The sequence below is a fragment of the Choloepus didactylus genome, chromosome 2 (assembly GCF_015220235.1).
Source record: "Choloepus didactylus isolate mChoDid1 chromosome 2, mChoDid1.pri, whole genome shotgun sequence".
Taxonomy (NCBI): Eukaryota; Metazoa; Chordata; class Mammalia; order Pilosa; family Megalonychidae; genus Choloepus; species Choloepus didactylus.
In genome coordinates, this window is record NC_051308.1 from 38714353 (window position 1) to 38836354 (window position 122002).

Consider the following 122002-nt stretch of genomic DNA (forward strand, 5'->3'; position numbering starts at 1 on the left):
AGGGTTCCATTAAAATAAAAGCCAGAGTACTTTTTATTAATTTTTCACGATGAACAAAAATCAGTGGAGCAGAAACTAGTGCCCACTAATGATTTCATTCTTTCCTTGCAGTCAAATCAGCATGGAAAACAATTTTAAATCAGACCGTGTCTACCCAGTCTTTCTGCAGCAACCAGGATCCCATGGCAATACTGTGGGCATCTTTTTTTTTTAGACTCTATCAGTAAAGGAAATTGAAGGTCAGAAAACGTATTTCTGATCAGAGGTTAGAGTACCTGATCTTTTGAGTCCACTAATAATTAAGTAATAATAATTTAGTACATGTACCATCATCAGGCAGTGTTCTAAGTACTATTTGTATATTGATGCATTTAAATGTCACAACAATCATGTGACATAGGTTGTATAGACTATGGAAACTGAGGCACAGTGAGATTAATATCATGCCCAAAGTCACCCAGCTAGAATGTGGTAGTGCTAGATTTGAACCCAGGCAAGCTCATGTACTTAAACACTTGGCTAGGTTGCTTCTTGGCATAGCTGCTTCCCTGTTTTCTTAGCAAAGAGTACAGGTTACCTCTAGCCAATGGCTGAATGGTAAATATTTAACAAATGTCACTCTGTAAAAAAAATATATATATGTGTGTGTGTGTGTGTTTGAGTGTGTGTATATGCACATATGTTCGTTATAAATTTACTTATATAACGGAAATTATAGCACATCATTTACAATTAATAATAAAATATTCAATATTTTTATTGTAATTTCCACATAGCTAGTTGAGTCTTACAGCATGCTTTCACTGATTTTTGTTAAATTTTTGTATCTGTAGCCAACCTATGCTTGCAGTTGACCTATGAGTGTACTTCCCACATGAACAGTGGTTAATATTTTTCTTTATTTTATTAGTAAGTTATTAAGGAATAAAAGGAAAGATGAAGACATGTCAGAACCTGACTTGGTAAATAATTCAAGTGACTTCTTTGCTGAGTTGGGTAATAATTTTTGAATTCCGGAAGAGTATTTTATCAATTATTATGCTATTCATAATGTAACAGCTATAGATATAACACAATTTTATGTTTAATCTGGATTAACATTTTCTCCATCAATTTTTAAGTCTAGAAAATCAACAAAATAATGAGCCAAACCCTGAATTCTATCATTTACCGATTTCCTCTTTGTAAATACTCCCACCACAGCCAATTTCAAGTTACCACCATGATGTCACTGAACATGGAATAGGAAAGAAATGTATAGTAATGTATCACATGGTTTTCCACCATACAGTTACAATACATAAATAATCTCCAGAGCATAGATAATAGTAAAATAATTAGGAAGTAGTTTTGAGTATTTATGATTTAAGTTTTAAATATAAACTTAAGTTTATATTCTTTAATTTTTAATAATTGCTATGTTTAAAAACTGGCTCCCAGAACTCCTGAAAATTTAACAGTTGGCTCTCAAGAGCTAATATGTGCTGGCTCCAGCCTCTGCCTCCAGCCACTGGACAGACAGACAGACCTGCCAGACTGGACATTCCATGAAGCCATGGGATTCAAGGCAGCTTTTACTAGGAGCTACTTCTCAAATAACTATTTTGCCCCTTCTTCTGGTACTAAGAGCCTTCCTATGGACATTTTCTCTTTCTTTATTATTAATGCCTCACTCTGAAACTATCCAAGCCATTTCAGCATTTAAAAGCTTATTATTTAAAATAAATGTCTTCTGAGGTCACTAGAGGTTTCCCAATAGCCTTCTTTGCAAGGATGCTTGGACTTCAGTTGGATTTCTTCCTCATATGTTCAGTATTTTAAAATACATGAACAGATGGAATAAGAAACTGTTTAATTCAAATTTATTCATTTCTGGAAGAACTGTTTAAAGGGGTTACTTAGAATACAATCCAGGCAAAGCTGCTTTTTTTGCAGTAACTTAAAAAGGCCTGAAATCCCTACTGGGGCCTCTCTACCACCCACTCTGAGCAGTAAGATGTCACCAGAGTCTGCTTACTTCCTACCTAGGGGCCCTGACATGCTCGCCCTTGACTTCATCACCTCATAAATGTGTCACTTCAGCACCAACTCCCTTTTTAAGAAAATTTTCTGCCCACCCTGAAGATGTGGAAGTATCTCAGAAACACTGAACCTAAGCCAAGACAAAGAACTTCATTGACTTGACCAACATGTATTAAGCAGCTCTAGGATGCCAGGCCCTGTGACAGGCCCAGGGATAGCAAGACAGAATCCTCTCCTTTGAAGAGTTTACAGTCTCAAGCACTGGTCCCAACCCAAGGGGCACATTCAGACTTTAAAACGTACCCAAACTAATTATAACAGAAACCCTTGGGGTACAGCCTAGGCAAAAGAATTGTTTAAAACCTTCCCATATGATTCTAACGTGAAGCCAGAATTGAGATCCACTGGAATAAAAGCTAATAGCTCCCTTCTGTATAAGCACAGTCAACGAAACAACCATGTTGTTCTGGATACCAAGAACACGAACAAAGCACAAAAAGCCTCCTACTCGAATTGTGGTCCAAAATCCAGCGGGATTGGCATCACCTGGGAGCTTGTTAAAAATGCAGAATCTCAGACCCCATCTCAGTGTAGGTTAGATATGAAGAAGGGGAACTGCAGCATGCAAAGTGTATGTGCATTTTTAGTTTTAATAAATAATGCTAAGTAACCCTCCAAAGTGGCTATACCAAGTTATGTTCCCATCAGTAATGTACCGGAATACCTAGTCCTGCAAAATCTTCCTAATGATTGCTATTCTTTATATTTTATTTACATGTTTGTTCATTTATTTCAAATTTGAATGGTGAACATGGTGTCTTGTTTATTGTTTTATTTTATATTTTCCTAATTATTACTTAAATTGAACATATTTTTGTATTTTATTGGTCTCTTCCAGTTCTTTGTTGTATTACCTATTTATATACTTTGCCCATTTTTTTCTACTAGGACATCTGTTCTTTCTGTGTTGGTTTGTCACTATTCCTTATATATTTGAGATGCAAATATTTTTTCTGTTATATATGGTGCAAATATCTTCTCCCATGCTGTTGTTTGTATTTTACCTTTGCTTAGGATGTCTTTTTGTTATATAAAATGTTTCTTTCTCTTTTTTGTATGGTAAAATTTATTAATATTTCCTTTTATTTTTCTTTTTGAATCTTTTCCTCTTGAGGCTTTATAAATATATATGTAAACATTTAGGTCTTTAATTGGAATTTATTTTGCATATAATATGAGGAAGTTGGAATTGTTTTTCTATATGAAAAGCCAGCTGTCCCCATATCATTCTCCCCTGATTTTCAAATGTCAGGTTTTTTTCATTCCTATTTCTTATATGTATGGATTTTTTATTCTACTCCCTTGATCTATTTGTCTCTTTCTGAACCTATACTAATAGTAGAAATACATGATATGTTTTGATATCTGGTAGAACCAGTTCTCTTCCTTTGCTCTCTATCAATATCATCTTTAAAATTCTTTGCACATGAACCTGAGAATCAGTTTGTCAAGTTCTATGAAAATTCGGGTGATCATATTAAGTTTATAAGCTAATTTTGGGATACTTGACATCTTTACAATACTGAATCAAAACTCCACAAAAACAACTCATTTGAACTTACACAATGATACCCATTGCAAACTGAATGCATCCAGCTAGATGCAGAACAATCAAATACTTCAGTTCTCAACAACTGAGTTAAAAGCTTACAAACCTTTGCACGATATCTATATTGGTAAATGTTATTATGTAATTTAATTATTATCCAGTAGCATGCAAAGAAGAAAGAGGAAGTTGTTACTACCAAAGCTTTAGAAAGATTCAGTAAAGGAAAATTACTAAAAAATGCCTGTCAGATTAGATGTAGGTGAGAAAATGACCAAAACTGAAGGCAAACAGATTGTGAAATTCTAGAAGTCTTGCTCTAAGATTGCTTCATCAATACTTTTAACTATTAGTTCCGCTTCAAAAGAAATAAAACTGGACATCTGAGATGATACTTCTACAAATGTGACTGATGCAAGAAAGCCAATGAGGAACTCCAATCAGTGAACTTGCTTAAACATAAGGCTCCAGCTCTATAGCAAAACATTGGTGAATAAGTGTAGATTTATATATTTAAAGTTGTAATAAAATATTTTAGATTTACTTGAATCTTTTTCCTTCGTTATTCCCATTCCTTAGGAAACTTTTTGCAAACCAGCTGACCAATTATCAGTCCCAATCATAGCAGATTACTTTCTATAATACTTCTCTCCATTTATCCAGGTCTTTAATGTCCTTCATTAAAAAATTTCATCATTTCTTTATAAGGATCTTGTGTATTTTTATTAGTTTTACTTCTAATTTCTTTCTAGTTTTCCTGCTGGTGTGAAAGAGATTTTTATCAATCTTACCTTGTGTTCTAGTTTGCTAATGCTGCCGGAATGCAAAACACCAGAAATGGATCAGCTTTTAAAGAAGGGGGTTTATTTGGTTACACAGTTACAGTCTTAAGGCCGTAAAGTGTCCAAGGTAATGCATCAATAATCAAGTACCTTCACTGAAAGATGGCCAATGGCATCTGGAAAAACTCTGTTAGCTGTTAAGCCATGTGGCTGGCATCTGCACCAAGTTCTGGTTTCAAAATGGCTTTCTCCCAGGATGTTCCTCTCTAGGCTGCAGCTTCTCTCCAAAATGTCACTCTCAGTTGCTCTTGGGGCATTTGTCCTCTCTTAGCTTCTCAGGAGCAAAAGTCTGCTTTCAACGGCCATCTTCAAACTGTCTCTCATCTGCAGCTACTCTCTCAGCTCCTGTGCGTTCTTCAAAGTGTCCCTTTTGGCTGTAGCAAGCTCGCTCCTTCTGTCTGAGCTTACAGTGTTCCACTAAACTAATCAAGGCTCATGCTGAATGGGCGGGGTCACACTTCCATGAAAATCATCCAATGAAAGATCTCACCCACAGTTGAGTGATCACATCTCCATGGGAACATCCAATCAAAAGTCTCCAACCCAATCAACACCAATACGTTTCCTGCCCACACAAGACTGCATCAAAGATAATGGCATTTTGGGGGACATAATACATCCAAACCAGTATATCTCATATTTATTGTTTGGCTAATTATAGGAAAGTTACTGAGTTTTGTACCTTGTTCTTGCAGTGGTCTACTGGCCATTTCACTAGGTGGTCTTATTACTCTTAATATTTTGCTGGTTTATATTTGAGGGGAAGGAAGTTTAAATTATATCATGAAATCCTTGGTATGGATTTCAATTCAAGTTCCTGAGGAAGCAGACTCTGAGATGGAGATTTTCATGTAGGAAATTTATTGAGTTCTTTGTGGATCAGTTGCTATTGGGGAAGGGAAGGCAGCAGGACTGGGCAGAGGGAGAAGTAGACTGTGATGTTAACACATTCCTCAGGTTACTACCCCAGAGAGCTCTGGAGCTGGAATGGTCCTGCAGAGTTACCCAAATGGGGCAAAGGGACAAAGTCTATGTACCCCCACCTTAACCAGTCTTTGTAGATGAGCTGCACCCAGGAAAAGAGCATGACCTTGAATAAGGTAGTTCTCTACAACCAAGAGCTACCACCAGAAGCCGGCCTCAGCTGTGAGCTTTCAGCCAGCAATACTCACAGCCACTGGATGACTAAGTGCTTCAGTTCCAGAAGGGGCAGATCTGGGTGCACATGACGATATCCCTCCAGAATGAAACGAAAAGTTTGATCTTTCTTCTCAAATATTAATATCTCATTTCATTTTTACTGCTTTTCCATATGTGGGCTAGGCCCCCCAGCACAATGTTGAATTAGTGGGTGAAAGTAGGCATTCTCGTCTTTTTCCTGGACTTAAATTAGACTTAGTGTACTGGTTCACTGTTACATGATATTTGCTATGAGTTTCCGGTTGACTCCCTTTACTGTATAAAGAAAACTTTTACTCCAAACCAAAATGATGTAAAATATATATCATTAATATGTATTATAATTTTTCACATGCTTTTTCGACATTCACTAGAATGAATATAAGATTTTCTCCCTTAATCACTTAATGTAGTAAATCTATTAATATTTTTTAAAATATCGTACAATCCTTTCATTCCAAGGATATACCTTACTTGATCATAAGATGTTATCCTGATAAAACACTGCTAGATTCTTTCTCCTTAAAAATCTTATTTAGGATTTTTACACCTGTACTTATAACTGAGTTCTGTTTTTATCTATATAGTTGTATATATAACTGTTGATATATAGTTGTATTAATCTCATTAAAATAATTGTTATGTAGCTTTATTAATCTCATTAAAATAGTTGGATAAATTTCCATCTTTTCTATGCTCTAGAATAATTTCATGTTGAGAATTAGCTGGTCTTCAGATTTTTAGTAAAACACAATTATTTTGGCCTAGTCTTGTTTGAAGTTTGGTTGGTGAGATCTTCAAATACGGTTTCAATTCCTTTTAAGATCTTTATGGTCATAGGTCTTCTATTTCTGGAATAATCTTGGTGATACGTATTTTCCTATGTGCTTTTGCATCTAGGTCTTTAAATGTATTGGTATAAACTCATAAATTTTTAACCTCTTCTAGGTGTAGAAATATGTATGCTTCATTTACTTCCTGATGTAGTTTATGAGCATTCTCTTTTTCTTGATCATACTTGCAATAGATTTATCTCCTTTATTTATTTTCAGAGATTTTATGGATTGTTGGTCAGCTCTATTTCATCTTTTATCTTCAATTTCTGCTTTTTATCTTTACTATTTCCTTCTATATCACTTTGTTTGTTTTGTTGTTTTGTTTTGTTTTTTCTAACTTCCCAAGTTAAAAGCTTAGGTCATTTACTTAAAAGCTTTTTTCCCTGGTGTTTTAAAGTATGAAATTTCTCCTAAGAATCATTTTGGAATCATCCCCATAGATATTAAAAAATTTCCTCTTTGCTCATGAATCTATTAAAGTATTTTAAAGTTTACAGTTAAGTGCTATTGGTGGTATGGGGAAAGGAGGGTTTGGTATCTTTTTGAGTAATTTCTGAATTTATTGAATAGTGATCAGTGAACTTAGTATGTTATTTTTTGTGTGGAATTTCTGAGGCATTTTTTGTTGCCTAGGATATGTTGAATTTTATGCAAATGACTTATGTAAGTTGAAAAGAATATGTCTTCTCTTTTGGATACAAAAAAATATGTACACAGATATATACATATGTAAATACATATATAAATACATATTATGGTGTTATATACATTTATTTATGTGTGTATGTATATATATATACATGTATTATGCATACAAAAGACATTATTGTTTTTCAAATTCTCTTTCTACTTTTTGTTTGTTCGTTTTTTAGTAGACCCCATCTGTCCATTTTTGAAAATATTGGGTTAAAATCTCCCACCATGGTTATGGATATAGAAATTTCTCCTTATAGTTCTATTCATTTTTGCATTATATATTTTGCTTGCTACCTTTTTTATGCTAAGAAATTCTCTGAATTCACAGCCTCTATTTAAAGTGCTTATTTAATATCATAATTCTCACAAATATAACTTCTGAGGGTCACTCAAGAAGCCAGCCTAAAACCTGTACTTCTTATCAGGCTTCTTACCCTAATGTTCTCATCAGAAGGACACCTTTAATAGAAAAGCACAATTAGTCATCAAGTGTTCCAAAATGCCAATTTGTAAACCCATTTCCCTTCTCCACTCTCCAAACTCTCATCTCTTTTTTTCCCTTTTCCTCATCTCTTCACCACTTCCATGCAAACACACACACACACACACACACACACACACACACACACTACACTCATCCTCTTCAGCAAATGCTCAAGCTGTATGCTTGGTAGACCCTATAATCTAGTTTAGCAGCAAAGAAAACCCAACTAGAGATTTTAAGATACAGAGATTTCTATGCGATAATTTGTTTAAAAAAATACTGGCAGAAATCCAAGATTGGTTCAACATTTGAGAATTTATCAATGTAACTCATCATATCAACATACTAAGAAAAACATATGGTCATCTCAATAGATGTAGATAAAGCATTTGACAAAATTCAACATCCTTTGATGATTATAAAATACTCAAGCTAGAAATAGAAGGGAAGGGCACTTCCTCAACTTGATAAAATGTATCTACAAAACTCTACAGTTAAAAATCATACTTAATAATAAAAGACAGAATGCTTTCACCCAAAGATCGGCAAAAATACCCCAAGGATATTCACCCTCACCAATCTTATTCAATATTGTATTGAAGGACCTAGCTTGGGAAATAGATAAGAAAAAGATACAAAATGGATACACATTGGAAAGGAAAAAGTACAGTAGTCTGTATTCACAAATAACATGATCATGTATGTAGAAAAGAGTTTGAGATTGGAGTTGAAGTTATTTAATACTCTCTCATCTATATAATTTCATTTCCATCTAATCTCTCCTAGTGATTTCTCCTATAATCCTTCCCTAATAATATCAAAAGGAAGGCTAAACTATAGATTTCAGTACTCAAAGTGATGTGACTCCAAAATCACAAATCACAATGTGGAAAATTGATGTATTTGATTACGTAAAAATTAAGAACTGTTTGTTTTTGTTAACAAAAAACACCATGGACAATTTAACAGATTAATGACAGATATGGTAAAGATATTTTCAACACCTAAGCCAAGACATGATTAAAATCTAAAATACAAAAGAACTTTCTGATTATCAATTAATAAAGGATAGAAAACTCAATAGAAAAATGGGCAAAGGTTATGAACAGGCAATTCATAAAATGTGAAACTCTAATGGTTAACCAGTATATGCAGTGATGTTCGAACATGTTAGCGACCAGAGAAATTTTAGTTAAAATAATAAGAGACTACTTCATGTCTATCAGATTGACAAAAGCAAGGAAGTTATTTAATGCTCAGAGACAGGAACTCTCACCCCTGCTGCTGGGAGCATAGCCTGGTACAGTGTTTCTGATGAACAATGGGTACCATGTAGTCAAACTGAGTTCAAGTACAGTCTGTGACCTAGAAGTTCAGCTCTGAGAAATCCACTGCAGAAAGCTCCTCAGACGCGCCCATCACACATGGCGATGTGGTGGATTTACGCTGTTTAACTAAGCTGGAACTGCATTTCCCAGAATTCCCTTCTCTGTATAATTCTGGATTACTCTGGGCCACAAGGGATATTTTACACAAGATTTGGAAAACAGAAGGGAAGCAACCAACATATCTTGTTACACCCGAAAATCAGCTCAGGGCACCAGGCACTCTAGCAGCTCCTGCATGATATTGCTGATCTGCTGGCTTACCTTTTTGCAGCCGTTCCTGCAACTCTTGCAGATTTCCTCCTTCCACTTCTTCAAATCCTGGTCCAGGAGTGTGTGTAGCTGCATGACAAGGGGCTCCAGCTTCTCAGGACGGTCACCCCAGCACCAAAATTGAGGCTGGGAGGAAGTAAGGGAGTGAGGTGGGCTCCATTGTGTCCTTACTCTTCCCCACTTCATGTCCACCATTCCTTCCCAGCTGCCCGTCCTGCAGACTGCAGGCCCAGTACCAGATGCAGAAGCAGCAGCCACACATAAACTGTTTAACCAGCTCCCATAATAAATCCCCATAATAAATCCTTACTGTATGTTCTTCCTAGTGGTTCTGCTTCTCTGATTAAACCCCAATTGATACAGAGGAAAATGATCCCCCTGGGGTTTCGTGGAATCAGGAGAGGGAGGCAATGTAGGACTCAGCACAAAGGGAATAGGTAAGCAAAATGTGATGGATGTCCACCATGAAATACTATGCAGCAGTTAAAAGTGGTATCTGTAACACACGGCAACATGCATAGATCCTGAAAAAAATAGAGTAAAATAAAATTAAGAAACAGTATGAAATCTATAGTACAATATATTTTACAAAAATTTTAAAAATGCATAGATACATATAGAAAACAACACTTTACCAGAGTGTATACAATTTAAGGGACATATATCAAATCCCTTAGAGCAGTTGCCTATAACAGAGTGGTAACTAGAGGGAATAATGGAAAAAATAACTAGATACATACATTGACACCCATATACATAAAAGCAACAGCAAGGTCACACTCTGAGTAATGAGAATTTGTTGTGATCTGAGGAATAAGATTAATCCATCTCTTTTCCCCTAAGGTCAAAAAAAGGAACCATCAACTGTCGAATTCCTTGCTCCCTGATCCTGTTGACCCTGTGCCACTTTCTTTGTCTCCAGGTGTAACCCATGCTTTTTAAACTTACTCTATTTCTCAGGCCAATTTTCACTTTGCAGTGAGAGTTGTTGTCCCTTAACTCCTTGACTATGTTTAATAGGTTTATAATATATTTTCACGAACACATGTAGACCCTTCTTCAGAGAAGTTCCTGCTATCCAATTTCTTTTTGTGGTTCTTTGATTTGAATGTGTCTTTCCTACTAGATGTAAGCTCCAGGAAGACAGACATTTGTTTTTCTCACGAAGCCTAGTAGAGTGCCTGCCACTTAGTGATCAATAAACATATACTGAATGAATAAATGAATCTAATTTTTGTTAGTCAGTTGCTTGATTGGTTTAAGTCCACCAAACAGGTGAAGAGGAGGAAATAGAGAAGTAGAAAATTGGCTTCAATTAAAGCAGATTTTTACATATTATCTGGTATACCCTAGCGTAGTTCTAGGACCACGTATTTTCACAAACTGATTTCAAGCCTATATATTCTAGCTCTGGACTTTGCTGTTTATAAAATTGCTGGCAATATGGGAAGATGTTCTCTGTTTGCCTCTCTCTCTGGGCTCTCTGTTCCCTTGCTATATGTAGACATGCTACGATTAGTTCTGTTAATTTCCTGTCAGGCTAAAAAGACTAACTTTTAATCAGCTGAATAGCTCTCTAACCAAGAGATGGACCATATTATATTAATAATCCTTTCTAGACACATAATCTGATTATGGCATATCACTTCTTTAATGTTCCTGCTAAGAAAATTATAAATTAGATCTCTGTATATAAAATATATGTATCACTATTTCACTAAGCCTACTGTTAAACTGAGATTAATGTTCTATATCTAAAGTATAAATTACTTAATTTTTACTCCCACCACACAGCTCAGGAATTTAGAAACCCTGTATCAGGATTTCCTCTGTAAATGTATGCCATGAATCTCTGTCTCCTTAGGACACATACCAAAATGACATTTTAGAGTTGCCTAGTACAGCTAATTCCACCCTAAATATCTCAGGTTTGATAAAACTGCAGATGTATCACACACCAGAACCCCTTCCTCCCCACTTTTCCTTTACTCTCTCTCTCCTTTTTGTAATCCTTAAGTACATAAAGAAAATATTATGCTTATGTATTTTAATTCACTTACCTTTCCTTTTTAAAGATGATTATATATGTTTTTTAAAGTGCTGGATTCTCTGATTTCTATATAAATCAGATCCTAAAAACTTTTTTCAAAAGTGAAACTCTTTCCATTCTTCATTTTAAGACATGTGGAGGCACTTCCTAGGCTGGATTCTGAACCCACAGGTCTCAAGGACTTAGGATTAAGATTTTTTATCATCAGCAAAAAAAAATCAGTAAAAATTCAGATAAAATAATAAGGTATTAGCCATATTAAAACACAAATTGCCAGACAGTAACCCATGTACATTTTCTCTAAGATGGTCTTTAATTTACCCCATACATACTATAAGTAGGCTAGCTTTGAAAATTTGCTAAGTATGGAAGCTTTTGACAATGTAAATGACTATCTTCTAATTTATCTTTTAAAAAACAGAAACTATTGGGATACTTTGTAAAACAGAGACACAAAATGAGTCTATAAAATGTTAAGGCTAGAGTTTAGGAAATCAGGGATGCCCTTTCTTAAAAGAACCATAGCTGACTCTTTCTACTGTTGCTGTGTAACAAAACACCCCAAAACTTATGGGCTTGAAGCAACAATTTATTATGATCTCTCAGTGGTTCTGTGGTTGATGGGACTTGGCTGCATGGTTCTCCTTTGGGATCTCTCATGGGGTTGCTTGATTCAGCTTTCATCTGGGGCTGCATCTGAAGGCTCAGCTGGGCTGGCATCCAAAATGTTTCCCTCAGATGGTTGAAAATCAATATTGGTTATCAGCTGGAAGCTCAGCTAAGGGGCCTTGGTTTTGCTTCACATCAGCCTCCCGTTGGAGCCTTGGGCTTCCTCACAGCATAGAGTCTGGTTCCAAGAGAGGACATTTCTAGAGCAAGACAGACCATGAAGAGAGTCAGGTGGAAGCTGCAAGATTTCTTACAACCTAGTCTCAGAAGTTTCAGAACATAATTCGTGCTGCATTCTTTTTTTTTTTTTTTTTTTAATGCTCCAACATTTGTTGACAGTAACCTAACAGGATACAAAGCAAAATCAGGATGATTTGAGGCCACTCTGAGGTTAATATCAAAAGTAATAAGAAGCATGCCTTTTAGCACCTTGTCCCTTAGTGGCTTTTTTTTTTTAATTCAGATATATTCACATACCATACAGTCATCCATGGTATACCATCAACTGTTCATAGTACCATCATATAGCTGTGCATTCATCACCCCAATCTATTTTTGAACATTTTCCTTACACAAGAAAGAATCAGAATAAGAATAAAAAATAAAAATAAAAAAGAACACCCAAATCACTCCCCCCATCCCACCCTATTTTTCATTTAGATTTTGCCCCCATTTTTCTACTCATCCATTCATACACTGGATAAAGAGAGTGCGATCCACAAGGTTTTCACAATCGTTAACATCACCTCTTGTAAGCTACATTGTTTTACAATCATGTTCAAGAGTCAAGGCTACTGGATTGGAGTTTGGTAGTTTCAGATGTTTACTTCTAGCTATTCCAATATATTAAAACCTGAAAAGTGTTATCTATATAGTGCACAAGAATGTCCACCAGAGTGACCTCTTGACTCCATTTGAGATCTCTCAGCCACTGAAGCTTTATTTTATTTCTTTTCGCAGCCCCCTTTTGGTCAAGAAGATGTTGTCAATTCCATGATGCTGGGTCCAGATTCATCCCCGGGAGTCATATCCTGCATTGCCAGGGAGATTTACACCCCTGGGAGTCAGGTCCCACGTAGGGGGGAGGGCAGTGAGGTCACCTGCCATGGTGGCTTAGCTAGAGAGAGAGAGGGCCACATCTGAGCAACAAAGAGGCACTCAGGGGAGACTCTTAGACACAATTACAAGCAGGTTTAGCCTCTCCTTGCAGCAAACAGCTTCATAGGGGCCAGCCCCAAGACAGAGGGCTCAGCATACCAGGCCATCAGTCCCCAGTGTTTGTGAGAACATCAGCAACAATCCAGGTGAGGAAGTTCAACACCTCTGCATCCTTCCCTTGTGCTGCATTCTTTTGTGTCACTAAGAACAGCCCCACTTCAGGAGAAGAATTAGACTCCATCTTTTGATGAGCAGTGACAGGGTAATATTGCTAAAGAACATCTGGGATGGAAGATGCTGTTGCAGCATCTTTGGAAAATACAATCTGCTTCACCAACTCAGCCCATCTTGAACCTAAATGAGACAGAATTCCTTCCCAGTAACAACACAGGCTGATTAGAGGCCTCGCCAATGCTCCACCACTGACCACTACACTTCACCCAGGGTGGTATGGCAAGGTAACAGCAGTAGATCGACAGGTCTGACCTTCCCCCGGGAAGTACACACACCCACATTAATATTGACCTACTTCTCTGTAGCCATTAGCTCAAGTTAACTCAAAATGAAACAGAATGCTTAAAGTGGTTTTGTTCTGAGCCTAATAAAAGATCTGAACACTTTCCAGTTACATTTGCTCATTAATCCTGAATTTTATGGTTCCTTTCTGTCTCCCTTTCCTTTCCTTCCTTCCTTCTTTCTTCCTTTTGCCATTCCTTCTTTTCTGCCTTTCTTTCCCTTCTTTATCTTGATTTCCATCTTTTTTCTATCTGATCATAGGAGCAACTCTTTTCCTTTTAGTCCTTCAGGGTGATGCCCTTGTATAGGATCTTAATTTTCCTAATTGTGTTTTACAAGATGACTGTGAGCCATGGCTGGGCAACTTGCAGAGAGGGAATGAAAGAACTGAGCCTGGATCTGGAGCACTAATGTTTGAGCAATCAATATTAAGCTCTGGCAAAGAAGACCAGAGCCTCCTGAAGAATGTACATTTAGTACCTAGCAGTTTCCTAAGGGTGACTCTTTTGTATCCAGAGTTAAAGCTGAGATTCCTCCCAAACGTTAAAGGGGGCAGCATTCTCCCAGGACCTAAAATCATTTCAGCTGGAGATTATTAAAAGTTGTCGGCCTGTGTGTTGACAAGACTTTGCAGGTGTGTTGATTAGTGTCTTCAGCCACTGTATAGACACCTAAAGGGAAAACGTCAGCAGGAGTCCTTCCAAACCCTTCCCCATAAAGCATGGGAGAAAGTTTGTTGTGACATACCTGCCCTAAAGGAAAACTTTACCTCATCTCAGCCTAACTCTTGTATAGTGTTGAGGTATACTGGCCTGGCTTCTTTTTGTCACACAAAGTAACTCCTGCAAGCATAACCTGCTTTGATACTCTCTATTATGACTGTGCTGTTGGCAAACTATACATGAAGGTGACATTGTGTAACTAGGACCACTTGTGAATCTGTTTCTTACAAATATTTCTTGGACCCAACAGGTCCTGAATTAAATTTCTCACGTGGCTATTTCTTGTGTTCAGATGAGTAAAAAAGGCTTATTCTCACATGGAAAGATCATTTGTCTCCAATTAACCCTAACCCAGTCAATTTGATAATTAGGAAAATATTGTTGCTGTAGAGCAGTGGACAGCATAGACTGTCAAAGAATCTTACAGTTCCTCTTATCCAGTCTCCCCATTTTACAGATAAGAAAACAAAGCCCAGCATTGGATAAAGGAACACTCAGAGTCACAAAGCCAGAATGGATGTTAGGGTTGTAGGGACCAGGAACTTGCATTTGTAGTAAGACCTTCCCCAGGTACACTTGATCAGAGTCCTTTAATGTCTGCCTGCAGCACATCTGCCACTGTCAAAGGACCTGGCAGGAGATTTAGGCAATTTTATTTTGTTCGAAGAAACTTCTACATCCAACTTTACATAAGAGTATAAAAATTGCAAGAGTTTAGAATGTAGCTTTCAGCGAGCATGACAAAGTGTACCCTTTGAGTTACGATGCCCTCTCCCACCTGCCTTCTGCATCTATGCGCAGGGACAGAATTGACAGCCTCATTATAGGGATACCCTGTTATGAGAATTTCATTGTACATTATTGCTCCATTTGAGATACGTCTCAAAAATGAGTCTTTTGGAGTTCCCTAAAGCTGTGGAGAAGATAGATGTGTTGTTGTGCTTGGTTTTTGAAAAAGGAGAAAATAATGCCCTTTGTTTGCCAGGATCAAAGCAATTAGAAGTAATTTTGCATAGTTTGAGCTTTTTAAATTTTATTCCTCTTGAAAATACTTAACACCATAGTCATTTCTGTGCCCAAAGTCCTCTTCTACCCAAGCATGACACTTTTTTTCTCACTAGCTAACATTCTCCTCCAGAGTCAGTTAATCTGATAATTAAGAAAATATTGCTGGTATAGAGAGGCCATCCTCAAACTTGAGTGTGCATCAAAATCACCTAGAAGCCTAGATGAAGCAGATCCCTGGGCCCCACCCCCAGAGTTTGTTTCAGTAAGTCTGGAGTTGGGCCCCAGAATTTTAATTTTTAACATGTCCAGGTGATACTGATTTTGTTGGTCCAGCGACCACACTTTGAGAACCACTGGTGTAAGAGTTAAACTCATAAAGTGCAGGGAAATTACCCTTTTACACACATTCACCTGCTTCCCACATGCACACATACCTGAAAATGTTATACATTTACTACAGCCTCCTTCTCCCATGCCCCTAGCCCCTTTTACGTATTTTCAGCTTTCCCTTTAAATTCAAGGGCAATAGGCTATGGATGGGGGAGATGGAAAGAGGGAGGGCGAGAGAAAGAGACTGGGGGAAAAGTTTACAGAACCCTTAAAAGCCCCAGCTGAACCGGGAAGGTCAGGCTTCAGTTTGCTTTGGATCTTTCTATGAGTGAGAATCGCTCACTCCTCAAACAGCACAGTCCAGACAAAAACAAAATGTCTTCCATGAGCAGATTCATCCAAAGCAACCCCACAACCCTCCATGAATGTCTGATAGGAAAGAGGTTAGAAGGAGAGGCAGAGGAGACAATTTCTTCTGGACTCTCTCTCTTCAAAACCTGCTGAATGTCTCTCAAGCATTGGGCAGGGAGCATGAGACCCAACTTTTGTGTCTGTGAGGGAGTCCGAAGAGGACAAGTTGCCTTTCCCACCTCAGCAGTGGAGGGGCCGGCCCTGCCCACCTACAGAGCACATCAGCTGGATCTAGGTCACCGCTGTCTCCCTGATATTTGCCACTTGGAATCACACTCTGCAGTGGCACATTTGCCCAATCAGGCTTAGAAGCAGAAGGGTCCAAATGGAGCTATAAATAAAATAACAAATATATTTCAAAGGGAACTAATTCTGCTTCTGCTGGTGTCCTGATAGAATAATGTGCGCTCCATATGGGCCTGGGACCCGCATGGTCTCTTTCTGTGCCTCCCTGGCTGAAGGGCCCTGTGCACATTAAAATCCAACAGGTGCACTGCATAGGTTGTTTTTCTTCCTCCAATCCTGAGGAAATCATAAACCAAATATAATACCAGAGGATGGTTTCTGGGGTGCCCTGTGAGCAAATGGAGAGGAAAAATGGATCAACAACCAGCCAGCAGGGACTGTAAATCATCAGACTAAGGGAGGAGTTTGAATAGACTTACACAGGCCTCTAGGGCTCAGCCAAGGACAAGTCCCCTGTCAGTCAGGGCTGGTGCATTAATGTCAAAGCCAGCTGGCCCTGAGGAAATGATTGAGACGTCTCTCAGTTGCTTGTGAGCCACTAGAGGCCAATGTGATGCTGGGTGAAGGGTGTGTTCCTGGTCCTGAGCCGCACTTCCCCCAGAGTTCTCAGTCTGTGTCCACGTTGATCCCAGTCTCTCAGTGCTGGCTTTTCTCGGCTACACAAAAATCAGCTAGGAAAAGAGATGAATAACTGCTCTCACATCAGATAACATGACAGCTGCAAGACTGATTTGCTCAGGTCACACATACTACTTCCAGGCAGATGAAAACCATTTTCTTCCCAGATTGCTGGGGCGCTCAGCACAGAGGGTTGCTGACATTAAGGGCAGTTGGGAAGACGACCAGAAAGGGGGTTTTCCTGCCAAACAGAGGGCTTTCCAGAATACCCTCCCCCAAGATCATGGGATTTGACTCTCTGTAAACTGTTGGAGTCTTGGACACAACTCACACACTTTTTCTATCTGCAGAGATTCTTCCTGAAATAAAATGGAGTAAGTAGAGGCAGATAATGCCCAAATCAACCTGATCATTTCTGGAAGACAGGATTAGATGTGTCATCTGACAATTTAAAATTCTCAATACCTTAATTTCCTATTTCTTTATAATGGAAGCGATTACTATGAACATACAATGATTACATTTGCATTGTATTTTTCCATGTGACAGACACTGTACCAAGCATTTTACTTGTACTAATGCTATTAATCCTAACAACTGCAAGAGGTAAGTATTATTCCTAGTCTTATTTACAGATATGAAATCTGAGGCACAAGGAGTTTAAGTAGCTTGCCCAAGTTTAACGTCATGCTCTCTATCACTTTGCTATACTGGCTTCACTCATTTATTCAAGAACTATTTGAACTGCCACTATGAGCCAGAAGCATGCTAAACACCAGCTATAGAGCAGTTTGGTGGAAATACCAACTATGCCTCAAGAAAGCTTACGTTTGTACCCTTTATGTCCTTAATTGAAGACTACCCAAACTATCCTTCAAAAAATATACTTAAAAATTCTAGCTATTATAAAAATCAGTCAGTCTTTCCCCAATGCATTCTTTTTTATTTACAAGTTTGATTTTTAGGTAATTATTTTACAATGGAAGGATTGCAACCACAGTTTATTTGCCATGTTGACCAAAGTCAATTTAAAAGTGAAGAGAATGACAAGGTATGAGGGATTTGGGCATATCAGGAACCCCCAAAACACTGCTTCCTTATTCATTCTGAAGGATACAGGCATATACATAATACACCATACACACACAGACAGACAAATACGGCACCCCACACTCCACAACCACTCCACACACACGCACACACACCATGCGCATACACATTTCTTACACACATAAGCAAATGTGTGGTATGATTCTTGAAGCCTAGCTCTAGGAGCACCAGTGCAAGCTCTTGAACTGTCTATTTTATGCCCATTACAGTAATTTCCTGGATCAGTAGACCACAATATCAAGAGACCATGTAAACATCACTTTTCACAGCCCCAGTCTTTGGCTCATGTTTTCTTGGAGAAAGTTTTCAATAAATTGGAGCAAACTTCTCCTAAGCCTGGAGGAACTGAGCCCAACTGTCCAGGTCTTCATTCTTTCATTGTGTGTGTGTGTTTGAGGGAACTTGGTTACAAGTGGCCATCAGCAGCAAGTCTAAAACTAAGAAAAGAAGGAAGTCCTGATTTATGGCCCAAAACACTGAGTCTCATTTCAGAAATGTGCAGGGTACAGGAATACAAACAACACACACACAACATGTCCACCCATCACTCATGTACACACTCATACACACACACATAATCAGACACCACTCATGTATATATCCACACACACACAAGCAGACATACACCATGTAGGACACTTATGTACATACACATACACATGCACACACATACTCACAAAACATAACTTGAAACGGATATTCAGAAAAAATCTAGAGTATAGACAGTAGTCAAAATAAGGTGAACAGTTCAATGGCAGGAATGCAGAACTTAGCCTTTTTCTTTGTGATTTCAGGTGTGATTTATAAAAAAGGGTGTCTTATAAATGTAGGAGCAAGAGAGTCCTTTGTCTACCAATGCTAAAGCAGCATTCTTAAGGGTTAAAAATAAAACAGTAATTGTCATTTATATAAACTACTAACTATATGTCAGACATCTATAAACTCAGCTCAGTTCTTGTTTGTTTGGATGTTTGCATATACATGCAAAGGGGTGGTAGACAAGTATTTTCATTGACTTGCTGAGATATATACCTTATAGATGAAATAAAGGAGATATACCCCATTGCCTCACTCCTTGAGGTTTAAAAAGACATTGACAATGTTGAGAGTTACATTGCTGATCAGAATCAGGAAAGAAGCTCCAGGAATAAGAAGTGAAGTGATTTCTATCTTGTTGCAGGTTTCGGTTACACTGTAAGACCCTAAATCTCCTCTCTCTCACTTTTTTGGTTTCCTGTTTCCTATAGTTACTGTCAAGCTGTTTGTTTATTATCTTAAATTTAGTAAGCATAGTTGTTTTTATAATTTAGGTCTCATAATGCCAGCATCTGATGTCTGTGATGACCTATTTCTGCTACTGCCTGTTGTTTCTGCCAGTGCTCACTCATTTGCATTGTTTCCTTGGGTACCTAATTATTTTTTAGTGCATATTGATTAATGCCCTTGAAAAATAATCTGCAGCCTAGGATAAATAGTGCCCTCCACTAAAGAAGCTTTGTATTTGCTTCTGCTAGGCACCTGGGAGCATCTCTAGTCAGGAACCACCTCAAACCAAGAATGTATGGTTATATGCCCAGGCTGAAAATCCATCCCCGTCTGTCGCCACCACATCTCAGGGATGGTTTTTGTTTCTTTCTGTTTCCTTTTCTTCCTCTGGTCTTCTCAACACTGATGCAGTCTTTTCTACATTCCCTAGGATTGAGGAGAAGAGAATGGGTTTAGTTCTGATTCAGCCTGAATTATATAGTCCTTCAGGTACCAGCTTAATGAGGGAGGGTTTCCAATAAAACGCCTCACCTTCAGCAGGCCTTGGGCCTTGACTTCTCATTTCCATATTCCACTGAGCCACTGAATCAAAACTCAAGCATGCCACATGGACAAATATGTTAAGGGCATAAGCTTCCTGGATGTCCCAATATTCTGCCTATCTTTTTGGATACTAACTTTCATCCATAAGTTGACCTTGAATTTCCTCATTATTTTTTTAAACCACAATTACCAGAAACAGTCCATAAGAGGACATTTTAAATTTGAAAGTTACATGGGAAATGTACTACTTAAATAGATCTAAATTGCATATTTCCAGCAATATTCTGAGCCTCATCAAGGAGATCTGAGGTATGCTGTAAGCAAATTCAAGCTAGTATCACACCTGAGACTCTTCCTATACTGATTATAGTTCATAGAAAGATGGATTGGGAAGACACCAAAAACCATACTCCACAAAGGCTCGTGCATTCTCTCCATTTCACACACTGCATATCTCCCATGATGCAATATCTAGGTCTACTAAGAGACCCTCTATATTACTTTTCAATAGGAGATTTTGAAGGCACAGTTTGAGTATTTTGCAGAATAGCCTGTTTGGGGACAATTTCTCTGCTCAAGACTTTCCCCAGGTTTATCTTAGATTATATTTTCTCAGATAACCAGAAGATCCATTCTGACTCAGCTGACTAGTAATTCATTGAAAAGGCAGACACTATAATTCTAGCTTCTAAGGAAAAACCTGTGGAGTTGGATGGTTGAATAAGAAAAAATACCTAAAAGTAAAAGTGTGTCAATGAATTTAAATTGTAGAAACACTTTCTTAAAAAAGGAATCGACAGCAATTTAATATCCGTACCACATTTTAATTTTATCTTGCACAGGGTCATTGCACATATGATTTGGGTTCTCCTTGGAGCTTTCCCATCTTTTCCTAGGAGGCTGAAGAATTTATAGAAGTAAAATAGGCAAAGACATTTCTTAGAGAATATGCAATGCAGTTCATCTAGAGTGACATCTTGGAGGTTATTTTGTCCTCCCCAGTCTCATATAAGTCATGCTGATGCAGTCAAATATATGTAAAATTCATAACCAAAGTGTTCTGCTATACAAAAAATTAAGTACTTCCAGTCAAAGTCCTAACAAGACCTGTTGCAGCTTCATATTCACCATGAATAATAAAAATGCTCCTCTTGAGAAACTATGAAATTTCAATTTTATTAGTCCTGGTACTGGAAGAATCCCCCCATGTAATCACCCTTGCTTTAAGGTACCTTTGTGATTATTATTAGATAACTTAGGGCTGAGCATTTGAAATTACAATGCTTTTCATTTAGTAAACCAGTCAGCTCTTTAATCCAACTCATTTCTAGTTTCCAACTATGGCAGTAACAGAAGGACAGAGCCCATCAATACGTCAGGTTAGAAAATAAGAAACTGGATTTCTTTTGATTTACCTGTTAACATTGAGCATTTCCAGAAAACCATGCTTTTACAAAGCACATTAGGACCATAAATGTGTTAATGCATAAAACATCCCATTATTCTTGCTATCTCCTCCAGAGAAGGAAACGGTGATAGAGAGAGAGATTAATGGATAGACCCAGAGCCATCCAGGAAATTAGTAGCAGGTCTGGGATTAAACTTCTGAGTTCCTGCCACCCACTGTTAAATCGAAGTCAGTAGTCCACACAAGATCCCCAGATTCCATTTAAAGCTGTAGTGGAAATGGGGTGGGGGAAGGGCACTTCTCCTTAGCCTTGGCAACTAGGTATGAAAATCATCAGTTAAGACACAATTGTGAAAACAGTCATGAAGTCTGTTTCCTTCCAAGTCACTTAGGAGCCCGCTGTAGTCTCAAAGATATCGTCCTAACAAAGGAATCTGAAGGCTGACATGGAGAAATGCTGAGGCTTTTTGAGTTGCAAACTCCCAAAGTACATTATTTCCATGTCCATGCAGAATGATGCTATGAATTGTTTCACAAAGGAAGGAAAACCCTGAGAGTCACATTAAAGTCATTAACAGAGTGTAGGAAGGGGAGATGGGACCCTGGGTTGCCTGAATGACTTCTCCATTGACTTTTTTATATGATGGCAAATGATAACTCACAATGGGCTCATATCAACTCTTTAGAAACATGGGCTTTACAGAGAGAATTGTTTGTGAAGTAGTAAAGGGGGTGAAGACCTGAAAAGAATTACTGGGTCTGCCACTTTTCAGCAAGTTGACCTTGGTCAAGGTATTTACCTTCTCATGAGCTAATTTTTATTATCTGCATCTGGAATTGCCCTATCTACTATGTAGGTTATTGTGAGAAAAAAATGAGATGGCAGAAGAGATAGCTGTTTATGAAATGGAAAGCCCTAAGGCCATAAAAGGGATGATAATAGTTGGGTTTTAGGGCATACAGAGTAATTCTTAAACACTTCAACCTTTTAAGCAGCTGTATATTTGCATGTTTGTGATGAGCTGTTTGCTTTTTTTACTCAATTTTATTGAGATATATTCACATACCATGCAGTCATACAAACCGTACATTCAGCTGTTCACAGTACCATTATATAGTTGTGCATTCATCACCAAAATTAATTTTTGAACATTTTCATTATCACACATACAAAAACAATAAGAATAAAAATTAAAGTGAAAAAGAACACTGGGTGCCTTTTCTTTTCTTTTCTTTTCTTGCCCCCATTTTTCTACTCATTCATCCATACACTGGACAGAGGGGAGTGTGATCCATATGGCTTTCCCAATCACATTGTCACCCCTCATAAGCTACATTTTTATACAATTGTCTTCAAGATTCATGGGTTCTGGGCTGCAGTTTCATAGTTTCAGGTATTTACTGCTAGCTATTCCAGTTCATTAGAACCTAAAAAGGGTTGTCTATATTGTGCGTAAGAGTGCCCACCAGAGTGACCTCTCGGCTCCTTTTGGAATCTCTCAGCCATTGAAATTTATTTCATTTCCTTTCACATCCCCCTGCTGTATGTTTTGTTAGTTTCATTTTTGCTTGCTTGCTTTTAGAGCCACAGTGTGTTTGTTGGCAGGAACACAGGCTTCAGAGCCAGACACACCCGAGTTCAAATCCCAGTTCTGCTACTTAATAGCTGTGTGCCCTTTGATTGGTGACTTACTCTTTCTGAGACCCAATTGCTTCACTCAAAAAATGGGAATGCTGTATCTACCCCAAAAAGGTAACTTGATACATATCCTGATTTGGACCTTGGTGCATAGTAGGTACTTAAAATATGTTAACTATGATTATTTTCAAAGAGAGTTATATAAAACTTATTCACTCTGCACACATGTCAATATGTCAGTGTGAGAAGGGCCATAAGCCATGCAGCTCAGGATTCTGTAGAGTACAGATGCTGGTTTTGATGGTCTGATTTAGTCACTGGCCAACCACACTAGCTACAGGAGTGTAAATCACCTGCAATAAAGGGGAGGAGAATTACCCTGGCATGCATGTGAGAAGGTGATACCGTGGGGACCAAACCTGGGGAACACAACAAGTGCACCCCAACCTAGACCTTTTGGCAAGTGAGCAAATGACAATGTAGTCATTACAGAATCTTCTATAGCATCCTGAAGACTCTTTCCGTTCATTCATCAGTATCTCAAGCACTATCTATGTACATTGCACTGTGTTAGATACGCAGAAAGATTTTAAATGGAAGTTTTGTAATTTGTGAAAGTATAAAGCATGGCTCTTGCCTTCCATAAGCTCATCATCTACTTGGAGAAACATGATTAACACTCATGAAAGAGTTAAATAACAGCTTCCTTTTGACCTTGACCAAGGTGAGGCCAGACAAACCAGTGGGTCACTCCTCTGTAGGCCAGATGCAGGGCTCAGAAAGTCTTCGTTACACCACTGTTGAGGCGCATATTCATGCCTGTCCAGTCCATGGACCTAACTCTAGTTCCCTTAGAAAGTCGGCAGAATCCAAGTTTCTCACCAAATTGGAAACATAAGGGTTGCACAGAAGATTTCCACTTTAGGTCAATGATTGTCCAAATGAAGAGATACTGAGAAGAGAAACAACTTTAACATCAAATCAGGATAAAACATGCGAGCACATACACATATACACACATCACACACACACACACACACACACACACACACACACACTTCCAGCTGCTTCTTTCACTGTGACTCCACACACACTGGAACACTGGGCTCCAGTCCCACTAAGCAAGCGCTGTCTCTCCACTCACATAAGTTGAGCACATCCCACCATTAACTTCAGAAGTAGCCGCTCCCCTATATTTTTTATATTTTAGTTATTTTCCTTATCGGCAGCTGGAACTTTCCTGCGACTTCAGAGTCGCAGCTGTTTCTTTCCATTTGTCTGCTAAAACTCTCTCTCGTTTCAGTAACAACTCTTGGCTTTGAATTGCCTTGCTCAAATGCAACAAAAAGGGCAGCAGGGGTCTGAAAGGACCACAACATTTGCAGAAGTAAAATCTTTTGCTAAGCCTTACATTTTAAAGTGATTAGCCAAGGTTTGAGAAATTTCTCGGAGTGACTATAGAGTGGAACCAAATAAAAAACCACAGAGATATTTGTAGTTTAAATGTTCTTTAAGTAACTGCATTATTACCACAGCACCTCTGAGGCTTCCCCTTTTTGCAGATTGCACATTGTCACCACTTCCTAAATAGCTGGCCTTATTAAAACACTACGGGCTTTTATAAAAATATCTACTGCTTTGAATAATTTACTAACTGTGTTGGAAGTTGAAGACCTTGTTTTGTTTCTACAAAATCCTGTCTTTGAGTTTACCACCTGAAAGAAAGAAATCAATTTAAAACATGTGTGTGGAGTATGTACTATGTGCTCAAGACAATGCTTGACATAGAGGCAGATGGAGAAGAACTTATAAATTAGATGGGGAGATCAGTAACACCCTCAAAATGATATAATGAGAGTTTCAGCGACTGAATTATTCAAAGGGCCATAAGAAGGAGAAACCACTGGGTACCAGTCTCCTAACCCGCCTTTGTTAACTTTTGTCCCTTATACCTCCATATCCTTTAACTGAAACCAACTCATCATGGGTTAAGATCTTGATTCAGATCAGTTGTGTTCTTGTACTGTCAACTTTATGTTTATTGGTTTCCCACCAAGAAATCACAGTGTCAGAAAGCCAAGCTAAGTCCCTACCGTCTCTTTATCTAGCAGCAGTGTCTATTGAAGGGTGGAGACCCATTGATACAGGAAGAATGTCCATCTTTTCCGTGGCAGCCTTGTGTCCACATTAATGATTCTACAGTGTGGGTTTGTTTCCTGCGAGGAAGCGACCATTTGGGGCAAGCGTGGGGCTTGGGATACCTTCTCTGCCTTTCATGGCAGAATATTTTCCTGTAGGATTTTCCTTTCTGCTAATTTTTGGCCTCAGCAGACAAATAGAAATGAGTCTCTGGTAAGTGAAAAACAATTTTAAGCACTTCCCCCAGAAGCAAATGCTATAGAACAGGAGACCCAAACAGAAATCCTTCGCTTGAATCTTGGCCTTAGTCTTGGTTCCACAACACACTAGTTAAAATTCTTATCGTCACCTGATGACAATCAGTCCCTGGGAATTCTGGAATGGTTGCAAATCCACTATTTCCTGCAATTCATCAAAACCTGGTCTCCAAATGGTTTGACTTTCTTCAGAAATATCATCCATAAATCACAGTCACAGGAGTCCCCCGTGCTTCTCTTCCCGACTTCGGCTGGGTCGCCTTTCAGAGCTTTTGCTTTCACCCAAGGAAAAAGTAGGATGGATTGACCTCTGATGAGACATGTCTAATCTAAGAGGGATGGATATACATGATCTAAATTGCAGATAAATTGAATGAGCTTATCTCACAGAGATGCTAAGGCACAATAAAATAAAACAAAAGGCAGGGTGTATTCAAACAATCTGTGGTTTCAGAAAGAAAATAACAAGAATGCCTAGAAGGGATGAAAACAGGAAAAAAAAAAAAAAAATCAAGGGCAAGCAAAGCCTTCTCAAGGTAATGTGGTGAAAAGAATATTGGACTGTTCCAACTTGCTGAGCCACTTCTCTTGGGTCTCAGCGTCTTCAGCCCCAGAGCCTTCCAGTACTGATATCAGTGATTCAAATCAATAGATCTCTGTAAAAATTTCCCTAAAGACTTCATCATTTCTTTCATCTAAGGTTGTGGAAGGATACAACAAAATCAGCTGCCACCCTTACTTGATGGGTTCTTCCCACAGACAGTCATTCACTTTCTGCTTGCAATCCTGCCATATTGTGCAGGGACTCCTCAGAATCAATTTGGGCTTTATTGGAAAGACAAGAATAATACAAATCCCTATTCTTCCAAAAAGACCCAGGAACTTCCTCTCTAGTTCCAAGCTGAGAACAATCAGTAGCCCCTTCATCCTTTCATCCTTTCATTTTACATTTCTTAGACACTGGCTATATTTCATTCCTTCCAGTTGTCAGGGGTCAAATTTGGGACCTGTTAGAGAGGCATTCCAGACCTCATAGGTAAGGGATCAGCCCGTCTGGCATTTCTTCTTGTCCCAATCAGAGAACCCACTGCCTTCACTCAATTAATCCACATTCCTGCCCACCGTGTGCAGGGCCTTACAGGAAGCTCTAAGAGGCTTGGATCATGCCCATGAGGAGGTTGCCATCTATTTGGAGGGAGCAAACAGCGGGAATGATGACTTCTGTACAAGAACATGTGTCCAAAATGTTGGCTGGCTCCAACTGCTGGGAAGAGCAAAAAGCAATTTGAAAATGTATGTACTTCTGTTTTTATTTGTCTTCTCAAGACTACTTAGAATCCTTAGACCCATGGAATTGGGGGAGGAGCTTCAAAGACTAGCTAGTCGTCTCTTTTATTTTAAGTAAGAGCTCTTCTTTAATTATAGGATCTTATTTATATGTTCTTGAGCAAATTTTTAACATTTCTGAGCATGTCTGAATTTAATACTTCTAAATTTACCACTGAAAGTCAGTTCTGGTGATTATTCGATGTACTTAACATATCTGTCACAGAAAACCATAATTATATATGCTAATGTTTAACTTTCAAATGGAAGTATAGCTAGAAACACAATGCATATGCTAATTCTTGTTTTCTGCTAACATGAACTATAGAGAATATTACATTACAGAGGGAAATAACACTCCCTCAGTATGAAAATCTGTGAGCTATGTGAAATATTAAATCCCTTTAGCTGCTTCTGCTTTATTTTCTAATTGTCCATGCTTTTCAAAGTTGCCTTATTTCCCTTTTCTTTAGTTATCCCTCATTTCTTAACTGAACAAATTGATATGTCTTCTGATTAATAATTTTATAGCAGAGTCCAACATTCCAGGGACATGAAGGAGAGTTTTTTTAATCTTCACTTATTTTTATGGAAAATAGCTTGTCCCTGCTTGAACTTTTTAGGTTCACATGTAATGCAACCTAAACCATAAGCCGCATATCAATCCACTATGTGTGACCCCCAGGGACCCTCCTTGCTGTGTGTGGAAAATCCCTGGCCGTGCACAAGACCTTTGCTGTAGTAATTTACCAGCTGATAAATTAGAAAGCCAAAGCTCTGACTTGTTTAGTCCTAGGCTAAGAAAGAGGAAGTTGCACTTGATTAAACCGGTTCTAAAAAAAGGAATGCTATCTAATCTATGCTGCAGTGGGGCCCTAAACCCAGCTGGTGGACTTGTCCACCACAAGGCATGCTTGCAGGAAATCACATCACATGCCAAGGCAACCCTCTGGTTGGGATTCAGTGGCTCTCATTTTACTATGGACAGTTGTGAAACAATGGGGGTTTTGTAGCTCAGGATAAAGCTATCTAGGAGTGTATCCATCCATTTAAGAACTTTAACTGAATGTCCACGAAGCCATGCACTCAACTAGTTGTCAGGGATACAGAGATGAATACAAAACACTTGGCCCAAGGGAACTCACAGTCTATGGTGTCCTCTCCTGGAAGACAGGCACACGCCTGAACTTACCAGACCAGTGGCTTCAATGAGGCTGGGTCTCATGGACTCTTGGTAGAATGGGAAGGAAGAGTCTGTAAATTAGTTGAGGCCAGTTAATAAACAACACACGTGCTTGGAAAAGTCCTTATTTGCAAAGATGAAACATGTATGTTGAAGCCTAAATTTTTAAAATTCCCTTCTCAGTTTTTGCTGATCCCTGAAGAGGCATAGCTGGGTACTAGACTTGTAGTTGCTTTTCAGTTTCCTCATTTGGGTCATAAGCATAAAAATGGCTCCTTCCCATATTTACTGAATGTTCTCTACCAGCTGTGTGGGGCTAACGTACTGGGGAAAGCCCTGGATGGGAATCAAGAGAGCAAGTTTCTAGTCCCAGCTCTGCCGTGACTAGCTTTGAGACTTTTTAACCAGCCACTTCCCCTCTCTCCGTGACTCAGTTACTTTACCTATCAAATAATGGATTATATTAGACAGTCTTTTCACTCCCTTTCCATTCTCTGATTCTAATATTTGTACATTTTAAAAACATATTTTTAGGCAAAGTATGAATACTCCATTCTCCATAGTAGTACATCAAGTGTTAGCAAATAGGGACAGGGGGCTTTTAATCTCCATTCAAATCAGAAATAGGCAAGTAATTAGAATTACTACCCTTGTCTAACTTATCAGAACCATGATTCATTTTTTTTTTATAAATACTTCTAATGACCAAAGAATCACAATGCACTCTTCCTTAATTCTCTTCATGCCGTAAGCCCCTCTGCCAATTGATTTCTTTCTGATGATGCTTTACCATATTCTAGGGCTCAGCTCAAAAGCCACTTCCCCCAGCCAGGAAAAAAAAAACAAAAAAACTCCCTCCTTTGCATTCTTCACCCAATGTAACATCATCTCTTATGCCACTTAACTCTTTTTATTTTGTTTTATAATAATAAAGAACCATGTTTTAAAATGCTCCTGAGCTTCCTAGCAGGTAAAGCCTGAGAAACCATGAAACCTCACTCCCTGGGCTCTTGCTGACATGCCGAGGCTCCGCATGACATTCTTAGACACCAAGAAAATGTGTAACATTTACTCTGATCGGAGGTGCTTCTCAAGGCTGTAATATTTCAGTCATGAACAAACTCACCTTTTACACCTTGTTTGATTCTCAGTCACTCAGGACCCTGTGCCGCCCAGAATTGACTGGGCTCCCAAAGCTAAACCTAATGCCAAGCAGACATTCTGGTTTGAGACTTTGAAGTCTGATGTGGTATCCCTGGAAAGGCAGCCTTCTGATGTGTCTGTCTTCCTTCCCTTCCCTTGCCTTCCCTTCCTTTTCCTTTTTCTTTTTAACAACAACAAAAACAAACAAACAAAAAAACTGACTATGGTTTTGCTGCTTCAGTTTGGATTCTTCCTCATATGAAAAGGAAATCAAATACTGTTACATAGCCAAGCGTTGGGCTCCAACTGATTTTACCAAATTATTTAAAGATTTACTGAGTCTGACGGCTCATCTTCCAAGTCTTCATCATGGAGCCTGCTGCACAAGCAAAACGACAAACAAGCACAGGACCAAGCAGCCAGGAACAACTGGACTTTCTGTATTTTCAATTATTTAGGCCAAAATGAATCACTTGCTTTCTTTTCTTTTTTCTTTTGGAAGAAGTTTTACTTCCCATTTCCTCACTGGACACATAATTTTGATTTATAAACCCAACAGTCCTGAATAAAAGGAAGTTTTAAACAGAGCTGATGCCCCTGCTCTGGGTTGTTTTTCTCCTTTCCCTGCAATACTTGCAGAAAACACTTTGTCTGGCCACCTTGAAGATGCAAATCAAGCTTGTGCCTCAGGAACCTCAGTGTCTGATTCCCCCAGGTCTCTGAGTTCTTCTCATTCAAGGGCCTCATCTTATAAATTCCACTGGAACTTGCTTCAACTGCAATGCACTTTCAACTGGGATAAATCTGTCTTCCAATATTAGGTCTTGTAAATCTCACTTTGCAGGGGTATTTACAATCCAGCTACTGCATGCTTACTTTATTGACTAGGAATGAATAAATCAGTTTTCCATTTCTCTCCATTCTCCACTGCTGATATTTTGATTTGGGGACTGTTCAAGTCTCCGATCAAAGTACATGATTACAAAAACATCTCTTGACCTGAAAGTTATTTAAGAAACAGACAATGGCATTTACATCTCTTTTTGCTAGATTCAAATGAATCTCTCTGTGCTGGAATAGATGGATGAGTATTTGGTGGGCAGTTTACCATAACAGACTAAAGACACTGCATTGCTGTGCCCCCCACCATGTTGCAATGGATATTGGGTTAAAAAAAAAAATTATTGAGTGCTTATCATTTTCCATGTATTAGCTCATTTAATGTTCACAATAATCCTGTGAGATAGGTACTATGATTATCTTAATTTTACAGAGGAAAAAAGTAACTGAGGCACAGAGAGGTTAAGTACCTTGCTGAAGGTCACACAGTCAAAAAGTTTGGGACCCAGGTAACCTGCCTTGATGTGAACCCAGTCAACCTGACTCCAGCATCTCTGCTCTTAACCATTAACTAAGCTATCTTTCTAGTTTTAAGAAAGATATTTTTGAACATTGTACTTTACAATTACATAGCCTCACAACCCAGGAGTCACTATTATCTCTGTTTTACAGATAACCAAACCAAGGCTCAGAGTTCAGTGACTTGCTCAGAGACTAAGTGATTCTTGAATCCCTGTCTTCTGACTCTCAATATGGTACACATCCTCAGTTTCCTTACCTATATGCAAAGTAGCCAAGGACTTCTGCAGCCCTCAAAGGCTGTGTGGGTCTTTGCATTTATTGAATACTTATTGAGCACCTCCTGCAGACTATAAGCTACATTAGATCAGGGGCAGCACCCACCTGGCTGCCTCCTGTAATGCTCACACCCAACACAGAGTTGAGCTCAGGAAGCATTCATTGTAGATATCAATGTGCCAGACACAGTGCTAGGTACTGGAGGTGCAAAGATAATTGCAGTATGGCCCTTAACTCTCAGGTGGGGCGTTCAAAAGAACCAAGCAGTCATATGAGGCAGGCAAACCCCACAGTCATTATTTGGACAATGGCTTCCACTATGTTGAAGTCCACCAAAAGATAATTGACTGTGACGTGAGTTATGTGTCCCAAGCTGAATAGTGTCAGGGTCAATTACTTTATTTTAGAGGCCACAGCAAAGAGGACCATTTGCAATGTGGGACTCACATCATTAAAACAACATTTAGGGATTTTATTTAATCTAAGTGATGGATTTCCAGTGCTGTGCAGCTATCAAAGTATAATAATCTGTGCACTAAACAGACCTCCCCAAATTCTCAACACGGCTTGGAGATCGCCAGGGAATATAAATGTGACAGACAGAAATGCCATGTCTGATATGTTTAACTGAGTCCCAAGACAATTTTGCCCAGCATTTCATCTCCCACCTGAAAAACCTAAAGCAAGTTATTTTTCCTATCAAATCAAAGAAGTGAATGAATGATTTTTATGGTGCTGACATTCAGGTTTGAAGCTCAGCTTATTCAGGGTAGCCACATAAAATACAGGATGCCCAGTTAAATTTGAATTTCAGGTAAACAACAAATAATTCTTTGTATAAATGTTCCCTGTGAAATATGTAGGATATACTTATAGAAAAAAATATTTGTTGTTTATCTGAGATTTAAATTTATCTAGGCATCCTGAATTTTTATTTGTTATATATGGAAACCCTAAGCTTATTGCAAAATTCAAGCAAACAAAAATCTTCTTTATATGATTAACCTTGGCTATGTGAAATTGGGTAAGATACAGAAGCCTCGGAAGAATGGGGCTTAGTCCTTGGAGTCTAGTCTAGGGGGAGGTCACAGGCACATTGCCCCAGATATTGAACCCATCAGTCCTGGGAGCACCAGCATGAAGGGTCATTTTGGGTATTTAAAGGTAGTGGTTAGAGGAGGACTCTGAAGTCAGACTGGTGGGATTAAAATCCAGTATCCATCAGTTACCAGCTGTGTGACTTTGGACAAGTTACTTCTACCTTGCCTCAGTTTCCTTTTGTGTAAAATGGATATAAAAATAGTACCCACCCCATAGGATTTTGTGAGGATTACATGAGTAACTATCATGGCATTAGCAAGTGATCAATGGTGTTTATCATCACCCCCCCTACCACCATCATCATTCTCACCTCCGTAGACAAACAGGCCTTCAACTAGCTGTTCAACTAGCTCCAACTTTTCTTTTAGAAGTCTCTGTGTTTCCTTATTTAATCAGTAAGAACAGTTGATTCTACTAGTGGCCAGTGACAAAGGTTTGATCCAGAAAACCTCACAGAAGAAGGAGATTATGGTTGGGCTTACATTGTACTAAAACCACTGTGTGAAAAGTTTAAAGTTCAGTTAAAAAATCCAGTGGAGATAGCTGTTTGAAACACTTTTAATCTTCCAAAAGATGTTCTGGTGAAGATTTAGTATTTAGTGAAATAGGTCTCCAAGGCCAGCCACAGCCCACGAGTAGCTCAAGCATTCGTATCTCACCAAGCACAGCTAATATATTCCTGGCTTGTTTGTTCATGCCTTTAAACTCAGACATTCTGTTCAAATAAGTGGAGTCCAGTAGTAATTCTCACCGGAAGGCTGCAAAAGTGTGGGAAGGAATGTCACCTTAAGAGACTCCATTTATGATATAAGAAGCCATGGTAGCATGTTGTTAATTTTTTGCACACGGTAGACTGCTGAAAAGCAAGGAGCACTTGTGGTGAGCTGGAAAAAGATCTCCGGAGATCACTCCACTTTGTGATTAAGTGTCCTTGCCTGATACTTTTCAATAGTCAGCCCTGGTTGATATGCGAGGTACACACTGCTCACTACTTTAACCTTCTGAATCAACTTCGTAACTATAGCTTTCCCATAATTCTTTAGTGTACCCCATAAGCCAGTTCCAAGATGCCAGAAGTCTTTGAGCCAAAAATACCATACTTACACATAATGCAATATTTTCAAGCTGCCTCATGATATTTTTTAGTCTTTACCTCTTAAAGACTTTTTTTCTAATAAAACTAAGCCCAGCAATATTTTACTATATTCAGATCACACAACTCTGATACCCTGCAGCTGAGATGAAGGATATTTTGATTAGTTTTCAAGAAGGTCTTGAAATTCCTTTCTAATCATTATATTAGATCTGCCTCAAAATAATATGTGGACAAGTATTCCTTTCTCTAAGCTATCATTGCTTGAAGAACTTAGTGAACACAAAATTCTATGTAAATGTTATTAATAGATATCAGATACAATACCAAGAAAGAAGTTTTAAAGTCTTTGAAGATAAGGCTGATAGAATCATGCACATGTTGCATCATTAACTCTGCTAGAAATAAGAAAGCAAGAAGTGGTTTATAATTTCCGCATTTTATTTTGATATATACTAACTGTATTTTGCAGAACTCCAAATACATTTTCTAACATTTTCTTCTAATACAATACTTTAAAAAAAAATGATCCTTGGTATTGCCATAGACCTAACAATGGTCTATGAAAGGGAAAAGAAAATATTTTTAAATATTAGGAGCCACAAAGACAGGTCACAATACTCCCAAGTACCTGAAACTAGCTTTGCCACTTGAGGAAACTGCTTGCTATCTTCAGCTGTGGTCTGGTTTTGTTTTTGTTTTTGAGGAAGACTCTGAAGGCATTATTAGCACACTGTCCCCACTTTCCATCACCCCCACTATTTAGCAAACTGTATAATTGCCCCCACCAACAGTTCATAAATTGAACTTCTACTTATCCTTCTAATGGAAAGTTTGTTTGTTTAAGAAAATCTTGACTATATTCAATAGTAATTGGAGTTATTTCAATTGCCACTGGCGAAGAGGCAAGGAAAGCAGTCATCCCAGTAAAAGGAAGCCAAAGTACATTCTGGAGATGGTGTTAAGGGAAGATGACAGCATTTAGCCCAGAGGTAAAGGAAACATTTGTTGAAGAACTCTAGAAAAACATGGGGTGATGGGAGAAAGGAAAAAAATGTTTCAAAAAGAAACCACACCTGGTGCTGAAGAGTTTTCATTGTGCAAAGCTGGGATATCCAAGATGTAAGCAACAGATAAGATAACTGGCAAAATATCTACCAAAACAAAATATCTGATAAGAACATAAATGATGTAGACATGAAAACAAGATTGAAGTGAAGAGCAAAGAGGAGGTGATAGGAGGATATAAAAAAGTCAAGTAGGAGGCTACTAAAGTGATCCATAAAATTAAAAAAAAAAAAATGCAAGAAAATTTGAAGACAAATGAGAATGCAGAAATTTCTGCAATAGCAGTAATGTTTTCCATTAAGGACCAAAACTGATAGGAAATCCTGGCAGAGATGGCACACCGGAGCACCTGAGAGGCTCTGTCTCCTCAACACATCAGCCACCAAGGATGCAGTGAGAACAGAATATCCAACCCCTACCTCCTTCATCCTCCTCACTCCTGGGAGCAAAGCTAGGTCCCAGGCTAGTAGAAACAATGCAAAGTTCTTAACTACCACCTTTTTGTTACCAAAGAAGGGAGAACTAACATAAATCAAGCATCTTTTACATCTGTTAGCACATGTGAGTCTCACTACAACCCTAAAATAGACACTATTAGGGTCCATTACAGAGACGAATAAATTAAAAGTCAGAGAGGCTATGCAGCTTGCCCCAAATTGTTTCCACTTGTGATTTGAACCCAGACCTACCCATAGACACATTGCTTCCCAATATGGGAACTGATAATTTCCTAAGCAATTTCTCCCTTTGTTGGCTTCTTTGTATTCTGCCAAGATCCTTGTGATGCCTAAAACAGGTCCTACAATACCCTCTCACGTGGTCAAGTTTCAGAAAGTTAAAGAAGCTTATCTGTGGCCAGTATCAAGTTGGAAGCAAAGGAAGGGCTGCACCAGGGTCTTCTCACTTCCAGGCCTTACTCTTTGAAGGACAATATACCTCTCAGTAAAAATTAGAAAATGGCCATATCCAGAAAATCTACTAAAATGCGGCTAAACTGTATAATATCTTTTATTCAAATTGGAAATTGCAAAAATTTATGGATCAGATACTGCATTCCTAGTGATGTGCTAGAGTCCAATGCCTTTCACCAGTGTCATAAAAAGACTCCATTGACATCCAACATTAGAATAATGTTACTTTTAAAATAAACTATTTTATAATCAGAGCTGATCTTTCAAAATTATCTTCATTCTAAATAAATTATATCCATTTACCAGCCTGTAAAAATCAAATTAATTTTATAACTATGTGTTTACCTTAGCATGAGGTCTCTTTCCTTCTTTTTCAGCCCTCTGTGCCCTGGTTCAGAACCTGCTCGTGTCCCCACCAGACCACTCACCTGGCCTCCTGATGGTCTCCATCCTTCTATTCTACCTTCCCCAATCTATTTTCCACACAGTTATAATGGCAATCTTATAAAAGACAAATGTGACCATATCACTTTCCTGTTGAACACTCTCCAATAAGCCCCTCCCCAGCTTTAATGAAAAGTTGAATTCTTTAGTTAGATATGGGGGTTCTTCAAGACTTCTTGGCCTTCATCTTTTCCCTCTCCATTTACACACTTTTTCTTTGGCCACAAAGAACTTCAGTTTACAGTGTAAGTCATTTTGTTTCTTGCTTCATTGAGTTAACATTTTTGGTCCTTTGTATAGGATGCCCTTCCCAACTTCTTTGCCTGGCCATTTTCCACTGATCTTCCAAGACTTTGAGGAACCTCAAGTCTGATTTTAACTTGAGCCTCTGTGCCCCAGGGACTTACTGGGCAGACATCTATCATGGTTCTGACTCCTTCTGATCTTCAATCATAATCTTACACATCTGTACCTTCTAACCAAACCATGAGCTCTTTGAGGACTGGGACTGTGCTCTTTGTATTGCAAAAAGTTAGTTGCATGCATGTATCGGATTTTCTCAAACTTTCCACAAGGGAATACATTTTTCCAAAAATCTAATTCAAATATATCTCTCTTGTAAAAGAGAAAAAGTGAAATGATAAATAAATATCTGATTAAATAATTTTACACTCCTAACAGTTAGCTAGGAGAGTTAGTAATGCAAACACATTTTTATCAGTTATACTAATTATGTATGAGAAGCAACTAAAATATTACATAATTCAAAAGATTTTGTCCCAGATTTCTCTCTCAGTGCCCAGCACAATGACTGCAATACAGTAGGTACTCAATAAATATTCAAATAAATAGAAAATGTATCTGGTACCTAGTTTATGAAAATCCCATCATAGTCAAAAGTTAAAGGACTTACTATTCCATTTATAATGAAAATCCTCTTGTGTTTTTTAAATATCTGATTTTAAACTATGTAAATTATTTGCAAATTTTGAGTCCTATGTCTATTGCATAAAGCAGTTACTTGCTCATTACTCTAATAAGATGGATTCCTGGTTATCTGTTGATGCTAATTTGGAAAAGAAACTGGGACTCAGATCTTCCTTCTGGTATATTTCTACATATTTTTTCATGATCCCTAGTAATTGTGAGAAAACTTATTGCAGACCCCCAACTTCAGGTTTTTAGATTTTCAAACTCCACAGCATTAGGAGGAAATAGAAGAATAGAGGAAATGATTATATGGTTGGGCCTAGGGTGACTACATTTGATAACCTCATAATTAGGGGAGACTATTTTAAAACTACACTATAGCATTTGGCCCATTATTAGGATATGGGGAGGGTGACCATATAATTTATTCTTAAAATCAGGTCTGTGCCCTGACAACCAGTACATACGATCACTCCATGCATGGCACAATATAGGTTTACAAATTTGGGATAGACATTTTTAAAGTTTTAACAATTGTTTAAGGCCTGGGATCATGATTTTTAAAATTACCTTTTGCTAAAAGTGGGTATACTACTATATCCTTTCAAATCTGTGGCTTTGGTTTATTCTGGCCACCTCCATTGATATAGCAAACAGCAAAATAGCTCAGTGATCTTTAAGATGAGGGAGTCTCTACATGGTAACTCCTAGCTAATACCCCATCAGTTACATATCAACTCACATTAAAATGCTTCATTCAACAGGACAAATATTTATTGTGGTAGACAATAATGGCTCCCAAAGATGTCCACATCATAATCCTTGGAAATCTAGGAACATATCACCTTACATGACAAAATGGACCTTGCAGATGTGATTAAGATAAGGAATTTGAGGTGGGGAGTTTATTCCAAATAATCTGGGTGGGCCTAGTATATTGAGAGGGATGCAGGAGGCTCAGAGTCAGGGAAGGAGACGTGACAATGAAAGCAGAGGTCAGAAAAAGAGAGAGAGATTGATGATGCTATGCTGCTAACTTTGGACTTGTAAGAAGGGGTCACAAGTCAAGGAATGCAGGCAGCTTCTAGAAACTGAAAACGGCAGGGAAACGGATTCTTCCCTAGAGCCTCCAGATAGAACCAGTACAACCAATACCTTAACTTCAGCCCAGCGAGACTGATTTTGGATTCCTGACTTCCAGAACTATAAAATAATAAATTTGTGTTGTTTTAAGGCACTAAGTTGGTGGTAGTTTTTCACAGCAGCAATAGAAAACTGATACATTAATTCAACAATTGTTACAAATTAGACAATATGCTTAGCACTGGGGACACTAAATCAGTAAAATATGGCCTTTGCCATCAATATACTTAGTAGGAGGGTTGCATTTGCTGAGTAGTAAGTTTCACTCATCAAACCTCAAGAAATAAGCAACGTAGCTTGAATTCAGCAGAGAAAAGCAAATAAAATGCCCAGGAAGATCAATTTTTACTTCAATGTAGAATTTAAATTCTTAGTACAAGTCTGGATAGATGAGGGCTAAAATAAGATTATTATCAAAGTATATGACTAATATGATGAGGAAAAGGAATGAGGCATGAATTCAAAACATGACCTAGCCAAAATGGTCATACTTTTGAATCAACTCCAATAAAGCTGAACCATGGGGATCTCACCATATACGTAGACCTTACTGTCAGTGAGTCTCACTTTAGTCCAAAAGCTTTAAAACACTTTGATCACCCAAAGTTTACCATCCACTCTTCTTCTAATCCACCCTCCATGGTATAACCAGAGTGAAAACACAGATCATATCATACAACCCTGTGTTCAAAAACTCTCAATAATGGTGCAGCCGCTCTGAATGCAGTTTGGCACTTCTTCAGGAAGTTAAGTATAGAACGCCATATGATCCAGCAATTCTGTTACTAGGCATATGCTCAAAAGATCTGAAAGCAGGGATGAAATAGACATTTGCCCACCTATGTTTATAGTGGCATTATTCATGATTCCCAATAGATGGAAGCAGCCCAAGCATATGTCAACTGCTAAGTGGATAAACAAAATGTAGTGTATACAAACAATGGAATATCATGCAGCTGTAAGAAGGAATGAAGTCCTGATGCAAGCAACAATGTGGATGAACCTTGTGGCCATTATGTTGAGCAAAATAAGCCAGACACAAAAGGACAGATATTATATGGTCTCACTAATATGAACGAGTTATAATTTGACCAAATTCTGGGAGTTAAAATCTAGAATATAGATTACCAAGAGATAGAAAGAGGGTAGAGAATGGGCAGATGATGCTTAAAGTATACAGAATGCTTATTAAGGTTGGTTGTAAATCTTCAGAAATGGATAGAGGTGATGGTAGCACAATACTGTAAGTGTAATTAACAATGCTGAGTGTGACTATAGTTGAAAGGGGAAGTCTAGGGTCATGTATATCACTAGAAGGAAAGCTAGAGGATAAAACATGGGACAGTATAACATAGCAAAACCTATTGTGGATGATGACTGTGGTTAATTGTATAAATATAAGAAAGTTCTTACATGAACTACAATGAATGTCCATCACTATTACAGGTGTTAATAGGGTGGTATATGTAGACTATATATATACATATAACGTATACATATACATATAACATACATATACATATAACATAGACATAGACATATAACACATATACAAACCTTTTAACCACATTCAAATATGTTATTCACTGTGGGTAATTATAATTAATGCAAACTAAGGACTAAAGTTAACAGTAATATTGGAATATTCTTTCATCAGATGTAACACAGGTACTCTACTAAAGCTAAATGTCAATAATAAGGGAGCATATGGGATATGGGATTATTTTTTTCTTTGCAGAGCAATGAGAATGTTCTCAAATTGATTGTGGTGATGAATGAATAACTATATGATTATACCAAGAGCCATTATTGTATTCTACAGGTAAATTGTATGGTGTGTGAATAAAGCTGTTAAAAACAAAACAACTCTCAATAGTCTCCCTCCCCTTCCCATAGCCCTCTGCCTTTACTTCAGTTGTGTTGCTTACAAAGCTATGATTTCTCATTCATGTGTGTCTTCCCATTACCTAACACAGAACCTGGTACATAATAGATATCATGCATTAATAATGACAATTTTGCTTATAAGTAACAGAAACTAAAATCAAACTGTATTAAGCAGAAAGTGGAATTTGGCTTATATACCTGGGAAGATGTCAGGCATGAGTTTAGAGCCATGCTTGGTGAGTGTCAAAGCTATGCGTCTTTCCACCACTTGCCTCTATTTCCTTCAGTATGTTGGCTTCTTTCAGTAAACAGGAACAATGTTGAAGAGCATATAGCTATACACAGACCTAGATTCCTATTCTTCCAATAGAAAATGGATTTCTCTGCAAATCCAGGGAAATAATTTGGCCCTGCTTGAATTGCAAGCCCCTTCTTGATCAGTCGCCATCATTGGTCCATTCTGGGCATTGCCCACTCCTGTGGCTGAGACATGGGAGACAGGCAGCTATAGCAAAGAACTGTTACTGACTACTAGGACCACATACAACTTGAAGGGGAATTTCCCAAAAAGTAATAAAGGCACTAAACAGATTTTAAAAAGAAACAAATGTCCACTACACTTAATAAATTTTTTTGATGGAAAAATTGATCAATGTTTTAAAAGACTGGGCCCACATATGCAAGGAAAACTCATATTATGGCCATCATGGGGACTGAATAACATGGTATGTTAGACTGGAATATTAACTCGGAAATATTTTTAAAATTAATATATTTTTATTGTAAAAGTTATAGTTTTATTTTAAAAATCATGCAAATAACATAGAGTTCCCATATACCCCACTCACCATACAGTTTTCCCTGTTATTAATACTTTGTATTAGTGTAGTACCTTTGTTGCAATTGATGGCACAATATTACTATAGTTACAATATTAACTATAGTCCATAGTTTACATTAGGGTTCATTGCTGGTGTTAAACAGTCCAGATGTTTTTTAAAACTTTTATCTCAGTAACACCTATACAGTAATACATATACATATACATATACCACATACATGTACATATAATACATATTCAATCCTTTTAGCCACACTCAAATATGTTATTCAGTCTGTTAATTACATTGACAATGCTGCTTTACCATCACCACCACTCATTACTAAAACTTTTCCATCACACAAAACAGAAACTCTGTACCAGTTAAGTATTAACTCCCCATTCCCTACTCCCACCCTGACCCCTGGAAACCTGTATTCTGACACTAAGAATTTGCTTATTCTAATTATTTCATCTCAATGACATCATATAATATTTGTCCTTTTGTGTTGGCTTATCTCATTCAACACAATGACTTCAAGGTTCAACCATAATGTCACATGTATCAGAACTTCATTCCTTTTTAAAACTGAATAAAATCCCGTTGTATGTTGTTTTAGTTTCCTAGGCTGCTTAGGCAAGTATCATAAAAGGGTTTGGCTTAAACCATGGGAATTTATTTGCTCACAGTTTTGAAGTCAGGAAAATGTCCAAATCAAAACATCATTAAGGAGATTCTTTCTTCCCAAAGACCAGGTGCTGGTGATCTGTGGCTCCTCTGTCACGAGTCAAGGCACATGGCGCATCTGCTGGTCTCCCTCTTCTCTTCCAGGTTTCGTGATTTCAGCTTCTTGCTTCCATGACCTTCTCTCTCTTTGTCTGATTTTTTCTCTGATGAAGGACTCCAGTAATAGGATTAAAATGCATCCTGAAAAAGATGGGACACACCTTAATTGACATTTTCTTTGGAAAAAAAAATGTCTATTCAAATCTTTTACCCATTTTCATTGTTTTTTTTTTTTCTTTTTTGTTGTTGAGTGACAGGATTTCTATAAATTCTGGATATTAAACATTAGCCGATACGTGGTTTCCAAATATTTTCTCCCATTTTGTAGGTTGTATTTTTACTTTTGTGATGAAGTACTTTGATGCATAAAAGTTTTTCAGGATGAAGTCCCATTTATCTTTTTTTTTCTTTTGCTGCTTGTGCTTTATTGTAAAGTTTAAAAACCCCACTGCCTAACACAAAGTCCTGAATTTGCTTCCCTATGTTTTCTTCTAGGAGTTTATAGTTTTGGTTCTTATATTTAGGTCTTTGATCTGTTTTGAGTTAATTTTTTGTATGTGGTGTAAGGTAGGAATCTACCTACACTATTTTACATAAGGCTATCCAGTTTTCCCAGAACTACTTGTTGAAGAAACTATTCTTTCCCCACTGAGTGGACTTAGCACACTTGTCAAAAATCAATGAGCCAGACCAAAGTGTTTATTCTGGAAGTTTCAATTCCATTCCATTGGTCTGTATGTCTGTCCTTGTGCTAGTACCATTGTGTTTTGATTACTGTATCTTTGTAACACATTTTCAATCAGGAAGTGTCAGTCCTCCAACTTCGTTCTTCTTTTTCAAGATGTCTTTGGCTATTCAGGGTCCCTTACCTTTCCATATGAATTTTATTATTGCCTTTTACATTTCTGCAAAGAAGGCTGGTAGAATTTTGATTGGGATTGCACTGAATCTGTAAATCCCATTGGGTAAAATTGACATCATAATGGTATTTAGTCTTCCAATCCATGAACACAGAATGTCCTTCCACTTATTTAGGACTTCTTTTTATTTCTTTTAGCAATGTTTTGTAGTTTTCCATGTTCAAGTCCTTCACATCCTTCATTAAATTTATTCCTAGATAATTGTGTCTTTTAGTTGCTGTTGTAAATGGAATTTCTTCTTGAATTCCTCTTCAGATTGTTCATTAGTGTAGAGAAACACTATTGATTTTTGTGTCTTGATTTTGTGTTCTGCCTGTTTGCTAAATTCAGTTATTAGCTCTATTAGCTTTGTGGTGGGTTTTTTAGAATTTTCCATATATAGGATAATGTCAACTGCAAATAGGGAAAGTTGTCTCTCTTCCTTCCCAGTTTGAATACATTTCATTTCTTTTTCTTGCCTACTTGCTCTGGCTAGAACTTGCAGTGAATGTCTGTTGAATAATAATGCTGGGAGTGGGCATCCTTGCCTTATTCCCAATCTTAGAGAGAAAACATTCAGTCTTTCACCATTAAGCATGATGTTAGCCACAGATTTTTCTTATATTCCTTTAATCATGTTAAAGGCATTTCCTTCTAATTCTTCTTTTCTAAGTTTAGTTTAGTTTTGTTTTCCAAAAAGGGATGCTGGATTTTTTCAAATGCCTTTTCTACATCAAATAAGATGATCATGTGGTTTTTCCTTCATTGTGTTAATGTTGTTTATTACATTTAGTGATTTTCTTATGTTGAACCACCCTGCATACGTGGATAAATCCCACTTAATCATGGTGTATAATTATTTCAATGCCCTATTAGATTCAGTTTGCTAATATTGTGTTGAGGATTTTTGCATCTATATTCATAAGGGATATTGGTGTGTAAAACTCCCTTTCTTATGGTATTTTATCTGGCTATGTTATGAGGGTGATGCTGACCTCATAAAATGAGTTAGGGAGCATTCCCTACTCTTCAGTGTTTTGGAAGAATTTGAGCCAGAATGGTATTAATGTGCCTTGGAATGTTTGATAAAATTCACCAGTGACCCTGGGCTGTTCTTTGTTTGGAGGTTTTTGATGACTAATTCAATCATTTTATTAGCTATTTACCTGTTGAACTCGTCTATTTTTTTCTTGAGTCATTATAGGTAGTTTGTGTGTTTCTAGAAAGTTGTCGTTTCATCTAGGTTATCTAATTTGTTATACAGTTGTTCACTGTATTCTCTTATCATCCTTTTTATTTCTGATTTAATCATTTGCATCCTCTCTCTTTTTCCTTTGTCAGTCTAGCTAAAGGCTTGTCAATATTATCAAGCTTTCCAAAGAACCAACCTTTGGTTTGGCTGATAATATATATTTGTAATGTTCTATTTCATTTAGCTCCACCTTAATCTTTTTTATTTCCTTCCTTCTGCTTGCTTTGGGTTTAGTTTGCTCTTCGTTTTCTAGATCCCTCAATTGTGAGGTTAGATCTGTGATATTTCTTCTTTTTTAATATGCACATTTAGAGTTACAAATTTCCCTCTCAGCATCACCTTTGCTGCATCCCATATATTTTAGTGTGTTTGTTTAGCTTTCAACATATTTGTTTTTGTCAAGATATTTCCTGAGTTCCTTAGTGATTTAATCTTTGACCCTTTGGTTGTTTAAGAGTGTGTTATTTATTTTCCACTTATTTGTGAATTTTTTAGTTTTCCATCTGTAATTGATTTCTAGCTTCATTCCATTGTGGTCAGAGGAGATACATTGTATGATTTCAATATTTTTAAATGTATTGAGACTTGTTTTGTGAGTAATGTACGGTCTATCCTGGAGAATGATCCATGTGACCTAGAAAAGAATGTGTATTCTGCTGCATTGTTCTATGTATGTGTCGCAGCCCAAGAGGGCCATGCCAGTCCAGAGGCCAAAGAAGACCACCAGCATTTTCTGGAACATGAACTTTTATTCAGGGCTTACTTACAGGGTGAGAAGTCATGGAGAGATCATGACAGCTCTCTCAGGCTGGGCAGGCAACGCGTTTGCAGGGAAGAGGACCAAGCAAGGCAAAAAGGGCAGAAAGCCTTTTATAAGGGTTTAAGACAAAGGCCCTCCTAAGGGTGGGGGGAGCATAGATGCAGGAACAGGTTACTTTGACCTGGGGGGTGGTGTAGGAAGGACTAGAATAACACTTGAACAATTACATTTTGCTCTTTTTGTGAGACTAAGAACCTCTCATTTCCTGCCTGCTTGCATAAAGTTACATTTTAAGGTCAATTTGCCCTTTTCCTCTTTACTGGCTTAGAAAGACAATAGGTTAAACATTTAGCTGCCTAGGTCATGCAGACTGCTGTGCTCAGGCCATGGGTTGCTACAGTATGTCTGTTAGGTCTAGTTAGTTTATAGTATCATTCAAATTTTCTATTTCCTTATTGATCTTCTGTTTTATACATTATTGAAAGTAGTGTTTTGATATCTCCTGTTATAATGTAGAACTATCTATTTCTCTCTTCAATTCTGTTAATATTTCCTTCATATATTTTGGGGCTCTGCCATTAGATGCATATACATTTTTAATTGTTATGTCTTCTTGTTGAATTGAACTCTTTGTCAGTATATAGGGACATTATTTGTTCTGCATAACAGCTTTGATTTAAAGTCTATTTTATTTGATACTAGTATAACTACCTCAGCTCTCCTTTGGTTAGTATTTTCATGTTATATATTTTTTTCTATCCTTTCACTTTTAACCTAATTCCTCTTTGAATATTATTGAGTCTCTTGTAAACAGAGTATCACTGGGTCATAAAATTTTATCCATCCTTACATTCTCTGCCTTTGACTGGAAAGTTTAATACATTTACACTTTAAAATAACTACAGAGAATGCAGAACTTCCTTCTGCCATTTTTCTATTTGGCTTTGTCAGTGTTATACCTTTTTTGTCACTCAATTCTCCCAGTAATGATATTTATCTGATTTTTTTGTAGTATATCATACTAAGTCCCTCTTCATTTCTTCCTATATAAATATTTAATGTATTTTGTTGTGGTTACCATGGGCATTAAATTGAATATCCTAAATCTATAACAACCACATTTGATTTGCTACCAACCTAACTGCAATAACATACATATACACTGTTCCTAAATAACTCTTTTCCCAAGTTTTTGTTGTACTTTTTACAAATTATATATTTTACATTGTATATGCAACTGATACATTTATCATTACTCTTTTTATACATAAGCATTTTAGAAACTGTAAGAAGTATAAATTGGTGTTACATACCATAAAGATAAAAGAATACTGGCATTTATAATTATTCAAAGCTTCCTTTTTTTTTAATTTAATTTTATTGAGATTGTTCACATACCATACAATTATCAAAAGATCCAAAGTATACAATCAATTGCCTATGGTACCATCATACAGCTGTGCATCCATCATCACAATTAATTTTTTTCAATTTTTAGAACATTTTCATTAATCCAGAAAAAAGATAAAGACAAAAAAAGGAAACTCAAATACTCCCATACTCCTAACAACCCCCCTCTCCATTATTGACTCATAGTATTGGTATAGTACATTTGTTACTGTTGATGAAAGAATGTTAAAATACTACTAACTGTAGTATATAGTTTGCAATAGGTATATTTTTTTCCCTATATGCTCTTCTATTATTTACTTCTGGTTATAGTATCATAAATTTTTTTAGTTCATGAAAGAGATTTCTAATATTTGTACAGTTAATCACAGACATTGCTCACCACAAGATTCACTGTTTTATACATTCCCATCTTTTAACCTCCAACTTTCCTTCTGGTGACATACGTGACTCTGAGCTTACCCTTTCCACCACCTTCACACACCTTTCAGCACTGCTAGTTATTCTCACAATGTGCTACCATCACCTCTGTCCATTTCCAAACACTTAAATTCAACCTAGTTGAACATTCTGCTCATAATAACCAACCGTTCTCCATTCTTTAGCTTCATTCTATATCCTGGTAACTTATATTTCATGTCTATGAGTTTACATATTTTAATTAGTTCATATCAGTGAGATCCTGCAATATTTGTCCTTATGTGTCTGACTTATTTCACTCCATATAGTGCCCTCAAGATTTCTTCATCAACCTGTTTTTTTTGTAAGATGATTTTGTTCACACACCATACCTTCTGTCCTAAGTAAACAATCAATGGTTCCCTGTATAGTTAAGTATTTATGTATTCACCACCATCACCACTATCTATATAAGGGCATCTCCATTTCTTCCACAAAGAAGGAGGAAGAGTCAAAGAAAGTAGAGAGACAAAAGTAAAAGAAAAAAGAAAGAAAAACAACCAACCAAAAAAAAAAAAAAAAAAAAAGACAGCTAGGAAGCAACAAAAGAAAAGACAGAATTAAGCTAAAATAGAATACAGAGTCAGACAATATTACCAATGCCAAGAGTCCCATACCCCTCCCTTACGTCCCCCTCTTATATGCATTTAGTTTTGGTGTATTGCCTTTGTTAAATTAAAGGAAGCATAATACAATGTTTCTGTTAACTATAGTCTCTAGTTTTCATTGATTGTATTTTCCCCCCAATCCCACCTTATTTTTAACATCTTGCAGGGTTGACATTCATTTGTTCTCCCTCATGTAAAAATATATTTGTACATTTTATCACAATTGTTGAGCACTCTAGGTTTCACTGAGTTATGCAGTCCCAGTCTTTTTCTTTCTTCTTTCCTTTTGGTGTCCCAAATGCTCCCAACCTTCCTCTTTCAACCATACTCACAGTCATCTTTGTTCAGTGTACTTACATTGCTGTGCTACCATCACCCAAAATTATGTTCCAGTCCTCTCACTCCTGTCTTTTCCTATCTGTCTGTAGTGCTCCCTTTAGTATCTCCTGAAGAGCAGGTATCTTGTTCACAAACTCTGTCATTGTCTATTTGTCAGAGAATATTTTAAACTCCCCCTAATATTTGAAGGACAGTTCTGCCAGATATAGGATTCATGGTTGGCACTTTTTCTCCTTCAGTATCTTAGATATACCACACCACTTCCTTCTTGCCACCATGGTTTCTACTGACAAATCCACACATAGTCTTATCAAGCTTCCTTTGTATGTGATGGATCACTATTGTCTTGTTGCTTTCAGGATCCTCTGTCTTTAATGTTTGAAAATTTGATTATTAAGGGTCTTGGCATAGGTCTATTCATATCTATTCTAGTTGGACTACGCTGTACTTCTTGGATCTGTAATTTTATGTCTTTTATAAGAGAAGGGAAATTTTCATTGATTATTTCCACTATTATTGCTTCTGCCCCTTTTCCCTTCTCTTCTCCTTCTGGGACACCCATGACATATACATTCATATGCTTCATATTGTCATTCAATTACCGGAGACATTGCTCATATTTTTCCATTCTTTTCCCTATGTGTTCTTTTTGTGTGTAGGCTTTCAGGTTTCTTGTTCTCCAGTCCCTGAGTGTTTTTTCTGCCTCTTGAGATCTGCTGTTGTATGTCTCCATTGTGTCTTTAATCTCTTGTAATGTGCCTTTCATTTCCATAGATTCTGCCAGTTGTGTTTTCAAACTTTTGATTTCTACCTTAGGTTTACCCAGTGTTTTCATTATACCCTTCATCTCTTTTGCCATATCTTCCCTAAACTTATTGAATTGATTTAGCATTAGTTGTTTCAATTCCTGAATCTCAGTTGAAGTATAAGTTTGTTCCTTTGATGGGCCATATCTTCACTTTTCTTAGTGTAGGTTGCAGTTTTCCATTGTCTAGGCATCTGGTTTCCTTAGTTACCCCAGTCAGGTTTTCCCAGGTCAGAATGGGCTCAGGTCTCAGAAAGGGGAAATATTCAGTATCAGGTTTCCCTGAGGGTGTGTCTTAGAAGATTGAAACACCCTGTGAGGCCTCTAGCTGCTGTGCTTTTCCTAACCTACCCAGCAGGTGGTGCTTGTCACTACTGACTGGTGTGGCCCCCTTAGTTTCTGTTTTGGCTGTTTTCCCCCGGGGTCTGGAGTCTGGTTCTGAATGGAAGGCCAGTAGTAGAGCTAGGCACCACCTCCTTCCTCTTAGAGAGGACACACCCCTTAGGGAGTTATTGTCTGCATTTAAATAGGTTCTTTGTCTCTCTGACCCTGCTATCTCCACCCTTGTCTGGTTCAGAGCACAGCGAACTGAAAATGGCTGAGGTTTTCTCCACTGAGCCACTCAGATTGAGAGAGAGAAAAAGGGAGAAAAAGCTCCCTTTCAGAGCCAGTCCATGGGCCCCCAATTTCACTCATCGGCCAGAAGTAACACCTGGTCTTCTGGGCTCCCCCTTCCAGGACAGTGGAGTCTTCTGGTTCTTTAAGGTCAATCATCACTAAAAACCTCTGTCTGCTTGTTGGGGATTTGAGCAGTCCACATTTGTTAATTGAAACCCCAGTTGGAGCTGGACTGAGGTAAATTTGCTTGTTCAGAGAGTGCTGCTTGCTACCATAGTGAGGTTTTGCAGTTTGGCCTGCCATGGGGGGAGGGGCTCCCAGTGTGTTTCTGCAACTTTTACTTACAGATTTTATGCTCTGATCTCAGGGATTCCTCCTGAACCAGGTTGTTGTACAATGTGTGGATGGTCATGGTTGCCCCACAGAAGTTATTCCAGATTATTTACTAGTTGTTCCTGGTTGTTTATTAGTTGTTCCAGGGGATTAACTAACTTCCACTCCTCTCTATGCCACCATCTTGCCCCTCAAAGCTTACTTTTACCAGAAGGCTTTATTTCTTTCTGTTGCTTTCATCTACTATATGGTGTAGACAGTCTCACTGGATATAAAATTCTTGTTTGGCATTTGTTTTCTTTCAGCTGTTAAGTATCTCATTCCACTGCCTTCTTGCCTCCATGGTTTTTGTTGATAAATCAGTACTTAAACTTACTGGGACTCCCTTATAAATTACAGGTTTCTTTTCTCTTGCAGCTTTCAGAACTCTCTCTTTGTTCTTCACGTTCAACAGTTTGACTACTTTTTCTGAGTATGGCCCTTTTCATGTCTATCCTGTTTGGGGTTTATTGGACTTCTTGAATGTGTATGTCATGTCTTTCATTAAATTTGACAGTTTCCTGCCATTATTTCTTTGAATATTCCTTCTGCCCTTTCTCTGTTTTTTATCCTCTGGGATTCCCATAACATATATACTGGTAGACTTAAAGCTGTCCCAGAGGTCTCCTATGCTCTGTTCACTTTTTTCATTCTTTCTTCTTTCTGTACCTGAACCTGACTCATATCAGTTTTCTTGTATTAGAGTTCACTGATTCTTCTGCCAGATCCAGTCTACTTTAGGGGATTTTTCATTTCAGTTATTGTGGTCTCCAACTCCTGTATTTCTGTTTGTTCCTTTTAAAAATTTCTATCACTTTATTAAGATTCTCATATGATTCATGCATTGTTTTCTTGATATACTTTAATTGTTTCTCCATGTTTGTTTTTATCTCTTTGCACATATTGGAGATCATTTTTTTGTCTTTGTTCATTATGTGCAAAGTCTGGTCTTTTTCACTGATGGCTTCTGAATCATTTATCTTGTTTTGGGGGATGGCTTATCATTTCCTGTTTCTTTGTCTTTTAATCTTTTATTGCACACTGTACATTTAACTATGTTAATATGCATACTCTGTGATTCAGTCCCTGAGTTCTGTTTCTTAGTTTTGTATCCAGAAAGTGATACAATAGAGATTTCTTTGAGTGTCAGGCGCTAAGAAAAACAAACAAATCAAGGCAAAAACCCCTTTCATGGTCTTTGCAATTTGGCTTTTTGTTGGCTGGCACTTTCCTTCAGAGTTTAGCCCTCCTCTCAAGAAGATCAGCCCAAGACAGAGTGATGGGCAGTTTCCTCTCCATCTTTTTGAGCCTGCATCTGTCCTGAGCTTGCACTTGCTCATGATGTTAGGAATTCCCTGTTCACAGGAATCTGAATATTCTCTCTGATCCCTATGAAATAGACCTTTTCCTACCTCCTGAGATGTCTATTGTATGACTTAAAGCTGTAATCTTTTGCCCCATTCCATTCTGACTTGACTTAATTGTTTCCTACACTGCTTTAACACTCTCCAGGTCCTTCTGCCTTCAAGACAAGTTCTGGAAGGGCAAACCAAGATGAGTGTTCTGTTCCATCTTCAGGCTGCACCTGATAGGTCAGCACCCATATATAGGCACCCCAGTATGTGCATAGGGATTGCTCTGGTCTCTCCAGAACAGTGCCAGGGACCCACAAGGGACCACAGACTGGTTCCACACTGCACTGGAAAGGGTGTGAGGAAGGGCCAGCAAGGTGCCAGGAGTTTCTCCAGTGGTTTTTAACCCACATTTTCTTGATTTGGCACTTACCCACCCAGTTATGGCAACCCCTTAACTGTTTCCAGAATTTTGATGAATATGGCCCTGCCAGTTGTTGCTAGTTGTTCAAAGATTCTATGGGATGCCCTGGAGCAACTTATGCCACCATCTTAATCAACCAGAAGTCAAAATCAGGACTATACTTCAGAAAGAGCTTTCCTTATGAGAAAATGTCTGTTGAAAACACTCTAAACAATAGACTCTATTAACCAAAACAATGATGAGCTCATGCTTCCCTCAAGAAACTAGCTGAACTGAACTCTAACTTAGACTTTCATGATTAAAGTATCTCCTTTTGGTTAATTCTCTGGGCTCAAAGGAACACCTTGTCCTGGATTAGAGATTTTATCTGTATGTGAAGAGGTGACTAAGATTTGACTAAGCAGTTCAAATCTAATCCAAATGCCTCTGAATATTTAACTCCAGCTGTCAGGGGAAAAATCATTTATAACATCGAAATGATAGGGTTCAGGGACTGAATTTGGCAGCCTGCTCAGCCACTTCTGAATAGACCTTCCAGATGAGGCTGTTTGGTCACAGAGTTCACAGAGGTGTTAAGTACAAAAGTATTCCTGGAAAAAATCTTTTGGAATGCAGGTTTGAAAATTACATTATTAAAAAACCGAGGGAAGCCTGAAAACAGACACTGGAACTGCCTTCAGGACAAATTTTCTGTGGCAGATACAGCAGCACTGTCTGCCCTTTGATGGACAAAATCCTGGCAGTAAGGATGGTTCAACATAAGAAAAACAATCAATGTATTACAACACATTAACAAGTCAAAAGGGAAAAATCAATTGATCATCGCAATAGATGCTGAAAAAGCATTTGACAAAATCCAACATCCCTTTTTGATAAAAACACTTCAAAAGGTAGGAATTGAAGGAAACTTCCTCAACATGATAAAGAGCATATATGAAAAACCTACAGCCAGCATAGTACTCAATGGTGAGAGACTGAAAGCCTTCCCTCTAAGATCAGGAACAAGACAAGGATGCCCTCTGTCACCACTGTTATTCAACATTGTGCTGGAAGTGCTAGCCAGGGCAATCCGGCAAGACAAAGAAATAAAAGGCATCCAAATTGGAAAAGAAGAAGTAAAACTGTCATTGTTTGCAGACGATATGATCTTATATCTAGAAAACCCTGAGAAATCAACGATACACCTACTAGAGCTAATAAACAAATTTAGCAAAGTAGCGGGATACAAGATTAATGCACATAAGTCAGTAATGTTTCTATATGCTAGAAATGAACAAACGGAAGTGACACTCAAGAAAAAGATACCATTTTCAATAGCAACTAAAAAAATCAAGTACCTAGGAATAAACTTAACCAAAGATGTAAAAGACCTATACAAAGAAAACTACATAACTCTACTAAAAGAAATAGAAGGGGACCTTAAAAGATGGAAAAATATTCCATGTTCATGGATAGGAAGGCTAAATGTCATTAAGATGTCAATTCTACCCAAACTCATCTACAGATTCAATGCAATCCCAATCAAAATCCCAACAACCTACTTTGCAGACTTGGAAAAGCTAGTTATCAAATTTATTTGGAAAGGGAAGATGCCTCGAATTGCTAAAGACACTCTAAAAAAGAAAAACGAAGTGGGAGGACTTATACTCCCTGACTTTGAAGCTTATTATAAAGCCACAGTTGCCAAAACAGCATGGTACTGGCACAAAGATAGACATATAGATCAATGGAATCGAATTGAGAATTCAGAGATAGACCCTCAGATCTATGGCCGACTGATCTTTGATAAGGCCCCCAAAGCCACCGAACTGAGCCATAATGGTCTTTTCAACAAATGGGGCTGGGAGAATTGGATATCCATATCCAAAAGAATGAAAGAGGACCCCTACCTCACCCCCTACACAAAAATTAACTCAAAATGGACCAAAGATCTCAATATAAAACAAAGTACCATAAAACTCCTAGAAGATAATGTAGGAAAACATCTTCAAGACCTTGTATTAGGAGGCCACTTCCTAGACTTTACACCCAAAGCACAAGCAACAAAAGAGAAAATAGATAAATGGGAACTCCTCAAGCTTAGAAGTTTCTGCACCTCAAAGGAATTTCTCAAAAAGGTAAAGAGGCAGCCAACTCAATGGGAAAAAATTTTTGGAAACCATGAAATCCTACAACTCAATGACAATAGTACAGACGGCCCAATTATAAAATGGGCAAAAGATATGAAAAGACAGTTCTCTGAAGAGGAAATACAAATGGCCAAGAAACACATGAAAAAATGTTCAGCTTCACTAGCTATTAGAGAGATGCAAATTAAGACCACAATGAGATACCATCTAACACCGGTTAGAATGGCTGCCATTAAACAAACAGGAAACTACAAATGCTGGAGGGGATGTGGAGAAATTGGAACACTTATTCATTGTTGGTGGGACTGTATAATGGTTCAGCCACTCTGGAAGTCAGTCTGGCAGTTCCTTAGAAAACTAGATATAGAGCTACCATTCGATCCAGCGATTGCACTTCTCGGTATATACCCGGAAGATCGGAAAGCAGTGACACGAACAGATATCTGCACGCCAATGTTCATAGCAGCATTATTCACAATTGCCAAGAGATGGAAACAACCCAAATGTCCTTCAACAGATGAGTGGATAAATAAAATGTGGTATATACACACGATGGAATACTACGCGGCAGTAAGAAGGAACGATCTGGTGAAACATATGACAACATGGATGAACCTTGAAGACATAATGCTGAGCGAAATAAGCCAGGCACAAAAAGAGAAATATTATATGCTACCACTAATGTGAACTTTGAAAAATGTAAAACAAATGGTTTATAATGTAGAATGTAGGGGAACTAGCAGTAGAGAGCAATTAAGGAAGGGGGAACAATAATCCAAGAAGAACAGATAAGCTATTTAACGTTCTGGGGATGCCCAGAAATGACTATGGTCTGTTAATTTCTGATGGATGTAGTAGGAACAAGTTCACTGAAATGTTGCTATATTATGTAACTTTCTTGGGGTAAAGTAGGAACATGTTGGAAGTTAAGCAGTTATCTTAGGTTAGTTGTCTTTTTCTTATTCCCTTGTTATGGTCTCTTTGAAATGTTCTTTTATTGTATGTTTGTTTTCTTTTTAACTTTTTTTTTCATACAGTTGATTTAAAAAAGAAGGGAAAGTTAAAAAAAAAAAAAAAAAAAAAAAAAAAAAAAAAAAAAAAAGAAAATCCTGGCAGTAATGCCCTTCTCTGAGAGACACTGTCTACAGGGCAGTCTACTCCCCATGTCACCTCCTAAAATCACCAAGAGAAAGAAGGACACTAAAAAGGAGGGACAAGTGACTGCATTTCCTGACCTCTGGCAATGACCTGTCCAAAAGCAAGCAAAGGTTTATTTGTTCAGGGAACAATCAGAGAGGTAGTATATTTCTATAAAAGATTCCAAAAGCCGGACATTTTCTAAAAATGATTTGCTCAAGATGATCCATTTGGTCACCTTGATGAAAATTTTCCAGACTATAGCACAAGCTATCCTTGGTACCTTTATTCCCAGCATGAAGATGGACAGTGGAGGTGAAGAATTAAAAAGACTCTCTCTGAACAATTCACCAGGCCATCTCATTTTGTCAGTTTCCTACTAGGTAAAATGTGGATCACTGCCATCATCCAGGGATATCATAAAGCACTGTGGTAGAAACTGAGTCTTGGTCATTGGCAAACCAGATTTCAAATCCCACCTCTGTCATGCACTAGCTCTGAGACTTTGGAAAAGTTTTGCTTCATTTGCAAAGTAGGAGCAATAAATCTACTTTGCAGGGTTGTTGTGAATATTAAATTAGACAATACATGTAAAGTGCTTAACACAGTGTGTAGCAGAGAGTAAAACAACCAATAAATGTTATCCTTTATTATCTATTTCTCTAAACATTGCTGAGAGTTCCCCATAAAAAGTGTACAGAGAATTTCAATTTAATTAGTCCAACAGTTTTTTCATTTCATGGAAATGTGCACTTATGATTGTGATTTTATCCATATGCTTATATGAGTGTCATATTGTTTTCTAGTAAAACTGTTCCTCAACCAGTGATGGAAATAAGTACATCAGTTATACTACTCCACAAAAAAGCATAGGGTGTCACCAAGGTTTCCATGATTTCTAGATGCTCTAGAATAAGTTTGATAATCACCAAGTTAGGAAACAAATGTGATAATCACTCCCTTTGTAGAGAAGGTAGGGCTTGCCCTCAGTGATAAACATCCAAAGTGAAGACTGTGAAGCATTTTAGAAAGCCAGGCTACAAAACCTTGTCCTAATGAAAGACCACAGCAAGGAAGGGAGGTTAGAGCTCTTCCACACTGACGATGATTCTAAGTACTGAATGTCCCACTGGTGATCACTAGATTATGAATGAAAATACAGCCTTTCCTTCTATAACTTAGAATAAGACAGGCAGGAAGTCAGGAAGGAAGACAGGAAGAAAGGAAACTAGAGAAAAGGAAAGGAGGAAAAGGAGAAAGGAGACTGTAAAATCTTAGCAGTAAGACCAGACTTTTCTAATATTGGGGACTGCATTGCAGGATCCTATTTATACTTTCTCAGATGGTCCTCTTTGTGATCAACAGCATGGTATGGACTGTGTCTATGAAAAAGGTTTTTTTTTCCAGTTTTGTGGACCATATTGGAGAAGAGTCAATAGTTTTGTCTCCCTGGCATTGTGCTATACCTTCCTTGGTTATATGTGGCAGTAAATATTACCTACATCAATCACAAATGGTGTTCTCCACCACTCTCCTGTGGTGTTTCCATGAAGATGTGGCCCTTTAGTCTTTTCTAACATGAGAGAGTTGCCTGTTTCCATACCAGATGTCCCATTCTCAGCAATCTTCTTTATTGTTACCTAAGGTGCCCTTTCCCGTCTCCTAAAGACCCATGCCAACTCAGCAGCAGCCCAGAACAGATCCCAAGACAATATAAGGCCTGGCCTTTTGTGAACAGATTAATGGGCTCAAAGGAGAAAGAGGAGGTGAAAGAGAGGGTAATCCCCAGCCACCCTGTCTTATGACTCAACTCATCCATGAACCTTGTCTCCAGCTATAAAATTCATATTTCAGAATACTATGAAGCTACAATAATCAAGACATTATTGCCATAGGTAGACATACAGAAATAAACCCTTAATTTATTGTCAATTGATTTTTGATAAAGGTGCCAAGGCAATTCAATGGGATAAGGATAGGTTTTTTCCACAAATGGTGGAAAAAGAATTTGCCTCTCACTTTACACCATACAGAAAATTTACTCAAAATGGATCATAGTCCTAAGTATAAAAGCTAAAACTAAAATACTTTCAGAAGAAAACATAAAGAAAAACTCTATGACTTTATGTAAGGAAAAAGTTCTTAGGTATGGCACCAAAAGAATGAGCCATAAAAGAGAAAAATGATAAAGTCATCTTTATTAAAATTTAAAACTTTCATTGTTTTCAAAAATAATCAAGATAATGAGAAAACAAGTCACTGACTAGAAGAAAATATTTGCAAATCATACATCTGATAACTTGTATCCAGAATATATATACATTTTCAATTCAATAATAATACAAATAACCCAGTTTTAAAATGGCAAATGATTTGAACAGATATTTCATCAGAGAAGATATATGAAAAGCTAATAAGAATATGAAAAGCTGCTCAACAATAGTGAACATCAGAGAAATGCAAGTTAAAACAAGATACTATTTACACACACTAGAATGTCTAGATCAAAGAGAACGACAACACCAAGTATGGCAAGGTTGTGAAGAAAGTGGAACAGTTTGGCAGTTTCTTAAAAAGTTAAACATATGTTTAACTATATGGCCCAGCAATTCCACTCCTAGACATCTACCCAAGAGATATGAAAACCTATGTCCACAAAAAAATCTTAGTATGAGACTATTTATAAATGCCAATGAATTATTGATATAAGCAACAATACAAAATCTCAAAAACATTGTAAGCAAGAAAAAAAAAAGCCAGGCATTAAAAAGACTTAATATTGTATGATTCCATCTATATGAAATTTCTACAAAAGGCAAATCTTTAGAGAAAGCAGATCAGAGATTGCCTGGGGCTGGGATTTCAGTGGGGATTAACTTCAAATAGGCATGAAGGAACTTTCTAGAGTAGTAGAAATGCTCTAAAACTGGATTGTAATGATTATCACAAAACTGCAAAATTTATTAAAAGTCATTGAATCATACAATTACAATGGATGGGTTTTATCTTATATAGATTATACCTCAATATGCTGTTAAAAATGAGCTAGAGAAATTTTGCTCACTTTCTATTTTCTGTAACAACTATAATATGGGGATTTACTGTTCCTTAAATTTGAGTTAAATTTACTTGTCATCAGAAACTTTTTCTTTTGCTATTGCTGAAGGACAATTCTTTGAGATTCATATCAATGATTACTTATTTGATCTATTCAAAGTCTCTCCTTGTTACTATTTTGGTATTTTATGTTTTTCTAGGGATTTATCCATTTCACCTCAGATTTCAAATATTTGTTTCAAGTCTCTGTTGCATCTAGAGTTATATCCCTTTTTCTTTGTTTGTCTTGTTTATGTACTTCTTTCTTGATCAGTCTTATCAGAGGTTTACTTTGTTAATCTTTTCAAAGAATCAGCTTTTGGTTTTGTTAATCTCCACTACTGTTTTTTTCTTCTTGTGCTCATTGCTTTCTATCTTTATCCTTATCATTTCCTTCCCTTTTGTTTCTTTGGCTTTGCTGCTATTTCTCCAACTTTATGAGTTGAAAATCTGCTCATTTATTTTTTAGCAGCTTTATTGAGATATGCTCGCACACTATACAAACCATACAAAGTGTACAATCAATGGCTCTCAGTATAATCACAGAGTTGTGCATTCACCACTATACTCAACTTTAGAACATTTTCATTACTCCACAAAGAAAAATCCAATACCCCTTATATCCTTCTATTATTGACACTTAGCATTGGTGTGGTACCTTTGTTACAATTGATGAAAGAATATTAAAATATTACTGTTCACTATAGTCCGTAGTTTGCATTAGGTGTATTTTTTCCCACGCACCACCCTATTGTTAACAGCTTGTAATAGTGATGAACATTTGTTCTAGTTCATGGAAGAACATTCTTATATTTGTACTATTAACCACACTCATCACCCACAACAGGGTTCACTGTGTTATACACTCCCATGTTTTATCTTCTAGCTTTCCCTCTCGTGATATACACGACCTAAACTTCCCCTTACAACCGCATTCACATACATAATTCAGCACTGTTAATTACGCTCACAATAATATGCTACCATCACCATTATCCGTTTCCAAACTTGTACAATCAACCTAATTAAAATTCTGCACAAATTAAGCAAGCACCCCCCATTCTCTACCCTAATTCTACTTCCTATATTCTAGAATCTAACTCTGAGTTTGTTTATTGTAATTAGTTCATAAGAGTGAGATCATACACTATTTGTCCTTTTGTGTCTAGCTTACTTCACTCAACATAATTTTTTCAAGGTTCACATGCATCAATACTTCATTCTTTCTTACAGCTTAAAAATATTCCATCATATGTATATAACACATTTTGTTTATCCATTTATCTGTTGATGGACACTTGGGTTGCTTCCATCTTTGGCAACTGTGAATAATGCTGCTGTGAACATCAGTGTGTAGATGTCTGTTTGTGTCCTCGCTTTCAGTTCTTCTGGGTGTATACCTAGTAGCAGGATTGCCAGATCATGTGATAATTCTCTACTTGGCTTCCCGAGGAACCACCAGACTGTCTTCCATAGCTGCTGTACCATTTCACCTTCCCACCAGCAGTGAATGAGTGTCCCTATTCCTCCACATCCTCTCCAAGACTCGTATTTTTCTTTTGTTTTAACAGTGACCATTCTAGTAGGTATGAAATGATATCTCATTGTGGTTTTGATTTGCATTTCCCTAACAGCCATTGATGTTGAGCATCTTTTCATGTGCTCTTTAGCCATTTGTATTTCCTCTTTGGAAAAAAATGTCTACCCAAGTATTTTGCCCATTTTTTAATTAGATTGTTTGACTTTTTATTGTTGAGTTGTAGTATTTCTTTATATATTCTGTATATTAAGCCCTTATTGGATATGTGGTTTCCAAATATTTTCTCCCATTGGGTAAGCTGCCTTTTCATTTTCATGACAAATTCTTTGAAGAACAAAAGTTTTTAATTTTGAGGAGGTACAATTTATCTATTTTTTTCTTTCACTGCTTGTGCTTTGGGTGTAAAGTCTAGGAAACCATTCCACTGCCTATCACAAGATTTGAAGATGCTTCCCTACAGTTTTCTTCTAGGAGTTGTATGGTACTGGCTCTTACATTTAGGTCTTTGGTCAATTTTTAGTTAGTTTGTGTGTACAGTGTGAAGAGAAAAGGGTTCTCTTTCATTCTTTTGGATGTGGATATCCAGTTCTCCCAGAATCATTTATTGAAGGGATTATTCTGTTCCAGTTGAGTGGACTTGGAAGCCTTATCAAAAATCAATTGACCATAGATGTGAGTCTATTTCTGTACTCTGAATTTTCTTCCATTTGTCAATACATCTATTTTTATACCAGTACCATGCTGTTTTGAGCACTGTAGTTTTGTAATATGCTTTAAAGTCAGAAAGTATGAGTCCTCCAACTTTGTTCTTTTTCAAGATGTTTTTGGCTATTTGGGGCCCCTTATCCTTCCAAATAAATTTGATAATTGGATTTTCCATTTCTGCAAAGTAGGCTGTTGGAATTTTGATTGGTATTGCATCGAATCTGTAAATCAATTTGAATAGAATTGACATCTTAACGATATTCAGTCTTCCAATCCGTGAACATGGAATGTCCTTCCATTTATTTAGGTCTTCTTTGATTTCTTCTAGCACTGTTTTGTAGTTTTTTGTTTACAGGTCATTTACATCCTTGGTTAAATTTATTCCTAGATGTTTGACTCTTTTAGTTGCTATTGTAAATGGAATTTTTTTTTCTTGATTCTTCCTCAGGTTGCTCATTACCAATGTATAGAATCATTACTATTTTGGCATGTTGCTCTTTTATCCCACCACTTTGCTGAACCTGTTTGTTAGCTTTGTTGTATATTTTGGGGGACCTTCTAAATATAGGATCATGTCATCTGAAAATAGTGAAGGTTTACTTCTTCTTTTCCAACTTGGATTCCTTTTATTCTTTTTCTCACCTAACTGCTCTAGCTAGAATTTGTAGCATAATGTTGAATAAGAGATGACGGTGATCATCCTTGTCTTGTTCTAGATCTTAGAGGGAAAACTTTCAGTTTTTCACCACTGAGTACAATGTTAGCTGTGGGTTTTTCATTTATGCCCTTTATAATGTTAAGGAAGTTTCCTTCGATTCCTATCTTTCAAAGTGTTTTCATCAAAAAAGGGTGCTAGGTTTTGTCAAATGCCTTTTCTGCATCAATTGAAATGAACATGTGGTTTTTTTCTCCTTCAATTTATTAGTATGGTGTATTACATTAATTGATTTTCTTGTGTTGAACCACCATTGCATATCTGGGATAAAACCTTCCTGATCATGGTATATAATTCTTTTAATATTTCATTGGATTTGATTTCTAAGTATTGTTGAGGATTTTTGGATCTATATTCATCAAAGAAATTGGTCTATAATTTTCATTTCTTGTAGAATCTTTTTCTGGCTTTGACATTAGAGTGATTTTGGCTTCATCTAATGAGTTAGGTAGTGTTCTCTCCTCTTCAATTTTCTAGAAGAGTTTGAGCAGTATTGAAATAAATTCTTCTTGGAATCGTTGGTAGAATTCACCCATGAAGGCTTCTTATCCTGGGCTTTCCCTTGTTGTGAGGTTTTTGATGACTGATTCAATCTCTTTACTTGTAATTTGTCTGTTGAGGTCTTCTGTTTCTTCTAGAGATAGTGTATTTGTTCACGTGTTTGTAGGAATTTGTTCATTTCATCTAAGTTGTCTAATTTGTTAGCATACAGTTGTTCATAGTATCCTTTTATGTTCCCTTTTATTTCTGTGGGGTCAGTAGTAATGTCCCCCACCATTTCTGACTTTATTTATTTGCATCTCCTCTCTCTTTTTTTATTTGTCAGTCTAGCTAAAGGTTTGTCAATTTTATTGATCTCCTAAAAGAATCAATTTTTTGTTTTGTTAATTTTCTCTATTTTTTTATTGTCAATTTTCATTTATTTCTGCTCTAATCTTTATTTCTTTCCTTCTGTTTGCTGTTCTTTTTCTATTTCCTCCAGGTGTCCAGTTAGGTCTTTGATTTAGGTATTTCTTCTTTTTTTAATGTAGGTGTTTAGTGCTATTAAATTCCCTCTCAGCACTGCTGTGCCAGTTTGAATGTATTGTGTCCCCCAAACACCATTATCTTTGATGTAGTCTTGTGGAGCAGACATTTTGGTGCTGATTAGATTTGCTTGGAATGTGCTCCACCCAGCTGTGGGTGATGACTCTGATGAGATAGTCCCATGGAGGCATGGTCCCACCCATTCAGGATGGGCCTTGATCAGTGAAGCCACATAAATGAGCTGACTCAAAGAGAAGGAACTCAGTGCAGCTGTGAGTGACGTTTTGAAGAGGAGCAAGCTTGCTAGAGAGGAACGTCCTGGGAGAAAACCATTCTGAAACCAGAACTTTGGAGCAGATGCCAGCCACGTGCCTTCCCAGCTAACAGAGGTTTTCCAGACACCATTGGCCATCCTCCAGTGAAGGTACCCTATTACTTATGTGTTATCTTGGACACTTTATGGCCTTAAGACTGTAACTGTGTAGCCAAATAAACCCCCTTTTTATAAAAGCCAATCCATCTCTGGTGCTTTGCATTCCACAGCATTAGCAAACTAGAACAACTGCCTTCATTGCTTCTCATTAGTTTTGATATGTTGTGTTCTGGTTTCCATTTGTCTCAAGATATTTACTGATTTCTCTCTCAATTTCTTCTTTGACCCACTGGTTGTTTAAGAGTGTGTTACTTAACCTCATTTATTTGTGAATTTTTCAGTTGTCCACCTGTTATTGACAACAAGCTTCATTCCAGTATGGTTAGAGAAAGTGCTTTATATAATTTCAATCTTTTTAAATTTGTCGAGACTTGTTTTGTGACCAAACATGTGGTCTATCCTGGAGAATGAGCCATGAGCATTTGAGAAGAATGTGTATCCTGCTGTTTTGGGGTGCAATGATCTGTATATGTCTGTTAGGTCTGGTATTCAAGTTATCTGTTTTTTTACTGATCCTCTGTCTGGATGTTCTATTGATGAGAGTGGTGTATTGGCATCTCCAAATATTATTATAGAGACATCTATTTCTCTCTGCATTTTTGTCTCATGTATTTTGGGGCACCCTGGTTAGGCACATAAATAATTAGGATTGTTATTTCTTCTTGGTGGATTGTCCTCTTTATTAAGATATAGCATACTTCTTTGTCTCTTATAACAGCTTTGCATTTAAAGTTTATTTTGTGTAATATTAATATAGTTACCCCAGCTTTTTTTGTTTGTTTGTTACTGTTTATATTGAATATCTTTTTCCAACCTTTCACTTTCAACCCATTTATGTGTCTGAGTTGAAGTTGATTCTCTTGTAGATAGTATATAGATGGCTCATACTTTTTATCCATTCTGATAATCTGTGTCTTTTGATTGGGGAGTTTAATCTATTAATATCCAATGATATTACTCTAAAGTCAGTACTTACTTCAACCATTTTATCCTTTGGTTTTTATATGTCATATCTTACTTTTGTCTCTCTTTTTACCCTTTTAGTTACTGTTATTGATAATCTTCATCTATACACTCTCCTCCAGGCCTCTGTCTCCTGTCTTTTCCTTTCAGCCTGCAGAACTCCCTTTAATATTTCTTGTAGGGCAGATCTCTTGTAAACAGACTCTCCAAGTTTCTGTTTATCTGTGAACATTTTAAACTCCCCTTCATTTTTGAAGGACAGTTTTATTGGATAAGGAATTCTAGGCTGGCAATTTTTCTCTTTCATTACCTCAAATATATCACACCATTGCCTACTGGCCTCCATGGTTTCTGCTGAGAAATTGACACAATCTTATTGCTGTCCCCTTGTATGTGATAAATAGCTTTTCTCTTACTGCTTTCAGGATTCTCTTTATATATTTGGCATTTAACATTCTGATTAGTATGTGTCATGGAGTAGATCTATTAGGATTTCATCTATTTGGAGGATGTTGCACTTCTTGGGATTTATATTTATGTCTTTCACAAGAGTTGGGAAATTTTTGCCATTATTTCCTCAAATATTCTTTCTGTTCCTTTTACCTCTTCTTCTCCTTCTGGAACACCCATGATATATATATTTATGCACTTCTTGCTGTCATTCATTTCCTTGAGACCTGTTCAATATTTTTCATTCTTTTCTCTAACTGTTCTTCTGTCTATAAGATTTCAAATGTCCTATCTTCTAATTCAATAATTCTTTCTTCTGCTTGTTCAAATCTGCTGTTGTAAACTCATTTTTTTTGTCTTTGTTGTTTTGTGATTTTTTTTAAGCTATGTATTTTTCAGCTTAACTGTGTCCATAAATTTTGGCATATGTTTTCATTTTTAACACATGTATTATTTTGACATATTTAGCTTCCAAATATATGAGATATATTTTAGATGTTTTTATAATTAATGCTTAATTTTATTGCTTTATGGTCAGAGAACTTAGCCTTTGAAATAAATCCATGGTCTCTTTTTGTAAAAGTTTCCATGTCCTGGATATAATGCATAGTATCTGTTGGATAAATGTGTGTGTGTGTGTGTGTGTGTGTACTTGATCTGTTGGTTTTTGAGAGGTATGTAGGTATATTCAACTATACCTGTTGATGTATCTATTTTTTCCTAAAATTCTGCTTATTAGTTCTTGATATTATTTGAGGCTCTGTTATTGGGTGAATAATGAATTGAAATGGCTATATCTTCTTGTTCTATTGCTACTTTTACTGTATATTGCTTCCTTCTTTGTCCCTTTTTTTAAAAAAATGTTTTCCTTAAGTTTTTTGGGGGGAGGGGGGATATTAAAATGTCTATCCCAGCTTTTTTTCAATTTATATTTGACAGATATCATTTTTAATTTCATTTTTATACTTTTTTATCTTTTATTTTGTGACTTTTGACACACTATAAAGTTGTATCTTTTTAGAATCCAATCAAAGAGCATCTTTCAATAAATGTTTTATCCATTTACATTTAATGTAATTTTTTTTCATTTATGTTTGGCTTTGTTTTATTTTTTCCATTTATAACAATTTTTGCCTTCTGTTTCCCCTTCCTGCTTTCTATTGAATATGTCAATTAATTTTTTCTGCTATTTTAAAAGCTAGACATTCTATTTTTGTTCTTATAGTCATTGTTCTGAAGACCCACACACATAATTATTTGCCCTTATTTCTTAAATTTAGTAATATCTAAATATGATATTCAAAGTATGTAACAATTGGTATGACTGTAGTACCAACAAGTACCAAGTTTTTCCTAGCATGTTTATTGGAGTGGGCTATCTATCAGCCTACCAAGAGCTGTATCTTCTCCCCAAACAGAAAAGTGGGCTGGCAGACTCACATGGCCCCTTGATGACTTACTATCCACACTCCGCATCACACTGATATTGCCTAGGGTCCAGAATATTTTATCATTCTTACTTCCCATATTTCTTACAGAATCTCCTGACTTTCTCTGAACTTGAGTACTTTTCCAAAACAATATTTTCAACATGTGCCTTCATAAGACACATTTTAAGGCCTTACAAGCCTGGGAACATTTTTATCACCCCCTCATATTTTGATGGCAATTTTGCTAGATATAAAACTCTATGTTCAAAGTTTTTTCCCTTCAACATTTAAAAATAATCACTCCATTGTCTTCTTTTATCTAGTGATCTGTAAAAAAGTCTAATTTTTGTTCATTTTAGGTATACTGCACTTTCTCTCTAGAAGTTTATAGATTTTTTCTTTTTCCTTGATGTTCTTAGGTCTTACTCTTCCAATTCATTAATTTGTTAATTTTGACCATATTTTTTTTATTTATTTTAACTACTACTTAAAACTTTCACTTTTTATTATTATTTTGTTCTGTATGGCAAATCCATTCCCTTATCTTCTTAAGTATTTTTATCATATTTATTTTAAATTATTAGTCCTCCTCTTCTAATATTCTATTTCAGATACTACATGTACTCCTGGGATGTCTAGTTATTTCTGCCTAGGGCTCATTTCCCCATGAGGATATCAGCTACTCTGTACAGTTTAAATGAGTTAAAGAAGAGAGAATGAGCCTCAGTGTGGCAAGCTGAGACACCACCAAACCACTGTCAATTATTCTGATTTGTAGCCAATGCATCAGGCAATGCCAGTGGTCCGAACTCTACCTTAAACCTGTAGGGAAAAGAAGCCTTTAGAGAAGGCAGTCTCCCTAAATTATAGTTCCTAAGTCCTGCAGATGTGAAGTGATGGGGAGGGCGCAGCGGTTCCTTAACTCCTCCCTCACCAGTGCTTTTCTGCTGCCCTGCTGGGACCGGATCATCTCTTACAGGGGAGGAGCAGGCAATCATGATAGCAAGGGAAAGCCAGAGAAAGACAAGAGCAGAATTTAAAAAGCCTCACCACCACCTCAGGGCACCTTCCTCCCTTGGCTGCAGCTAACATGCACCAGGGTAAACAGTTAGCTGTTCACTCAGGTGTTTCTCAAAATTTGTTTGTTGGATGATTTATTCATTCTTGGAATTCATGTTTTCCTTCTGCTGATTTATATTCTTTTCCAAGGATTAATTTGGGAGGAGAGCACCATCTTGGCAGCAACCAGAAACCTTCCTACACTGCTTACAGACAGACATCCCACAGATTATAAATGAAAGTGAAAATGTGTATTAACCCATATAACATTGATAAGTTATTACAGTAAAGTTACATTAAAGGATTATTATACTCCTCAGCCCCCCCACACACACACACACATAAATCCCAAATGCCATTACTATTAACATCTATTTTCTTCTATTTTAAAATCCATCCCTAGAATGTACCTATCCTTTAACATCCTAATCCTGCTAGCCTGGGCTATTCATTCACTGCCTCCCTATCAGGAACTCTACTCTTCACATTCCTGACAGGATTCTGACTGCTTCTAGGATGTCAAACACATTTATTAGCATTCTCTTTTCCCTTTAGCTTGATAAGGATTTGCTAATTGAAATGAATTAAAAATCTTTTAGCCACAATCAGTCCGGCATAAAGCTATCCATATTGTTTCTGATACGGCAATACTTTTCCTCTCAGGTCCATTTCTAACTGCCATTTCCTCCAGTACTCCATCTCAAGCTTCCTCACTACTGTCCATGCTCACTTAATGTTAAATGGTTCTCTCAGTTCATACCCCATTAACTGAATTCCTTCATGGGCACACTCCCTCTCAATCACCTTTGGAATGTGGTATAAAGGAAACTGCACTAAACTGAGGGCCTGGTTCTGATCTGTGCTCTCCCAGAAACTAGATGCATAAGAAGAGCAAAATCACTTCACCTTCCTCAGGTTTTTCATCTAAAAAATGGGATCACAGGTTCAGGGCACAGCAGAAACTTTTGGTAAATGATCCATCTATTATTTGCACAGTTTTTGAGTCCAAAAAGAGCAAATAATCTCTGTCACTTGCACTGCAAGGCAGAAACTAAGTCTATCCAGGGACAAACTTTACAACCAAGTTTAAGAAGGGCCTACTAGCAGATTGAGGGCTCTCCCACTCCTATAGACTTGATGCTCACAGTACTTCTCTCAATGGAGCTGGTCAGGGAAAATTAAATGAAGACAAAACCTCAGTACAGGCTTGTTCACCTGAGAGTTGAATGGAGTAAAAGGCTGACTTACCTTGGCTTCTAGTCAAGGCACTTCATTCACCAAAAGAGGGTCATAAGATTCCTCTTCTAAAGCAAAGACTCAAGAGTAAAGTAGAAAGCACAGGCCTAGTGTATTAACAAGCAAAATTTTTCATTAACCTTATTTACATTATAGGGTTGTTCTAAAATTATTCCTGTTATTGCAAACAAGGAGTCACTTTGTGGTTTTCCTCCAAATAGCATTGGCCCATTTACTTTTCACCCTCTACATTTATTTCCCTTCATTTATTGGATTTCTTCAAACATGCCCATTACTTACAGGCCTCTGGGCACAAGTTCAAAACCAAATGCTACAAATATATGAAATCCAGTGGCCAAAGAATATGATTTCATATAAGAGAAGAGTGGGTGGCTGTGGAGTTGAAGGAGTTTATCAGGGGAGCCAATGCCAAACCAGAAGGTACATCTTGTACCACACCCTGTAGGCGGTAGGCATTAGGAATCATTTGCTGGACTCAGTAAATTAGCAAAACCTTTAGAAGTCTGAGGCTGGATTACATTTAGGTGCCAGCAGTATAAAGTAGAATATAAAGCTGGCCAAAAAAATCATCTCTCTCCTCCAGCCTGTAGCTATATATCTGTGTTCAGGAAAGCTAGACTGAGTGCTGGAGAGAAACCTCAGGGCTTATCATGTACAGACTGGACCAATGTATGCAAACCAGGGGAGACAGACTGGTTTTAGCAGTTAACGTTTCATTTATTGGGCACACTTACTACATCAAGCACTATTCTAACAATTCAGTATAGAGATACTTAACATATATCTATATATGTATATCTGTCTATATATTTATGTATACATATATATACGTGTGAGCATATATACATTAATCTAATCCATACAAGAACCCTTTGAGGCATTTTACCAATGAGGAAAGTGAGGCACAGAGCATTCAAGTAACTTGCCCAAAGTCACAGAGCAGGTAGGTGGGAAAGCTAGGATTAAATTCAGACAGTCTGACACCAGAGACAGCCATACGGTATTGACTTTGGGGACCAAGGATGATAACCAAGTGAAGGACTTGCCTCCCCCCACTCAAAGAAAAGGGACACTTTTTTTTTGTTTTTTGACGAGAATATCCAAAGACATCATCAAAGTGGATTCAGGACTACCTAGCCCACAGGGGATTGTGTCCCATCCGTAACTGGAAGTGGGGAGGGCTGGTTCTCCAAGCTACTATTTCCCTCTTCCCTCTGTGTAAGAAACAAACACATCTCTTACAGGCCTTTAGTCCACATTTTCTTCCCTCTCCTTTACTCTTCTCCTTTGGTCCTCATTGCCTGATGTTATTATAAAGAATAATGCAGTAGTCAAGCAGGTAGGGAAAGCCTAGAATGAGCATGAGAAAAATAAAAAATGTTATGGCTACTCTTTTCCTACCTGATGCCCTGAGCTTGGTCTTGACTCCTCTGGTCTGGAAATCAGTGCAGGTTATAGACATCTCTGTTTTAAACAAGCTGTGTTTAGTTGAGTTCAATTTAAGGAGACTCATATTGTCTTAAGTGAGAAAGCACTGGACGGGGAATCTCTTTCCCTAAAATAGCAGCTGAGTGTGAGATGCTGGAGCAAATCTCATCATAACCTCTGAACCAGGTTTTATAAGGCATATAATGTAGTTTGATAAGGAGGTATAACTTCATTCAGTACCTTAGTTTGCTAGAGCTGCTATGACAAACACCATACAATGGATTGACTTAAACAACGTGTTTATTGTATCATGATTTTCAAGGCTAGAAATCCAAAATCAAGATGTTGGCAAGGTCATTCTTTCTACCAGAGTTTGTGGCCTCTGGTAATGACAGCCCTCCATCACAGGGAGCTCTCTGTCTCCTCTCTGGCTTCTCCTGACTTCTGGCCTCTACTGGTTTCTTCTGTATTTTTGTTTGTGTGTTTGTTTGTTTGCACAATAACAGTGAATTGTAGCTGAAAGAGCTGCAAGTCTCAGGCTTTATTTAAGAAGTAGTTCTTACAGAAGCTAAAAGGCAACAGGAGAGTTAAAAGAGGACAGTAAATTTAATTATTATTCTTGTTATTTTTGTGTGTGTGCTAATGAAGGTGTCAGGGATTGATTTAGGTGATGAATGTACAACTATGTAATGGTACTGTGAACAATCGAATGTACAATTTGTTTTGTATGACTACGTGGTGTATCTCAATAAAATAAAGATTAAAAAAAAAAAAGAGGACAGTAGAGAAATTCAAAGTCCCTGGCACCTATAGCTAATAGCAAACAGTAAACAGAGCCCAACTCCTAGCTATATTAAGATAAAACCTTATGCTAAAAGCCTATTTATCTGATACATTATGTCCAGCTTTTAAAAAGATTACAAGTCATAATAAAAGGCTAAATTTTTTTACAAATACAGAGACTGAAGAGACATCAGAAACAAACTCAAATATGACAGAGATTTTGGAATTATCAAGTAGGGAATTTAAAATACCTGTGATTAATATGTTAAGGACCCTAAAGGAGAAAGTAGATAACATGCAAGAGCAGATGGGTAATGTAAACAGAGAGATCGAAACACCAAGAAAGAATCAAAAAACAGTGCAAGAAATAAAAAATTCTGTAACAGAAATGAAAAATGCCTTTGATGGTCTCATCAGGAGACAAAACATGATCAAGGAAAGAATCAAGCTTGAAAATATGCCAATAGAAACTTTCCAACTGAAATGCAAAAGGAAAAAAAAGAAATGGAAAACAGAATAGCCAAGAACTGTGGGACAATTTCCAAAGGTTAAACATGCACATAACTGGAATACCAGAAGGAAAAGAAAGACAGAAAGGGACAGAAGAAATATTTGAAGTAATAATTAATGAGAATTTTCCAAAATTAATGACAGATACCACATCACAGAACCTGGAAGGTCAGAGAGTACCAAGCAGGATAAATACTACAAAATCTACACCTACGCTATAACATTCAAACTGCAAAATACTAAAGACAAAAAGGAAATCTTGAAAGAAATCAGAGAAACTGAATACTTTATCTATAGAGGAGAAGGATCGTAAGTTCACAGACTTCTCATCAGAAACCGTGCAAGCACAAGAGAGTGAAGTGAAATATTTAAGGTGTTTAATGAAAAACACACCAGCCTAGAAGTTCTAGATCTAGTGACATTATTCTTCAATGGGAAGGATAAATAGAGAATTTGCAAGACAAACAAAAACCAAGCCAGCAACTGGACTTGCAAGAAATATTAAAATAAGTTCCTTAGCAGAAAGAAAAAATGATATAGATCAGAAACTCAGATCTGCATAAATCAAGGAAGATTGTCAGAGAGGAAAAAATAAAAGTAAAATAAAATCTATTATTTTTCTCATTCTTAAATTACCTAAAAGAGAACTATTTGTTTAGAGTAAGTAATAGCAACATGATAAGTGAAATGAATGAGAGTAATGTTTTAAAAGATAAGAGGAGGAAATGAGAATACATTCTTGTAATTGGGAATACAGTCACAACACATAAAGCAGTGTATGGACTTATATTAGTTGTTTGTTCATTACAAACTCTAGGGCAACCACTAAAATGTTTTTTTTTTAAATAAGCATAATTTATATGTTAAGAGAGGACAGAAAATGAAACCATATAAATGCTCAGTTAAATAAAAAAAGGTGAAAAAAAAAGAGAGAACAAGTTAATAGATTAGAAAACAACTACAAAACAACATGGTAGACATTAAATCAGCTATATCCATAATCACTGTAAGTGTGAATGGTCTATGCACCAATTAAAAGACAGAGATTGTCAAAGTGGATTAAAAAAAAATAATAAGACCTAACTATATGTTGTCTAAAAGAAATTCACTTTACATATAAAGACACAAAAAGGTTAAAAACAAAGGGATGGGTATCATATAAATATCAAATATTTTGAAATAAAACTAATAGAATATTATAGTACTTCTGTGTAAACATATTATGGATTAATACTGAGACAAATTTTTTAAGAAACCATATAGATGGAAGAATATACTATGCCCATGGATCAGAAGGCTCAATTTTGTAAAGATATTAATTCTCCCCCATATTGCTCTATAGAGTAAGAGTAAATGCAATTAAAATCTCACCAAGCTAAAAAAAAAAAAAAAAAAAAAACAACAACAACAACAACAAAGGGATGGAGAAAGATACACCATGCAAACCAAATCAGAAGAAAGATGGAATAGCTACATTACTTTCAAACAAAACAGGTTTCAGAGGAAAGAAAATTATTAAGAATTAAAAGGGACACTACAAATGATAAAAAGGTCAATTCTCCATGAAAACATAACAATCCTTAATATATATGTGCCTAAAAACAGAGTATCAAAATACACGAGAAAAAAAATTGAGAGAATTTCAAGGAGAATTAGACAAATCTATTGTTATAGTTGGAGACGTCAACATTATTTTTTCAGTAATTATTGTATCAAACAGGCAGAGAATCAGTAAGGATAAGTTGACCTGGAAAACAATATCAATCAACTTGATTAAACTGGCATTTATAGAATACTCCATCACCAATAGCAGAATGTGCATTCATCTCATACTCACAGGGAACATTTAAGAAGACCAACCACATTCTGGGCCATAAAAGACATATTAACAAGTATCAAAGAATAGAAATCATACACAGCATGTTCTTAGAACAAAATAATATTAAATCAGAAATAATTAACAGATAGATAACAGGAAAATCCCTAAACATTTGGAGAGTAAAACAAAACACTTAAAAATAACATAAGGGTCAAAGTTCTAAATTAAAATTAAAATTTAAAAATGTATGGAATATAGCAAAAGAAGTGCTCACAGAGAAATTTATAGTATTAAATGTATATAATAAATTTAATATGTACATTTTAAAAGATGAAAGGTCTAAAATCAATAATCTAAGCTTCCACTTTAGGAAGGAAAAGTAGAGCAATTTATGTCTGAAGCAATTAGAAGGAAAGAAATACTAATAAACTAGAGTAGATATCAACAAAATTGAAAACAAGAAAACAATGGAAAAAATCAATGTAACCGAAAGGTTTGAAAAGTTCTATAAAATTGATGATGAACTTTTAGCCAACTTAACCAAGAAAAAAGGGAGTGGAAACAATTTACCAATATCAGAAATTAAGGAGGGGTCATAAATAATGATCCCATGGACATTAAAAGGATAATAAAGGAATATTATAAACAACTCTATGCCCACTAATATCTTAGTTGAAATGGATCAATTTATTGAAAGACACAAATTATCAAAACTCCCATGAGGAGAAATTGATAATCCAACAGAAATATAACTAAATAAATTGAAGTAATAATTAATAAATTTCCAAAAAGGAAATTATCAGGCCATGTGGTTTCACTGGTAAATTCTATCAAACATTTAGGGAAGTAATGATATCAATATTCCACAATCTCTACCAGAAAATAAAAGCAGAGGGAACACTTCCTAACTCATTCCATGAGGTCAGCATTACCCTAATACCAAACCAGGAAAATACATTACAAGAAAGGAAAATTATAGACTAATATCTCTCATGAACATAGATGCAAAAATCCTCAAAAAATATTTACAAATTGAATCCAACAATGCATAAAATGAATGCTATACCATGGCCAAGTGGGATTTATCCCAAGTATGCAATGATGATTCAAGATTAAAAATCAATTAATGGAATCCATCACATCACCAGGCTAAAGAAGAAAAATTCTATTATCATATTAATTGATGTAAAAAAAGCATATGACAAATGTCAATATCCATATGATAACAACTCTTAGCAAACCAGTAATAGTGGGGAACCTACTCAGCTTGATAGAGAACATCCTCCAAAAAACCTACAGGTAATATCATATTTAATGGTTATAAAACGTATGCTTTCCTCCTAAGATTGGTAATAAGGTAAGGAGGGCCCTTCTCACCACCCATATTCAACATCATACTGAATATACTAGCCAGTGCAATAAGACAAGAAAAGGAAATGAAAGATTGGGAAGGAAGAAATAAAACTGCCTTTGTTCATAGATGATCTGATTGTCTATGTAGAAATTACCTAAGAATCATTTTTTTTTTCAATTCCTGAAACTAGTAAGCAATTACAGCAAGGTCACAGGACACAGGATTAATATAAAAATTTTATTAATTTCCTCTATATCAGCAAAGAACAATTGGAATTTGAAATTAACAGTAGCACCAAAAATGAAATACTTTGGTATCAATCTAACAAAATATGGAAAGAATATTTATGTGGAAAACAATGAAACTCTGATGAACTATATTGAACAAGAACTAAGCAGAGAGATATTCTATGTTCATGGATAGGAAAACTTAGTATTTTTAAGATGTCAGTTTTTACAAACTTGATCTATAGATTCAATGCAATCTCAATCAAAATCCCAGCAAACTACTTTGTAGAGTGGCAACATGATTCTAAAGTTTATAGGGAAAGGCAAAAGACAAAGAATACTCGATACAATGCTGAAAAGTAGAACAAAGCTGGAATATCACACTACCTGATTTTGAGACTTATTATAAAGCTACAGTAATCAAGACAGTGTGGTAATGGCAAAAGAGTAGATATAGAGATCAATGGAACAGGATAGAAAGCCCATAAACAGACCCATACAAATATAGTAAATTGATCTTCAACAAAAGAGCAAAGGCAATTCAATGAAGAAAGGATAATCTTTTCAACATATAATGCTGGAGCAATTAGACATCCATATGCATAAAAGGAATCTAGACATAGATTTTACACCTTTAACAAAAATTTACTTGAACTATATTGTAAATCTAAACATAAAATGCAAAACTATAAAACTTTTAGAAGGTTACAGAAAAAATTCTAGGTGACCTTGGGTGTGGTAGTGATGTTTTAGATTCAAAACCAAAAGCACAATCCAACATAGAAAAAATAAGTTGGACTTCATTAAAGGTAAAAACCTCTGCTCTGTGAAAGACACTGTTAAGAGAGTGAAAAGGTATGTCACAAATTGCAAGAACATGTCTGCATATCAGATACACATATCTGATAAAGGACTTAACTAAAATATACCAAACAAACACTAAAAAATGAGAAAACAAACCAATTTTAAAATAGGCAAAATATTTGAACAGACATCTCACAAAAGAAGTTACAGAGATAGAAAAAAGCATAAAAGATGCTCAGCATTGTTTGTCACGAGGAAGTTACAAATAATAAAACAATGAGATACCCACTACACACCTATTAGGATGCCTCAAATCCAAAAACTCAATACTGGTGAATATGCAGAGGAACTCTCATTCATTGCCAGGAGGATAAAGTCACTTTGGAAGGCAGTGTGACAGTTTCTTACAAAACTAAATACAGCCTTTACCATTCGATCCAGCAATCATGTTCCTAGGTATTTACCCAAAAGAGTTGAAAACTTATGCCCACATGAAAATTTACAGCAGCCTTATTCATTATTGCCCACAACTAGAAGCAACCAAGATGTTATTGATTAGATGAATGGATAAACAAACTGTGCAATGGAACATTATTCAGTGATAAAAAGAAATTACTTTTCAGGCTACGAAAAGACATGGATAAACTTTAAATACATACTGCTATTTGGAACAAGTCATTCTTAAAAGGCTACATACTGTATGATTGCAACTATATGATATTGTGGAAAGGCAAAACTACAGAAACAATAAAAATATCACTGGTTACCAATGATTGAGGGGGGTAGAGAGATGAATAAGTGGAGACAGGGAATTTTTAGGACACTAAAACTCTTCTGCATGACACTGTAACATTGGATACATATGACATTATGCATATATCTAAACCTATAGTACTTTATAGCACAAAGAGTGACGCTTAATATAAATAATTACCAAAAAAAAATCATTTTAGGAGGTCAGGGGATATCTACCTGGAGATACGTTTGAAACAACTTTGCTGAAGAGGATGGGGGAAATAGTGCTGACCTTAAAGTAACTCTGAAAATTATTTGAGTTTATAAGACTAAAAACAAAAGGAAATGTATAAAATCACTATACACTGTTATATAAGTTGTTTTCTATGGGGGTACTTGTTGGCAATTCTGATACTCCTATATATGTATACTGGAATTGAACACTTATAAAAATGGATAGCAGATGATGGGGGCCAGGTTTCTCACTATTTGAGTGGGAGTTTACAGATAAGCAAGAGAGGGGGCTACAATGATCTATGTAGAGAGATCATGTTGGAAACATCAGTGTGAATTCATGTATGGCTTAATATAAATACAGCTGGTTGCATATAGAAATATTTCTAGATATATATATGTATATATGTGTGTGTGTGTGTATATATATATATATGGGTTAGTATACACACATATTTCCTTGCTCTGTTAGTTAAGAAGTTGTAGATGCAAAGACACTCCAATAGCAAGAATTGCACCCAGCACAAAGAGTTAATATTTTAAAATATTAAAATGTACAATTTGCAACAAAAGATTACAAGACAAACAAAGAAACAGGAAATGATGGCCTATCCACAGAAAGAGGATAAAAATCCAGAAAATATCAATGAAAAAGATAAGACTATGGATATCCTGGGCAAAGACTTTTAAAAAAATAACTTCAATATGTTCAAGGAGATGAAGGAAAATACAAAGAAAGAAAGAAAGGATATCAGGATAACAATGAATGGACAAAACGTAATCTCAATAAAGAGATAGAAAATTTTAAAAAGGAACCAAACAGAGCTACTGAAGTTAAATACCACTGTAACTGAAAATGAAAAGTTACCAGGAGGTTCATCAGCAGATTGGAGCTGTCAGAAGAAGAATCAGCAAACTAAAGACAGGACAAGTGATATGAGTCAGGATGAGGAGCAGAAATAAAAGAAAATTATAAAAAGCAAAAATAGCGTAAGAGACCTCTGGACACCATCAAGCATACCATTTTCAATAATGCCACCAGGTCATTTTTGATAATGGATAGGATACCTAGACAGAAGATCAATAAGGAAATAAGAGATTTGAACAATACCCTAAACCAACTAGACCTAAACTATATATATAAAATATGTCAACCAACAACAACTGAATGCACATTGTTCTATAGTGTACATGGATCATTCTCCAGGATAGACCACATCATAGGTCACAAAACAAGTCACAACAAATTCAATACCATCGAAATCATACAATGTAACTTGTCCAACCATTATGGAATGAAGCTATAAATCCATAAGTGAGGGAGAACTGGAAAATTCGGAAATATGAAGAATATACACTTAAACAACCAATAGGTTAAAGGGGAAATTAGGAAATATCTTATGGAAAATGAAAATGAAAATACAACACACCAAAACCTATGAGATGCAGCAAACACAGTGCTGAGAGGAAAATCTATAGCTCTAAATGCTTACATCAAAAAAGAAGAAAGATTTCAAATCAGAGAGCTGACATCAAAATTGGAAAAATGAGAAAAGGAAGAACAAACTAAACCCAAAGTGAGCAGAAACAAGGAAATAATAAAGATCAGAGAGGAGATACATTAAATAAAAAATAAAAAACAGTAGAGATAATCAACAAAACCAAAAGTTGGTTCTTTGAAATGATCAATAAAATTGACAAACGTTTAGCTAGACTGATGAAGGAAAAAAGAGAGAGGACACAAATGAATAAATTAAGTAATGCAAGAGTGAACATTACTACCAACCCCACTGAGATAAAAATAACTGTAACAGGACACTGTGAACAAATATGTGCCAACAAATTAGATAACCTAGATGAATTGGACAAATTCCAGCAAATACACAAACTACCTACATTGACTAAAGAAGAAATAGAAAATCTCAACAAATAACTAGTAAAGAGATTGAATCAGTAAACAAAATCCTTCTAACAAAGAAAAGCTGAAGGTCAGATGGCTTCACAGGGGAATTTTACCAACATTCCAAGAAAATTTAACACCAATCCTGCTCAAACTCTTCCAAAGAATTGAAGAAGAGGGAACATTCCTTAATTCATTCTACAAGGTCAGCATCACCCTCATATCAAAGCCAGATAAAGATACCACAAGAAAAAAATTACAGACCAATATCTTTTATGAATATAGATGCAAAAATCCTCAAGAAAATACTAGCAAACTGAATCCCACAGCAAATTAAAAGAATTACACACCATGATCAAGTGTGACTTATTCCAGGAATGCAAGAGTGGTTCAAAATAAGAAAATCAACTAATGTTATACACCACATTAACAGAATAAAGGAAAAAACAAACACATACTTATCTTAATTGAGAAAGAAAAGGCATTTGACAAAATCCAGCACACCTTCTGAATAAAAACACTTAGAAATAGAAGGAAACTTCCTTCACATGATAAAGGGCATATATGAAAAACCCACAGCGGACATCACTCTTAATGGTGAAAGACTGACAGCTTTCTCTCTAAGATCAGAAAAAAGAAAAGGAGGTTCAATCTCATCACTGTTACTTAACATTGTATTGGAAGTTCTAGCCAGTCAAGGAAAGGAAATAAAAGGCATCCAAATTGGAAAGAAAGAAAGGAAAATTTCCCTATTTGCATATAAAATGATCCCATGTACAGAAAATCCTGAAAAATCCACAAAAAAGTTCCTATAGCTAACACATGAATTCAGCAAACTAGCAAGGTACAAGATCAACACCTCAAAATCAGTAGTTTCTATGCACTAGTAAGGAACCATCTGAAGAGGAAATCAAGAAAAAATTCCATTTAAAAGAGCCAGTAAAAGAATCAAACATCTAAGAATAAATCTAACCAAGGATGTAAAGGTCTAATATAGAGGAAACTACGAAACATTGCTAAAAGAAATCAAAGAAGATTTAAATAAATGGAAGGGCATTCCATGTTCACAAATTGGAAGACTAAATGCTGTTAAGATGTCGATTTTACACAAAGTAATTTACAGATTCAATGCAATCCCAATGAAAATTCTAACAACTTTCTTTGCATAAATGGAAAAGCCAAAAATCAAATTTATATGGAAGAGTAAGGGGCCCCAAATAACTAACGACATCTTGAAAAAGAAGAGTGAAGTTGGAGGACTCACACTTACCGATCTTAAAACGTATTACAAAGACACAGTAATCAAAGCATTATGTTACTGGCACAAGGACAGACTTTTAGACAAATAGAATCAAACTGAGAACTCAGAAATCAACCTCACATTATGGCCAACTGATTTTTGTCAAAGGTTCCAAGTCCACTTAAAGGGGAAAGAAAATTCTCTTCAAAAAATGGTGCTGGTCTGGATTGTTGCTGAAGTTCTCTATCACGGTGCTTGCCCTTGTGGAGCTCGTTACTGCAAAGGAGAGGCTAAACCTGCTTATAATTGTGCCTAAGAGTCTCCCCCAAAGTACCTCTTTGTTGCTCAGATGTGGCCCTCTCTTTCTAGCTAAGCCAACTCTGCGGGTGAACTCTGCCCTCCCCACTACGTGGGACCTGACTCCCAGGGGTGTAAATCTGCCTGGCAATGTGGGATACAACTCCCAAGGATGAATCTAGACCCAACATCGTGGGATTGAGAACGCCTTCTTAACCAAAAGGGGGATGAGAAATGAAACAAAAAAAAGTTTCAGTGGCTGAGAGATTCCAAATGGAGTTGAGAGGTCACTCTGGTGGGCATTCTTATGCACTGTATAGATAACCCATTTTAGGTTTTAATGTATTGGCATAGCTAGAAGTAAATACCTGAAACTGTCAAACTGCAACCCAGTGACCTTGACTCTTGAAGATGATTGCATAACAATGTAGATTACAAGGGGTGACAGTGTGATTGTGAAAACCTTGTGGCTCACACTCCCTTTATCCAGTGTATGGATGGATGAGTAGAAAAATGGGGACAAAAACTAAATGATAAATAGGGTGGGGGGGATGATTTGGGTGTTCTTTTTTACTTTTATTGTTTATTCTTATTTCTACTTTTTCTAATATAAGGGAAATGTTCAAAAAATAGATTGGTGTGATGAATGCACTATATGATTGTACTGTGAACAGTTGATTGTGCACCATGGATGAAAGGTATGTGAATATACCTCAGTAAAATTGAATTTTAAAAAAACGGTGCTGGGTAAACTGGCTCTCCTTCACAAAAGAATGAAAGTGGACTCCTCCTTCATACCATGTACCAAATTCAACTCAAAATGGATCAAAGGCCTGAACATAAGAGCCATAACTATAAAATTCCTAGAAGAAAATATAGGAAAGTATCTTCAGGACCTTATGTTAGGTGATGCTTTCTTAGGCTTTTCGTTTTTATTCATCCCTAGTATTAATGTAGTGTTGGTAAAATATTCCTATTAAATATAGTCTTTTATATGTAATGGGTAGTTTTTCCATACCACTCTGTTATTAACTCTCTGCACCAGTGTCATACCTTATAAGTATATCATGCTAACACTTACTTAGGTTTGTGGTGCTACTCTGTGGTTACATGCCTTTAAACAACCATTTACAAACTTGTTCACCTTTAATGCATCACTGATACTTATACTCCCATTAATGAACCATAGTCAAAAAGCTTTCTTAGGCTTTATACCAAAGCACAAAAAAACAAAATAAGAAAATAGATAAATGGGACCTCATCAAAATTAAAAACTTTTGCACCTCAAAGTATTTTATTATGAAAGCAAAATGACAGCCTACACAATGGGAGAAAATAACTTGGAAACCACATATCTGATAAAGGGTTCAATATCCAGAATACATAAAGAAACCCTTGAACTCAACAACAAAAGACAAACAAGCCAATGAAAAATGGGTTAAAGACTTAAAAAAACATTTCCCCAAATAAGATATCCAAATGGTGAAAAGGCACATGAAAAGATATTCAGCATCATTAGCCATTAGGGAACTGCAAATCAAAACCACAATGAGATACCATTTCACACCCACTAGAACTGCTTCTATTAAAATAAAACAGAAAATTACAATTTTTGTAGAGGATGTGGAGAAATAGGAACACTTATTCCTTGTTGGTGGGAATGTAAAATGATGCAGCTGCTGTGGAATACAGATTGGCAGTTCCTCAGAAAATGAAATGTAGAATTGCCATATGACCCAGCAATCCCACTTCTAGGTATATACCCAAAAGGACTGAAAGCAGGGACTTGAACAGATTTTTCCCATGAATGTTCAAAGTGGCATTATTCACCATTGCTAAAAGATGGAAGCAACCCAAGTGTCCATCAACCCATGAATGGATAAGCAAAGTGGTATATACACATAATGGAATATTACTCAGCTGTACAAAGGAATGAAACTCTGATACACATGACAACATGGATATACCTCAAAGGCATCATGTTCAGGGAAATAAGCCTGACACAAAAGGACAAATATTAAATTATCCTACTAATATGAAAAAAGTAGAATAAGCAAACTCATAGAGACAGAATCTAGAATATAAGTTACCAAGGCATGGGGCAGGGGTAGGGAATAGCAAGTTAAAACTTAACAGGTACAGAGTTTCTATTTGGACTACAGAAAAGCACTGAATTATATATTTGAATGTGGTTAAAAGGGGAAATTTTAGGATATATACATATATATATGACTAGAACAAAAATTTTAAAAATATCCATGGAACTGCTCAACACAAACAGTGAACCATAAGGTAAACCATGGGCTATAGTTAAAAGTACAATTATAAAAACATGCTTTCATTAATTCTAACAAATGTACCACACCAATGCAAGGTGTTAAAAACAGGGTGGCATATGGGAATACCATATTTTATGCATGATCTTTCCGTAAACTCACAACTTCTTAATTAAAAAAAAAGGAATAAGGTACACTCTGCCAAGTGAGTTGATAATCATCAAAAAGAATGTTCACAAGGGAGAGAAAAGAAAAAGAAAGTGGAAAAATCATGTTGTCAGTCCCTGAAAAGGAAGTTATTTTTTAGATGGTTTTTTTTGTTCCTTTTATGAAGGAAAAGTAGCTTATCGTAATAGAATAAGCTCAATTTCACACAAGTATATTTTCTGAGCCATTTAAAATACCATGTATTTTAAAGCCATTTATTTTAAATGATTCATTTGCAAAGCGTGTAAAACTTCCCAAGAAGAATGTCTGTTCTCAAAACAATTAAAAAGTGTACTAATTCTAATATTGAACTGATGTTTTCAAAAAATTAATATTAAGAAATGGGTTTTGCATTTGGGTATATTGAAACTGCTTGCATATAGGAACCAAATTCAGATAAAAACTACTTGACTCTTCAGTTGACTTAAGACTTCTAGATTTACCCTAAAGGCTACACTTAGTGAAAAAGATGAAGAAGTCAAAGGAGGGGTCATTATCTAAGTTATGCATAAGAACATTCACTTAGTGAGGAACAAAATCTGAACTTGAATTATCCTGATTGATTATCCAGAACTATTGAATTTATCAAGAAATAACTTGGTTTCGTTTGCCTTCAATCCTCTTCTCAATATGAAGTGATGTGGTCCACCATCTCTGAGACACTCCCACTAAGGTAACCTTCCTGGAGAGGCTCTGGTTTGTGCTGACCAATTCACACTGTCACTCAGAGACATGGACACATACTCACAAGATGGCTACTTGGGACCTCTGAAGGGAATGCTTTCCTGTGTGAAGGAAAAATTATTTAACAGGGCTCTAGTCGGTGCCCCTGATTATATCAGCCTCAGGCTCTAATGAGCTCACTAAGCCAGACTACCAGCTATAACTATTTGACACCAAAGTGTAAGGAAATTGTACATAGACTGAAAAAATTTTTTATGTAATTCCAGCATTTGCATCTCATTTAGAATGAAAAACAGTGAGGCCTATGAGTATGAATAATAGGGGGAAAAGATAACAGGAACATTTATTTTTCATCAAAAAAAATTCAATTGCTTTCGAAAGCAGGACAAATCATTTCTCTTTTATTCAAACTAGTTTGCCTATCCCTTGAAATTACAAATGATGACATAATCAAAGTCAAAATTGGCAAAATAGAGAATGTGCAGCTTGAGTCTGGTTTCTCTTCAATTTTCATTTCCCCTAGGCCTCATTTATATTTGTTTCAGACACTTTCCCTTGTGACCCAATATAATCTGATTCCCTACCACATCTCCTCTAACAAGAACATCCAAAACTATTTTGCAGAGCTCCTATAAATAACTCTTTAACAGTGTTTAAAAGATAATACTCAGAAGAAAGCTTTAACTCCAGAAGTAAAGGGGCATGGAAAAAAAGGATCCTTCCAAAACAGTGCCTAAGATTGTGCCTATATGTTGCCAGTCATTTTGACTGATCTATTTTACCCACTAACTTAACAAAATTGACTGATTAGTTTTTCTTTAAATAGAAATAGCCGCAAAGAGGTAAAAGGGGAAGGAAAAACATTCTGACTTGTCAGAGTGAAGTAATGGAGATGGAGGCAGTCTCCTGACTGAAAGGCTATTATTCGATGACAAAGCAAAATGGCAAAACTATGGACAGTCATCCAGAGACCATATTCTACTGTCATTGTACAAGGTTAGAGACGGAGCTGGTGTTCTTCTTTGTAGAGAGATCTGACATCTAAGAAATGGCCATTCTTTGGCATTTGGATAAATAATTTTTAATCTTTCCATTGCTCCTTCTGTCCCCTCCTGCTCCTGTAGGTTTCTTCGCACTGCTCCACTGCCTATCCAGCTCTCTTCTTTCGAGCATTAACTGATTGCACCTTCAGGTTCTTTACCTCAGAGCCCTATTTATCTTTCACCTTATTTACTCAATATTAAACCAGTATTGTTGGTTTCATAATTGTACTGAGGGAAGAAAACACTACCAGGTGGTTTTTAAATGCATATGTCAATTTTATGATGCATCCCAATTTCAGAAATGTAAGAGAAAATGTAAGAGAAAAATGTCTTAGAAGAAGTATGGTAACAGATGACTATTTGAAAATTTAAAAAAGAACTGTCTATAAGATTCAAAGAACTGAATCTCTAATAGTTGGAATTAAAATTATTATAGTCTATTGCAGACAGATGGGAAGATGGTGCCCTGGTGGTTAGAAACAGTATGTACCCCAGAAAATCATGTTCTTAAAGTTAATACATTCCTTGAGTGTAAACCTATCGATACATAGGTGTTCATGAGGTTACTTTAGTTAAGGTGTGGCCCAGGGTACATCTTAATCTTCTTAGTGGAGTCCATTATAAATGGGATGAATACAGGGAGAGAGAAAGCCGAGAAAGCCAGACAATGAAAGTAACGAAACCCAGAAGAGAAGGGAGAGACCAGCAGACGCTGCTGTGTGCCTTGCCATGTGATGGAGGAGTCCACGATTGGTAGCTGTTTTTCAGGAAGAAAGCATAGTCTTGATAATATCTTGATTTGGACACGTTTATAGCCTCAAAACTGTAAGTTTTTAAGCTAATAAATTCCCATTGTTAAAGCCAAATCATTTCATAGTATATTGTTTTCAGCAGCCTAGCAAACTAAATCAGTGTCCCACTTTGCAATCCATTTAGATCAGTTAACTGCACATTCTAAACACTCATAACATCACTGAGGAGATTTTTAATGTGAGTTGGGGTGGATGGGGGCAGGCAGGGGGCAAGGGTATCTGCTCACATTCCCATAGGGTTCTTTCATTAAGAAATGTTATACTGTACAATGATCACTCTATTAGCCACAGGCTTTTTCTTACAAGTCATGCTCTAGTTCTCGTCAGCTTAATTACATAGATACCAAGCATGCAGCCAATAAATTTTGACTGACTGATTTAGTTACCATCATTTCAGGGATATTAACATTGGAGCAGCATTAATACCAAATAGCCTCCATCTGCATTTCTGAGAGTAAGGATGTCTGTTCCCTTTAATTCTATCAGGTACTTCTAATGGAAAGGAAGTTTCCCTGTAAGGACAACCACCTCTCAGAGGCAAACATAATAAAACCAAAATTCACAATCTCTATCAATTACTTCTCTTCCTGCTTCAACACTTTCCTTCTCACCCCCAAGCAAATAACTTTTTTTTTTAATTAGAGAAGTTGTGGTTTTACAGAACAGTCATGCATAAAATACAAGATTCCCAAGTACCAACCTATTATTAACACCTTGCATTGTTGTAGTACATTTGTTACAAATGATAAAAGCACATTTTTATGATTGTACCATTAACTATAGTCCATCATTTACATTAGGGTTCATTGTCTCTGTAGTGCAGTTCCATAGATTTTTAAAAAATTTTATTCAATTGTCATCAGATTGTATAAATATTTTGCCTTTTAAATAATAGTTTATGTTCCAATAGAAAATTGAACTCTAAATACTTATTCTGATTGATTTCCCCAAAGGGACTGACGGCCTCCACCTTGCACTGTGCTTTCTCTTCAAGACAGTTTCACTGATCTCCAAAATCCTGCCACAAACTCTACATTATAGCACAGAATAATTGACAATGACTTAAAGGGTAAGTTACATATCAAAATCTATGTATTCCTTCCCATTCAGATCATTTCTTTGTTTCTGTCTAAAATAACCCATTTTAGAAATCATCATAAAAAGATGTCACTCTTATTTTGATGTCTCTAACCACATAAGCCATCCTGGGACAGCCCCATAACTGTTTTTCTTTGATGAACTGATCAAAAGTCCCCCGGCTAATTCTATCATCTGGGAAGCAGACAGAGGCATGGAAGGCGGGCAACTGCCGATCACGCTAATTCTGCTTCAACTACTATGCCGCCACTGTGCAAAGATGCTAATTCTTCTTTGGGTGTTGACCAAAAAGAAATGAGAAGGAGAAGGAGCACAGGCAAGAAAAACAGGCTGCTATTCCTGGATATATAAAAATATACCTTTGGAAGTGGTTTAGTAAGGAAAAAATATTTTTTAACTCCCACTGCAACATTTGTCAGTCTAATTTCTTCCTGAATAAACAGTGCTCTGTTGGACATCAATGATGCAAAAAGCTTTTCAGCTAAATGACTTTTTTGTTTGTTATTAAAGTTATCTATCCATGTGGATTGTCGTCTCTAACCACTTGCTTCTCTGGGTTTAAGGCAAAGTCATATATTGTGCCCAAATAGTCCCTTCATTTTTAAGAGAAGAGCCACAAGGACAAATCATGAGACATTTAAATGCTGGGAACTTCCTAGCCTGAGTATTCTTTCTCAGGAGTCAGCTTACCCCACCAATGCCTTTATTCATGTGGGATATAATGCTATTTCATTTTCCTCTGATTATCTTACATCCCTGGAGAGAGCTTGACTCATGATATAATTATATGCTCGGCCTGTTCCCACTGAGAGTTGCTCCAGACTGTCACTTGCCTGCCCCCCACTGATCTTCCACTCCAATGCCAAAGAGCACAGAACTCTGCCAGAAACAGAGTGACACTTTTTGCAAAATCGTTAATTATTTGGTTCTCGGAGAGCGGTTTGCGATGGAGGTTAGTGACTCACTGCAGAGCCAGCCTGGCTCACGGTCTGTGGGGCTGGCCAGCCAAGCCTGTCTATTTCTCTTTAGTGGTCGGTAAAATGTTTCCAAGAAGACAGATTTTTAGGCATGTGGGGATTAAGGTTTATTTCACAGAAAATATGATTACCTCTATTAGAGTCACGGCATATTCTTTTGTAAGCCAGCTTGAAGATGATCACAATCAATGGCTTGCTATCAGCCTTGTCATTCCACTCGTCCTGAAAGAAAATAAGGGCTGTGGAATTCCAGTTCTAAAAGGGCATGGGGAAATCACCTTTTCTAGTTGCTTGACTTCAGATAAGTAAATGGCCTTTTCACTTTTTACAGTAACTTCCAGGGCTGGGAACTCCTTAATCATCTCATTCAAGAGCTATACCAGAACTTTATTTTCTAGCACTCAGTGTCTTTTTTTTTTTTTTTCTGGTCACAAAGGATTTAAAGCTCATGTCAAATCTCACTTCCTCAGGGAGGCCTTTCCGGACCCTCTAATCCAATTTAGGTGTTGTTCTATGCTTTTTTTTTTTTTCCGTCATGGCATCCAGTTCTTCCTCCATAGCTTCTGTCGTAATTTATAGTTATATATTTATTTGCCTGATTATTTACTTAAAGTCTCTCTCCTCCCAGTTCATGGAAAATTCCATGAACAAAGACCATATCTGTTTGATTTGTTTACTTCTATATTATTAAACCAAGAGTTTCACACAGTACCTGGCAGAAAGTCAGCCCATAATACAGAGTAATCATTATTATCATTGTCATGATTAACTGAATGAAAGAAGTATTCAGCATCCATGCAAATAAATTCTTTATTCTTTTAAAGACTATGGCTCCTCTCTCTCCATTTTTTCCCATTTTTCTCTTGGACTTATTCCCTCATGTGCCATAAAGTATCCTGGATCTTTTCTAAATGGAAAACCATAAGGGAAAAGAGTCTATACTTTTTTCTGACACTGCAGTGCTGGGTCCTCCTCATGGCCATGGAGCAAATCCAAATTGCTTTCTTCCCAGAAAGTCTCAGGAGCTTCATATTCATAGTGTAATTTCATCAAGAGCACCTAAAGCACTGCATCAGAAATAGCCAATTTTTCCTCCCAAATATCCTTTTTACCCTAAATGACTCCCTGAATTGGCTGGAAAGTCATTTCCCTGTGCAGCTACTGCCTGCAACACTGCCATGGGGCACAGTAAGAAAAGAAGTCAAGTGAACAGAATAAGGGGAATGTCAGACCAAATCTGCTCTTGCTGGGGAAGGCAGGTTGTGAGTTATGGAGAGGGTTAGCTGCCTGAATGTGGAATTATCCCACACCCTCTGCTCCTCAGTTGTGTACACTAACCCATATTTTCTATAACATGCATCTCCCCAAGGCCCCAGAAGGAAAGGGCCCCATAGTGCTTTCATTCCAACTGGCCTCACTGGGCACAAGATAAGCTGTCGATCATCTTCTCTGCCACTCTCTGAGCAACTGTTGAAAAAGCTCTATTCTTGGAATCAAGATAACTGGGATGTCACCACTACTCTGCCATTTATGAATTAAGAGTGTTTGAACAAGGACTTCACTTCTCTGGGTATCAAATTACTTAGTTATAAAATAGGGATAGTATTAAACTACCTCATAAAATTATTCTGATCAATTAAATAATAACAATAATAATAATAATAATGTGTGAAATCCCAGAGCCTAGCACTTCATAGGATCTCCATTAAGTATTTACAGTATCTGTTGAACCAAGATACCCAGGATAAAACATAGACTGATTGAAATGTGATTTTTACAATTTTTTCAGTATCATCAAACATTTTTTTAACTACTACTCTAGGCAGAGCGCTGGGAACTCAATTAAGCAAAAGGCCTTTCCCTTAAGGAGCATGTGACTTAGTTGAAGAAACACAGAAGATAGACTATGTAGTGCATGGCAATAGAAAGCAATGCACATTGAGCACCACATGAATGGCCTAAAAAATAGGTGCCTCAAATACCACAGATTGAAACTACTCCAGAGGGTGGTGCTATCATAGACATGGAGGAGATAATGTCAATTTTGTGCAAACTTTGCTGTGTAACAAACTATCCCAAAACTTAGTGACTGAGGAAAAAAGATTTCTTATTTTTCATGATCCTGTGAGTAGACTGGAATGCCCTTCTGCTAGTCTCCTCTGGGCTCACTCTTGAAGCTGTATTCAACTGGAGGCTCTGTTGGGATAGTAGCTGCTGTTGGCTGTTGACTTCTCCTCTATGTGACCTCATACCCTCCATTAGACTAGCCTGCTCTCCTTACAGTGAGGTGTCAGCGGAGCATTCCAAGATGGTGAAAGTGGAAATTGCAAGGCCTCTTGAGGCTCAAGTTCCAAAACTCGTACTATGTCATTTCCACTTCAGAAGGCTAGTCCCAATTTAAGGGTGTGGCAGGGAGTAGCAAAGGTCAATATAAAGCCTCCCTGGTTACTACACAATCAGTCAATCCCTTAAGGGTATGTAAGATGTCCTATGAACTATTTTCTCAATGACTAATATAGAATCTGGAACAGAGTAAGAACTCAATAAAGGTTTGTAAATAAGTAAGGGAAGGAAAAATAATGAGCAGATATTTAATTGCATGCATGCATACTAAGTGTAATAAAAATAATGTTTTTGACTTCTACTTCTGGAGGAAAAAGTAACATATTGGATTGACCCTCCTGACTTAAACAATGAAATAACTGGAAAAATACATGAAATAACAGTTTCAGATGCTGGATAACAGGCAGTGCAGGACAGTAATCCCTGGGAGAAGGTAAACATACAAGGTGAGCCCTACAATCATCCCAAATTACTGCCTATAAAGAGTTCTAAGATATGTTGCAGGCAGGGGAAATCCAAACAGAGCCTGGTGGGCTCCCTGACTCTAGGAGACAGAGTTCACTGTCTGAGGAGTCCAAGTTCACCAGAATCTGTGGAGAACAGAACCAAAAGGAGAGAAAAGAGTGTCCAGAGAAAGATGGAGAATTCTGAAGATCTGCAGATGGTTGCCTTTGAGTCTGAAGACTGATCAGCAAAAACACGTGAAGAAACTGCCAAAGCCAGGGAAAGAACCAGTAGAAAAAACAGGCAGAACAATCCCCAGAGCTCACAGAAAGCTGGAAATAGTTAGCGCTCCGACCAGCCAGAACAGAAAGTCTTGTAATAAATAAAGTATTGGATAGAGTCCTCAAAGAGTATTGCCTCAGAAGTGAGGCCAAGTTAGCCATAGATTGAAGTCTGTTCTGGACCCATCTAAGAAAGCTTAAAAGCCAAACTACAAAAGGATCAACTTCCAAGTAAGTTAACTACATCCCAGTACAAAGCTCAAAAATATCTAAGGGAATACAAAAATATAATAAAATCCAGCACCCATAATGTCAAATTCACAATGTGTGGCATCCAGTAAAACTTTAGGAAGCATGTCTGCATGGAAATAAAGTTCATACTGAGGAACAAAATCAATCGATAGAAACAGATACAGAAAGGACACAGATAATAAGTTTGCTAGTCAAAGACATCAAAATGGTTATTATAAATAGACTCCACATGGTCAACTTGGCAGAAGAAAGCAGGAACATGAGAAGAAAAATTATGGACGAAGTAAATTAAAAAAAGACTCAAACTGAATTTCTAGAAATGAAAAATACAGTGTCTGAGATGAAGAAAATTCAGTAGATGGGATTAACAGCAGATAAAACACTGCAAAAGAAATTGCAGATGAAATTGAAAGCATAGCAATAGAAACTATCCAAAATGAACCACTGAGAGGAAAGGCTAAACAACAACAAAAAATGAACAAAATATCAGTGAACTGTAGGAAAACATAAAGCAACCTAAAATATGTATAATTAGAGTTCCAGAAGGAAGAGAAAGAAAGAAGAAAAGAAAAAATATTTGAAAAAGTAATGACCAAAATTTTCCCAAGTTTAATGAAAATTAAACACATAGACCCAAGAAGTTCAGAAAAACCCAATCAGAACAAAAATGAAGATAATTACTACAAAGCATGTCATTATTAAATTGTTTAAATGAGTAATAACAAGAAAATGTTAAGAGCAGAGAAAAGGGATACATTACATGCAGAGGAAACAAAGATAAGAATTACAACAGACTTCTTGTCAAAACAATACAAGCCAGGAGACAGTGGAGCAGAAGACAGCAGCACAACATCATTAAAGAACTGGTTGGGTAGTGGGAAGGAGGATTAGCAATCAAAAATTCCTTATACAGCAAAAATTTTCTTTCAAAAATGAACCTGAAATACACACTTCTCAGGCATACAAAATCTAAAATAATCAATCCTTGCATACCTGCACTATAAGAAATGTGAAAGGAAGTCCTTCAGACAGAAAGAAAAGGATACCAGCCCGAAACTCACATCTATATAAAGGAATGAAGAGCACCAGAAATGCAAAATATGTGTTAAAATGTAAAAGACTATTTTTCTCATATTTTTAGAAATTCTTTTTTTTAAATTGACTGTTTAAAGCAGACGTCATATTTTAAAATGTGTTGTTGGGTTTATAACATATGTAGAAATAAAATGTATGACAATAATAATACCAAGTTTGGGAAAGAAGAAATGCAAGTATACTCTTTTATAATTCTTATACTTTGTTTAAAATGATACAGTATTACATGAAGGTGTAGTGTAATAGTTTAAATAAATATTTTTACAAACCATAAAGCAGCCACTAAACATATAAAACAAAGAGGTATTACTAATGAGCTAATCAAGGAGATAAAGTGGAATCATTAAAATATGCAATGGATCTAAAATAAGGCAGAAAAAGAAGATGGGGGAAGGAGGTGGGACAAATAGAAAACAAATAGCATTCATATAAAAAAATCATGTTAAATGTAAATGCTTTAAATATACCAAAGAAAAGAGAGAGATTGCCAGATTGGAAAAGAAAGAAACAAGCACAAAACAAATACCAATTACTTTCTGTCTACAAGAAACATAATTTAAATATAAAACACAGGTTTAAAGGAAAAGGATGGAAAAAGATACATCAATCTAGTACTAATCAAAGAAAATGGGAGTGCTTGCAGCAATATCAAAGATTTCAGAATAAGGACTATTATAAAAGACTTAGAAGATCAATTCATAATGATAAAACTGTGCATTCAAGAAGACATAACAACCTAAATGTTTATGCAGATAATAGCAGAGATTCAACATATCTAAAGCAAAATCTCAGAGAAGTGAAAAAGAAAACGGATAAATCCACAAATATCATTAGGTATTTCGCATCTTTCTCTCAATAAGTGATAGAACAAGTAGACTGAAAATCAAAAAGGATATGGAAGACTTGAGCCCCACTTTCAAACAATTTTACCTAATTAACATCTAGAGAACACTCTACCAACAGCAGCAAAATATACTTTCTTTCCAAGTGCAAACGTAACATTTCCCAGAACAGAATTTGTTCTCTGACAACAATAGAGTTAAATTAGAAATCAGTAACAGAAACAGTGCTGCAAAATCCCCCAATATTTGGAAACTTAACAACATACTTCCAAGGAGGAATTAATGGAAAATTAGAAAATATTTTCAATGGAATGAAAATTAAAACACAGCATATCAAAACTTTTGAGATAGCTAAAACATCACTGAAAGGTTAATTTATAACTTTAATGCTTATATTAGAATAGAAGAAAGGTCTCAAATCAACAATTCTAGCTTCTCTCTTAAAGAATAAGGGAAAGACTAGCAAACAGAAAATAAGAAAAAAGGAAATAATAAAGAGCAGAAATCATTGAATTATAAAACTGAAAAAATAATAGGAAAGTCAATGAAATAAAAAAAAGTCATTCTTTGAGAAGAGCAATAAATTTGATAAATACCTAGAAAGAAAGCAAGAAAATATAAACTACCAATATCAGGAATGGGAGAGAGAATACCAACCACTACAGACCCTGCAGATGTTAAGAGGTTAATATGGGAGTGTTCACTAGCAAATTTGTACAAACAAGGCAAAATTTTTAGGATGTTAATTTTCCCTGAATTTATGACTAGATACAACATAACCACAATGAAAGTGCCAGCAGACTATTTTATACAAATTGACAAGTTGATTCTAAAATTTATATGGAAATTCAAAATAATTATTCTAAGTACAATGAAGTTAGTCACAAAAAAGTATGTACTATATGATTCTATTTATATAAAATTTTAGGAAATGCCAACTATTCTGTCTTGACAGAAAGCAGATCAATGTTTGCCTGGCTATGGGGATAGGGGAAGGGAGAAATGAATTTAAAAGGGGCATGAGAAAGTTTGGCATGAAAGATATGTTCATTATCTTAATTATAGTGATGGCTTCATAGGAGTATTAGTTTATGTCAAAAGCCATCAAATTATACCCTCAAATATCTGCAGTTTATTGTACACCAATTATACTTAGGTAAAGATGCAAACAATGTTATTAATACACTAACTAAGAATTAAAAGGGGCCTACTATGCATTAGATCAGCAGTTCTAAAACTTTCTCATCTTAGCACCTACTCTGGTTATACTCTAAAACTTAGTGAATACTCTGAAGAGCTTTTGTTGAGTTTTATCTATCAATATTTACCATACTAGAAATTAAAACTGAGAATTAAAAAAATATATTTGTTAATTCATTTAGAAACAACAATAATAAACCCAGTATATACTAATATATAGTATTGTTTGAAAGCTCTATACCTCAGTTCCTCTGTATAAAAAAGAGGATAACAGTATCTACCTCATAGAGTTGTGATAAGGATTAAGATTTAGCACAGTGTCTTGGATACGGGAAGTCTCAATACATGGTGGTAATCAATGCATAATCCCATACTATGAATAATTATGAAATTTATATTTTACTGCTATGTATAATTAAAAATGATGCTAGTGACTGATATCTGCCTATTTTGTGTGTGGCTAAAATAAAGACAGAATGTAGCATTGAGATCCTTAGCATATATATATATGCTAAGGATCTCAATTCTACAGTCTTTATATAATTGAGATCCTTACACACATATACACACACACACAGACACACACACATATATACACTTAGCATCAGTCTTTAATATAGATGAAACATAATGAATAGCCCTCAAACAAAATTTGTCACATATTAGAACACAGATACAATTTTTTAAAGGCATTATGAAATCAAGTGGAAATTAACAGATTCTTCAATAGGAAAAAATGGCTTGCAAAGCAGGAAAAAAAGTCAACATGAAAACTCACCTCACACCACATAATTAAAATAAGTTCTGAATGTTAAAAAAAAAGAAAGAAAGAAAAAGGAACGTAAAACACAAACAAAAATTCTGTGGGGAAGGGAATTCTAAATTTAAAAGCTGTGGGGAAAAAATTACAAAGAAAAACAATTGAAATTTTACAAAATAAACAACCTTCTGTAAGTAAAACCTATAACATAAACATGTAACCATATGGTAAAAGTATTTCTGCAACTAAATATGTAGCATATATATCCTCAATATAAAATAAACTTACATAAATAATATTTAAAACTAAGAACCTAATATATAAATGAACAAAAACATGAATACATAATTTACAAACAGAAAAAAGTGTTCAGCCTCACTGTCAAATATGTGTGTATACAAATTTCAAAGAAAGATAGGCAATTTTCCTCATCCAAACAGGATTTTTTTTTAATGTTAGTAGTATTTTCTAGGGCAATAACAAAGACTGCAGAAGCACATTACTAATGTCAGAAACAATCTAAATCAACTTGAAGAGAAAGAAAGTCAAGAGGCAGGAAGGAAGGAAAGAAGAAAGAGGAAAACTAATTTGTTGGCTCATGTAAATGAAAAATAGCAGAGCAGAGCTAACAGGATTTACTCACAGGTGGATCCCAGTTGTCCCACAGGGTAGACAGGGTTTGGCCCTTCCCCTCCATCCCTCAGCTCTCCTTTGCACTGTGGTGGGTTCATTCTTAGGCAGGTTGTCTCCATGCAGTAGGAAACCCTAGTGGCTCCAGCATACCTGTTCCTCTTCATAGCACACAATTTTGGAGAAAAAAAGAGAAACCCTCTCTCTCTGGTGTCCTTATTATACCTCCTAAGAGAGCCTCTGATGGGCCAGCCTAGGCTACATGATGACCTGGATAAATCACCACTTTGTTGCTGTTGTAGCTGCTGCAGCTGCTGCTATTCCTATTTTGGGGGTGGGGGTGGGGGGCGGGGGAGACCTCTACCTGGCTGGCCTGGGTGGTAGGGAGATGGCAACATGCAGGTGGCTATTCCAATTGAATCACAAGGTGTGAGGAAGAGCAAGTTCTCAAAAGGAAGGGATACTGGAAAATCAACTTCGAACAAACTCTCCCCTACAATACAAGGATAAATTGTTACAAATATCTGAAAAGCAATTTCAAAATATGTATCAATATCTTTAAAGTGGGCTTAAATCTCCTTGAAGGCAAGGATTATATGTTTTTATTAGAGAAGTTGTGGGTTTACAGAATAATCATGCATAAAACACAGGGTTCCCCGATAACACCCTATTATTAACAACTTGCATTGTTGTGGTATATTTTTACAATTGATGAAAGCACATTTTAAAAATTGTACTATTAACTATAGTCCAAAGTTTAATTCCTGGTTCACTGTTTGTGTTGTGCAATCTCATGAATTTTTTTTTAAATGTTAATTCTAGTAAAATATACAACCTAACATTACCCCCTTTAACCACATTCAAATATTGAAGTCAGTTCATGTTTTTTTATCACTAACCCAAGAACATTCACATAAAAGAAGAAAGTAATAAATGATGAGTTAAGGAACAAATGAATTATTCCTCTTCTTGGAATATATCTTAGGGAAACCAGTAAAAACTCTTACAAAGATTTAAACACAAAAATGTTCATTACACCGAAAATAACAAATAATAGGGGATTCATTAAGTAAATTTTAGAATAATGTTAGCTTTCACTAAAAATAGTTTTTACAAATAATTTAACAAACATAGGAAATGCTTACTATATATTTTAAGTGAAAAATTCAGAATTAAAATTTTATAATATGTATATTAATATGAATATACAATATATGTTCATATACTGGAAGAAAATACAGTAAAATATTTCTACCATCATTTCTGCATGTTATGGGTGAGTTTTTATGTATATTTCTGTTTCTTACTTCTGTATTTTCAATTTTCTAAAGCTAGCGTGTGCTATTTTTAAAACCAGAACAAAAAAAAAAATCTCATTAAAAAGCAGTTGACAAAACAGCTGTTCTTCATGCAGTATGATTTGAGGGTCACTGTGCAGAAATCCTTATGAGTTCCAAATACATTTTGCACTCTTGGTCATGCCTTTCCTGAAATTCTACCTTTGACCATCTATTCCCTGGAGACTCCAAGGGCCTCCAAGAAAGTGCAAATACCCAGGGAGTCTTAACAGCTCTCCTTTGTATCAACTGACAAAAGCTTTCAGAGATTCATCAAGAGTTAGCAGAATGTGAGTCTCTCTAGATGGAGACCAGTTTGTGTTCCTGCAAAGAGAAGGATAAACCAGGGTCTTCAAGAGAGATGAACCAGGTGGGTGCTGCCTTCAGAGCAGGGATAAAGAAGTCTGCGGCTCTGGATCCAAGAGGGTGGGGGGAAAACGTTACTCAAGGTTGCACAAAGTGGGTTCTAGATGAAGAGACAGAATTTTAGAGGAACTGAAGCTTCAATGAATACACAATAGAAGAGGTCGAATCTAAAAGTCAAGAAATAAGAACAAAGAGGTTGGAACCTGATAGTTTCTGTGGTGGAGGAAGATGGCACTCCTTAAAGGGGCTGCTCTATGTTAACATAAGAGTGCCCCATAGGCAAACTCAACTGAACACTCCAAGTTCCGGTGGCTGTTGTTTTTATGGTTACTGTGTGTTGTTAGTCTAGAAAAAGGAAAAGTGATGTATTCCCTTAGTATAAGGAAGAAGAAAGAGATGTGGATGTGATTGCTAGTCTTTTGTGTTTCTGCTCTGCCCCTGCACTGATAATTTTTTTCTTTTTTCTTTTACAGTCCATATTGTTCCAGGAAGTAAAGGGTACTTTTATCTGAGAGGCACTGTGAGACATGGAGCACAGGCAGAACTGGTTCCAGGACCCAGGTGACAATTTTTAACTCATTGTTGAGGAGAAGGATACGCTCCTCACCCCCAATGCACCTCCACATCCAGACTACAGTATGCTTCTGGCTGGGAGAGCACACGCCTTCGCACAACTGATTCTCTGTCTGGAACCTCTTCTTTCTCCTCCTCTTCTAGTTAATTCCTACTCAAATTCCAGCTCAGCTCTATCATCCCATTTGTGCCAATTGGGATATATTATGTCCCCCAAAGTGCCATGTCCTTTAACGCAATCTTGTGGGGCAGATGTATTAGTGTTGATTAGGTTGGAATCTTTGGATTGGGTTTTTTTTCCATGGAGATGTGACCCACCCAACTGTGGGTAATACCTTTGATTAAATTATTTCCATGGACGTGTGGCCCTGCCCATTCAGTGTGGGTCTTGATTTAATCATTGGAGTCCTATATAAGAGTTCAGACAGAAGGAGCTCGCTGCGGCAGCCAAGAGAGATATTTTGAAGATGGCTGTTGAAAGTAGACTTTTGCTACTCCAGAGTTTGCCTAGAGAAGCTAAGAGAATACCCCCAGGTGCCTAGAGAGAAACGTCCTAGGAGAAAGCCATTTTGAAACACAACCAGGGAGCAAAGGAAGAAGACACCAGCCATTTGCCTTCCAAGACAACAGAGGTGTTCCAGATGCCATTGGCCATTCTTCTGTGAAGGTACCCTATTGTTGACACCGTAGCTTGGACACTTTCATAGCCTTAAGACTGTAACTTTGTAACCAGATAAACCCACTTTATAAAAACCAATCCATTTCTGGCATTTTGCATAATGGCAGCATTAGCAATCTGGAAAACAATTCCAGAGCTTCCTGACCAGGCTATATACATGGGGATGAGCTATGCCATGGATCTCATTTCACCTCATTTGCAATGTACATTTCTCTGGGGTGACTTTATTAATGTCTCTCTCCCTATAGACTATAAGTTCCATTGTATTCCCAATGCCCTGTACAATGCCTAGAATACAGAAAACCTGCAGGAAAAAAAGGGAGGAAAAAAATTTTCAGTGAATGAATGAAGATAGAGGAAAATTACAATGCTTGACTGGCAGTCCAGAAAGCAGTTCTTTTGCATAAGTCACCAGGAACAGTGATGGTGGCAATTCACCATCTTCAAGTAGCTGGCAGGCAGCAATTATCAAGGCACTCCAAGTGAATGAAGCCAGTCAGACATTAGAGCATCCTAGACTCCATAACAAAATCACCAAGTTACAGAGAGTGCAACCATATAGCCCTCCATACTCCCCACCTCATATGCATTAACCATATTCCCAACTCACGACCTCATTTGCCAAAGTCTTTTCCTTTCATCTAAATGAATCTTCCCTATAGCATGACATGGAAATTCAGACTTATCGCTGAGTGGATTCTGCTGCATCTCATCATCTTCCCTCTTCATCTCCTCTCTTTCACCCAGTTTCACTGTGTTTTTTCTGTCCTTACACAAAACCCTCAGTTCTAGGGCATCTCAGTCTGTCAAACCAAGGAATAAGATTTCTCAGAATCTTTGCACTGTGTGGGTGGGAGGTTCTAAAGGTCTTGTCCCAGAATTCCCATAGAGCAGCCACAGGTACTGGCCAATCAGCTCCACATCTGACTTTTCCCACTAGAACCAAGTCCCTCACACACACACATTTGCATGGGGTTCTATAGAGGCCTGTTTCTAAAATCTTATCTTCTTGTTTTTTGGTCCTTGAAATAAATCTCACAGAACTGACTCATAAAAAAGGGAAAAGAAGAAAGTGAAGGAGAAAGAGAAAGAAAAGATGAAGAAAGAGGAGAAAGTAGCTAAATAGACTAAACAGTTTTTTGCCTTGGTTAATCTCTAAATCACTAATGGCAAGAAATGATGATTGTGATGATAATGATAACAAATAGGAAGGCAGGAAATGGGGATATTGATGACATCAGGTATCAATCTGCAAACTGCACCTCATCACAGGTGCTGCAGGTGAAGCCTTAGTCAAACACTGAGTAAATGGAGTTATCATCATAAACCTGGAATGAAAGTCCTGAAACAGTCCTGCTTGAAAATCCTGCTACCAGAACTGCTGCTCAGCCCTTCTAAGCTGGATCCTCATCTTCATGATTCAGGGATGCTATGCCGTCCTGCATCCTTGACAGAAACCTTCCCCTCCCCAAGGATGGCCTCTATATCACTCCCTTCTTTAAAAGCGGAACTTTTAAAGAATCAACTGTAAGATTCAGTTCAACCTAGAATTAATGAACCCAGTCTTGGATACCTTTTAGTCCTTCCACTATAAACAAAAGATTCAGACAGTCTAACTAGCCTAATTAATATGCTTTTTTTTTTTTTTTTTTTTTTTTTTTTGCATAATCTCTGGTGTTTGAAATCCCATGGATAAACGGCAGGCATTGGATGAAAGATGGGAAAACCCACTGAGGCAATAGAATCCATGTCATAACTCAACTCAGGGGCTCCAAATCCACTCCCTTGGAATGCCAAAAGAAGGAACCAACTTTTCAGAATGCGTAATATTGGCTATTTTTTCTTGAAATTTATTTTTTATTAACTTGTACATGAAAGTCAAAAAAAATGCAACCACAAAACATTTAATTCTGTGGATCTATGTTGCACCAATTTTAGATACTCTGCTTAATGTGCCAGTATCAAAGGAGAAAAATGGCAGTAAGGAGAAAAATGAAAACATATTTTAAAAAAAAGAAAATATCTCTTTGTAAGCAATCTCTTCACTTAGCAGAAGCCACAACTTTATGACTTTTTCAGCAGAGATAGAAGTATATTTTTTTAATTCTCTCATTCCTTTGGGGCGTTAAAGCCACACTGTAAAGCAGTGGGCTGTCAATCATTCATAAAAAGCTTAACAGATGACATAAATGACCAGAATATGATCTATAACCACATTTTTAAACCATAGGCTAATTCTTAATTGTCCAAAATCCTCATAACAAAAAGAGCTTTCTGGAAAAAAAAAAAAAAAAGGGAAGAGTTAACATCTTAGAAAGTAGAGGGAATACTTTGTGCTGGTTTCCAGTCCCCAATCTTGTCCAAGCTGAATGTAGCACACAAATCTGTATTTGTGAGACACCCTCATCTACCAGTTAATCAAAGCCCTGGAAATTCAATGAAACCTGTGTTTAAGGAAATCTGGCATTTCTGTAAAGTTTTGAATGAGGGCTAAATAGAGCAGTTCATCTCATTTTGAAATTAATGATTCTTGCCAACTGGTTTTCCAATGCTGGGTCTTCTGGCTCAGTCAGCATTTAGGAATTCATTTATGAGTTGGGTTAGTTGAAGACTCTGGAATTCAAATTTATATCTGTAACTCACTAGTTTGCTCCTGATAGGTCTCTGAAAAGAGATTGCAATCAATTTATCAAGCCCAGACTTCAGGAAATTTTCATCCCAAAATGTAGTTCTGGTTTGGAGCTTTGTCCGTTTTCTGAATTAGCCCCCACCCCCTTCACTCCACACTAATTGCTGACTGGTGTGGAGGATGCTTAATTCTCTATGGCGCTTTCCACATAGCTCATTCCTCCATTCAAAACAGGCTCAACGGTGCGCTGGAATTCACCTCCTTTAATAGACTTGCCAGTGGTTTATAAAATGGCAGACTATATGTGTGGTTTGTCACATCAGACAGTTTCTGTTCTATCTGTCTGTCTCTTGATGGAAGTAGTGAAAGCTCTGATAATTATTCATCCAATTTGTTTTAAAGATTTATCTGCCTGAAAATGTCTCAGGAAATTAGAATATGGGTTTGGGGTGTGTATGGGGGAGGGTGTAGGGGTGTGCTTCTCTAAGTTTCATAAACCCCCACTTTACTTTTCTTTGCTAGGCAAGGAGCAGGCATTGAGCAGCTTTTCAATGTAACCATAAATTTACCACTTAAAAAAAAAATCTCCTTTGAAGAAGTCATCAAATAAATTATCAAAGCTGGAAATGTGCCTCTAGTTTGTGTTGGCATTGGGTTTAGGGAGTTACTTAATAAACAAAAGTCAGTGAATTCAAATGGTAACAAAGTAATTTCAATGATTAATCAAGTGTTAAAACTAGTTTAACCTCTCTTGTTTTGCAAACTCTATATCACCCTGACTAAACTAATAGAGGAATAAGACACCCATCTGGAAATCTCATCTGAAATATTAGATTGGGAATCTAAAATTCAGCCAAATAGTGTGGCTTGTAGGGATATCCTGTCGGATAATAAATTGCATTAATCTTACTTAAATTTTCTATCTAAATCATGTCCTGAGGCCATATTACTCTGAGGAAACTATGCCTTACTTTAAATCCATTGTGCTACTGAACACGATATTAAAAGAAGTGGGGGGAGGGGATAATTTTTTTTTTCTTCCTTCTGACTGGTTTTTCCAAAATTAAAAAATCCATATGAAACTCCTCTGGAGGAGCCAGTGCCAGCCCCAGCCAGCACTTGCAGTTTCTAGTTGCTGAGAATGTCGGTCACAAAGAAATTTTCTCTAATTTATCTATTGTTTTCCCGTCTGTGAACTCTGAGTCATGGTGGCTTATGACAAGCTTTTTTTTTTTTTTTTCCTTAGCCTCTTTTTTTACTTTCACATTCTATGGAACTGCAAACAGTATCTTTTCTGAAGATTCCACAGTGGTGCTTTTATTCCATTCACTTTTTAATAGAAAACATTAAAATCTTAAATGTTTCATCTGTTAAAAAAAAAATGCCCGGATGGGAAAAATATGATTGTGGCTTCCCTAGAGCTACAAGAAGGGATTCTGCTGGCACTGAAGCCCCTCCCTGCTCTGTGCTGCTGTCTGCCACCTACTGATGCTGTAAATATTAAGCGCACTAAGAGGTGTTAGAATAATGTTGATTCAGAGTTAACACAAACCCTTGGATATGCTGAGTGGTCTCTCCTGGTTCAGAGGGTCTGCTCTGCTTGCATTCCTGGGATAGGGGATTCTTGGGGCAGGGTGGCACCATTTCCCCACACTCCGGAAAACAGCTGAGCAGAGGAAAAGACTGAACAGTGATGTCGGAGAGACGCTGTCCACCAGGCCCTCAGTGCTCGGTGGCCCGTCACATCACCCCGGCACCCTGTAAGGCGAGCTTCCTCACCATGTCCTGCAGCTGGGAAAGCAGGCATTGTGAGAGCTCCACACCCCTGCCTCAGGTCAGACAGCTACGTGCAAGGGATGGAGACAGGTCCAGAGCTGAGGCCTCCGGTCTTTTGACAGATCAAACCACAAGTGAGTGGAATGAGGTGGATACACTTTCAGTCCTCTGTGGAATAGATGTCCCAGAGGACCCTCAAACTTGGTCTGCCAAGCCCCGCTCCCCCGTGAGTTGGAGGCAGCACCATTAACTCAACCATCAACACCAGAAACCTCAAGATGATCTCACACTCCTTCTTCTCATTGTTCTACATCCTAACAATTCCCCATGCTCAGAAATTTGAATAAAAACTGTTTTCAAAATCCATCATTGCTCTCCATTCTCACTGCCTTCTCATTGCTAGACTTAGTCAATCCTCGTGGCCTTTCATTTTAACAGCCATCATCCTCACCCCACCCTTCCCCACAGGTCCACCAGAGCAAGTCGTTCTAAAACCTGATCCCCATCCACCCACCCCAAAGCAAACTCAGTGACCCGGCACTTGTAACTTAGTGGCCTCACCAAGCATCAGGCAATTTCACGTCTCAGGGCTTCTTCTCAAACTACCCCTCCTACCTGTAGGAACCATCCCACTCCTCTCCATCCCCACATCACACACACGCTTCTTTGTTTAGGTGAATCCTATGCCTCGGTGATGTCTCTTCTGCCCCCCTCACTCCTCCGGCCCCGCCCTGCTCAAGGCCGGCTGGCTCCGCCCCCTCCGTGTTTCCATGACACCCCATACACATACACACACACATACACACACACACACACGCACACACACACACACACACACACACACACACACCTCCAGCCCAGGGCTCCTCACAGTGTACTGACATCGCCAGGACCATTTCTCACTTGTTTTTTTTGGCCCCCAACACCTAACCCTATACTGTTGCTGACATCAAATGCTCAACGAATATCTGTTGAACTGAGCCCAGAGTCTGCTTCTGTTTTAATGACATACTTAAAAATTTTTGGTGATTTGGACAGATCATAATGACTCTTTCTTTCTGAGAAAATTTAGCTGAGCTGTTTATCTAATGGTTTCATTTCCCTTCCATTTCTCACAACTCATTGCTCCTTCCTCCTGCCTTCACATATGACCCACCCAGGCGAACTGGAACACTTTACTCCTTTCCTTTCCCTTTCACCATCATCTCTTGTCCTTTCATTCTCTAGTTCAGGTCCTCGCTCCCCCCTCACTTCAGCCATCCTTTAGTAATCAGGCCCTTGGGTTCAGCTCTGGTGTGTGCTCACTCTGGGTTCCTGCCATTGGAGGGGCTGAGCATCTTCAGTACTTGTTCAGTTATTTTAGATTGTGTATTCTGTGAGGGCAGAGACCACAACTCAGCTTGCATCTCCTCAAGAAGTACACCCTCGAGACATGGTCTGTGCCCACACAAGCCTAGGGCAGACTCCAGAAAACACTCTGCTGTTTTTAGTCACTGAAAACTCCTGAGCCTGATGGCAGAAGCTATGTTAGATGTGAGCTATTTAAAATAGACCACCAACCTAGAAGAAACCCTTCTGCTCAGCTATGCTACTCTCATAACATTCTTTGAGGTTAGATGCCCCCACTGAAATGAATACTGACATAGATTATGGTAAAGGGTGAACTGAAAAAGAGTGGTGTCATTATTGCTGTAAGTACCCACAAAAGATGTTTATTATCACATACCAACAGCCACAAACACACAACTCATCACTAATAAACTCATTTATTTCCACATTACGTTGCACAATATGGTGCAATCCGGCAGAGGGCTAAGAAATGTCAGAAATTCAGACCAAGGGTATTTGTCAACAAAACCAATCCATTTCAACAGCTTCAGCAAACCCTTGCTACAAGAATCTGCACTTTTTTTTTTTTTTTACATAGAAGAAAAGCATTACACACGACCTTAAATAGAAAGGGAGGGTGCTCACAACCCCACAAACAAAGCAAAAGTGACAATTTGAGGTAATAGTCAAGAGAAACCTGGAGGTTGTGAGGTGGAGAAAGAGGGCGCCATTTTGTTGCCTGAGGTGTCCAAACCATCATTTTGATTGTTACTAAAAAAGAAAAAGAAAAATCAGAGAAAAATAAAAGAGGATGAAGGCAGTTTTCTCAGTTATTACTTATTTATTTCTTTAAAGAAAGCTTAGATTTCTTTAATGTCCTACACACATTCATTGTGGTTTTACTATGCACCAGACTCTGTTTTAGGTACTAGGCACATAAAAATAGTTAAGGCCAAACACACAGACTAATGGGAGAAAGAAACACAGGCACAAATCATGATAATACAAGATGACTGGTAATGATAGAGATATGTCATTGGGAATTATTAGCTTAGAGAAGAGGCATTTCTATTTTGCCTCTGGCAGACATTTTACTCAAGTCACGGCCTGTCTGCCTAATTTGTTTTTCTTACAATAGCCCTTGTAGATCTTGAAAGTTAATACCTGAGCCAATTTGAGGGCAAAAAACTATAGGAAAAGCAAATAATTGTTGCCATGACTCAAAGAGAAACAAGGTCATTCAGAGGAAAGAGACCATGAAATAAAGCCAGAGAAATTCGGGAAATGAGAATACCCTGGGGGCTGTCATTTTACTTGCAGTAATGAGAATTCAAGAATCAATATAGAGAGAGCCGTGTCAAACTTGACTGGAACAAGGTCTGTGACAAAACATAGAGGCAGCTTCTCAATTTGATCCTCTTCCTTCCCCACATTCAACTATATTTTTTCTTTTCAATTCATTTGTGCCCTTAGTGGTCTCAGGGCAACTCATGAGGAAAATCTTGCATTTCCCTACCTCTCCAGGACTCACAACTTAGTTGGGGAGACAAACCCAGAAGGTGTAAGAACCAGTGTGACATGGACACAAGGGCCCTCACAGTTGAGACCCAGGAAAGACCACAGCAGACTAAAGCCATTTGTGAAAAGATGGAGGTAGGTAATTCCAAGTGAGGGAGCAGCATCAACAACAAGACTGGAAGACCAAAATTAGCAAAAATTTTTAAGGAAACTTTGAAAGTTGGAATTAAGTCCATGAAAAAGCAGAGTTTCTGCTAAAGACAAGTGGGAATTGAAGTTGTAAGTCAGATGGGAGCAGATTGAGAAGGGTCCAGAAAGCCAGACAAAGAGATTTTGGTAGTTAGATCTTCTTTGTCTCCAATTTTAATAGCAATCAGTCTGCAGAACTGATTAGACCAGCTAAGGAGATGATCAAATCTGGACATTCCTATTTTCAAAAGCTAGGTTATGATCAGATCCAGTATTTTCCATTATAAGTCTAAGTAAAAACATTTATTTCTATTAAATGTTTTCCTATAAATGAGAAAGATTATATCCAAGACCCAAGAATGGACTCGCGAAGATGTAAAATATGATTTTCCCAATTTTTCTACTTCTTTCAGATATTTAAGACTTTTGATGAACCTGTGAGCCAGGTACTTTGAGAACGTTCTCAATCATTGGCTATAACTTTTCCCTTACTAGATTTTTCAGCACACTCCAACAATTTGCCTTGCATTGGAGTCATATTCTGAATAGTGCAGTATCTGAGCAGAGTGGAGAGAATATAGGAAGTTAGCTTCTACTCCTAGCTCTGCCACCAACCAGCCAGGTGGACAAGCCATGTTGTCTCTGAATTCAGCTCCTCACATGCAAAATAAAAGGATGGAGCTACTGTGCTGGTTTGGATATAGTATGTCCCCCAGAAAAGTCATGTTCTTTAATTCAATCTTGTGGGGGCACACATATTAGTCTCTTGATTATGGTAGAACCTTTTGACTGAGTGTTTCCATGGAAATATGACTCACCCAATTGTGGGTAAGACCTTTGATTAGATTATTTCCATGGAAGTGTGGACCCCGCCCATGCTGGGTAGGTCTTAATTAGATCATTGGAGTACTTTAAGAGAGCTCAAGGAGGGGAGAAGCTTAGAGAAGCTGAGAGAGACACCATTAACCTTTCTTCAGTGATGGTATCCTCATGTTGATCCCTTAGTTTAGACATTTTTATGGCTTTAGAACTTTAAATGTGTAACCTAGTAAATCCCCTTTATAAAAGTCAATTCATTTCTGGTATTTTGCATTCTGGCAGCTTTAGCAAACCCGGACAGCTACTGATAGCTCAGTCTCTTCCAAATCTAAAATTCTAGCATAAACTGTGGTGTCATAGGAGATTGAACTAAATCTTCCTGGCCCCAGATTATACTGCAAACATTACATTTTAATAAATCCTTATATCAACCTGTTTACCTGCCATGTGACTTGTGCACATAAAATTAGAGTGCAGACTATGTCCTCAACAAATTTGGTCTTTGAAGCTTCCCAGATGTTTATATTCCAAATAAACAGTAGTAGGTAGTTTGAAAATGACAGCAGAAAAATCATCACTCTAGAAGGAGCTGAGTTTCCTAAACCACAGGCTGGGGAGAGGGAGCAGCTTCAAATGCCTTGGGCAAGGCAGCCCCCACCAGACAGCGAGCACAGTGAGGGCCTGCCAGAGCCCTTGCATATCAGCAGGTGATCGGGGCTGGCCACAGTCTAAAGGAGGTAGATAAGCTCAAGATATACGATCTGCCTTCCTGCCAAGAGCAATTTGCTTGACAGGTCTCCTGCTTGTAAAGCACTGAAACATTCTTTGCAGTATTAAAAAGTTTGGTCTTTGTAAATAAGCTGTATCTGCTGTGGAATAGGAAAAAAAATGGACAATTTGATTGTTAAAAGCAGTAGGTGGATAGTGAGCACACTTTATAAGTCTGCCCACTGAAGGAAATGAAAATCACTTGCAGTTTTCAGATATTTGATACTGTCTTGTCCATTTGAGGGGTAAGTTTTAAAATATGCAAGTTTTGATGTTCTAAAAGGCATCTTTCTTGATCCTCACAACAACACTATTAGGTAAGCAGAGTAGTTATTTGCATTTTACAGAAGAGGGAATAAGCTTGCAAATATTCATCGACTTGATCAAGATCATGCAACTAATAAATATAAATAATGAGCCTTGCCCCAAGTCCTGTTTGCTGTACATTGTCCTTTGACAATACTCCACTCTTCTGTACATCAACTTTTGACTTTCACTTTGTATGAACTTGTAAGAAAAGTAATTTTGCTGTCATTTATATTAAAATGATGAAACAATGACAATTCTCCCCAAATTAATATATGAGCTCAACATGGTGATAATCAAAATCCCAGCAGAATTTTTTTTTTTTTTTTTAATTTGACTTAAAGTCAGTTGGAAGAATAAACATGTTAGGCTGCCTAATTTTAAAGGAGGGGTAATAATGGGGGAAATTAGCACTAGAAGTTATTAAAATATTTTTAATCTATAGTATTTAAATAAGAATGCTACTGACAAGACTAGAAAGACAGGAAAATGGAACAAAATAAATGTTTCACAAATGGACATTAGTATAAACAAAAATTAAATATATGAAAACTAGAGCATCACAAATTAATGGAGAATGGAAGCACTGCTCCACAATGGCTGCTAGGAGAATTTTTAGATATTAATTTCAAAAACAGGGACCTTAAATAAAGATTAAGCAGAATTAAAGAGGGAAACATTAAAAACTGAATATCACAAAAATTTAAAAATACATAAGAATTGGAATAGCTAGCAGTAAACACTTGAAACTATCAAACTACAACCCAGAACCCATGAATCTTGAAGATGATTGCATAAAAATGTAGCTTATGAGGAGTGACAATGTGATTGGGAAAGCCATATGGACCACACTCCCCTTTATCTAGTTTATGGATGATGAGTAGAAAAATGGGGGAAGGAAAAAAACAACAACAACAACAACAACAAAAAACAAAAAGCAAAAAAAAAAAGGCACCCTGTGTTCTTTTTTACTTTAATTGCTCTTTTTCACTTTAATTTGTATTCTTATTTTTGTGTGTGTGGTAATGAAAATGTCAAAAATTAATTTTGGGGATAATGCACAACTATATAATGGTACTGTAAACAATTGAATGTATACTTTGTTTTGTATGACTGCATGGTATGTGAATATATCTCAATAAAATGAATTTAAAAAAAAATACATAAGTAAATATTTATCTGATCTGAATGGGAAAAGACCTGCTGCTTAAATGCAGTGAAAGAAATTACAAAGGGAAAATACAAGTGAATGTGACTTTAATAAACAATTTAACTTCCGCATTTCACAAGAATATGCTAACTAATATAAAAAATAAACTGGGAAAAACATTTGCAACAAGTATGAGAGACAATGTTATATATTCTTCTCTATATATAGAACTCAAACTAATGTAAAACTCTGAGAATTCAATAAATAAATAAGCAAAAGACTTGTGCAGATAATTCATAGAAAAGGAAAAGCAAATGAATAAAAGACACAAAAAAGTTCAACCTCACAATAATATAAAGATAAATTAATAAAATTTTTGCCTACCAAATGAGTGAGATTTTAAAAATTTTAATTCTCAGTATAAAATTGCTGTGAGATAGCACCATAAGGCCACATACTGCTAAGTTTGTACTAGGACTACCTCATTAGAAAACAATTTAACATTATTTTTCCAAAGTCCTTCAACTGTTTCCTTAACTTAAGAAATCTCTCCTAATGAAATAATCAGAGATATGACCAAAGATTTGTAGACATCTTCTGCAGCAACATCAATAAAAAAATAAAATGTGAAAAATCACCCAAATGTCCAAAATTGCAGAATGTTTAAGAAACGTTCACACAGAAATGAACTGTTATGTACTCAATGAAAGTACGAGTTTTTATTACAAGAGAAAATACTTTTGACATAATGTTCATTAACAAAAATCAAGAGACAAACTTGATATACACAATATGATTTCCACAGCTTGCTTAAATGCTTAAAGTATATGGAAAGAACAATATCAAAAATGGAGAGACTGCTTCTGCATGGTGAGATTGAATTTTTTTCCTACTCTATATTTTTGTATTCTAACCACATTTCCTATGAACTATTTATCATCATTTTGGAAGAAAAAAGTAAAAATATATGGATACATACATGCATGCTTGTTAGTCAATGAACCATAGCACTTAACCTTGAGTTCTTGTTTTTTCCCAGGAGTGAAGATGGGTTACATTAATCCATCGATTCCTCACTGCCCATATCCCTTGTGACATTACAAGATTGCTGGTCTGAATGGAGAAGCTAGCCGGAGTCATACAACTGAATGCAGGTACCGAATTCTCAATCCTGAATTTCAGCAAACTGCTGTGACCAACTGATGTGAAGAATGTACCCATAGTAATAGGATGAGACTACTTTTGCCACCATAACAGTTCTAGATGAACTAACAGAACAGGTATACACTGGTCAGTGGTTTATGTATAGGGGTGAAAATGTATAACTTCATTTCCATGTTATTTCCAAAGAGTCAATTACATGATAGAAAATTATGAACTAATTAAGTTTCTTTCCATTATGTTTCTATTACAGAGTAATCTGTGTTGATCACTGAAATGGAAACTGTGTTTATGCTACGCAACTAACTTAAACATCCAGGGTTTTTTGGTCATTTTGTTTGTTTGTTTGTTTTTCTTAGCTACTCTAGTTGATCAGCTCTCTAATTTATTGCCTGATGAAAAAAATAAGTCAGATCATCTTATCTTTTTTCAACAATTTAGCTGAATTGTTCCATTTTCTTCTGGTGCCAACATCATATATGTAGATTCAAGGCATGTGGCATGCAGGGTCAGGGGTGGACTGGAGGTGGCTCATGCCAGCTTTGAAGAGCCAATTCTGCACACTTCTTTCCAACTCTGCCTTCAGTGACATTACATAGAGAGCCTGAAACTGGTCACAGGAGAAAGTTTACACCCAGAAATCAGCAAATGCTATCAATCAGGGCTTTTTATTTTTATTTCAGAGTCAGCTTACTAGCACATATCTGCATAGTAGGCACTCAAAAATATTTGTTAGAGGAACAAATTAATTAGCTGAAGTTTTTTTTTTTTATTATCATTAGTAGTTCCCTTAGAAGAAAAGACAAACGTCAGAGAAAGACTATCCCAGTTACTAAAACTTTTGAGACAAGGCGCTCTAAAGTAAGAATTTGGGTTCTCTGAGGCAAAATACAAGAACTATTAGAATCTGATTTCTTGATGTTTGCATCTAAATGAGTGGACAAAACCATACTCTCTTTGAATTTAGGTATCTACAGAGGCAAGGCTAAAAATGTTTTATGGATCCAAGCCAATGGCTTATATAATGGAGAAAATACACCACCTCTCTTCCATATATGTCTGTGATTGAATAAGGCTTTTTTCCCCCCATGGGGAACAAGACAAGAACCACAGATATTTATCACCTTTTCTAGGTTCTTTAGAGTCTTAAAACTTGATCTCAGAGAATGTTAGAGTAACATAAACTTTTTTCTGCAAAAAAAATAAATCACTGCCACATGATGGTTACTTAGTTTCCAGATGACTTGACAGCTAATCCCAAGGCAATATCTAACTAGTTTCAACCCCTGCAGTGTAATGAAGTTTTGGCAGTCATAATGGCAGAGCAGGCTACAGTTTAATACAAGTAATTACAAACCAGGCACTATCAGGTATTATCCAATAATCTGATATCAAAATTTTGGCTATTGCCTCTGAAATAATATGAAAATTTAAAGGGATCACATAAAATGAATTTGTAATATTTCTGGCCAGCAAAATAAAAATGAAATAAAAAGTCCAAGATCCATTAAAATTTTAGCATCACAACGTGACAAGTGTGCATAAAATAAGTCAACCGTGCTATCGTCCAGGTGGTCAATGAAGTTGGCTGGGATCAGCTTCCTTGCTCTTCAGCTAGTGCTCCCAAAGCACATGGTGCAAGCTGTGTGCACTTGGTACAGAGCAGCTGATGAGGAGCTCAGAGCTCTGGCCTGACTCTGCAGCCCAGGCTATAACATAAGTCACTTAAACTCTTCAGGCTTCAATTTCTATAAACTGAGAGTCATTAACTCCTCTCCAACTTATGTCAACAACAATTGTTTCCAATAAATCGAGTACTTGCAATGTTGCTGGGTATGATGCTAAGCACTTAAAACAAATTAATTTCTATACTATTCATACATCCTCTTTTATACATGAAAAAAGTTCAGGAAGGTTAAATAATCTATTCAAAGTCACATAGTCAATAAGTGCTAGAGCTATAATTTCTCACTGGTACTGCCTGACACTAAAGTCCAAGTTATTTTCACAAGACAATACAGACTATATTTTACAGGGTCTCTCTAAGGAATGAATGAGACTAGGATTGGAAAATCACTCTGCAAATTATGAGTTACTCTATAATTGTTTTCAACCATAAAGAAACCCATCCTAATTACTGAGAAAGAGAATGGACTTTGTTATATAACTTATGTAGACATCCAGTTGTTTCTCTACTCTAGTGAATCTCCACCACTCACAAATTAGTTTGTTATTTGAATAAAAAATAAGTCAGAGAATCTTAGCTTTTTCTGATTTCAAATACCATCGAATGATAAGCCTTATTGCCAACCCCAACACCAAGTAGTGCCTGTCATATGTTTAATAAGCATTTATGGGCTGTTCACTGCATCCCAAAGAGTAATTTCTGAATTCTTCTAACTTTCCATCTGAGCATTCAGCTCTAGTTAAATGAACTTTCCAGCAGAAGGATTAATAATTTGAATCCATATAACTCTTACTCCCCAGTAGATGTGAAGTTATAATTTTTTAAAATTGTTACACCTTAGTATTACAACTATGTTCTCTCCTAACAGTACTATATATTAAAGATTTTGTTTTGATAAACTTTTAAAATAGCACCTTCTATGTGCCATTCACTGTGCAAGGAATTGAACATATATTTTGACTAATTCTTACAACCCTGCACAATCAATATGATAAACTGATGAATATCATTAGATGTTAATAATTGATGCATTCTATTATGTTAAAAAATAAAAACACAACAGAGTCAGAAACCACAGGTGTACTAAAACTGTGGCTAATTGGCTACAATGGGAGAAAAAGCTCAGCGAGCACTGAAAAAGTATGTACCATGACTCACAGAACACTGTAAGTTGTAGTCTGTTGCTGTGCAGCCATACCTCAGTTCCCAGCTTTCCTTCGGTGTGTTGAATTTTGGTGTATTTTGTCTGGATACTTTCCATATATAACCACAAAAAAAAGAAGACAAAAATAGCCTTCCAGAAGGCTTATATTTTATTTGAGAAGAAAATGGTTGATTTGTTAAATAAATTTTGCCCTGAGGTTTATCAACACCCCTTTGAGATAACTAGAAACCTTTATATCCCAAAATCAAGGTTCCAAAACCCAGCCTGAAGACTAAAGTCAATTCATTTGTAATAGGAAGCCTACTTCTCAAACTGTTCCTAGAATTGTCTCCTTGGTTGTTTTCCCAGTGCCTCAGTGAATCCTGCAGGTCTTTATTTATTGGAGCAGCCATTCGCAAGAACATCTCCTTTGACTAGAACGTCTATCTTTGGTTTGAAAACAGAAAAATGAAGAAAGCACAGGAGCTGGATTCTGTGCCTCTTCAGGTAACACTAACATCCCCATCCCTTCCTTGACTGCAGAATCTTTATTGCTTTTGATGGCAACAGAAACAGAGAGAAAGCCTGCAGCTGGGCTTTAAGTCCCAAGAGTAGTTTAATGTGGCTACTATGGTAAAAGTCACATTTTAACTTACAAAATGAGAAAATGTGATATGGCAATCATTAAGGGAAATAATAAACACAGGCTGTGCCTAAGCATCAAACTTGTGTACAAAACTGCAGCTCAATAAAACCAACAGACGGTAATGTCTATTTACTTTCACTCCTTTAACCACAATAGTTTAACAGCTTCAATCACTTCTGATGGAGTTGCAGGCCTCATAAATGTCACATTCCAAAGTTTCCAAACCTAAAAGCAATGCTGGGTCCCTGCAGTTAAAACAACAACAAATATCCACAACTCAATTGCTCAGAGTTCAAGTGATCTTATAAACCAGTCCAAATCTACTCCCTTGAGCCAATGATATCACTTGTTAGGCTTGTCTAATAAATCACTTGGTCAAATTTAATCTCTACTTGCACAATATTATTTAGCACCTCATATATTCTGGTCGCTCTTTAGGGCAATTCATTAATTAGACATTGTCATATCTGCAAAATCAGGGTTATACTTGCCATCCTCATTTTTCACACAAAGAAACAAAAGAGCAAAGACTTCTTTGCAGTAATACATTAGACACAAAACAATTCACATCCCATGTATTATGTACTGTGTTCGCCTCTGTTTTGTGTGTGTGTGTGTGTGTGTGTGTGCTAAAGACCTGAGTCCTAAAAGAGTGTCTGCTACGTCATCTAATTCCTAAGCAGATGTTGTGCTCTCTTTTTGTAATGTTTTGCATGCTGAAAAAATGAAATCACACAAACCAGTGGAACAGAAGGTTTCAAAAAGGGAATGGTAAATAGTGAAAATACAGGAAAGAGCTCAATGCTTGAAAACCTGAAAAGTTCCTATTAGATTTAGCATATTGGAAGCCACTGGTGGCATGGATATGAGTCAATGCGATAAAGAGGACAGATTCTAGTGTATCCAGCAGTGATTTGCAATGAAAGGGAAGACGGTGAAGAGAGATTGCTGTTCTGGACGTGTGGCTTTAAAAATAAAAAGAGAAGGATTTTTGTTCATGGCTCTTGACTGAACTAGTCACTCACACTCAAAACCAAGTCATCTTTGAAATTTCTGCTCCCTCACCCCCTAGATTGCAATCAACAATTCACTGAAATTATCCAAATCAGTGTCCCTAAAATAAATCAATTTGTTTCTATTTTTATTGCCACATCTTAGTTTTGACTAAGGTCTGAACTAAGGTCTGTACCTGGGTTACTTAGTGCTTCCTAACGGTTTGGCCCAGCATTCTATACCCTCTGAAATCTGTCACTTGGCTACTTTGTCAGATTTATCTACCTCGACGCCCCCATTTAAGTCCGCCAGTCCAGCCAAGCTCTCCGCTAAATTATTCTGCGTTTTCCCATGTCTCAGCCTTTGTTTGTGCACCTATCACCACCTGTCAAATGCTTCACTATCCTTCAAGATCCATTTCAAGTATCAACTTCCCTGTGAAGCAGTCTTGGCCTCTCCTGCCAGAAATGATCTTTCCAGTCTGACTTCCTTAGTCCAACAGGACACCCATCATTTATCATACATGACTGAATCAAGGCTTCTTCTTTATTGGAGAAGTTGTAGGTTTACAGAAAAGTCATGCAGATAGACTCCCTCTGCCCATCCCCCGCCCCCAACACACACAATACCGGTTTTCCTTTTATTATCATTTTGCACTAGTGTGGTATTTTGCTACAATTGATTAGACAACATTATTGAATTACATTATTAACTATAGTCCACAGTTTACATTAAGGGTCACTATTTGTTTTTGTACAATCCTTATTTTTTAAAACTCTATTAATTAAGGTTATAGCCTAAAATTTCCTCTTTTAACCACATTCAAACATATAATTCAGTGGTGCTAATTACACTCACAATGTTGTGCTACCAACACCACTATCCATTACCAAAACATTTTCATCACTCTGTACCAATTAAGCATCCAGTTCCCATTCCCAATCTCCACCCCAGCCCCTGGTATCCTGTACTCTAATTTCTGACACTACAAGTTGGCTAATTCTAATTATTTCATAGCAGGAAGATCATGCAATATTTATCTTTTTGTGTCTGTCTTATCTTGTTTAATATGATGTCTCCATGGTTCATCTATGTTGTTGCATGTATCAAAACTTCATTCCTTTTTATAGCCCAATACTATTATTTTGTACATATATAATACATTTTGCTTATCCATCTGTTGGTAGACACTTGAGTTGCTTTCCATCTTTTGGGAAGTGTGAAAAATGTCACTAACAACATTGTTATGCAAATATCTGTTCAAGTCCCTGCTTTCAATTCTTTTGGGTATATACCAAGAAGTGGGATTGCTGAGTCAAACGGTAATTCTACACTTAACTTTCGGAGGAACCGCCAAACTGTCTTCCACAGCAGCTGCACCATTTTATATTCCCAACCAACAATGAGCAAGTGTTCCTATTTACCCACATCCTCTCCAATGTTTATTTTCCATTTTTTGAATAGAAGCCATTCTAGTGGGTATGAAATGGTATGGCATTGTGATGTTAAGTTCATGTGTCACCCACGCTAGGTTATGTTCTCCAGTTGTTCGGTCAAGCAAGCACTGGCCTGATGTTACTGTGAGGATATTTCACTTATCTACATCATTAAGTTGGTTGCATCTACAGCAGATTACATCTACAATCAACTAAGGAGATTCCCTTCAACAATGAAAGAAGTCTTATCTGATCAGTTCAAGGCCTTAAAAGGAGAACTGATGACTTCAGCAGTCAGAAGGAAGACTTTCCATCTCTACTTCAGTCATCCAGCTTCTCCTGGGGAATCCATCAAAAACTTTCATTGGGGCCTGACAATGACATGAGCTAATTCTTATTAATCTCATAATATTTACTGTATATATAGCCTAATGATTCTGTTTCCTTGGAGAACCCTAGTACACTCATTGTGGTTTAGGTTTGCTTTTCCCTAATGACTAATGATGTTGATTAACTTTTCATGTGCCTTTGGCCATTTGTATATCTTCTTTGGTGGAATTTTTATTCAAGTCTTTTGCCTATTTTTTATTTGGGTTGTTTGTCTTTTTGTTGTTGAGTTGAAGATTTTCTTTATATATTCTAGACATTAAACCCTTATCAGATATGTAGTTTACAAATATTTTCTCCTGTTCTGTAGGTTGTCTTTTTAATTTCATTATGAAATCCTTTTTGCACAACACTTTTCAATTTTGATGAAGCCCCATGTATTTTTTTTTCTTTTGTTACCCATGCTTTTGGTGTAAAGTCTAAGAAACTATTGCCTAATACAGGGTCCTGAAGTGCTTCCCTATGTTTTCTTCAAGAAGTTTTATAGTTCTGGTTCTTTTATTTAGGGCTTTGATCCATTTTGAGTTAATGTTTTTATATGGTGTCAGATAGAGGTACACATTCAGTTTTTTACATATAGATACCCAGTTTTCTCAGCACCACTTGTTGAAAAGACTATTCTTTCCCCACTGAGTAAACTTAGAGCCCTTCTCAAATATCAGTGGGCCATTGATAAGAAGGTTTATTTATGAACTCTCAATTTGATTCCATTGGTCTATATATCTGTTCTGTGCCAGTACCATGCAGTTTTCATTACTGTTGTTTTGTAATAAGGTTTAAAATCAGGAAGCATGGGTCCTCCAATAGTTCTTTTTCAAGAAGGTTTTGGCTATTTATGGTCCTTGCCCTTATGTGGGAATTTAAAATTTCTGCAAAGAAGGCTGTTGGAATTTTTACTGTGATGGTGTTGAATTTGTAAATAATTTTGGGTAGAATTGACAAATTAACATTATTTAGTCTTCAAATCCCTAAACATGAAATTCCCTTGCATTTATTTAGGTCTTCCCCCACTCTGATTTCTTTTAGTATATCCTTTAATTCTTTGGTCAAATTTATTCCTAGATATTTGATTCTTTTGGTTGCTGTTGTAAGTGGAATTTTTTTCTCGACCACCTCTTCAGATTATTCATTAATAGTGTATAGAAACACTATTGGTTTTTGCATATTGATCTTGTACCACACCACTTTGCTGAATCTGTTTATTATCTATACTAGATCAGCTGTGGGTTTTTTCAGGATTTTTTACATATAGGGTCATGCCTTCTTTAAGTGAGGAAAAATTTACTTCTTCCTTTCCAATTTGGATGCCTTTTGTTTCTTTTTCTTCCTAATCATTATGGCAAGAATTTCCAGTACAATGCTGAATAGCATTGTGACAATGGGTATCCTTGTCTTGTTTCTGGTCTTAGAAGGAAAACTTTCAGTATTTCTCCATTGAGTATGATGTTAGCTGTGAGTTTTTCATATATGGCCTTTATCATATTGAGGAAGTTTGATTCTATTCCTAGTTTTTGAGTGTTTTTATCAAGAGGGGTTATAGGATTTTATCAAATGCATTTTCTTCATCAATTGAGATGACCATGTTTTTTTTTCCTTTCATGCTATTAATATGGTGTATTACATTATCTGATTTTCTTCTGTTGAAACACTCTTGCATATCTTGGATAAACCCCACCTGATCATGGGTGAGGTATAATTCTTTCATTGTGTTGCTGGATTTGGTTTGCTAGTATTTTGTTGAGGATTTTTGCATCTATACTCATAATGGCTATTGGTCTGTACTTTCCTTTACTTGTGGTATCTTTATCTGGATTTGGCATTAGGGTGATGTTGGCCTCATACAATAAATTAGAAAGGGTTGGTGTTAATTCTTCTTGGAATTTTTAGTAAAATTCACTAATGAATTATATATTTATAATTATTTAACAGTATATAATGAACTTCTTTGTCCCTTGTAGGTTTTTATTTCAATTCCATTCTATCTGCTATTAGAATAGCTACTCCAGTTCTTTTTTCGTTATCATTTGCATGGTATTTTTTTCCCATACTTTCACTTTCAACATGCATGTGTCTTTGAATTTAAGATGAGTCTCTTATAAATGGTATATTATTAGATCATGCTTTTTTATCCATTCTACAAATTTCTTTCTTGACTGGAGAAGTTAAGCCATTTACATTTAAAGTAACTACTGTTAATGCAGGACTTTCTTCTGCCATTTTTCTATTTTGTCTTTGTAAGTCTTTTTGTCCCTCAATCCTGTTGATGCCTACTTTCACACTTGATTTTTTTGTAGTGTACCATTTTGAGTCCCTTTCATTTCCTTCTGCACACAATTTCCAGATAATTTCTTTGTGGTTACCATGGGGGTAAATTTAACATCCTAAATCTGTAACAGTCACATTTTATTTGATACCAACTTAACTTCAATAGCATATACATACACTATCCCTGTACTCATCCATCTCTGGACCTTTTTATTATATTTGTTACAAAATATAGCTTTACATTGTATGTCCAAAGCCATGGATTTATCATTACTTTTATGCAGTTGCATTTTAGAAACTATGAAAATACAATATAGTTGTATTGGCATTTATAACTACCCATATGGTTACCGTTACTGGAGGTCTTTATTTCCTTATGCCACTCAATCCACTTTTTAGTGTCCTTTTCCTTCTGTCTGAGCATTGGTAGTAGGGCAGGTCTAGAGGTGAATAACTTTCTCAGCTTTTATCTGGGAAGGTCTTAATCTCCCCCTCAATTCTGGAAGACTGTCTCACTGGATATAAAATTCTTGGTTAGCAATTGTTTTCTTTCAGCACTTTAAATATTATGTCCTCTGCCGCCTTGCCTCCATGGCCTCTGATGAGAAATCAGAACTTAATCTTATTAGGACTTCCTTGTATATAAATGCTGCACTTTTTTTTTTTTCTGCTTTCAGAACTTTCTCCTTTTCCCTCACATTTGACAGTTTGACTATTGTGTGTCAGTGTGGACCTCTTTGAGTTTTTCCTGGTTGGGGCCCATTGGACTTCCTGAATGTACATTTTCATGTCTTTTGCTACATTTGGGAAGTTTTCTGCCTTTATTTATTTAACTATTCCTTCTGCACCTTTTTTTCTTCTCCTTTTAGGACTCCCCTAATGTGTATATTGGTATGCTTGATGGTATCCCACAGGTCTCTTAAGCTCTTTATTCAATGTTTTTCATTCATTTTCTTTTCTGTTCATTAGCCTGAATCATTTCAATTGTTTTTCCTTCAAGTTCACTGATTCTTTCTTCTGCCAGTTCCACTCTGCTGTTGAAACCTTCTAGGGAATTTTTCATTTTGGTTATTGTGGTCTTCACCTCCTGTGTGTCTCTTTGCTTCCTTTTTAAAATTTCTATCTCTTTTTTTGAAATTCTTGTATTGTTCTTGCATCATTTTCCTGATATTCCTTAGTTCTTTCTTTGTGTTTTATCTCCTCCAGCATATTGATAATCAGTTTTGTTTTGTTTTGTTTTGTTTAAATTATTTGTCTGGTCTGTCTAAAGTCTGATCTTCTTTGTTGATGGTTTCTGGATTTTTATCTTTTTTCCTCGGAATGGACCATCATTTCCTGTTTGTTTGTCTTGTAATCTTTTGCTGCATACTGTACATTATAATATTTTAAATACTAACTCTGGTATTTAGTCCCTGAGTTTTCTGTTCCTTAAGTTTGTATCCAGCTAGTGAAATGACAGAGATTTCCTTGAGTTCCAGGAGTTAACAAAAACAAGCCAATGTATGTACGTATATATAGTTGCACTCTTTGGAAACTGGCTCTGTTTTGGCTGATGCTCTCCCTCAGAGTTTAGTCTGCCTATCAATAAGATCAGCATGATGGGAATGTGAAGGGCAGAATCTTCTTCTTTTCTGAAGCTGCATCTTGTCCTGGCTTGTGCTTGTTTATGGCCTTAGGAATTCCCCCATTTACAGGATATTGAATGCCACTCTACTCCATATAAATTAGACTTTCTCCCCCTCCCATGTGCCCTAATGTATGACTTATAGCAGGCAATCCTTTGCCCCAGGTCACTTTGACTCCACTGCTTCTTTCACTGCTTTAACAATCTGCAAGCACCTTCTGCCCATTCTGGAATGTGAGCCAGAGATGAGTTTCCTGGTTTAGTCTTTCAGGCTGCTACCCAACAGATTAGCACCAATATGCAGGCACCCCAATATGTGCATAGTGATTACCCTGCTCCCTCCAGTACAGGGCCAGGGACCCACAACAGCAGCCCAGGCTGGCTCCATACCATGCCAGAGAGGGTAAGAAGGGGCCATTAAGGACTTCTACCATGTTTGAAGGCTGTGTTTTTTGATTCAGCACCCACTCAGTTACTACAACCCTTCAACTGTTTTCTAGAGTTCTGAGGAAATGCCTCTGCCAGTTTTTACTGGTTGTTCAAACATTCTTGGGTAATAGCAACCTGGGGTGTCTTACACTGCCATCTTGGTGGACCAGAATATCATAAGGCTTCTTTAGTTCCTTCATAACAGGGACCATGTCCTGGTGTATGATATAGAACTCAGCTCTTGTAAATACTTGTACTTGAACAGTATTCTTTGTATTATACAAAAAGCTACCTGCCACAGATTTTTGGAGCAGTATTGGTTATTTGTGCCTTCATGATGGATAGCTCAAAATGCAGCTTCTCTTTTTTTGGCCATCAATTTATCCATTTTGTGCACAGTTCCTCACAGCAAAGTCATGATGGCTCAAAGAAGAAACAATTGGCTTCCTAGGAGACAGTACTCCAGAAAGAATGGGCTGCTATAAACAAACTATCTTCATCATTTTAATCATAGTAATCAATTTGATGATGAATCAGTTATTAGGTGATACAGGGCAGCTATTTAAAGAAATAATAATATTGAATAAATATATATATATATATTTCAGTTAATAAATTGAAAGGAAACTTATGTGGGCTTCTTGATAGAGATAATGTGTTGGCATCATTTAGATGGGTTATTTCAAATTTACTCAGATTGGTACTTATATATTATTTGCACACTAGTGACCAACAATGTAATAAGTGTCACTTTTTCTTCACTTTTTTTTTGTTTCCAGGAATATTGATGTAGCCTTAAAATGTGGGGCCTCAGCCTTAGATTCAGGGGTCCCTGAGCTGAGCTCTGACTGCTTTTAACTCATAGCCATGTCACTCCTCTCCTCCTCCTTTCCTTTCCTCATCTGTTACCTGGGCTGTGAAGAGAAGAACACAAAATAATTCAGTTTGTTAAACACGAATCAATTATTCAAGTATCCACTATACATAACAATAGCTGTAAAAGTACTGTATTTGAAAACAATTTACAATGATTACAGAATGTCTCAAATAAATCAACATGAACATTTTGAAGTGGTATGTTTCAGGAAAGAGTGATGAAATGAAATATGAAAGATGTTATTCTTGATTTGAAGAGTATACTGTCTCGTCGGTTATATATATAAAACAACCTGAAATTAGCTTCAAGACTGAAAGCATTTATTCCTCGTTAACTCTCAAAAAGCAGTGAGTTGCCCCCAAAATCTAGTTAATAATTGGACTAACGTAAACAGTTTCACAAATAAATAGATTCCATAGACTCCTGTTAGAGGTCAGGATAGTAGCTACCTTCTTTGCTGGGAACATTCTATTCCTTGAGCTGCAAGCTACATCAAATTCAGCATGAATAAAATATTCTTCAAGTTGTAATGATTTCTGCACTTCCATGTATACATTACACTTTAATAAAATGTTTTAAAGATGTGGATTCCTGAGCCATACACTTAAAAGGGAGCCAGGAATCTGAATTTCTAAAAATCTCTCCAGGTAATTTTAATGATCAGGCATGCTTGGGGACACCTTCTTCCCAAGAGTCTGACAAAGTGAAAAGTGGGCAACAATTTTCTTTTGAGTGAATAAGTGTGATTCAGCTTTTTAGCAGAGATGGAGAAGGGGGTAACAAGATAAGAGCAACGTCTTGAAATCTTATTCTGTTTGCCAAAGATGTGGGATGAGTTGGAGTGGGGAATACTGGACCCTGAGAGACAAGGAACCAAGCTGTTTTTATAATACAAGTGTGAGATGATAAGGGCTGATATTACGCTAGTGACTGTGGAAACAGGGAAGAACCATTGTTTGGAGAGACATTGCGGGCACATAATAAATTCCAGAGGATATATTGGCAGACGCCAAAAGACAAAGTTTCCCACAACTAAATCCCAATGTTCATAAACTCTGGTATGTTCCTTTACCCCACTGTTTGTGTGTGTGTGTGTGTGTGTACGTGTGTGTGTGTTTTCTTGTGCACCTGGAGCTTAACCCAAAGGGATCAAAAGCTAATCACCAAACACAAACAAACACCACATAAACAGAAAACTGTCTGTTAGCTGAAAAGTGTTGAAGATATTCTTCAGGTGGAATCTAAAATCCAAGCCATCTAACCCTGGAATCATTATTCTAAAATGAGACAGAGTGCCCTGTTTCAGTCAAGAGTTCCTAAAATCTGAGAGATAAGATGTCTCATATGCTGTTTTTTGAAAAAAAACAATGTTGCTGATAGACACTATGAAAACCTACCCACACTTCTCATTCCTAACTACAGAATACACCCCATACCATTCTAGGGGCCTCTCCTGAGAAGCCAGGATACTGTGCCAAGCCATGCAGTGGTTTCGTGAAGTGAACAGACATCTGAGAGAAGGATGAGACCACTAGACATATTTCCACTAGTAAGCCGAGCCAAGCTCTCCAATGAGACCTTCAGGATCAAGCAGCTGGCTGGGTATATACCGTTCATGCCATCTACAGTAGCCCTAGTAGGGTTTCTTCCCATAAATGAGTGTGTTCTTTGGCTTCAATTCATACTTGTTGAAGGAAAATTGTTCTGCACAAGTAATGGAAAATGATTATTTGGTCAATTCAATTAACACAAAGATATACCAGTAGATCAAAATGTAACTTAGGAGAAATTGTTTTAAAAAGCAAATTGAGTCAATGAATTCTAGATAAACAAGAAGAGGAGCCCAGATACACCATTTTCTAAGCTCTGATAAGAAGTAACCTTACCATTACTACCATGAAAATTAAAATGCAGAAATTGCAACTGGTTTGTCCTTTACAAACCATATAAGCAATCCTTATGGCCCAAATCTGCCCAACAAAACATATTTATTCCTTAAAGCTAAAGGCCTATAAGTATAAATGCATTGTGAGTTGGGCTTACTACTGATTCAGTTGTGTGTGGGGGTGTGTGCGTGTGTGTATGTGTAATCATTTGTTAAGCAAACTAGCTCTTTTGGGGCAGATACTACTTCCCTATCCACATGACTTTGGGCTTGGCCATGTGCCTTGCTTGGGTCAATGGAATATGAGCAGATGTGATGACAGTACATGCATTAAATGAACTGGTGGGTAGGACCCTTTCTGACCCAGTGATCGGCCAAGAGAACAACATGCTTTGGGAAACCCTTTCCCCTTTAATCCAAGCTCAAAACAAACATACTTGGAGAAGGCCTGAACTCAACCTTCAGTCTGGAGTCAAGACATACTGTTGCCTAAAGTCAAGTCATTCAACTAAACCCAGCCTAGATTAGCCAAACTACAGTTAACCTGCAGATCTTCCCGTGTGAGAATAAACACTTATTGTAGTCAGTGTATGTAGGGATGTTTGTTTTGCAAATCATTGTGACAACAAATGATTGAGAGAATACAAAACCATTCAAGTGCTCAGATTGAATTAGTCAGTCAAGTAATTTCAGTGGAAAAAAGAACAATCTGGTAAGCCAGTTCCGGGATTGACTGGACTATTCATTCAACAAGTTTCACACTATAGCAACAACTGCTAGGTTTTCACTAGGGTGTGTTCCCCCATTCTTCTTGAGTACACATATAGGCTATGCCCCCAGCCTCCCCTGCAGTTAAGTCAATGATGTGGAAATTACGTGTGTCATTTCAAGACTTAACCTAAAAAAAGTTCCCATGGACAAGTCTTCATTCTCTCTTATTCTGTCTGCCAGGAAGAAATGAAGGACTCCAAGACACTAAAAGATGGTGGATTAAAAGTATGGATGTTCTCTAAGAACTTTGTCTGATCCTTTCAGTTAACCTCTTTTAGCAATCTGTTTACTTCAACTGGAACAGCAGTGTGCTGGCTTGGATCTATTATATCCCCCAGAAAAGCCATGTTCTTTCAATCCAATCTTGTAAGAGCAGACTCACTGTGGGTGGGATCTTTTGATTAGGTTGTTTCCATGGAGATGTGACCCACCCAATTGTGGGTGGGACCTTTTGAATAGACTTTTTTCATGGAGATATGATCCTGTCCATTCAAGGTGGGTCTTAATTGGTTTACTAGAGTCCTTAAGAGAGATGTTCGAGAGAAGCTGAGAGAGACATTTTGGAGATGTAGACAGAAAGACATTTGGAGATGCTAAGCTAAGAGATGAAGCCCTGAGTTTGCCCATAGAAGCTACATGGGAACCCACAGACACTTAAGGAGGAAGACTGGAATCAGAAGCTGAAAGCAACTCAACCTGGAGCAAAGGACTAGCAGATGCCAGCCATGTGCCCCCGCAGCTGAAAGAGGTGTTCCCGACCCCATCAGCCTTTCCTCAGTGAAGGTATCCTCTTGTTGATGCCTTAATTTGGATACTTTAATGGCCTTAGAACTGTAAATTTGTAATCTAATAAATCCC

The 122002-nt window shown here is 36.8% G+C and overlaps 1 long non-coding RNA gene across 2 annotated transcripts; it reads right to left on the reverse strand.

The window, feature by feature from the left end:
* Positions 1-11747: 11747 nt before the first annotated feature.
* LOC119524750 lies at positions 11748-100463 on the reverse strand. Of its 2 annotated transcripts, none has more exons than XR_005214872.1 (3): positions 100376-100463; positions 84685-84775; positions 11748-12242 (listed from the first exon to the last, which is right to left on the reverse strand). It is a non-coding gene; the product is annotated as an uncharacterized LOC119524750 (long non-coding RNA). The 2 variants fall into 2 exon arrangements; XR_005214873.1 differs by lacking the exon at positions 100376-100463 and adding an exon at positions 92414-92435.
* Positions 100464-122002: the final 21539 nt, after the last annotated feature.